Here is a 121,896-nt window from a genome sequence, read left to right as displayed (position 1 = left end):
TGACTGATTTGAATGTATCGCAGACTCAGCTTATGCTCTGGAACTGTAAATTCCACTTGCTTGCTGTGGCTGCAATAAATTATCTTTTAAATATAAAACACACATTATAGAAAATATTTATTGATGATATCTGAAATGCAAACATTTGTAAAGCCTAATATTATTTAAGGCTGATTAAATAATTTCAGACAGCAACATATTGCAACATTTTATTTCTATAGCTACATTATTTGATGAACATTACAATTTTGTGCAATTTCATTCAAAATGCTCTGACAATAAAATAGTTGGAAAAGGCACTTCTGACAGCCTGGTTGGCTGAAGACACTGCTTGAGGTGATAAATTGGTACATTTATATATGTTTAAGATATACATATAAAATAATAAAATACATGTTGGACAACATTTTCAAGAGTAACTACTATATAATAAAATCTTTCAAAGTAATAGGATTAAATACCCATACTAAGAAAATTATTAATATTTCTGTTCCATGTAACGTTGTTAATTAGATTAGTTTTGTCGTGCATTTTTCCTTATAACATATTCATTTTGATTCCCTGAAGACAACTATAATTGGTCGCAGACACAAGGCTGATTAATGGGGAGAGCTTCTTCAAGGAAGGCATCCTTGCAAGAGGATTCGCAGTAGGTTAAAATCAACTAGGATTTCCTGAAGAAGGGCTTATGCCCGAAACATCGATTCTCCTGCTCCTTGGATGCTGCCTGACCTGCTGCGCTTTTCCAGCAACACATTTTTCAGCTCTGATCTCCAGCATCTGCAGTCCTCACTTTCTCCTGATTAATGGGGATTTTGTTTTAAAAAGATCTTTGTGAATAATAATTATTCCATCTAATGCGTACCGATTTCAGACCGTTCTTCAAATCGTGGAGTCTACAATCACTATCTTCACTCACGAATCTAATCCTGTTTCTCTCAGTCTCATAACTTCTTCTTCTTTTCACTGTGGCTTCCTCGGCTTGAATAAATCTACCAAAACCAAAACAAATCCTTAATTTCTATCAGGGAATGACAGGGTGTGTTAGAACAGGTTGTTGCACATGCACAGTAGAAAGCTCCAGCATGCACTGTGCCCTGCTGTATTCATTCTTTAGGGGGTGAAAATTCTTCTCAGCCATTTTATCAACAAGTTAACATGTGTAGAGAACAAGTTTGTTAAACATCAAGCAGAAATTTTACATCAATATGTTAACTAATGGGCTAAAAATGGAATGCGGAGAGCTGGAATGTCCTGCAATTTGAGCTGGTTACCAATGTCACAGTTTTCATTCAAGGAATGAGGAGTTCCCTGGCTAGGCCAGCAATTATTGCTCATCCTTAATTGCCACATTTTCGATCACATTGCTGTGGGTCTGGAGTCACATGAAGTCAGATCAGATAAGGATCACAATTTCCTTCCCTAAAGGCCATTCAGTGAACTAGATGGGCTTTTCCAACAGTCAATTCATGGTCATCTTTAGACCATTAATTCCAGGGATTTACTGAATTCAAATTCCATTATCTGCTGTGGCAGAATTCGAATCTGGGTCCCCCGAATAGTAGCCCAGCGATAATAATGTCTATGATATATTCACTGAGAATGGATCGTATACATTAAATACTGCTCAATGAACCATAATAGGTGATATAATCTACCATTTTTTTTCAAAGAAAAGTAACTTTTTTCAATCATCTGTATGCATAGAACCAACGCAATGTCACAATGAATGTCTGGTCGCATAGTACATTACAATATTAATGCATAGAACTTGAAATGATGTTACACACTCTTTACAACCAACCTCCTGATTATCAGCTGCACTGCTAAAGGAAAACACCGAGCAAAAGAAAAGGCAAGACAAATCCTCAATCAATTTAAGAGCAAGGATTGTTCTAAGGTGCTCCAAGCCATCTTTTGGTCTGTATAGTATCCTACAAAACTCAGATGGGGCGTAGCCTCCCAACTGTGCTCACAACTGTACAATGTAAATGACCCACCTAGATAAGGAGCGGCAAAACAGTGAAGGGAGATTTTGTTGACTACTAATAGTGAGTCATTGTTATTCTTTCACAGATAAAACCTCACATAGCCATGAAAAATGTTCACTGACACCATATTGCTAATGTGAACTAAAACACTGATGGTTCCTGTGAGTTCCTTCTTCAAACAAAATAGCATTGATCCAAAACATTATGAATGTGATACACAAGTGGTTAAATGAATAAGTAAAGTGAAAATATTCTGTTAAAATTTCAAGTCTCTGACCTAATGTTGTAATGAAAGGTCAAGACCTAAAACAGTAACTGAGACACAGAATGTTGTGGACCCACCAGGAGTTTGCAGAAGGACAGGTGAGGGAACTTAATTGGGCAGGAGGCAAAGCCCTCCATTTCCTCACACTGGGTTAAAGTTTCACCATTAAGTCTCAGAACCTTTCAGGTGGGTTGATTTCCTGACCTCTTCAAAGAATCCCTACAGTGTGGAAGCAGGCCATTCGGCACATTGAATCCAAAAAGACCCTCCAAAAAGCATCCCACACAGACTCACCCCTCCCTGTAACCTTGCATTTCCATGGCTAATTCACCTAGGCTGAAGATCCCCAGTTACTACGGGTAATTTAACATGGCCAATCCACCTAACATGCACATTTTTAGACTATGGGAGGAAATCAGAGCACCTGAAGGAAACCCATGGGGAGAATTTGCAAACTCCCTTCAGATAGTCAGCTGAGGGTGAAATCAAACCTGGGTCCTTAGTGCTGAGAGGCAGCAATGCTAACCAATGAGCCAATGTGCTACCAATGTGAATCTGTTTTGCGTTCATTATCATTCATGAATACTTAATAGTACTATAATACCTTGAAATTACATTCAGGGGCACAATATTGTTAATCAAAAACAGGAAACATGTGTGTTTACAACCCCAAAAATATATAATAATGTGTTTGAAGGGCTAGACTTCTTCCTCCAAGCTCCAGTGAATATAAGTTTCATCACTAACTTGGATCCTTCAGAAACAAGCCACTTCCTGGTGTAAGGAATGAAGCTTGATAAGGTCAACTATCTTATGAGAAGTCTTAGTCATGTGTAGTTTACCTTCTTATGGTTAAGTGCTCCACTACAAGGGATGAAGGCTGACCAGGTCTTTCCTGTTTGTCTAAAGGAGACAGCCACACCAGCTGTTTCCAGCAGGACAAGGAGAGGAGAAATACTGAAAATGAGGGATCACTTTCAAAGGGAATTAGAAGAAAAATGAATAGGGGGTGGGCTGGTGAAAGAAAGGTAGGGCATGGCCATATAAAAACCAAAAGAACTGCAGATGCTGGAAATCAGCAACAATAACTATTAGTGGCTATCAGTGAGTGGGATGTGGATATAAAGTAGGTGTTCTACACTGGGGTAGGTGGGTGACTGGTTGGCAGAACACCTGCGTTCTGTCTGCAAAAATAGACCCTGAGCTTCCAGTTGCCTGCCACTTCAACACACCAGCCTGCTCCCTGGCCAACATCTGTCTCGGGCTCACTGCAGTGCTCCAGCAAAGCTCAGCAAAAACTGGGAGAACAGCACCTCATTCTCCACTTGAGAATCCTGCAATTCTTGAGTTACAATTGAGCTCAACAATTTTAGGGCTGGAAGCACCTTCTCCCATGTCCTTATCCCAACTCCCACATGCCAGGCATTGTTATCACATGATTCCTGATGAAGGGCTAATGCCCAAAACGTCGAATTTCCTGTTCCTTGGATGCTGCCTGACCTGCTATGCTTTTCCAACAACACATTTTCAGCTTTGTTATCACATAGTCTACTATTACACACAACTCATTGTTAACCACTATTAGTCCCCATTAGTAGCTATTCATTCTCCTATACTGATCATTATCCACTCCTCTGTCTGTTCAACTCTTCTCTCTCTTTGCTCTCCATCTCTACCTAACATTTATTCCTTATCCCCACCAAATCTTTTACATAAAAAAAATTCCTAGCCAGCATCAGTTCTGAGGAAGGCTCACTGTACTGATTTCTCCCCTCAGATGCTGCCAGACCATAGTTTTTCTCACAATTTCTGTTTTTATTAGGGAATGGCCATGCTTGTTTGACTCAAAGCTTTCTATTCAAGAGGCATCCAGTCACTGAGAGGTAGAGAGACTGGACTATGCTGATTGACTGGTGAAAGCCAACAATGCAGCTCCACTTCTATAGTGTAGGACATGCTGTGGAGGAGCCGGTGTTGAACTGGGGTGGACAAAGTTAAAAAATCATCAAAGTTGAAAATCAGCTTATCCCTGTTGGACTGAAATCTAGTGTTGTGTGATTTTCAACAGTGGAGGACAACAGTGAACGAGAGTCACAATGCTCTTCAAATGTCTGCACAGGATACACACATGAGCATAGCCCCTCAGGATAGTCCACAAGAAAATCATGAACAGTCAGAAGTTGTAATAAATTGGACTGGATAAAAGGAATTCAGTACAAAATGCTTGATTTGCTTCAAGTGTGCAGCTTGTACAAAAGGTACACTCAAAGTTCTCCAATGCTGTTCCAACTGCTGGCCTTGGTGACACCACAACAACTGCTGCTTACTTTCAAGAATCCTATTAATGGTTCTGTCACTGGCTGTTGTTCTCTGTCACACGTGGACCAACAAGGCCCTGTCCTGCTTGAGCCTCCTGGACAGGTGCAAGTGCAGTCTCTGCAGCCTAACCTGCTGGAGGGCTTTAGGCCCCTACTGCAACATGGCAAACCCACAGTGTCCCAAAATGACAATATCTGGTATCTCCTCCTTCCCAATGGCACCTATCTCATCCCTTGTGATGATGGAGTACCTGGAGGGAGGTCAAGGTTTCTCAGTCCCCAGCCAGTGAATGAAAGCGTCCAAGCAGATGGAATATCTGGCAGATCCAAAATGGGCCTGTCCACCACCCAGTTCACTGGAGCAGCCATGTATTGGAGGCAACACTTGGATGGAGTCTACCTCTCCTTCTAGTCAGCACATGATAGCTGGCCTACCTGCTAGATGCTTGCCTCTGCACCTCCACCATTATTAATAGTGGCAGAGTCCACAGGTTCATCATTACTGGGGGGTGGTGGGGGCAGTTCTCCAGCTGTCAACCGAATGTCAGGTGGCTCTGCCATTTCTCCCACCTCTGAGATGCGGATGCATGTCAGTGCTGTGCTCACCAGAATGTGACGCCAAGCCTACCCTAGATAGAAGACCCATGGAGGGGTGCGGCCTGTGTTCACTGGCAAAGAGGGGGGTGGAAGGTGCTTCGAGGCTCCCAGCTATCCCAGTTGCTGGACAGTGGACAGTGCTGTGAGGTGCTGCTGGAATGGGACTAATGCTCATGTTATTCTTTGTCCTGGCCTGGGGGGAGGGGGTGGGGGGGGGGGGCGGTTGAGGTGGGACCCAGACTCTGCAAAGAAAAGCAAAGATTTGTTACTACTGTGAGCCTTCACCCTTACTCCTTACTGAGATGTTGCCCCTTCACATGCATCTGAGAGTCACCGTTGGCAACTTTCTCACTGGGTGGCTGTGAATCCAGATTTGCCAAACCCAGGGTTATGGGCTGTCAGCCAAAACCAAAGCAGTACTGACTACTGAGGAGCTACAACCAAGTAACAACTGCAAGACCATTTCCAATGTGGCATTTTTAAAAAAATTGGTTGTGGGTATGTCCCATCGGCCTGATTGAGCAGGCTTGAATCCTGTCCTGAAATAACTGAGGGAAAGTTTCTGCTTTGAACTCAAAGCAAACTCAGTGAATAAAAGATCTTTCCCCCTTGCTGGGGTCCCTCCTACCACCAACTCTCACAAGTCCCCTGTTTCTCAAATGCCTGGCATTTCACAAAACGTCCCGAGCCACGTGGGATTGTGATGAGATAAATGTTTGGGTAGGTATCCGATTCCTCCTTCAGCACAGGTCCTGTCTCTGACCTGACTGTCACTCAGCAGCCTAACCCGCAAAAGGAGATGGAAGCTTTCTGTCAGGTGTCACCCCTTGCCCTGCTGTCTGTGCACTCACATTCTGATTGCACATGCTCTTTGCCTGCAGAAGAAAAGAACCATTAAGAGAAATTAGCTAGAATGCATGAAGAATAGACAGGGATGTCACTGCCCAGAGCTGTAACTGCTTACATGCATTGCCAGTAAGAAGAATGTGGTAAGGGAGACGTTAAGTGTTAAGGGTTCTGACTGAAAGGTGATCCAACATTTGAAAGAGGGAATCAGTCAAGCTTCATCTGTTGTGTGGACATGATATGATTGTGAAGTGTTCATACTGAGACACCTTTTGTGTTTATGACCTTGTCCCATGTAAGCTTTGATGAAAAGCTCTCAGATGTGTAGGATCTCCTACTTGGTGAGCTGGTGGTTGCGTGAACTGCTGGTTGTTCGAAATCTTTTTTGTTTTGACAGATGGTTGAGAGGCAGTAGCACTGTGCTGCCTCAATGAAGTGACAACTCATTGATTGCATATAAGGCATGTGCTGGAGACACTGGGTACCCAATCTCATCTATGGGATAGTCCTGTGCAACCATAAGCTTACTTGCTAGCTCACTCTGGGAGGAACATGAAGCAGTTAATAGACATGGATACATACCTCTTCATGTGCAGCAGATCATTGCAATGCTAGATTCAGTTTGTCTTGACAGTCTCACGGGCATTGAGGTCTGCATCTACCTTGTTCCTGGCTACCTTGGATCACTCCAAATGGCCTCTTGTTGCCATCCCTCAGATACAATATATTCTTTCTCTCTCAGACACCCTACAGGAGAACACCTAGAGAATGTCAGTAATGCATAGGGTGGCCTTTGGCAGATCTCAGAACTCCACTGGTGTGTGCAGAGGGACAAGCAGAGGTTGAGTGATGCTCCTGGGTTGCACAGAGAGTAAAGTGCTGTTGGGGTGCCTTTTAAATAAGGCATCCTGATAATATGACCCTGGCGGTCTCTGGAACTTCCTGCCTGCCCACTCATAAAATATGGCACTTTAACCTGGTATTCATATGTAATAAGCTGAGAATAACATAATTGCATGAGCAAATTTAACCTGACATTGAAGGAAAGTCTCTCCTAGTTTTATGCCCACTCTTTAGACTCAGAAAAGAAAACTGTATCGTCTTTCTCTTTTCCCCTCTATGCAGTTTTCATACCTTTTGAGTATTTGCAACATTTTCTGTTTTTATTTCAGACTGGCAGCATTCACAGTTCTTTGCTTTTTAAAGTATTCTGCATTATTCCAATAACACACCACACTCTACAGTGTAGTACATCTGATTTTGTAATTCATGTTCAAATTACATTGATGCCTTGTTTTCATTATTGCCTTGATGCTATGAGGTCTAGGTTCCTCAGTTAGCACATCGGTTCTATTCTAACCAGTTAAAAATAAATGGGCTAATGGCAATAGAGTCATACAGCACAGAAACAGACCCTTCTGTCCAACCAGTCCATACTGACCATGTTCCCAAACTAAACTAATGCCTGCCTGCAATTGGCCCATTTCCCTCCAAACATTTCTTATTAATGTACTTTATGAAATGTCTTTTAAATATTATAACTGTACCCACATCCATCACTTCCTCTGGAAGTTCATTCCACACATGTACCATTGTGTAATAAAATTGTACCTCATGTCTTTCTTAAATCTTTCACGTCTCACCTTAGAATATGCCCCTTAGTCTTGAAATTCCCCACCCTAGGGAAAAGACACCCGCCATCCACCTTCTCTATAACTCTCATGATTTAAAACCATTTGTAAAATCAACCCTAAACCTCTCACAGTCCAGTGAAAAAATGTCCCAACCCATTCAGCCTCTTGTTATAACTCCACCCTTTCATTCCTGGCAACCTCCTGGCACATCTCTTCTGAACCTCTCCAGCTTAATAATATCTTTCCTATAAGAGGGTGACCAGATCTACACACAGTATTCCAGAAGGAGTCTCACCAATGTCCTGCACAACCTTAACACAATGTCCCAACTCCCATACTCAAAGGTCTGAGCAATGAATGCAAGTGTGCTAAATATTTTCTTAACCACCCTATCAAGATGTGATGTAAACTTCAAAGAATTATGTATCTGAACCCCTGGGTCTCTGTTCTACAATATTACCTAATGCCCTACTTTTAATTGTAGTAATAATGTAATAATTAAATTGTGCAAAATAATTTTAGAAAATGGATTAATAATTCACCAAAAATGCAAATTAAAACCCAGCATCTTGTTTGCTATTCGACATTCTAGTAATCCAAAGATATTGCTACACATAAGCACTTACATACTGAACAGGAAGTCTGTCCTACAGGCATTGATACAAGCAATGCTTACCTCAAATGAGTCTGAAGAAATTATTCCCTCCTGACACAAATGATAGTTGCCTTACAAGCATCATGTCACATTTAAATATTTATCTATTAAATCAGTTCAAATTCTTTATGGTTTTATTTTATTTTGTGATGTAGTACCATTAATGATATATTTCTTCCTGTAGGTATCTATTTATGTGTGAGTTTGAGTTACACAGTCAATTCTTAATTTCTTCTATAAATTTCAGGAGACAAATTATTCGACAAGAAAGGCCTTCAAGAAGGTGGGGGACAGATGATTTGCGCAATTCCTGGCCTCATGGGTATGCTCAAAATAAACTTTCACCCAAACGAAATTAGAATCTCATCACTGTCTTTTTGAGTAGGAGTCCAGACCATTGATAGGGACTAACAGAAAGGGGCACATTAGCGTAAGGAGAGGTTGTGGGTTGATGAATGATACCGAGATGGGGAAGAGTGATATCATGTAGGAATATAATGGAAGTATGAGGACTTTAAATTGTCGATCAGTAAGCCACAGGTGATGGATGAGCAAGGCTTCATAAAGGAAGATATGGACAGAGTTAAGTTTTGAATGAGATGAAGTCTCATGGGTGGGGAATGGGAGATCAACTGGGAAAGAACTGGATAGCTGTGATAAAGGCCTGGATGAAGTTTTTGGTAGGAGATGGACTAAGGGAAAGATGGAGGAGGTTATTGTGACAGAAATTGGTGGTTTTGGTGATGAGGTCCGAAACCCCCAGTAAAAAAAAACATGATTTGGGAATTAATAACACATTCAAGAATTTTGGAGAGTAAACACAGCTTGGACACCTTACTTTAAAACACTTCTTAAAAGCCACCTCTTCAATCAAGTGTTTGGTTATGAGACCTAGCATCCTAAGTGACAGTGTCATTGTTAATCCATAATGTAGCATCTTGGCACAATTTATGTTAGAATGGTGGTAAAATAAATGTAAGTTGTTGCTATAGAGATGGAGCAGTATTTAGCAAGCACAGAGAAATGGAGACTGTGCATTTTGGCATATGTGGATTGATAACACAGATGTTGGAAGAAAGCTGTACAATACCAGAACAGCGCAAGATATCGCAGGCCAGGTAGCATCCGAGGAGCAGGAGAATCGATGTTTCAGGCAAAAGCCCTTCTTCAGGAATGAGGCTGGTGTGCCAAGCGGGCTGAGATAAAAAGGTGGGGTGGGGGGAGGGGGGACGCTGGGAATACGATAGGTGGAAGAAGGTGAGGGTGACAGGCCAGAGAGGGGGTGGGGGCAGAGAGGTCGGGAAAAAGATTGTAGGTCAAGAGGGCGATGCTGAATCCGGGGGTTGGGACTAGATAGATAGGAATTATAGAGAGGACTAGGAAAGGGATCCTGCTGCTGGCTTTTAGATTACTTACTTACAGTGTGGAAACAGGCCCTTTGGCCCAACAAGTCCACACTGACCTGCCGAAGCGCAACCCACCTAGACCCATCCCCGACAGTTACCCCTTCACCTAATACTAGCATGGCCAATTCACCTAACCAGTATATTTTTTGGGAGGAAACTGGAGCACCCGGAGGAAACCCAAGCAGACACGGGGAGAATGACTGTGTGGAGTTTGCACAGTCGCCTGAGGTGGGAATTGAAACTGGATCTCTGGTGCTTTGAGGCAGCAGTGCTAACCACTGTGTTACCGTGCCACTCACTATGAGCAGTTTGGGATTAAATTAAAAAGTAGAACCACAAAGGTAATAATTTCCATATTACTACCTGAGCCATGTGAAAATTTGCAAAGGGTAAATAAGATTACAGAGGTACACGCATGACTCAAAGATTGCTATGTAGATTAGATTTCATGGAAACACTTCAACCCAGGGCATCAATGTGAACTTCACTAGTTTCCACATTCCCCCACCCTTCCTTACCCCAGTTCCAACCTGCCAGTTCAGCATCATCCTCATGACCTGTCCTACCTGCCAATCTTCCTTTCCACCTAACCACTCCACCCTCCTCTCCGACTTATCACCTTTATCCCCATCTATTGCACTCTTAGCTACCTTCTCCCCAGCCCTACCCCCTCCCATTTATCTCTCCACCCTGGAGGTTCACAGCCTCATTCCTGATGAAGGGCTTTTGCCCGAAATGTCGATTTTTCTGCTCCTCAGATGCTGCCTGACCTGCTGTGCTTTTCCAGCATCACTCTAATCTTAACTCTGATCTCCAGCATCTGCAGTCCTCACTTTTGCCTATAATTCATGGGTCGCTGGCACCAGTACTGGGGAAAGAGAGAGCAGTTCCAATGGATTTGGCTTCATTTGAACCATGCTGGGACCCCGGAAAATCATACAAGTAGGGTTGTAGATAGGGCTTTAAACTAATTAGTTTGTGGCATCAGTGGTGAGTTTAAGGAAAGTTTAAAAACATTCAAAATAAATGAAAAAGCAGAGGTACAGTGTAGTAAAGAGGTAAATGATAATATAAGCCCAACAGCAGATATTAAAACAAGAGCATACAACAGTGGTAAAAGGTCAAAGCTCTGTTTCTTTACCTGAATGCACACAACATTAGTAACAAGATGGATGAACTGATGGCACAAATAAAAATAAATTAACAAGACTTGATCCTATTATGGCTCAGGGAGCTTTGTTGATTAAAGAAGGAATCCATGCATTTGTGAGTCATTATATAGGAGCAATGGATAGTGATGTGTATGCAGCTGTGGTCACTGTATTTGAGAAAAGATATACTGGCATTGGAGGCATTTCAAAAGAGGTTCAGTAGGCTGATTCCTGGGATGTAGGGGTTGACCCCTCAAGCACAATTAATAGGTTAAGCTTTTAGTCACTAGAGCTTCGAAGAATGACAGGTAATTTTATCAAAAAGAAAAAGATTCCAAGGGCTCAGTAGGATAGATTTTGAGAAGATGTTTCCACGAGTGGGGGAACATTGGACTAGGGGTTACAATTCAGAACAAGTGGACACTCATTTAAGATGGAAAGAAATTTCTTCTCCCAAAAGGGTGATGAATGTCTGGAATTCTCTACCCCAGAGTGTTCTGGAGGCTAGATTACTGAAAGTGTTTAAAGAGCAAGAAGGTAGACTTCTGAAGCATTGAAGAATTGAGGGCTACGAGGAGCTGGCATTAAAGAGGATTTGAGGCCTGGGGCTGATCAACCACGATCTTGTTGAAAGACATGCCAGGCTTGAGAGGCCGAGTGGCCTACTCCTCTTATTTTTGATGTGAGTTGCCTTCTGTACAAAGGATTGTCATCAAAGGGATCATTGTAAAGGGAAGAACACTGAGAAACATCCAGCCTTTGTTCATGACAATAGAGGGTGCGAATAGCAGGTCAAAGATAAAGAAGTCAGGAGTAACATGAACAGGCAGGCAAAAATCTTCTTTCCTCAACATGAAGTAGAATTGTGGAACAGATTATCAAAGAAATAGTTAGAAATGCTAATAGAAAAGTAAAATATTGCAGATTAGAAAGTCTTAAATTAAAACAAATAAATGCTTGAAATACTCAGTAGCTCAGGCAGAATCTACATAGAGAAACAGATACCTGAAGGTGTAAAAAATAAAAGCAAATTACTGCGGCTGCTGGAATCTGAAACCAAAAGAGAGAAAATGCTTGAAAATCTCAGCAATTCTGGCAGCATTGTAAGGAGACAAAAGAACTGAGTATTTGACAAAGGATCAGTTAGACTCGAAACGTCAGTTCTTTTCTCTCCTTCCAGATGCTGCCAGAATTGCTGAGATTTTCCAGCATTTTCTCTTTTTTGGCAGTCTGAAGATGTGCAGGCAAGGTGGATTGGCCACCATATATGAGGGGTTACAGGGAAAAGTTGGGGGACCTGGGTCTGGGTGGGGCGCTTTTCAGAGGGTTAGTGCAGACTCAATAGGTCAAATGGCATCTTTCTGATTTTATATTCATTTCATTCAAGATGCCAAACCCGAAATGGTAACCCTATTTCTTTCGGCAGATGCTGCCTGACCTGTTCATAGTTTCCGGCATGTTTCTTCATTTTTAGTTTAAAGAATCAGAAGTGTTTCTGAAGAGTAAAGGCTAGTCTCTCAAGAAAGGATACATCTTTCTGTTCCTACAAATTCTAATGTTCTTGTCATGATGCAGCATTCTGCAGTTTTCCCTAGCCCCCCCCTCACTATGCTACAATTATTTCAGTACTAAATAATTTTGACAGCTTCTGCAGTATCATGCTAAGCCACAAGGAGAATTAAATGTTCAATAGGATCTCAACTGAATCAATATTTGTTTGTAGCTGCATGAAGTTGAATTGATTCCATGTTAGTTTGAGAGCTATTACAGCTTACCAGGAAGCAATGGGAAGCAGTTCTTCTAACAGCTGTAATTCTAAGTACAAATAATCCAACTCAGAAAACGTGGGTCTACAAATTTTTCTCCAATCAACAAGCTTTCACAGTGCACACTATAGGAAAGTAGCCAGCCTCAAAATGCATGTAATGCTTTGCAATCAGAATGCCTTATCATACCAGAGCCCATTATTCAAAGATCGTATCTATAAATCAGACTTGAGCAGCACTTAGTAGAGCTAGTCTGAAACAAAAAGATGTCGCCAAAAAAGTCTTATGAGTTACTGTAAAAACTGATCAGTGACAAAAACACAGCTGAAATACATCTCTGACCTATAGTTTTCCTTGTGACCCACTGAAAACAATGGAACACTCTTCAATCAAAGACCTGGCAGTATGCCATGGGCTGCACCCATCAAGACACTACAAATCTGACCTTATCAACTCCTGATCCCTGTCTGTAGCTGTGAGCACCAAAACAGAGACTGTTTTCACAAAGCTATTAAAAAGTGCTGATACTCAATTCCAAATTGATGGCATAGGCAGAACAGCCAGCAATTGAAGGTCATTAAACATAAAAGGAAGGTTATTTCCCGACCACATATATGTGTCACTCAGTGACTTTTCTATCCACTCACTGCCATTACTGTAAAACCTCTGTGTACTGAATAAATGGTGCCAGACAGCTGTTGAACTATTAAAGTGCATGTGATGTGGATAAATGTTCAGACATGTCCTTCGGAAATTATACCAAAAGAAGAGTGGAAATGGAGAACATAATAAACCTCAGAAGCTAATTCCGTCATTAAGAATTTAAACAGTAGAGAGTCCAGCATTAAACTGGCTTGTCATTTGTAACATATTCATGCATATGTATCACATGCAAGCATTAACATTTTACTGTTGAAAATAATGTCAAATTGATGTCAGTGTTACTGTAAAGCATGAATGCTGCAACGTCTGTGTAATTATAGCAAAACCCTTCAAAGAAAACTTGAAGTCCTGCACTTATATGAGGGGAAAAAAATCAATCTAATTTTAAAAAAATTTCACTCTGAGAGAAAGTATTAGCAATTAGTTCTGTATTAAAGTTTTAAGCTACTTACATCAGTTGATTGAACTGCCTCGGCTTGGTTTTTTTAAAATTTATATGTTTGGAATGTTGACACTTCAGTTTTTTTGGTAACTCACCCAGACTACCCAGGCCACATTTCCAATAAAGGCAGTTACTGTGAGAATGTAACATTGTGTGTCAATAGCAAATCACAGAAATATGTTAATTACGATTGGTTAATAATGGTGTTTTAAGATAAAATGGGTTCTGGAAAAAAGGATACTTCTAGGATGCTACAACAAATCCTCTAATCTTGATCACAAATAAAAATGTTCAATGTCCTTCACAGAAATATTTACTGATCTTTTAAACTTGCTTCACACACAATGGAGGAGTCAAGATTACGAAAGCTTCAATTTTCAAAAGATCAGAGTTCAGTCCTTCACTTCTAATTTGATGCTAAATATTTAATAAATTATATTATTTCTGCAGAAACATATCCTACCAATTACTGAAAGTCAAAATTAATATTTGCAGTGGAAATCAACACACAATTGTGCACGATGTCAATTATACTGTGAAAATTCCTGAACAGAAGCAACCATAAAATGTTCAAACCACTAGACAAGTTGAATTATTTTTTCTCTGTTAAAGTTTAAGGCTCAAAATGTCAAAATTATTTTTTCTACTTTTCCCTTCAATATGTGCAATAACCTGTCTGGGGTGAGAGGACAGAAGTAGGCACACCTAAATGGGTGAAGCTGATCACTCTACTCCTGCAGTGAATACTACAAATCAAACACAATCATAAGATTTCCAAGATGTCAGTCTACATAACTTAGTTGCAAAATTTGTACTTTTAGCAACAGCAATATCCTATGCATGTCTTGTAACGTTGCAGAGATACTGCAAATTTATAGACCGAGGGTACATCTCAATATTTTGGGGTTTCAGTTCTCTGGCTGCTGAGGTACATCCTCAATATATGGGAAAACATTATTTCTTTGTTTATTCCAAATTCTCCACCAATCATGCTACTTATCACAAAATGCTAAAGAGGAATATATATAAACTTGTATCACTTTTCGATGCCATGCATTCCTTAAAGTGTTAATCAAAATAGTAGGGACCAGCTTCATTGTTGAATGAAGGTATGTTTGCTACTGAGATACATTCTTCTTATTTTCACTTGCCCTTGAGTGACAAAGCGTTGGCTCAGGCTTTAGTTATTCTGTATGCTCACAGGAGGGAATTCAGTCTCATCATCCAGATGTAATGGACCAGCAGCAAACTCATGTTCAGGAATGATCTCTCCATGCAGAGTCCCCCCATCCTCAGAATATCCTGGAAGGGAATATTAAATAACAGTGAATCTTACAGACTATTTAAATGCATTACACTGTTTAGTCCACCTCTCAATGATTTTGTTCAACTTCATTACATAATGTAGATGACAGCACAAATATTTCCTTGTACAATTTGATAGCCTATATTCTGCATAGGCCTGACCTTCCCTTTTTAATTTATTCTTCCATGGGATGAGGGCATCTCCACTATTTGTTGTCCATCTCCAATTGTCCTAATTGATTTGAGTGGTTTGCCAGGCCATTTCAGAAAGCAGTTAAGTGTGAATTGCGTAACTGCAGATGTGGAGTCATATATAGACCACATTGGGTAAGGACAGCAGATTTCCCTTTATAGAGATGGTGTTTTACAACATTTGATATTAGTTTCATGGTTGCCATGGATGGCTAGATTTCAATTCCAGATTTTATTGAATTTAAGTTTCATCAGTTACCATGATGCAATTTCAAGCCTTATCCCCAGAGCATCAACCTGGGGAAATGGATTATTTCTTCACCGTTATTATCACAATGCCACTATATCCACTGTGTAATAGATATTGGAACTTATTAAAATTTCATTTGTTCTACTGTATTGCTCACAGAGCTCTCTGTGTGACGTACCTGGAACAAAGGGCATAATCATTTGCGCAGTCAAATATAAAATATTCCAAATGGCTGAGATTGAGTTGATACCTGGTGCTGTCGATGGCGAAGGTACTAAGCTGGTTTTGGCAACAGTTGCTGCATAGGTTGGTGAGGTGGAAGGTGTCAAGTCAGATTTGGCAGTGTCATTGTTGTCATCTTCATTGTGCAGCCTGAACCGTCCCCCCAAAAAGCAAAAAATCAAAAATGTCAAAATCTGAGCTTCCACATAGATATTTGCATTTTCAAAGTGCCAATAGAGAATAGACAATAGGTGCAGGAGTAGGCCATTCTTCCCTTCGAGTCAGCACCACCATTCATTATGACCATGGCTGATCATCCTCAATCAGTATCCTGTTCCTGCCTTATCCCCATCACCCTTTATTCCACTATCCTTAAGAGCTCTATCCAACTCTTTCTTGAAAGTATCCAGAGACTTGGCCTCCACAGCCTTCTGGGGCAGAGCACTCCATACACCCACCACTCTCTGGGTGAAGAAGTTTCTCCTCAACTCTGTTCTAAGTGGCCTACCCCATATTTTTAAACTGTGTCCTCTGGTTCGGGACTCACCCACCAATGGAAACATGCTTCTTGCCTTCAGAATGTCCAATCCTTTAATTATCTTATACGTCTCAATCAGATCCCACATGCCACATGGGGTATAGGTTTACATCCTCACCTCCAATGAGTTGCTAATCTTACTGACACCAACAGTGCGATTAGCCCTCAGTGGAGGATTGGAATCGCGCTCTCATACCCTCCTATCACCTGCCAGAGAACCTCAACGCAAGCAGAAATATTGTGTTTTCAGAAACACCCTTAAAGGGTGCTCCAAATCGACCTTGCCTTGATGTTCAGGCATGCTGTGATATTATTATATATCATCAGTTATAATTCAGCAAATTACATTTCATTTCCCACTGATTTAGTTGGGAAAAGTAGTAATACTGAATCAATAGTTTTACCAGTACCAGATAAAACATTAGGTGTAACTGCTGGAATCATAATATCCTTCTTTAAAAATGTTTCTACCGAATTGTCTCATTTAACAGTCCCTAACATATTTACAATCTGTGAGCTTTTTCAATTCTTGCCATTAGGTGGTAATGAGTTTGAATCTCACTCCTGATAGTCCCAAATCATAGATACTTGAGATGTGGTGATCATGACATGATTCCTCCTTTCAATTAATAGGATTAGATTCTGCTCCCACTCCAACCAACCACAGCTAAAGGTGACTTGTAAACTGGCTCTGACGATCATACTGAGATCCATTGGGGTTACTGTGCTTGCATCTGATGGGTGTATGTGTCCCCATCCTCCCATCCACTGTAGAGGGTAAATGGAATTCTTTAGCTTTGATTCCAGTTCAACCAGGAGAACAAACATATTGAGAAAACACAGAATAGCAATATCTCACCTTATCTTTTCTAGCAACTGGTTCAACAATCTTATATAGCAACCAAGCTATACCTGTCAACAATTCCATTTTAAAGTATTAATTGAAGCCGACTGGGAACAGTTTTTGCAATTCTCTGCCTGATTGGCATTGTAAAATTCTACTGCAAATAAATTTTGAGTGGAGAATATTATGTTCCCATACACGAGGTTATTAGACCAAGAACATAACTATGAGCATTGTCCAAATAATGGTAAAGTTGTTTATCCCCTCTAGCTAACAATAAAAGAACACAAAATGTACAATTTTTCAAATTGCGATTCAGAAACAATCACATTTACTTCCAGATGTCTCCTTACAGTGAAGGTGCAATATAGTCGGATACAGTGCATATCCAAAGTTTTCAAACAGCAAAACTGTGCTATACATTTACCATTTTCTAAGTACTTTACATCAAAATTACATTAAAAAGAACCTTGTGCACTCTGAGTTCCTGGCAAACATGCATTGTATTATGTAATATGTGTTCTTACTGCATACAAATGTCGTGATCAAAAATAATAAAACTTGCCAAGGAACAGTGTGGGCTACCTACCTTGAAGAGAATTCTTCCTGTTAAATTTCCAGTTTCCACACACATTGGGAAGAGCTGCTGCTGGACTTTGTACCTGAGAGAAAAAAATCAAGTGAAGGGTGACCCCTTTCTTTATGACTTAAGGTTGCTATGATGTCATAAAGAAGGGTGACCCTTATAGATATTTTCTAATTAACCTGTTCAGAGATGTTATTACATGACTCTGGAGCAGGTGGAACCTGAATCATAACTTCCTGGCCCAAAGGTAGGGACACTGCCAATATGACAAAAGCCTCTTATATCACATTGAAAAGCTGATTCCTACTCAAGGCACTAGTTCAATTAACCAGTAAGGAAATAAAGAAATTATTCTGTAAAGTCAGTGGAGTCAGCTTGAAGGGGACAGAAGGATGAAGATGCATGTAGGATGATCCTTTGAAGGCAGACAACTAAATAATACCTTTTTTAAAGTTTGCAACCTCCACACACAACTAAAGAGTAATCAAACAGTAAGGGAAATTTCTAAATTTAGGTTCCATCAGTAAGAAAGGGCATTCAAAACCACAAAAATGCCTGCTCAGCGTAGTAACTATTTCAGTCATCCACATGATAAATATTTCCATTGGAAGCGAAGACGTTACTGTGGACCACATGCAGTGAAGTTTCACTGGTGCTGCCTATCAATTGATAACAATGAGGTAAATAGAAGCTAGCGAGCAACTGAAATTTACAGAACGTCTTGTACTCTTTCTTAGATGTTTATCAAATAAATAATTGATCACATTTTGAAAGACCAATCTTAAGCACAGCAGAGATACAGCACACCTATAATTTGTAAACTTGTTCAGTTCTTGATGTTGCCTTCAGGCACTTAACTGCAAAATGGTACTCTAATTAAATCATACCATGTTCAAAACAAGATTCAGTGGGCACTCCGCAGCTATACCAGCAGTGTTAAGTTTCTAAATACTCATTGGTAACTGCAGAATAAGCATTCACCTGTGTTTCTTTATCAGAACACACTCTCCACCATCATGAGGGTCCAAATTGTAAATGTAGAGAAATCCATCCGAGGCAGCAACAAGAAGTCGAGGTAACTTCTGTATCCTGTTCACCAAAACAATACACTTACTAAACCCAGAAACAATACAGCAACATATTTCATCATTTTTTAACAGCCAAATCTGGTCTAATTTACAGCCCAGGATGGTTTTCTCAACGTCCTCCTACCCATTTATGATAATTGCTTTCCAAAGAACATGTTCATGATTTCGTTATAAAAATGCACGAAAGAATTTGTTCACCACTGAATGGAGAGAAAGATGCTCAAATATATCTGATACCTAGTATACCCTCAGGGTGTCTCATCACAGCTACTCATTTGCAGACAGATGTTTTTAAAAACTAAAATACATAAATGACCAGTAGTTTCCCCAATAGTTTTTTTATGTGTGGTTAATTTGTTCCAAGTTAGTTCCAATAGCAATAGGCCAAGACACTTTTCTGCCCATTCATTAGCCATTTAGTTCATTGGTAATGCCAGCTAAAAGGCAGCATTTTCACTGAATTAAACTTTGCATCTCTTGCACTATAAGCTAAATGTGATAAGGGTTTCTGCCTTTACCATCCTTTCAGGCAACTGGGTTTTAGTGCCCTCATCGTCCCTGTAGTGAAAATATTTTTCTTCAACTCCTTTAGAAATATCCTGCCAATGTATGACCCTTGATATTAATCTCACAGTGCCAGAGGAAATAGGTCCTTCCTAATCATACTTGGTAAAGCCCCTTAATTTTGTACACCTCGATAATATCCCTCCATAGTCACCTTTATTCCAAAGAAAGTGATTCCAATCTATCTTATATTTCCTCATGGCTAAAATTCTCTAGTTGTAAATCTCCTCTGTATCTCATGTAAACTATATTCTTTCTGTAAGGTGGTGATCAGACTGTACATAACACCTTCAGCTCTGCTCCAAATGGACTGTTCTAGCATAACCCTCCTGCTCATATATAACTTAGCTAAAGAAAATATTCTATGTCTTCTTGACCATGTTATCTGTCCTATTAGAATAGATTGCTTACAGTGTGGAAACAGGTCGTTTAGCCCACACCAACCCGTGGAAGTGCAACCCACCCAGACCCATTTACCCCTTCACCTAACACTACGGGCAATTTAGCATGGCCAATTCACCTAACCTGCATACTTTTGGATTGTCGGAGGAAACTGGAGCACCCGTAAGAAACCCACGCAGACAATGTGCAAACTCCACACAGACAGTGGCCTGAGGCGGGAATTGAACCCGGGTCTCTGGCGCTGTGAGGCAGCAGTGCTAACCACTGTAACACCCAGGGAAGAATGCAGTTTACATGAGATACAGGAGAGATTTACAACTAGAGAATTTTAGCCATGAGGAAAAATAGGATAGATTGGAATAGAGGTGACTATGAGGAGATATTATTGAGGTGTACAAAATTAAGGGGCTTCAGGGAATCAAATAATGAACCCTGGAAATACTGCCTCAAAAACTGCCTTCCAGTTACAAACTACCAGTCCAACTTTTCCCTTTGTGTCATAGAGGGAGTCTGTCCAAGCCAATTTTGGATCCAATGTGCAACTTGCTCTTAGACGACATGGATTTTATTGTCCAATTTGCATGGGCACCCTTATCGAAAGTCTTGCTAAAATGCATGTAGACTAAATCAACCTTCCTTGCTGCATCATCAAAAACCTCAATTATGCTTATTGGACACATTTTTCTCTTACAAAAGATCCAATCCAACTGTCCTTGATTGGTTTCTGCAATCTAATTTAAAATATTGACCCTCAGATTTTTTTCTCACTCACCACAACCGAGAATGAACTGATTGGCCTGCATTACATGGATTATCTTTTGTTTAACAATAGTACAACATTAGCAGTCATCCAACCTGGAGCCAAACAGGATGGTCATCTTTTCCCTTATTTCTCTTAGCATCCTGAGTTCCATGTCATGCAGCTTTGGCAATTTATCTCCTTTCACTCATCCTCAACCCCTAAATATTTATTTTCTCACTGAGTTTTTATACCTTACAATACACACAGGCCAGTGAGCCTGACGGTAGTGGGCAAGTTGTTGGAGGGAATCCTGAGGGACAGGATGTACATGTATTTGGAAAGGCAAAGACTGATTAGGGATAGTCAACATGGCTTTGTGCGTGGGAAACCATGTCTCACAAACTTGATTGAGTTTTTTGAAGAAGTAACAAGAGGATTGATGAGGAAGGAGTGATAGATGTGATCTATATGGACTTCAGTAAGGCGTTATAGGGAGAGGCTGAACAGGGTGGGGCTGTTTTCCCTGGAGTGTCAGAGGCTGAGGGGTGACCTTATAGAGGTTTACAAAATTATGAGGGACATGGATAGGGCAAATAGACAAAGCATTTTCCCTGGGGTGGGGGAATCCAGAAGTAGAGGGCATAGGTTTAGGGTGAGAGGGGAAAGATATAAAAGAGACCTGAGGGGCAACTTTTTCATGCAGAGGTTGGTACATGTAAGGAATGAGCTGCCAGAGGAAGTGGTGGAGACTGGTACAATTGCAACATTTAAGAGGCATTTGGATGGGTATATGAATAGGAAGGGTTTGGAGGGATATGGGCTGGGTGCTGGCAGGTGGGACTAGATTGCGTTGGCATATCTGGTCAGCGTGGACGGTTTGGACCAAAGGGTCTGTTTCTGTTTCTATACTTACATTTAAACTAAACAAAAGAAGAAACTAACAATATAAGACTTAGTTCCAAAGAATGGTCACTGGACCTGAAACTTTAACTCTGCTTTCTTTCCACAGGTGCTGCCAGACCTGCTGAGTTTTTCCAATAATTGCTGTTTTTGCTTCTAATTTCCAGCATGTGCAGTTCTTTCAGATTTTTGTTGAGTGTTTCACAAAGAAAGCTAGTCAACTCTGTCATGGCTACTTACACCGTAAGTGTACAGATGCTTCGTTGCCCAGAGAAGTTGAGACGTACTGTGGCAAATGCTCGATCCTGGTTAATTATGCCCGAGACTTGGGTAGGGAGGTAGTTAGTGGCTGCCATAAACATCTTTCCCATGTATCCACTCCAAGTAGGAGATTCCTCCTGAGGCCTGCTGTAATCAAGAATACCTTTCAGAGATCAGAAACTCGACACTGCGTCTGTCAGTGTACATTCCCTGAGTATTATTTTTCTTTCCAACTTGATCCAAATGAGTATAAGACCAAACCTTTTTCAAACACTGATAGATCACAACTGTGAAGTGCAGCTGTAAGTTAATGCTACTTGGCATTTCCACAATTGTTTACACTACTCTGTGAAGAAACAGCCTATAACTATAAAAGCCATTCCCAAGACACAGGATTGAATTTGCATGTTATTGTTCAGTTTGCACATTTCCCGTTAAGATACCCAATGACTTTCTTGCATTCCTTTTACAATGTCTGATCACTTGTGAGTCAAGGGCACAAAGCAGCTTTGTGCCAATGCAAGTGTTTAGTTACAGGCCAGTGTAGCCAGCAGACTGAGAGTACAGGGAGACCACTCAAAGGCTGTGCCTCGTCTATGCTCAGGCCACTAAAATTCCTTTTATCCATTCATAGATTATGGGTGTCACTTGCAAGGTCGGCATCAATTACCCATCCCTAATCTCCCTTGAGGAGGTGCTGATTTGCAACTTTGTTGAACATCTAGGACAGAAGGGAGTTCCAGCATTTTGACCCAGCATCAACAAAAAAGCAATTTTCTTTATTTTCAAGTCAGGATGCTGACAGACTTGCAGGTGTTGTTGATCTTGCCATCCTTCTAATATGTAGCACCATTGAAGGAACCTTGTTAAAGAAGATTCAAATGAGTAGGTGATGGCCTAGTGCTATTATCGCTAGTCTATTAATCGAGAGACCCTGATAGTGATCTGGGAAAATGGGTTCAAATCCTGCCATGGCAGATGGTGGAATTTGAATTCGATAATAATCTGGAAACAAGAGTTTAATGATGACTATGAATCCATTGCCTATTGTCAAGGGGAAAAAAAAACCATCTCGTTCACTAATGCCCTTTAGGGAAGGAAACCTGTCAGGTCTACATGTGACTCCAGACCCACAGCAATGTTTTTAGTCGTAACTGCCCTCTGGGAAATTAGGGATAGGTAGTAAATGCTGCCCCGCCCCAGCCAGTGACACCCACATCCCATGAGTCTGCCAGTAGAGAATGCAAGTTGCATGGCAATCAAGTGATGACTAAACATTTATATTCTCTTTGAAGAAAAAAGTTCACATGTATTAATTTGTTTTCTGTAGTATTTTGCTGACAAGGGCAGGTTAAGATTGGAAGTTGCTTGTCTCAGGGATGTTCCTAATTATGCACGCAATTTATTAACACAATTACCGAATGTATGACTCACTTTATGCTGAATAATAGATAAAATTAAAAGGTTATGTAGTGTCTCTATGTGGTGGAAAAATGCACTGCAGCCAAAATTATCCTGTTGTTAGGGTGGAGGAATTCCAACTGATGTTTTCAATTGAAGAATTGAAGCTTTTTGATTGAAGTCTGATAAATGCTGGGTCCAGGGTTAAGCGTATTTGGAAAAATTAAACACTGTAGCGATATGACACTTTAAATTTGTTTGTCAGCTACAGGAGGTGGGCCTTTAGCTTCCCAAAAATGGGTGGGTTCAGTCTGGTTGTGATATTTTAAATATTAAACATTGTGAACTAGGATTCAACCCATTTATTTCTAGTTTTAAGAAGGGCAGGATGTTCAAGCTGAATTTATAGGAGATGGATGACCAATCTACTTTCAGGAAACAGATTCCTCACTAAAAATATTAAAATAGATATGTAAACCTCAGATTTTACAATGGTAATTTAAAAATACCTCTGGCTGGCAAGGTATCCAGCTAAAAGATAGGTGAGGATTCCTAGAAATAGCAATAAGTCCCTTTCCAGCACTGCTTGTAGGTCAATAACACTAGCGCAACCTCTGCATTCCCTTGGGTCCTCTGCTGAATTCTGATCTGCATTCTCCAACCTATATCTTATTCTTGCCTTGACAATCACTCCCTCTTTACTCTCTGCTCATCAATTAGTCCATCAAAATGAAATCGAAATAAAACAAAGGCATTTTCATGCCCTGCCTTAAATTCTGTAGGATCAGAGGATATTCTGGATTTTTCAAATATAAAACTGCTCTGCCCACCTCTTGTAAATACTGGCATCTGAGTCTCAGATCACCATGAGTAACAGGCTCACTTTAGTATGAAGAGTCAAGAAACCAGGATGTTGTATTTTGAGCACAAGTGGTTCAAGGAGATTTAATCATAGTCAAAATCATGGTGCTGTTTTGATTGAGTACTTAGGGGAAAACCATTTACATTAGAAGGAACACAGGGCACAGACACACAACACTCAGAATAGAACAAAGCCATTACAAAGGTACCAATTCACCAGAATGCAGCTAATCCCATTCGCACATCCTTTACTCAATGTCATGTAATATTTTTTCCAGAAAAGTTCTGATCGAGAAGGTTCTCTGAAATACACTTTCTTTGTTTTCTCTAAACAATTCCAAACTATAAAAGGACAATTAAATCCCTCCATACATGCCCCCATCTACATCAACAGAGCAGAAGTTGAGAGTGTTGAGACAGTCAGGTTCCTGCGAGTGATGATGACTGACAACCTGTCCTGGCGCTCTCACGTAGATGCGATGGTCAAGAAGGCACAGCAACACCTCTTCTTCATCAGGCAACTTAGGAAATTCAGCATGTCCATAAGGACCTCACCAACCTTTACAGATGCACCATGGAAATCATACTATTTGAGTACATAATGCCCTGGTCTGTCAAATGCTCTGCCCAAGACCATAAGAAACAATAGAGGATTGTGTGCACAGCCCAGACCATCGTGGAAGCTAACCTTCCATCCATGGACTCCACTTATATCTCTCATTACTGCAGGAAGGCTGCCAACATCATCAAAGACCCCTCCCACCCCAGTAATGCTCTCCTACAACCCTTATTGTCAGGCATAAGATACAGAAGCCTGAACACATGCACCAACAGGTTCAAGAACAGCTTTTTCCCTGTCATTATTACACTGATGAATGGACTGTCTCACTTTAAATAATGTTAATGTGGATCTTACTTCACACACTTTCTGTGCAGTGTAACCTGTAAGTCTCACTCTGCCTAAGCACCCTAACTCCTTGCTCACTATGATCTGCACCGATTGCTCACAAACAAAGCTTTTCACTGTCTCCAGGTACAGATGACTACAATAAATCAAATCAAATACTACTTGTGCCACTCAATAATTTCCCAGCAAATGGTACTCCTTCATATCCTAGTGATTAGTTGGTGGCCTGAAGAAAGGACCCGATAGTGTAATGGCACTGCTATTGTTCCTTAATCCAAACTGAGGAGATTCTGTCCTTAATTCCTCCAGGATATCCTGTCTCTCTGGTACTAGAGTATTCTCTTTTAACACTACTCCCCTCACCTCTTGTTTCTTTTCTTCCTGTCTTTCCTTTTGAATCCAAACATATTTTGTCCTCAATTCTGCCCTTTTGTTGAGCCCCGACACCATATTTCTATGTGGCAATTTGAATCCATGGCTCACCAACTTTATTATCTAGTACATTGAGACACATCATTTGCAAGTCTATCTTATAACTTCTTATATTGTCTTTTAGTTGGATTCCATCTCAGGCGATCCTGTTTCTTATTCTAGTGCTATCTGTCTCCACAAATCCTTCTGCATCTTGTTTTGTCCTTCTAATGTGATAGCATGGTGTCCTCTCTATTATAGCTTAAACTAATTCCAACACCACTAGTGAGGAAATTGGTTCCAGCTCTATGGAGGACTGCAGAGATCCTAATTCCCTGAAAAACTGGTCCATAGCCCAGGAGTGTAAAGCCACCCTCCTACACCATCAATCTAAGCACACCTTCCTGTTCTCTAACTTCCTCTTTAAGATAATTAGCAAAAGAATTAGGGAGTAGGGGAGAAAACTTAAAAGGAAAAGCCTCTTCAGTGCTAACTTTCTAAAATGATTGCTGAATAGGCTGGGGCTGGTTTCCCTGGAGAGTTGGAGGCTGAGGGGTGACCTTATAGAGGTTTATAAAATCATGAGGGGCATGGATAGGATAAGTAGACAAGCTCTTTTGCCTGGGGTGGGGGAGTCCAGAACTAGAGGGCATAGGTTTAGGGTGAGTGGGGAAAGATTCAAAAGGGACCTAAGAGGCAACTTTTTCATGCAAAAGGTGGTACATGTAGGAAATGAGCTGCCAATGGAAGTGGTGAAGACTGGTACAATTACAACATTTAAAATGCATCTGGATGAGTATATGTATAGGAAGGATTTAGAGCGATATGGGCCGGGTGCTGGCAAATGGGACTAGATTAACTTAGTCAGCATGGACGAGTTAGACAGAAGGGTCTGTTTCCACGCTGTACATCTCTATGACTCTATAAAACCTTGCAAAGCCTAAAGGAAAAATTGAGGGAATGCAACCTTTTTGATAGTTCTTTCAAAGAGACTGAACTGTCATAATGGCTCACCTAATGTATGGTAACAGCTTACGATCTAGCAATTACACCCATGTCCTGATGGTACACTGGTCTGATTACTGACAACTTTCTGAAACCTTGCCCATATCATCTAGAATCTAGAACAACAAGTGGGCAGAAGGTTATGAATGTGAAACCAACACAGACAGGTTCAATTCAGTCCTTAGCCTCTGTCTCTTCCAAATGTCAACATATGGGTTTTGAAATCAGGTATGATGCTGGCTCTCTGCCTCTACGTGTGATAAAGAAATCTGTTTCGGCATTTACAGAGATAGCACAGCCATGTAGAGAGAACCAAAATTGCTGACTGAGGTGATCATATCTCACATTGTTGGTGGGCTGCTACTACAAAAATCTCCCTCACTTACACTGCCAGTGCTGAACGACATATTTGACATATGCCGTCAGTATTTGGATAATTATTCTTGCAAGAACACAGACAGAATAGCTCAAGACTCTGATAGTGTTGCCAAGAGTTCATTTCTACATAATCTTTCAATTAAACTCATTCCATATTAATTCCCTGAATACATATGCTAGTACTTTCATAATTAAAGCAGCCAGATAGGCAGATTGACCATTATTACAGTCAGATGCAAATCTCTGTTTCTGTACTGTTCCGACTGAGAAGTGAGGAAGGTTGCTGAAATTTGTAGACATGGGATAAACAAAACGACAAGAGTGCATGAGTCAGGCATAAACTATCTAAACTTGTGTAGTGGAGTCTACGCTGAAAGAAAAACAACTTTAGAACTCTGGACTTGGCTCTTCCTAGTTGTCAAACTGTTCCGACAGAAAGTAATACGAATGATTAAATGTCTAGTCCAGCCTTAGTGGGGAAATTCTGAAGAACTACTGTACCTCTGGCTGGGCTGTTCAAGTTTGAAGATGTGAATAGTTTCTGTATTACTTGATGCTGACAGGAACTGGGAGTCTCCACTGAAAGCCAGTGAGCCAATATTTACATACCTGTTGCAAAAGAAAAATAACATTGTATCAAAATCAGAATGTGGTAGAGATAAAAGTGGTGCAGTGGGAAAGTACTCCCACATCCAATACCAGCTTCAAAATAACCTATTTCCAAAATTCCTGGGGCAGAAAGGAGAGGTTCTGTGAACCCTAAATGAAGACAAACATATAGCGTACTTATTCTGAGTTTCCACTTCATTAGAAACACTTTACTGAATTCTGATAGTGACGCCACAGTAAACAGCCTGTGCAGTCCTCTACATTAAAGGGTGGTGTGTCTAGGATGGATCATCACACCTTTAGAATTAGAATTCTACCCATTTTATCCATTACACCTTTATATGCAGGTCAGAGCTAATAGGTGATCTATTGAAGTGCAGCACAATAGAAGCTCAGCAGAAAGGCAATGATTCTGAAGAGAATTGACTTCCTTTAAACTCTCTCTAGGTTACTCTCTCATGAGAGAAGTTGCATCATTGTTTTTAACAAAATTTTGTTGTTTTACAATCCTTGAGATTCTGCTTTCAGAGAGTAGGCCAGCATTACTCCACTATCTGCCAGATCTCACAGATATGCTCCTACCAAATGACGATGGTGTTGGTCCCTAGATGATAATCAGGCGTGGACGTTTCCTGCAAGGGCACAGTGAGTGCTCTTGTGGTACAGTGGTAGTGTCCCTACCTCTGAGCCAGGAGGCCTATGTATAAGTCCCACCTGCTCCAGAGGTGTGCTTTGACATGCCTGAACAGATCAATCAGAAAATATCTCCTGGGATGCTAAGGTAACACCACTGTGATTTTCAGATGAGATGAGCTAATTCTGCACAAACCAGTAATCAAAGCTGCAACCTCCCTGGTTCATGTGCTTAAATTACTGACTAGATATATGCTCTGAGCTACTGAAAATGTCTGATACATTGCACAGCAAACAATTACTTGCTACTTCTGCAAAATCCAACATAGGACATTGATAGTGTTCAGATGACTCTGTTCTCTATGATGCAGCTCCTTGAAAGCTAGAAGGAAACATTAGGTTATGACTATTCCACATCAGAAGTTCATTATGTCAGGGCAGCCCAGTTCAGATCATTCCCAGAAAGAGAAGGGAATCAGAGGATTAAGCTTTCACAGTCAACTCAAAGTCACAGGTTAGGAGCCCGGCATCTGCCTGCTCTCCAGGCCAACATGTTGTGAGGACAACAAATGGGAACATAAAATGGAAGAAAATACATTTACGAATGGAACCAAAGTAAACGCAAATCTAAAATACATGTAGTCACTTTATTTCATTTTGAAGCTATGCCTGACATTACCTTTTCATTCCTCTCCTGAATTCGTAGAGTTTCTCTCCTTCAGGAATGGAAAAGACACGTATAACTGTCCCCTGCAGAATATTGAGTGAGTGAATGATTCTCCACAATTTGGTAATCACAGAAAAGGGCATTAACAACTGATATCATTCAAGTACTTCAAACAGTTGCAAATATTTCATACGAAGCTTGACTATTCTAAATCTCCTGCTATAATTAATTGTTTTCCAGCCAAACATCAAATCTGCAACATTGCATTATTTTCAAAGTCCAATAAATTGTACAACACACTAACAAATTAAGAACCCTCACTGTACCCTGTGATAAATCATTCGATATTCATAATGTCTAAAACTCAGAGTGTCGATAAACGAACATGCAAGCATAAAACTTGCTGAGGCAGTCAACAAGGAATTGTACCTGCATGAAGCGAAATGCTAATTTAGCAAAAGCAAACACAGATCCTGAACTCAGCTCAGATGTTTTCACGTAAAAAAGGGAAATGAGATTTAACCACCCTCTGCTACTAATGCACATTTTCATCAATTTGCTCAAGAAAAAATACCTGTACAGGATGGAAAAAGGTGGAATCACAAACAGAATAATACATTAAAAAACATTCTTGTAACTTTATAGAAGCCTCTACTCAGTCCCTAAAATACTACTGAATGGAAATGTTGATCAGCACTAATGAAATCCATTAATGACTGGAAATTTGGGACATAGGATCAAACCGAAAAGCACAATCAAGCAAATTTTCAGTCACTAATGAAGGAGAGGGAAAGAATAGGATTGAGTATATATTGAGGGGCAGGGAAAATTACTTACACTCTCCCCCTCTTATTGGGAGACACTAACCCCCAGACAGTCAATGGAAAACTCCCCTCACCACTGCCTGGGAGACATTTCCTCTTCCCTCCTCACCCACAAAACCCACCCAGACTCTGGTCAGGAGGTTCTTTCTCAGCACCCTGACACTCACAGAAAGAGACCCTCCCACACTCAGAATAGGACCTGTCTCTAGTTGCCCTTGTGTTTGGTGTCTGAGAGGTATCACAGTCGAATAGGAAGGTAATCACTGAGCCCACGGTCATACATTTCACACTGAGATATGGTGACAACTGGAAAAGATAATGATGGGAATATATTTTTTGAAATCTTAGTGAGAGAAAATAACTTTTTTCAGTTTTAGAAGTTATTAACCAATAAAAATTATGAATCTGGTCTATGGATTTGAGAGATGATTGCTTGTATTCACCCTAGTAATCATCTACTAGTTGTTGTTATGGTAACCTTTACAATTAACTTTATCAGAAATATAAAATTGTAATGGGGGTCAAGGACTAAACAATTAGATAGTTGAGCAGTTAAGAATAATTTTATGGAAACAAGGAAGAGGATCACAAGATGTCAACCTCTGGATTAATCCTAGTTCTACCTGCTCGGGAATCAATGAAGTAGGAGTATGGAGCAGATAAATATATGGCTGGAAAGATGATGTGGATGAAGGGCTATAGATATTTGGGTTATTGGGCCAATTTGTGGGAATATGGGACCTGTACAAAATGGACTGGTTGAACATCTCAGAGCTGGGAATAACATCTATGGGATGCTTGCTAATGTTTGGGATAGGTTAAACAGGGGAATGAGTACCATGAAACAATGCAAAAAGAGACCAGAAGGTGCACAAAGCACAGGGAGACAGAAATAGAATTGCAATAAGGAACAGGAAGGCATTAGGATAAACTGGATAAGTGGGACGGCAGTGAGGCCTAAATTAGGTGTAACCTGCATCGATATGAATGCGTGGAGTGTGATAAATTAAGGTTGATGAGCTACAGGCACAGATAGCAACAAAAGATGTTGTTGTTGTGGCTCAAAATTGAGAATTATGGCTCAAAAAGGGGCAGGGCTGCTTATAAAATATGCCTGGATACAATTATTTGGGAAAGATGGGAAGACAGTACTAGAGCAAGAGGATGTCAGGAAGGGTAAAGGACATATGATATTTAGACGGAGTCAGGAAACAATGGAAATACACTACTGGCTACATTCCATAGGCTACCACATAGTGAGAGAAACACAGAGGAGCAAATATATCAACACAGACAGGGACAAAAACTAAACAGTGGTGATATACTTGGTGGGGTCTATACACCATGGGGTCTATACACTATTGCTATCCCAGGCTGTATTAGGGTAATGTTGGGAACAGGGTCAAAGAATCTGTGAAGTTCAGGGGAATCTTCTTGATCGGTATACTCCCAACCCAATAAGAAAGGAGGCATTGCTAGATCTGGGTCTGGGGCTTGAGTAAGGTGATCTAAATGGATCAATTGTCAGTTGAGGAACTTTTAGGAAATGGTGATCATGGTATTAAATGGTTGAGGTCAGGACAGACCAGGACAAGGAGCAATGTCAAAGCAGCAATATACACAGTTTTGGACCCCATATCTCAGGAAGGATGTACTGGCCCTGGAGCGTGTTCAGAGGAGGTTCACGAGAATAGTCCCAGGAATGAAAAGCTTAACAAATGAGGAATGTTTGAGGACTCTGGGTTTATACTCAATGGAGTTTAGAAGGATGAGAGGGGATCTAATTGAAACTTACAGAATACTGAATGGCCTGGGCAGAGTGGACATTGGGAAGATGTTTCCATTGGTAGGAGAGTCAAGGACCCGAGGGCACAGCCATAGAGTAAAGACTGGAGATATGGAGAAACGTCTTCAGTCAGAGAGTGGTGAATCTATGAAATTCATTGCCATAGAAGGCTGTGAAACCCAGATCATTGAGTATCTTTAAGACTGAGATAGATAGGCTCTTGAGTATCAAGGGGATCAAGGATTACGGGGAGAAGGTGGGAGAATGGGATTGAGAAACGTATTTGCCATGATTGAATAGTGGAACAGACTCAATGGGCAGAATGGCCTAATTTCTGTTCCTATGTCTTATGGTCTTAAAACCATTTAACTGGAAGAGGCACATTTGCAGACAGCTAGCATGGCATGACTGACCAAATGTCCGCTTTCCGAGCTGGAAACATTCTAGGATTCCACAATACCTTTTCCGAGGCACTTGCCAGTTTTGAACCTGTGCAGTTGAAGGTTAGTGCTGCAAGTGGACCATCGTGTGCAGGAATTACAGAAATGCTGTGCTGATAGGATATAAACAGACAAATTACAAAAAAAATCACTCCAATAAACTACAAATGGCAGCTAATTAAAATAACATAATTTGGACTGGGCTGGACAGATTTTAAGCAGAGAATTTAATAAACAAAGTTGGTATACAGATTGGCTGCAAGTTTTTAGTAACCCTTATACAGCATCCAGTGAGAGCACAGGAGGTTCCAAAGTACTTTGCAGGCAATGAATCACTTTTAAGACTAACCAAAACAGAAACTGCTGGAAAAACTCAACAGATCTTGTGGCGTCTGTGGAGAGATAAAAACATTAATGTTTTGAGTCCAGTGACCCTTCTTCAGAACAATTACTTTTAATCACAGTTGTAATGTCTAATTAGATGACAGCCAAATTAGATAATTGACTGAGTAATCTCTCACAGTAATGTTTGAGGAATTAATTTTTGAGATTCCATTGCTCTTCTTGGAGTCATGTTGTTTCTGGACAAGTCATTGGAACACTGTCTACAGCTCTGGTCATGCTGCTGTAAGAAGGATGTCGTTAAACTAGGAAAATTACCGAAAAAATTTACAAGGAGGTTGGCGGAACTGAAGGGTTGAGTTATAAGAAAAAGCTGGAGAGGCAGGGACTTTCTCCTTGCAGTGTAAGAGATGTGACCTTATAGAGGCTTATAAAATCATGAGGGGCATACTTAGGGTGAATAGCCAAGGTCTTTTTCCCATGGTAGGGGTTTGCAAGACAAGAGTACATAGGGTTCAAGGTAAGAGAAAGGTTTATTTGGGACCTAAGGGATAACTTTTTCACTCAGAGGGTGGTGAATGGGATGAGCTGCCAGAGGAAGTGGTAAAGGTGGGTACAATTACAACATTTAAAAGACATTTGGACAGGCAAATAGATAGGAAAGGTTTAGAGGGATATGGGCCAAACACAGGCAAATGGGACTACTTGAGTTTAGGATATTGGATGGCACGGACAAGTTGGACCGAAGGATCTGTTTCCAAGCTGCATGACTCTAATTATCCAATTTTGGTTTATAGGTTGTTACTGACACCTTGTACTATGCACCACTTAAATCCACATATTCCATCACCTTCAGGTTTAATTGGGATGTGGCTGTGGATAGTGGAGTAGAAACAGGGATTGAGTCGAAGGTTGTGGGGCAGAGGAAGGGAGATGGGGAAGGAGATTGGAGAAGGAAAGACAGAGAAGGAGAAAGGGGAAATGAAGTGGGGGGGATGGAGAGGGCGGAGCAGAGGAAGAGGGAGACTGCATAGACTGGGGCAAGGAGAGAGAGATTGAGAGACAGAGAGAGAGAGAGAGAGAGAGTTGGAGGAGCCAGATTTGGGGTGGGAGATGCTAGGGATAGAGTTGATGGGGAGAGAGAGAGAGTGAGCACTCACTCTCCTTCCTTCATCCCCCGCATCATTCTCACTCACCTTGCTGCAACTCATTTCAGTATTGTGGCTCTCCTCTGCACATACACAGTTGCCTTTGTTATTGAGTAAAAACAATGACTGCAGATGCTGGAAACCAGATTCTGGATTAGAGGTGCTGGAAAAGCACAGCAGTTCAAGCAGCATCCAAGGAGCAGTAAAATCGACGTTTTGGGCAAAAGCCCTTCATCAGGAATACAGCACAGTGCTCTCTCCACCCTTCAGGCTCTCTGCCTGTATTCCTGATAAAGGGCTTTTGCCTGAAACGTCGATTTTACTGCTCTTCGGATGCTGCCTGAACTGCTGTGCTTTTCCAGCACCTCTAATCCAGAATGTCTTTGTTATTGACATGATCAGAAGTAACGGGTAATGTTGTAGTGGGTGTGCAATCATGCAGAGGCACAGCTGCTGACACTGGGGCCTGTCACAATATTCGCCTTTTTGATAACGTCCAGTGAGAGGCTAGTTAAGGCTCCGGTTTTCATGAACTGAACTAACAGCAGGAAATGTGGAGAGCCAATTGAGCTCACAACTTGATTCAAGGATGACTGCGCCACCCAGTTTGTGATACAGGATTGGTATGAACCATTATCTCAAAAGTCACTGGAACTCAATGGATAAAGATTTCATGATCTCACTCAGCCCAGAACTTAACATGGAGCACATTTTGCCACCTTTGTTACACCTCAAAGTCTGGAGGAAGCTACGAACCTCAGCCAACCAAGATCTGATCTTAAACCATCTCATCAAGTCAACTGATGAGAGTCATAGAAGGTGAATAGAAGTGATTCTCATTCTCTTACTCTCTGCAAGTTTTAAAAGACTCCGTTGTCATATTGTTGCCACCCACTTACCCTGTAATTACAGACTCACCAAGTTATTTGCATCATAAATCACTATCTCTCCTATTGTGGCATTCCCAGGATATGCCAGGTATGAGTTGGAATGATTGATGGAAAGTGCACAGAGTCCTAGAAAGAACAGACAAAACAAGATGTCAGAAAGTTCAGCCTGCGATTTGCAACTGGTGATGCACTCAAGAGTGAACTGGGAAAAGTGTGAATCACGTCAGAGCACAGAATCACATAAGACTCAGTTACAATGGTGCACAAATTGCTTCTGAATTGTATGAATGGGAAAGGACAATTTAAAATGATGGTGCAACTGAAGGAATACTTGGCATCAGGTGTGTCACAAATAAAGACAACAATGAATAACTAAAGCAGAGTAGGGTGTGAATCAAAGTTCTTAAATCTCACTCCAATCAAATGGGAGAAATAAACCAAGAACTTGCATTAGAATAGCACTATTCATATCCTTAGGTTGTCATCAAATTACTTGTGAAGTCTAACAAATTGTAAGCAAACAGCATAGTCAATTCTTGCACATTAGAGGCCCACACACAAAAATTTGAGAAACAATTTGGTAGTGTTCATTGAGCAACACAGTAAATGCTTGACTTGAGCACCAGGAGATATTTGCTGAAAAAGTTCAAATAATGTCATGGGATCTTTCACAGCCTCCCAGCCAGGCAGAATGGGCCAATTTCACATCTTATCTTAAAGTGTGCATGCTAATACTATATTTATACACAGTGAAACATCAGTCTGGATAATGGCTAGAAGTTTCCTCGGATCCTCTACCACTTCAATGCAGTAACCTTACTGTAAATGTGACTGAACTTGTACTTCTGCATCATATTCCTGCTAACAAAGACAGTAAATTATTGACATTTCACTTGCAGACTGTGGTCATTCAAAGAACAAGGTAAGGTCTCCAGTTCATCACTGAATTGTGTGTGTGACTTTGCAGGCCACGTTCTACCTCTCTCACTTGTTTTCTCTTTCTGTGGCCAAATGGCTCCTTCTGCTTGTAGGTTTCAGTTTCTACCACCATCTTCCCTTCTGCCACTTCCCAAAAGATTTCATCAAAGAAGAGAAAATAGCTGCCAGACCTATCTACACAGAAAGGACAGCTTTAGACTCTGACAAAGCAGATGCAGTAGAGACAGGCATCAGGTAAAACCTGGCAGGCAAAAGGAAAAAGGGTAGAAACTAAAATTATTTTTGTAGCATCAGGAGAGCTCTATAAGAATGTGAGTTGCTTCTGTTGCCTGGAAAACAGCCCTGTATTTGGACTAAATGTTAACCAGACCATTTGTGATGCAAAATTCTCTTCTCGTCACCGCTCACATCTAATTTTAGGCTCCACAAATGACATAAGATTTCATCCACATTACCAAACAACAGTTTTAGGCCAATAAAGTTGTGCATAAAGTCGTGAACTGTTCCAGTGCTGTGTTAAGTTGAACATAACTGTGGCTGTTAGAAACTACTTTGGTTCAGAAACATCTCAGCATTTTTGACTTTGCCAATACTATGCTCATGAAGTTCCTACAGGATACGTCTTGCTTTCAAATACAACTATCAGTGACAGAACTTTTCAAGAAGTTCCTGCTACTGTTCAGTGCATTAAATACATTGGGAAAAATAGCTGAGACTTAAATCAAATATAGCCAGTCAAACTGATTGGTGTAATCATAGATATTTGTAAACACTTCAACGTCTCAACACCTGTTCTGCTCACTTTGAGCAATATTTCGGCAGAGAGGTAACACCTATTCCGACAAGTCCTGACGAACCTATTCCAACAGACACTGCATCAGAGGTCAGATTGGTTTTCCTTCATGTGAATCCAAGGAAAATGATGGGACCAGACGGAGTACCAGGCCGTGCACTCAGGGCATGCACAGATCAACTGGCAGAGGCCTTCTCGGACATCTTCAACCTCTCCCTGCAACAGGCCACTGTCCCTGCCTATTTCAAAAGGGCCAACATCAGCCCTGTGCCTAAGAAGGCTCATTCGGCATGTCTCAATGACTACCGCCCAGTATCCCTAACTTCAGTGGTCATGAAGTGGTTTGAAAGGCTGGTCATGGCATTAATCAACTCCAGCCTCCCCACTACTCTTGACCCACTCCAATTTGCCTATCGGACCAAAGGATCCATGTCAGATGCCATATTACTTGCCCTTCACTCCTCCATAGAAGATCTTGACACCAAGAACTGCTATGTAAAAATCCTACTCATTGACTACAGTTCAGCCTTCAACATTATTATTGCCTCGAGACTGATTACTAACATTAGTGGTGGCGCAGTGGTTAGCACTGCTGCTTCACCGCGCCTGGGACCCGGGTTCAATTCCTGCCTCGGGCAACTGTCTGTGTGGACATTCTCCCCATGTCTGCGTGGGTTTCCTCCGGGTGCTCCAGTTTCCTCTCACAATCCAAAGATTTGCAGGTCAGGTGAATTGGCCATGCTAAATTGCCCGTATAGTTAGGTGCATTAGTCAGGGGTGAATGGGTGGGTTGACCTTTGGAGGGTCAGTGTGGACTTGTTGGGCTGAAGGGCCTGTTTCCACACTGTAGGGAATCTAATCTAATCTAATCTTGGACTAAGCCCCACTCTCTGCAATTGGACCCTCAGCTTCCTGACCCACAGGCCACAATCAGGGAAGATTGGGGACAATATTTCAACATCACTAATACTCAACCCTGGATTCCCCCCTTGGATGCGTACTCAGCCCTCTCAATGCGAGCAAAACCAAGGAACTCATTATTGACTTTTGGCAGGATGTAACTCATGACCCACTACACAATAACAGCACAGAGGTGAAACGAGTGGAGAGTGTCAAGCTCCTGAGAGTGTTCATCCACATCAAGCTTTCTTGGACTCTTCATGTGAATGCACTGGTTACAAAGACCCAACAACGTCTCTTCTTCCTCAGGCAGCTGAGGAAATTTGGCATGACAGCAAATACCCTTGCCAACTTTTATAGGTGTGCCATCGAGAGCATTCTGTCTGGATGTTTCACTATCTGGTATGGCAACTGTACCATTCAAGATCAGAGAGCGATGAACTCAGCCCGGACAAACACAAAGGCCAACCTTCCATCTACAGAATTCATCTACCAGGCCCGCTGTCAAGGAAAGGCCGTCAGCATTCTCAAAGATCCATCCAACCCTGGCAGTGTTTTTCTACAACCTCTACCATCGGGAAGAGGGTACAGAAGCCTGAACACACACACACCAGCCGGTTTTGAAACTTTTGTTAGAATACTGAATGGTCTCACAAATTCTTAACATTCACCTGTACCTGTGTTTTGGTTTTTGCCACTGTTTAACTATTATTTATTTATCAATGCTATTTAACCACATGATCTGCCTGCATTGCTTGCAAGACAAAGCTTTTCACTGTGCCTCAGTACACGTGACAACAAATTCAATTCAATTTAATAAATCCATGACTGATCAGAACAAATGGAGTCCAGGAGAACAAGAGAAAACAGGTTTATCCAGAGATTAGTTAAAATGTGGAACATACCAACACATAGCTGAGATGAACAGAAAAAATCCAGTTAAGGGGAGCTTGAGAACAAAATAGGAGGGGATTAGATTTATGGGGTTGGGGAGGAGGGGAAGGGGTTAACTTGAGTTGAACACAAACACCAGCAGAGACTGGTTGGATTGTCTGACCTGCTTTGGGATTGTATGTTTTGTAAAATTCTGTCCAATATTCTCTCATTTACATGCTATTATGCTTCAGCAAGACAGTAATGACTCAAAGAAACCTTCTGGAATTTGAGTCCAGACATTTAGCAATTTGAAATTGATTTGAAACAGTTTAACCCACCTGTGCGGTTTGGTGGTATATCCTGAATAGTTTTCAGTAACTTCAAGTCCTTGATGTTATGAATGTAAATGGACTCCTCCAAACAAACTACCAACCTCTGTAGTGAGAAAATAAAGTTCATGTTAAAAATGAATTAAATGTAAGGCTAAAAGCTGGGGAACATCTGACTGAGGTGGACAAATTTCTGATGGCTGAAAATGTGTTGCTGGTCAAAGCACAGCAGGCCAGGCAGCGTCTCAGGAATAGGGAATTCGATGTTTCGAGCATAAGCCCTTCATCAGGAATGAAAGAGAGTAGCCAAGCAGGCTAAGATAAAAGGTAGGGAGGAGGGACTTGGGGGAGGGGCAATGGAGGTGGGATAGGTGGAAGGAGGTCAAGGTGAGGGTGATAGGCCGGAGTGGGGTGGGGGCGGAGAGGTCTGTGCAGAGGAGATGACCTGGGGGGTGCAGTGAGAGAGAGACTCACTGAAATCCTTGTGGAGGGAGGAAGAGAGCTTCTTCAAGGAAGGCATCCTTGCAAGAGGATTCGCAGTAGGTTAAAATCTTCGAGTAAAAAATGAGGTCTGCAGATGCTGGAGATCACAGCTGAAAATGTGTTGCTGGACACAGACAGGACATATAGGGAGAAGCTTTTCCCTAGTTGAGGGATTAATAACCAGGGGACACAATTTTAAGATAATGAGGTTGTGGAAAGCTTTTTTATTCCAAAGGGTTGTAAGTATCTGGAACTCTATGCCTAAAAGGGTGATAGAGGCAGGAAGCCTCAAAACATTTGAAAATGACTGATAAATCATAGCATAGAAAGCTACAGACAGATGAGATTAGAATAGATGAATGTTTAACGACCCCAGTGTGGACACGATGGGCTGAAGGACATCTTTCAATGCTGTACAGATCTGATATACAATGTTGGGGTTTAGACAATATTTGGTCTTGACTGGCAACATACCTGTTACAATTGAAGAAAAATTTTCAAGAATGGCAATTGGATAGGTACAGGGATAGGTGCTTAAGCTAGGACAACAAGGACCGCAGATTCCCCCCAGACGTGATCGACGATGCCCTCCACCGCATCTCCTCCACTTCCCGCTCCTCCGCCCTTGAGCCCCGCTCCTCCAACCGCCACCAAGACAGAACCCCACTGGTTCTCACCTACCACCCCACCAACCTGCGCATACAACGTATTATCCGCCGCCATTTCCGCCACCTCCAAACGGACCCCACCACCAAGGATATATTTCCCTCCCCTCCCCTATCAGCGTTCCGCAAGGACCACTCCCTTCGTGACTCCCTTGTCAGATCCACACCCCCCACCAACCCAACCTCCACCCCCGGCACCTTCCCCTGCAACCGCAGGAAATGTAAAACTTGCGCCCACACCTCCACACTCACTTCCCTCCAAGGCCCCAAGGGATCCTTCCATATCCGCCACAAGTTCACCTGTACCTCCACACACATCATCTATTGCATCCGCTGCACCCGATGTGGCCTCCTCTATATTGGTGAGACAGGCCGCTTACTTGCGGAACGCTTCAGAGAACACCTCTGGGCCGCCCGAACCAACCAACCCAATCACCCCGTGGCTCAACACTTTAACTCCCCCTCCCACTCCACCGAGGACATGCAGGTCCTTGGACTCCTCCACCGGCAGAACACAACTACACGACGGCTGGAGGAGGAGCGCCTCATCTTCCGCCTGGGAACCCTCCAACCACAAGGTATGAATTCAGATTTCTCCAGCTTCCTCATTTCCCCTCCCCCCACCTTGTCTCAGTCGGTTCCCTCAACTCAGCACCGCCCTCCTAACCTGCAATCCTCTTCCTGACCTCTCCGCCCCCACCCCACTCCGGCCTATCACCCTCACCTTGACCTCCTTCCACCTATCACATCTCCATCGCCCCTCCCCCTAGTCCCTCCTCCCTACCTTTTATCTCAGCCGGCTTGGCTCTCTCTCTCTTATTCCTGATGAAGGGCTTATGCTCGAAACGTCGAATTCTCTATTCCTGAGATGCTGCCTAACCTGCTGTGCTTTGACCAGCAACACATTTGCAGCTGTGATCTCCAGCATCTGCAGACCTCATTTTTTACACTACACCGTGAGCCGAAGGGCCTGTTCTGTGCTGTATTGTTCTATGTTCTAATGCACTCCAAAAGAGCATTTCCGAAACAACACACTGCACTCTGCTGGTGTGCAGCTCATTACAGCACACACCTAAGGATTCAATCCCAATACAAACTGCCTGTGTGAATGATAAACACCAATGCAGACTGTTGGGACTGTTTCTCTTATGATTTCCATTTAAGCCTATTAACATTTGTATAGAAGTCGAATTACATGAAGCACATAGTCAGATAGAAAAACATAGCCAGTCTTCCCTCAATTCAGATTAATCTACCTAACATGTTTTGAATTAAAATCTCAAATCAATCCAATTAGGTTTAGCCAGAAAATATTATTACATTGGGAAATGACAGCTGTTATACTTGACACTAAAACTGTATCTGGATGATTAAGTAGCAAATCGAGAACAGCATATGTACCAGTAACAATGTACAACTGCTCTGAAAGGAATCTTTCAGCCATTATCTAGATTGTAGAGTCTGCTTTCAATTTACAAAACAATGAAGTGCTGTTGACAACTGGTGGTGGTGGGGGTTGGTGGAGAACAAAAGAGGTAACTTCCCTTTAAGCAGTGTGTTACACGATTTCAGGATGCATTAACACACCAGATTCCACAAACAACAAAAGATTAATGTTTGTCAGGTCACACAAATCCCCTCCACCCCATCAAATACAATTTTTCATCCACCTGAGTGGGGAGGTGGGGCCCAAACCTGAAATCTCATCTGAAAGTGGCGTCTTTGCAAAGGCAGCATTCCTCTATTGCACTGGGGTATCAAGAGGGAGGTGATGGTGGTGGTGTAGCAGTAATGGCACTGGTCTTATAATTCACAGTCCCTCATGTTCTGGGGACATGTGTATGAATCCCATCATAGCAGATAATGAAATCTGAATTCAATGAAACATAATCTGGAATTTTTAAAATTTTTAAATGATCACGTAATCATTGTCCATTATCCTAAAAGCCCATCTGGTTCAGTAATGTACTCACGGGAAGAAAATCTAGTGTTTTTACCTGGTCTGTCCTACACATGATTCCAAACCCATAGCAATGTGGTTGACCCTTAACTGCCCTCTGAAATGCCCTAGCAAACCACTCAGTTCAGGGCAATTAGGAACAGGCCATAACCGCTGGTCCAGCCACAACTGAGACCCACTTCCCGTGAACAAATAAAAGCAAATACGCTCAAGGGGTGGCACGGTGGCTCAGTGGTTAGCACTGCTGCCTCTCACAGCGCCAGGGACCTGGGTTTGATTCCTGCCTTGGTTGCCTGTGTGGAGTTTGCACATTCTCCCCATGTCTGCGTGGGTTTCCTCCTCGTACTCTGGTTTCCTCTCACAATCCAAAGATGTGCAGGTTAGGTGAATTGGCCATGCTAAATTGCCCATAGTGTTAGGTACATTAGTCAGGGGTAAAAGTAGGGGAACGGGTCTGGGTGAGTTATTCTTCAGAGGGTTGATGTGGACTTAAGAGTCATAGAATCATAGAGATGTACAGCATGGAAACAGACCCTTCGGTCCAAGCCATCCATGCCGACCAGATATCCTAACCCAATCTAGTCCCACCTGCCAGGACCCGGCCCATATCCCTCCAAACCCTTCCTATACATATACCCATCCAAATGCTTTTTAAATGTTGCAATTGTACCAGCCTCCACAACATCTGCTGGCAGCTCATTCCATACACGTACCACCCTCTGCGTGAAAACGTTGCCCCTTAGGTCTCTTTTATATCTTTCCCCTCTCACTCTAAACCTATGCCCTCTAGTTCTGGACTCCCCCACCCCAGGGAAAAGACTTCGTCTATTTAGTCCTATCCATGCCCCTCATAATTTTGTAAACCTCTATAAGGTCACCCCTCAGCCTCCAACGCTCCAGGGAAAACAGCCCCAGCCTGTTCAGCCTCTCCCTGTAGCTCAGATCCTCCAACACTGGCAACATCCTTGTAAATCTTTACTGAACCCTTTCAAGTTTCTTTTCAATAGCAAAGAGACCAGAATTGCACGCAATATTCCAACAGTGGCTGAACCAATGTCCTGTACAGCCGCAACATGACCTCCCAACTCCTGTACTCAATACGCTGACTAATAAAGGAGAGCACACCTTCTTCACTATCCTATCTACATGCGACTCCACTTTCAAGGGGCTATGAACCTGCGCTCCAAGGTCTCTTTGTTCAGCAACACTCCCTAGGACCTTACCATTAAGTGTATAAGTCCTGCTAAGATTTGCTTTCCCAAAATGCAGCACCTCGCATTTATATGAATTAAACTCCATCTGCCACTTCTCAGCCCATTGGCCCATCTGGTCAAGATCCTGTTGTAATCTGAGGTAACCCTCTTCATTGTCCACTACACCTTCAATTTTGGTGTCATCTGCAAACTTACTAACTGTACCTCTTATGCTCACATCCAAGTCATTTATATAAATGACAAAAAGTAGAGGGCCCAGCACCGATCCTTGTGGCACTCCACAGGTCACACGCCTCCAGTCTGACAAACAACCCTCCACCACCACCCTCTGTCTTCTATCTTTGAACCAGTTCTGTATCCAAATAGCTAGTTCTCCCTGTATTCCATGAGATCTAACCTTGCTAATCAGTCCCCCATGGGGAACCTTGTCGAATGCCTTACTGAAGTCTATATAGATCACATCTACTGCTCTGCCCTCATCTATCTTCTTTGTTACTTCATCAAAAAACTCTATCAAGTTTGTGAGACATGATTTCCCACACACAAAGCCATGTTGACTATCCCGAATCAGTCCTTGCCTTTCCAAATACATGTACATCCTGTCCCTCAGGATTCCCTCCAACAACCTGCCCACCACCAAGGTCAGGCTCACTCGTCTATAGTTCCCTGGCTTGTACTTTCCATCCTTCTTAAACAGTGGCACCACGTTTGCCAACCTCCAGTCTTCTAGCACCTCACCTGTGACTATACAAGTATTTCAGCAAGAGGCCCAGCAATCACTTCTCTAGCTTCCCACAGAGTTCTCGGGTACACCTGATCAGGTCCTGGGGATTTATCCACCTTTAACCATTTCAAGACATCCTGCACTTCCTTCTCTGTAATCTGGACATTTTGCAAGATGTCACCATCTATTTCCCTACAGTCTATATCTTCCATATCCTTTTCCACAGTAAATACTGATGCAAAATATTCATTTAGTATCTCCCCCATTTTCTGTGGCTCCACACAAAGGACGCATTGCTGATCTTTGAGGGGCCCTATTCTCTCCCTAGTTACCCTTTTGTCCTTAATATATTTGTAAAAACCCTTTGGATTCTCTTTAATTCTATTTGCCAAAGCTATCTCATGTCCCCGTTTTGCCCTCCTGATTTCCCTCTTAAATATACTCCTACTTTCTTTATACTCTTCTTAGAATTCACTCGATCTATTTTGTCTATACCTGACATATGCTTCCTTCTTTTTCTTAGCCAAACACTCAATTTCTTTAGTCATCCAGCATTCCCTATACCTACCAGCCTTCCCTTTCACCCTGACAGGAATATACTTTCTCTGGATTCTTGCTATCTCATTTCTGAAGGCTTCCCATTTTCCAGCTGTCCCTTTACCTGCGAACATCTGCCTCCAATCAGCTTTTGAAAGTTCTTGCCTAATACCGTCAAAATTGGCCTTTCTCCAATTTAGAACTTCAACTTTTAGATCTGGTCTATCCTTTTCCATCACTATTTTAAAACAAATAGAATTATGGTCGCTGGCCCCAAAGTGTTCCCCCACTGACACCTCAGTCACCTGCCCTGCCTTATTTCCGAAGAGTAGGTCAGGTTTTGCACATTCTCTAGTAGGTACATCCACATTCTGAGTAAGAAAATTATTTTGTACACACTTAAGAAATTCCTCTTCATCTAAACCTTTAACACTATGGCAGTCCAAGTCAATGTTTGGAAAGTTAAAATCCCCTACAATAACCACCATATTATTCTTACAAATAGCTGAGATCTCCTTACAAATTTGTTTCTCAATTTCTCTCTGACTATTGGGGTCTATAATACAAACCCAATAAGATGATCATCCTTTTCATATTTCTCAGTTCCACCCAAATAACTTCCCTCGATGTATTTCCAGGAATATCCTCCCTTAGCACAGCTGTAATGCTATCCCTTATCAAAAATGCCACTCCCTCACCTCTTTTGTCTCCCTCTCTATCCTTCCTGTAGCATTTGCATCCTGGAACATTCAGCTGCCAGTCCTGCCCATCCATGAGCCATGTTTCCGTAATTGCTATGATATCCCAGTCCCATGTTCCTAACCATGCCCTGAGTTCATCTGCCTTCGCTATTAGTCCCCTTGCATTGAAATAAATGCAGTTTAATTTATTAGTCCTAACTTGTCCCTGCCTGCCCTGACTATTTGACTCACATCTGTTCTCAGCTGGATCTCTTTCCTCACTGTCTCCCTGGGTCCCACCCCCTCACCTTACTAGTTTAAATCCTCCCAAGCAGTTCTAGCAAATTTCCCTGCCAGTATATTAGTCCCCTTCCAATTTAGGTGCAATCCATAGTTCTTGTATAGGTCACTTCTACCCCTAAAGAGATTCCAATGATCCAAAAATGTGAATCCTTCTCCCATACACCAGCTCCTCAGCCATGCATTCATCTGCTCTATCCTCCTATTCCTGCCCTCACTAGCTCGTAGCACTGGGAGTAATCCAGATATTACTACCCTTGAGGAGCTCCTTTTTAAATTTCTACCTAACTCTCTGTAATCTCCCTTCAGAGTCTCAACCTTCTCCCATCCTATGTCATTGGTTCCAATGTGGACAATGACCTCCTGCTGGCCCCTCTCCCCCGTTAGAACATTCTGCACCCTCTCTGAGACATCCTTGATCCTGGCCCCAGGGAAACAACACACCGTTCTGCTTTTTCTCTGCTGGCCACAGAAACGTCTGTCTGTACCTCGGACTACAGAATCCCCTAACACAGTCTCAGTACCAGAAACTTGGCTGTTTGTAGAAACGTTCCCCTGAGAATCCATCACCCACTACATTTTCCAAAACAGCATACCTGTTTGAAATGGGTATTGAAATATCCACAAAAGACTCCTGCACTAGCTGCCGACCTCTCTTACCCTTCCTGGAGGTCACCCATCTATGTGACTGTATCTGAGATTTTCCCCCCTTCCTATAACTGACATCAACCACATACTGTTGCTGTTGCAAATTCCTCATCACTTCTATTTGTCTCTCCAGCCGATCCATTCGATCTGATAAGATTCGCACCCAACAGTATTTATGGCAGATATAATCCGCAGTAACCCTTAAACTCTCTTTAACTCCCACATCTGACAAGAAGTACATATCACTGCAAAGGCCATTTTTGCTCCTTCAGAATCTACAGACCCAGAAAATAACACTTGTCTTATTCCTCTACAAACACTGCCACAGGTTAAAATATAAGCCATAGCTATTAATTTAAGTTTAATCAAGAGACTTATCTCCAAAAGCATATAATCAAGAAAGAATCCACTGTACTCACTACTGCATCCTTTCTCTTGGACAGACTTGAAACAACAATTAACTTATCTGAGTCTGTGCTGTGAACTCTGCCCAGCAGTTCCTCCAAAATTAGTTGTGAATTTCACTGTTTGTTAATTTTCCCAGATGCACTCGGATGTCCAGCAATACACAAATTCAAACAGCAAAGGCAGTAACTGTGAGGTTTTCTCTCTCCCTCCTGCACTTTCCTCACCATGTGCTTCCTTTGTCTGCTCTTCTCCCTTTTAAACTGCTGTTGTTTTGACTTTTATTCCCAAAGTTCAAAACAATGCAGCAGCATATAAAACAGTAATTGCTGCTCCTGGAATTCAAGGAAATCACCTCCAACACCTAAAATACCTCAAAAAAAGGAGCAGCTCTTACAGCCAGAAATTTTTCCCGTCCTCCATCTTGGATTACCGGGCCAAAGGGCCTGTTTCCACACTGTAGGGAATATAATCTAATCCAAAAATGTCTTGGGTGAAGTTGTGACACAGCAAGAACGTAATGACTGAGCAAATGACAAAAGCTTTAAGATGGTGACAGGCAGAAAGACCTTTATATTTTCAAGAAAATAGTTCTCAGTAAAATCCACACCAGAGGTCACTTTGGATGATATAGTTACATAGTAGTTATATAATCTTGTGCACTATATTTAAAACTTGTGGCTCCAAGAGTGCACCACTGATTTTGTTCCTGAACATTTAAACCATATTTGCTTCATCAGAAGTGTGTTTCTGTTTAAAGCTTGAAGTCAAAGGGAATAAGAGGATATTGGCTCATTGGCTACAGTTTGAGGTAAAACCTTTGTTTGTTAGGGAACAGTACAGAAATGTAAATGGGGGAAAAAACCCAAAAATTTTGGAATGGGGCGAGAGTGGACTTTAGTAAAATAAGGCAGGAGCTGGTCACGGTAGACTGGGAGCAGCTACTAGTGGGGAAATCTACAGAAGAGCAGTGGGGGCACTGTTTCAAAAAGGAAATGGGGGAGGGTACAAGCCCAATATGTACCCTCTTGGCTGACAGGAAAGAATAATGAGCCCAGAGAACCATTGATGACTAGAAGTATTCAGGATACTATGAGAAGGAAAAGAGAGGCTTTAAGCGGGGTCAAGGGAGTATTAATGCAGTCTAGCAAGTGCAGACTGGAGCTTAAGAAAGCAGTTAGGAAAACAAAGAGGGGATATAAGGAAGATCTGGTTGGTATAAGTAGGAAAAATCACATGCTATTCTTTAAATACCTCAATGGGAAATGGATCAACAGGGAAAGAGTAGGGCCCATTTGGGACTAGCAGGGCAATCTGTATGTGGAGCCAGAGTGCTGGTAGAGTGTTGAACCAATACTTTACATCAGTTTTCACTCAAGAGAACGAAGAATGAAGGTTTGGAACCCAGGTAAGAGACGGTGAGGTGCTTAATCAAGTTTACATAGGGAAGGACAATGTATTGGAGGTGTTGGCAGCTTTAAAGGTGGACAAATCTGCAGGTTTGGATGAATTGTGTCCCAAGGAAGGAGACTGCAGGGGCATTGACCCAAATTTTTAACTTGTCTCTGGCCATGGGGGGAGTACTGGAGAACAGCTAATATGGTTCCAACATTTAAGAAGGGTTGTAGAGATAAGCTAGAGAATTACATTCCAGTCTCATGTCAGTGATTTGGTAACTACTGGATAAAATTCTGAAGGAGAGCATCTATCGCCACTTGGAGAGGCGAAGCTTAATCAGGGATAGTCAACATGCCTTTGTCAGATTGAATTTGACTGTATTTCTGGGTGAGGTGACCAGGGATATCGTAGAGATATACAGAAAGTGAACAGATCCTTCGGTCCAAGTTGTCCATACCAACCAGATTTCCCAAACTAAATTAATCCAATTTGCCTGCTTTTGGCTCCTATCTCTCGAAGTTGAGAGTATGGTGCTAGAAAAGCACAATCGGTCAGGTAGCATCCGAGAAGCAGGAGAATCAACATATCGGGCTAAAGCCCTTCATCAGGAATGAGCTCACTAAACTACATATCCCTCTAAACCTTTCCTACTCATGTACCAATGAGAGTTGATGTAGTTTATATAGATTTCAGCAAAGCCTTTGACAAGGTGCCACACAGGACATTTATCAAGAAGACAAATACACAAAGCGCACAGTGTAATTTGATAAAGTGGACTCAAAATTGGGCCAATTAGACAGAGGGTGATGACAGAGGCTGCTGTCGTAACTGGAAGCCAGTGTCTAGCGGCATACCACAGGGGTCTGGGCCCCCGATTATTCATCATTTATATAAATAACATAGATTACTCTGTGTGTGTGTGTGTTGGGTTGGGGGGGGGGAGCTGGATTAGTTAGCTGGTGGATGATGCAAAGATCAATCAGGTGGTTAACAGTGAGGTTGAGCTTCTTGAGCTACAAGAAGACATAAACAGGATGATCAAATTAAATTCAAGCCTGAAAAATGTGAGGTGATACACTTTGGAAGGAATAATTTGATGAGAAAGTGTTCAATAAACAGCATGACACTAGGAAGTTCTGTAAACCAAATGGGTTTGGGGTGATTGTTCACAGAGCTCTGAAAGCAGAAGGACAGGTTACTAGGATAGTGAAAAAGGCATATGGGACACTTGCCCTTTATCAATCGAGGCACAGATTATAAGATCAGGGAAGTCATGCTGCAGCTGTATAGAACTTTGGTGAGCCCACAGCTGGAGTACTGTATGCAGTTCTGGTCACCACATTACAGCAAGGAGATGATTGCACTGAATTGAATGATTTGAATTTATTGTCATGTTACCAAGGCACAATGAAAAGCTTTGCCTTGCGAGCAATACAGGCAGATCACAGAGTTAAGTAGCATAGATAGTAAATAATAGGCAAACAGCAGCAAAAACAAAACACAGGTACAGGCGAATGTTAAGAATTTGAGATTCCATTCAGTATTCTAACAACAGTGGGGTAGAAACTGTTTTGAAACTGACTGGTGTGTGTGTTCAGGCTTCTGTACCTTCTGCCTGATGGTAGAGGTTGTAGAAAAACATTGCCAGGCTGGGATGGATCTTAAAGAATGCTGGCAGCCTTTCCTCGACAGCGGGTAGATGGCTTCTATAGATGGGAGGTTGGTCCTTGTGATTGTCCGGGCCAAGTTCATCACTCTCTGTAATTGTCTCCAATCTTGAATGGTACTGTTGCCATACCAGGTAGTGATACATCTAGACCGAATGCTGTCAATGGCACACTTATAAAAGTTGGCAAAGGTATTTACTGTCATGCCAACTTTCCTCAACTGCCTGAGGAAGAAGAGATGTTGTTGGGTCTTTGTAACCAGTGCATCCACATGAAAAGTCCAAGAAAGCTCATTGTTGATGACCACTCCCAGGAGCTTGACACTCTCCACTTGTTCCACCTATGTGCTGTTAATGTGTGGGGGGGGCATGAGTAACATCCCACCAAAAGTCAACAATGAGTTCCTTGGTTTTGCTGGCATTGAGAGCTAGGTTGTTCTCAGTGCACCATTTTTCCAGGTCTTCCATCTCCTGTCTGTAGTCTGTTTTGTCACCATCTGAGATTCGACCAACTATGGTGATGTCATCAGTAAACTTGTAAATGGCATTTGTCTGGTATTTGGTGACGCAGTCATGGGTATACAGTGAGTATGTGACTGAGTACGCACCCCTGAGGGTCCCCAGTGTTGAGTGTTAGTGAGGATGACAAATTGTCTCCAATCTTCACTGATTGTGGTCTGTGGGTCAGGAAACTGCGCATCCAGTTGCAAAGAGTACGGCTTAGTCCAAGATCACTAAGTTTAGTAATCAGTCTCGAGGGGATAATAGTGTTGAAGGTTGAACTGTAGTCAATGAGTAGGATTCTTACACAGCTGTTCTTGGTGTCAAGATGTTCTAGGCAGGAGTGAAGGGCAAGTGATATGGCATCTGATGTGGATCTGTTGGTCTGATAGGCAAATTGGAGTGGGTCAAAAGTAGTGGGGAGGCTGGAGTTGATTAATGCCATGATAGCCTTTCAAACCACTTCATGACCACTGAAGTTAGGGATACTGGGCGGTAGTCATTGAGTCATGCTGCATGAGCCTTCTTCGGCTGATGTTGGCCCTCTTGAAACAGGCAGGGACAGTGGTAAAAACAACGAGGTAAAAATCCTCAGTGCCTGCCTCCGTAACCAACTCATCCCCCACGGACTCCGAACCACCTTTAAACCAGCAGAGTTCGGACCCGAAAGGACCAAACAGCACAGACTACAGATTCAAAAACACCAGCAACAGTTCTCTTTCAGGATCCTCTGCTCCACGCTTGCAGCAATGCACCGGCACCTAACCCCTCTACAGTCAGCCCTGCCTCAGCTGAGGGCCACACCCTCTCAGAATTGCAAAGGACCCACTCTGTACTACATCCTCAGGAGAATTCATACTCTCAACAAACAGTACTTCAACTCCATCTCAAACATCAAAAACTGCAAGTACAACAAACTTTTATCCACCCACCCACCTCCATAACCAGCGCTCCTCAAACATTCCAGAAGATTCCCCTGGCCTCGGAAATGCCATTAGCCATGCGGCTGATGCAGCTACCACCCCCACGCTGATTGATGATGTCACTTCCGCCCCCATCATGGCCACTCCCAATGCCACTTCCGGCCTTCACATCATCGCTGATGCCACACGCTCAGTGATTTCCGCCACCCTACCGCCGTGCCTGCCACCACTTCCGCCCCCACCAGCGCCATTCACCTGCAGTCTGCTGACACGCCCCCCACAGACCCCACTGTCACTATCCCCACCCCCCCAGAACCGTGAGGGGCACATTACCCCTGGTCATGACTCCACCCTCATTCCCCCCACCATCACACCCACTCCAGATACTGGCTCCGACCCCACTCCCAGCTCCACATCCACATCAGATCCCAGCTCCCAGCCCAGCCGAGTTTTCACCATCCCTCCAGATCTCCCCCTCACTGAGGACGAACGATCAGTCCTCAGCAAAGGACTCACCTTCATTCCCCTCCGTCCACGCATCAATGAATTTAATACACGCTGTGACGTCGAACAATTCTTCCACCTCTGAGCTTACTTTCACAATCAGGATTCCCGCCCTCCTTCCGAGGACCCCTTCGCCCACCTCCAACACACTCCATCCACCTGGACACCCCGCGCTGGCCTATTACCTGCCCTCGACCTCTTCATTTCCAACTGCCGCCGGGACATTAACTGCCTCAACCTGTCTACCCCTCCTCCCCCCCTCTAACCTCTCACCCTCACAACGCGCAGCCCTCCAATCCCTCTGCTCCAATCCCAACCTCACCATTAAGCCAGTGGATAAAGGGGGTGCAGTGGTAGTCTGGCGCACTGACCTCTACACCGCTGAAGCTAAACGCCAACTCGAGGACACCTCTTCCTACTGCCTCCTCGACCATGACCCCACCTCCCATCACCAAACCATCATCTCCCAGACCATACAGAACCTCATCACCTCAGGAGATCTCCCACACGCAGCTTCCAACCTCATAGTCCGGGAACCCCACACTTTCCGGTTCTCCCTCCTTCCCAAGATCCACAAGCCTGACCACCCTGGCCGACCCATTGTCTCAGCATGCTCCTGCCCCACTGAACTCATCTCTACCTACCTATCCCCCCAGTCCAGGAATTCCCCACATACGTTCGAGACACCACCCACGCCCTCCACCTCCTCCAAGATGTCCCGTTTCCCCAGCCCCCAACGCCTCATCTTCACCATGGATATCCAATCCCTCTACACCTCCATCCGTCATGACCAGGGCCTCCAAGCATTTTTTCCTCTCCGACGTCCCCAACAGTACCCTCCCATCGACACTCTCATTCGTTTGGCCAAACTGGTCCTCACCCTTAACAATTTCTCCTTTGAATCCTCCCACTTCCTCCAGACCAAAGGGGTAGCCATGGGCACACATATGGGCCCCAACAATGCCTGTCTCTTTGTTGGCTACGTAGAACAGTTGATCTTCCGTAATTATACCGGCACCACTCCCCACCTCTTCCTCTGCTACACTGATGACTGTATTGGCGCCACCTCGTGCTCCCGCGAGGAGGTTGAGCAATTCATCAACTTCACCAACACATTCCACCCTGACCTTAAATTTACCTGGACCATCTCTGACACCTCCCTCCCCTTCCTGGACTTCTCCATCTCCATTAATGACAACCGACTTGACACTGATGTTTTTTACAAACCCACCGACTCTCACAGCTACCTGGGTTTAACCTCTTCCCACCCTATCTCTTGCAAAAATGCCATCCCGTATTCCCAATTCCTCCGCCGTATCTGCTCCCAGGAGGACCAGTTCCACCATAGAACATACCAGATGGCCTCCTTCTTTAGAGACCGCAATTTCCCTTCCCACGTGGTTAAAGATGCCCTCCAACGCATCTCGTCCACATCCCGCACTTCTGCCCTCAGACCACACCCCTCCAACCGTAACAAGGACAGAACGCCCCTGGTGCTCACCTTCCGCCCTGCCAACCTTCGTATAAACCAAATCATCCTCCGTCATTTCCGCCACCTCCAAAAAGACCCCACCACCACCAGGGATATATTTCCCTCCCCACCCCTTTCCGCCTTCTGCAAAGACCGTTCCCTCCGTGACTATCTGGTCAGGTCCACACCCCCCTACGACCCACCCTCCCATCCTGGCACTTTCCCCTGTCACCGCAGGAACTGTAAAACCTGTGCCCACACTCCTCCCTCACCTCTATCCAAGGCTCTAAAGGAGCCTTCCACAACCATCAAAGTTTTACCTGCACATCCACTAATATCATTTATTGTATCCATTGCTCCCGATGCAGTCTCCTCTACATTGGGAAGACTGGGCACCTCCTAGCAGAGCGCTTTAGGGAACATCTCCGAGACACCGCCCTGTGGCCCAACATTTCAACTCCCCCTCCCACTCTGCCGAGGACATGGAGGTCCTGGGCCTCCTTCACCGCCGCTCCCTCACCACCAAACGCCTGGAGGAAGAACGCCTCATCTTCCGCCTCGGAACACTTCAACCCCAGGGCATCAATGTGGACTTCAACAACTTCCTCATTTCCCCTTCTCCCACCTCATCCTAGTTTCAAACTTCCAGTTCAGCACTGTCCCCATGACTTGTCCGGACTTGTCCGACCTGCCTAGCTCCTTTTCCACCTATCCACTCCACCCTCTCCTCCCTGACCTATCACCTTCATCTCCTCCCCCACTCACCCATTGTATCTATGCTACTCTCTCTCCTCCCCCACCTTCCTCTAGCTTATCTCTCCATGCTTCCAGCTCACTGCCTTTATTCCTGATGAAGGGCTTTTGCCCAAAACGTCGATTTCGCTGCTGGTTGGATGCTGCCTGAACTGCTGTGCTCTTCCAGCACCACTGATCCAGGCAGGGACAGTGGCCTGCTGCAGAGTGAGGTTGAAGACATCGGAGAAGACCTCTGCCAGTTTATCTGTGCATGCCCTGAGTGTACGGCCTGGTACTCCATCTGGTCCCATTTCTTTCCTTGGAGTCACATGAAAGAAAACTGGTCTAACCTCTGATGCAGTGACTGTTGGAATAGGTTCTTCAGGATTAGTGGGAATAGGTGTTATCTCTTCACTGAGAGTCTGCTCAAAGCGAACACAGAAGGCATTGAGACAATCTGGGAGGGAGATGTCATTGTCTGCTATCTTACATTGTCTCTTTTTAGAACCTGTGATGTCATTCAGCCCTTCCCCTAGTCACCAGGTGTCTGTCTGGGTCTCTAGTTTGGATCAGTATTGGTCCTTGGCTGTCTTAATGGCTCTGCGAAGGTCATACTTGAATTCCTTATAATTGAGTGGGTCTCCTGATCTGAAGGCCTCATGCCTGGTTTTTAGCAGGTTCTGTGTGTCCTGGTTCATCCAGCGTTTCCTATTGGGGAACATCCGGATTGACTTCCTCGTTATGCAGTTCTCCACAAATTTGCTGATAAAGGTGATGGCATACTCGTCCAAGGAAGGGGATGCACAGGAGATTCACCACAAAATTGCCTCGGATGGAGGATGTAAGTTATATGGAAAGGTTGGATAGCCTTGGAGCAGAGAAGACTGAAGGATTGCCGAATTGAGCTGAATAAGATCATGAGGGGTGTGTACAGGATGGATAAGGAGTAGCTGTTCCCTGAGTTGAAGAATTAGTCACGATGGGACATAGGTTCAAGATGGGGGGGGGCACAAGGTTTTGTGTGTGGGGGGGGGGGGGAGGTTGTGAGGAAACCCTGTTTTACCCAGATGGTGACAACAGTCTGCAATATGCTGCTTTGGAGGGTGGTAGAGGTGAGTTGTCTCACATCCTGTAAAAAGTATGTGAATGAGCGCTTAGCACATCATAACATTTAAGGCTATGGGCTAAGTGCTGGTAATGGAATCAGGTTGAAGGTCAGGTGTTTCCCATGTGTTGGTGCAAAGTCAGTGTCCAACGTATGATTTTAAAAAGGCGCACTGGAAAGGTCAATACCCTCTCAAAATTGGAACCAAATTATACAAAAGCTTCACTTTACTCACCAGCATTTTGTTTGACTACCAAATACAGCTGCATATTCAAAACAACCTTACAATTGAAAAAGGCAGCTACATAATGCTGGTGCCTTTGCCCTGCAACCTGACCCTTATAAAGTACATTCTGTACATGACTGAAAGGTAACCTTTATTATCTCAGTTACTGATTTTTCTATGACAGGGTGTAGCTGACCTAACTGAAGTTAGCAGCTTTCTGCCAGTCTGTAGCTCCTCTTACCTGTCTGTTCAGCCTGACAGTGAGGATGGTATTTGAATAACTGTAGTTGCAGATCTCAGTCCCTTTCTTGAAATGGTAAACGTTCATCTTCTGTGGTGTGGAGAGGCTGACAATGACCACCAGGCTGCTGGAAAACAGCCGTTCCACAATATACACATCGGGCGTGTCTGCTGTATGAGGAGAAAGCACGGACAGAGAAAGAAGATTAAAACAACAGAGTTCATAAACATGGACAATGAGCCTGACACTGATCAGCTGGTAAATTGGCAGATGAAGCTGAATCCTGATAAGTGCAAGGTGATGCATTTCAGGAGGTCTACGAAAGGAACGACATACACTAGGAATGCACAAGATCTCCAGGGAGTACCGAGGAACAAAGAAACCTTGTGGTGCTGGAAAGACACAGCAGGTCAGACAGCATCCAAGAAGCAGGAGAATCGACATTTTGGGCATAAACCCTTCATCAGAAATTGGCAGGTGAACTTGATGCAGTCCTCACTTGCTCCTAACAAAGGGACCTTGGTGTACAAGTCCAGAGAGTCCTGTCAGCACAAGTAGACGGGGTGAAAACATATGGGATTCTTATATTATGTATGCTGAAGTCAGAGGGTTGGGTGGGGGGAAAAGGAGTGAGCAGATAAGGTGGAGATGGAGCCCAGACAGAAAGAATGACAGGGAAAGGGATGGATGATAGTTTTCCAGGGAGAAAGAAAAGTTGATCATGGGGACCATATATAGGTGAAAATGGGTTGGCTTTGGGTGGAGGTGGATAAAGGATATGAAAGGAGGTGTTCAGGTTTGAAAATTACTGAACTCGATATTGAGGCTGAAGGCTGACTCTGAAGACTGCTGGGTTCCTAAGCTGAAAATGTGATGCTGTTCTTCCAACTTGCGCTGAACCTTGCTGGAGCAATATAACAGGCCCGAGGCAGAGACATTGCTGGGGAACATGGTGTTAAAGTGGCAGGCGGCTGGAAGCTTGTGGTCACGTTGCAGACAGAATGTAGGTATTTTGCAAAGCGGTTACCCAGTCTGCATTTTGTCTTCCGCACGTAGAGGAGATTGTGAACAGCGAATACAGCAGATTAAGTTTCAGTAAATCACAGAATCTCTATAGTGTGGAAGTAGGCTATTCAGCCCATTGAGTCCACAACAACCCCCTGAAGTGCATCCGCCTCCTACTTTATCCCTGTAACCCATTTCCCCCACCAACTCACCCTCCACTCCTGGTACCTTCCCCTTTCCCCACAAGAAGTGCAAAACCTGCACGCGCAGCTCCCCTCTTCACCTCTGTTCAAGGCCCCAAAGGATCCTTCCACAGCTGACAGAGATTTACCTGTACTTCCACACATGTTATCTACTGTGTCCATTGCTCTCAATGTAGTCTCTTCTATACTGGGAGATAAGATGCCAACTTGTGGAGCATTTCAGAGAACATCTCTGGGACACACACACACACTAAACAACCCCATTGCCCTGAGGCCTAACACTTTAATTCCCACTCCCACTCTGCCAAGGACATTGAAGTCCTGGGCCTCCTCCACTGCCAAACTCTAACCACCCGACGCCTGGAGGAAGAACGCTTCATCTTCCACCTTGGGACCCTCCAACCACATGGGATCAATGTGGATTTCATCAGTTTCCCTATTTCCCCTGCCTCACCTTATTCCTGATCCAACCTTCCAATCGGCACCACCCCCTTGAACTGTCCTATCTGTCCATCTTCCTTCCCACCTATCCACTCCACCCTCCTCTCTGACCTATTACCTTCACCCCCACCTTCAGCTTCTTATCACACTCCCAGCTACCTTCATCCCAGCCCCACCCATCCTTCCCATTTATGTCTCAGCTCCCTTGGGCCACTTCCTCATTCCTCATGAAGAGCTTATGCTCGAAACGTCAACTTTTCTGCTCCTTGGATGCTGCCTGACCATGGCTAATCCACCTAACTTGCACATCTTTGGACTGTGGGAGGAAACTGAGGCACCCAGAGGAAACCCACACAGACACAGGAAGAATGTGCAAACTCCACACAGACAGTCACCTTAGGCTAAAATCAAACTCGGCTCCCTGATGCCATGAGGCAGCAGTGCTAACCATTGAGTCACCTTGTAAGTAAATCGCCAGTTCACCTGGGATGATGCTGTTGGATTGTGGGGAGATGTTTGGAGTTTAAACAATTGGTTCAGGGTGTTCCAGAGGGAATGTGCAAACTGTTGGTAAAAACAGGTAATCTGTTTTGGCTAATTTGGTTGAGGGATAAGCCGATTCTCCCCTCTGCTTCTAATAGTGTCATGATGTCAAATAAATACACCTGAGTTGGCAGCATCTTTATTTAATAAATCATCAAAAAAAAATCAGATTACAGCTCCAACAAAATGGTGCACTAGTCAAGGTATGTGCTCAAATTCTGGAGTAGCCCTGAATCCAAAATCTTCGGGGTCGGGAACAAGGATTCCATCTTTATGTTGTTTGCAACTCTACTGCAAGGAAGTACTACTTTGCACAATGTAGTCTAATGCATTCACTGCTCACAATGTGGTTTCCTCTACATTGGGGAAACAAAGACTAGACTGGGTGACCGCTTCACAGAACACCTGCATTCTGGCCGCAAAAGAGAACATTAGCTTCCAGTTGCCTGCCACTTCTAAACACCACCATGTTCCTTGGCCAACATCTCTGTCTCAGTTTAATGCAGTGCTCCAGCAAAGCTCAGCATAAGCTGGAAGAACAACACCTCATTTTCTGCTTGGGGACCCTGCAGCCTTCAGGACTCAACATTGAGTTAAATAAATTTAGGGCTTGAATTCTCCCATGTCCCAGCCCCCAACCCCACACAACAGGCTTAATTATCACATGGCTCACATTCTACCAGCTTCCTGCTTGTCTACCTTTGTCATCTCATAGTCCACCATTACACATGACCTATTGTTAGTCATTAACAATCTCTACTCTCAGCTATTCACTCTTCTAGCCAGATTGTTATCCACTCGTTTGTCTGACCAACTGTTCTTCTCTCCCTTTGGGCTCTATTCCCACCTGTCATTTACTCCTTATCCCTATCTTCTGCATTGCCTAGCTGTTCTGAGGAAGGGTCATTGATCCCTTAATGTTAACTCTGATTTCTCTCCATAGATGCTGCCAGACCTGCTGAGCTTCATCAGGATGAAGAGCTTATGCTCAAAACGTCAATTCTCCAGCTCCTCAGATGCTGCCTGACCGGCTGTGCTTTTCCAGCACCACACTCTTCAATTCTAACCTCCAGCATCTGCAGTGCTAACGTTCTCCCAGTCTGAATTCAGTGGCATACAGTCAAGGACTGAATGTTGGGGAACAACATTAATGTGACAGATTGCAAATGTGGCAGAAAGCTGCTCTACTGTGTCTCAAGTTTCAGTTGTCACGGATATTTTTATATTCCACCACATTTTAAGCACACAGTAATCTGGGCTGGAAAAATGAGTATTTTGGGATGTAGTTGGGTGTGGTATCCTCTTCTGAAAATGTTCTGTTCTCTTAAACACACAGATTTTGTAGTTGGTCCATTCATGATTTTAAAAATACGTTGTTGAATTGGTCTCCCTTCTGCATTATAAAAAAGCTGGCGATACTTTTTAAAAATTAATGTTTAAACCAAGATGAAGAAACCAAGGCAATAATGCATTGAATACAAAGCTGCTTCCATACAATTTTGTTACTGCGACTGTAATGCTCACATAATTGTCTGCAAACTGTGCTTATCTTCATTAATTTGAATTTTGTTAATTCCTTGTGAGTTGCTAGAGGAAGTGGTGGCGGCTCATACATTTAAAAGGCACCTGGATGGGTTTATAAATAGGAAGGCTTTGGAGGGGTATGGGCCAAGTGCTGGCAGTTGGGACTAGATTGGATTGGGATATCTAGTCGGCATGGACGAGTTGGAGCAAAGGGTCTGTTTCCGTGCTGTACATCTCACAGAATACAGGGAGAACTAGCCATTTGGATACAGAACTGGCTTAAAGGTAGAAGACAGAGGGTGGTGGTGGAGGGTTGTTTTTCAGACTGGAGGCCTGTGACCAGTGGAGTGCAACAAGGATCGGTGCTGGGCCCTCTATTTTGTCATTTACATAAATGATTTGGATGCGAGCATAAGAGGTACAGTTAGTAAGTTTGCAGATGACACCAAAATTGGAGTTGTAGTGGACAGCGAAGAGGATTACCTCAGGTTACAACAGGATCTTGATCAGATGGGCCAATGGGCTGAGAAGTGGCAGATGGAGTTTAATTCAGATAAATGTGAGGTGCTGCATTTTGGGAAAGCAAATCTTAGCAGGACTTATAGACTTAATGGTATGGTTCTAGGGAATGTTGCTGAACAAAGAAACCTTGGAGTGCAAGTTCATAGCTCCTTGGTCAGAGTATTGAGTACAGGAGTTGGGAGGTCATGTTGCAGCTGTATAGGACATTGGTTAGGCCACTGTTGGAATATTGCATGCAGTTCTCGTCTCCTTCCTATCGGAAAGATGTTGTGAAACTTGAAAGGGTTCACAAAAGATCTACAAGGATGTTGCCAGGGTTGGAGGATTTGAGTTATAAGGAGAGGCTGAACAGGCTGGGACTGTTTTCCCTGGAGCGTCAGAGGCTGAGGGGTGACCTTATAGAGGTGTACAAAATAATGAGGGGCATGGATAGGTAAATAGGCAAAGTCTTTTCCCTGGGGTTGGGGAGTCCAGCACTAGAGGGCATATGTTTAGGGTGAAAGGGGAAAGATATAAAAGAGACCTACAGGGCAACCTTTTCACACAGAAGGTGATCCGTGTATGGAATGAGCTGCCAGAGGAAGTGGTGGAGGCTGGTATAATTGCAACATTTAAGAGGCATTTGGATGGGTATATGAATAGGAAGGGTTTGGAGGGATATGGGCCGGGTGCTTGCAAGTGGGGCTAGATTGGGTTGGGATATCTGGTCGGCTTGGACTGGTTGGAACGAAGAGTCTGTTTCCATACGGTTCCATCTCTATGACTCTCTGACTTGCACATAGCCATCAAGACAAAGTATAGTTTCTAATTTAAGACAGGTGGATTTCAGTCCCCACTTTTGTTTTTCATATTTCAAATAATAAACTCCAACCATTCAGTGATGAGAGTGTGTGATGAGAGTCAGGTTTACATAGCAGTAAACCCCTTTACACCTCCATGCATGCTCCAGCTCTCTAGGCACCCCATGTGCATCAGGCTCCATCAATCAAATCAACCCATTGAATAAATCAGACAAGTGCAGGCAGACAAAAGTTGCATATCATTATAGATTACTCATCACTCTCACGGCTTTACATACAACTTCTCGGTGTCAGTTTCCAGTGAAGTGAGGGCTGGAGAATAAAAGTTTGATTTGATTTGTTCTTGTAATATGTACCTAAGTACAGTGAAAAATTTTGTTTTGCATGCAGTACAGCAGATCATAACATCCAAACATTATAGGGTGACTGACGAGCAATAAGAAATTACAGCTGTAAGCAAAGTGTACAAAACAAGATTAATATTAGATTTGAAACTTGAGACGTCCATTTCAGAAGTCTAATAACAGTGGGGAAGCAATCTGTTGGTACAAATATTTAAGCTTTTGTATCTTCAACCCATCAGGAGATGTTGTAAGAGATGATGAGACTGCTGTGGGTGGGGTCTTTGATGATGCTAGCTGCTTTTATGTAGCAAAGAGAAGTGTAGATGGAGTCACTGGCTGTAAGGTTGGCTTCCACGATGGTCTGGGCTGTGTTCACAACTTTCTGTCGCTTCTCAAGGTCCAGAGCAGAGCAGTTGCTGTACCAAACTGTGATGCATCCAGGGGACTAACGCAACAAAGCACAGATGGCACCATAAAGTGTAGAAGCAGAAGTAGGGGTATTCAGCGTATTGATTATGCTCCTATTCAGATAAATCATGGCTAACCTGAAAATCCACTAGGAACCAGCATTGATGGCAAACTGCATTGATGCATTTAAGACAAAGTTAGATAAGCACTTGAGGGAGAATGGAATATTTTGATGAACTGAGATGCTCATGCGGTTCATGAGCAGGATTAATGACAGCAGAGTCTATTTGTAATAAACAGTTTCCGCAGTGAAAACACTCTGCAATAAACTCTTTACTGGAACTTGGATAATTCATTGAAATTGAGAGAATCCCAGTGGATGAGAATTTCCCCACATTGCAGATCACCCACGGGTAATTTACTTGATTTTTGTTACTGCTGGTCCCCAGAGTTCCAAAACCTCACTGTTTCATTTAGCTTTTTACATCTGTGGAACATTTGGATACTGCAGGGCTTTCACCACCCTGTGCGATCATGTTCCAGTATGAATCAGTTCTGAGAGATGACAAAGCATCAAGTATGATCCATGATCACAATGTGTGTTCTGTATGCAGGACACTATTAAAAACAGCCACACATCCTGAATTGCCATTACACCCCAGCACGTTCCCAGGATTTGTAACACTCCAAACAGGCTCTGATCAATTATTCCAAAACGTTCTGCTGATCTTCCCTACTATCAAGATTGAAACCAGTGAGGTGAATGTTGCTCACTGACTGGGTGTAGGATTGTACTGATCTTGGGATTGTCCAATTTGCACATGTGGACAGGTCGTGGCATAATGGGAATGTCACTGAACTAATAATTCAGAGGGCCAGGCTAGGGTGAAGAGTTCAAATCCTACCACAACAGACAATGAAACTAAAGTTTGATAAAGCACTGCACTAATGGTGAGCATTATTGTTGTAAAAGTCCATCCAGGTCACTATTATCTTTTAGGATAGGTAACGTGTCATCCTTACCTGCTCTGGTCTATGTGTGACTCCAGGCCATGGCTGTGTTGTTAACTCTTAACTACCCTCTGAAAAATTAGGGATGGGCAATAAAAGCTGGCATAGCCAGCGACACCCTCATCCCAAGAATGAATAAAACTGCTACCCCAGCGACGACCTTCACATCCCGTGAACAAAATTAAAGAGCACATGGTGCTGCGTTTATTGATGATGTTTGCCTTAAATGCAGCCACCTATAAATGTAACTTACTAGATAGTGTGACTTGACAATTCATTCACACAGAGGCACAGTTCATATTGAGAAAGAACCGTTGTATTCTGATTCACAGTTAATATCACCCATGAGCCAAAGCTAATCATGTCTTATTAAAACCATTTGTACAGTCAGGAATTTTGCAACCATAAAAAGCAGGCTTTGTATTAAAAAAAAACATTTAGCAGATAGCAGAGGATTTCTTAATTGATAGGTGAATCACCTACCATGTAGCTATGTATATTTGGATATAACACTATAATGACTGCTATTCCTTATTTTACTGCTGATTTTCTGGTACATCACCCAGTGTGTGTGCAAGGCCCGACCAATGGCACAGAGCTGTGGAAAGTTCCACTCTACATTTTTATATTTTAAACCATTTGCAGTAGGAAGGAAGTGACGACAAGGAGCAAATGACTAGCAGAAGTTTAACATTTTCTTGAATGTTTTTCTCTCTACAAGTGTAAAGATGCCAAGGTCCAACGTAACCCTCCCTCAGGTCAGGGGGAGACCTCTTACACATCACATGAAAGCTGAGGCCCAAGTCAACTCTCACTTCACTAAGTTGGCTGTTGCTGCCAGTGCTGCACCCTATGTTGTTTATTCAATTTAACACAACAGCAAATAAAAGGAACAGCACTGTCCAAGAAATACTCTGCCTGTTCCTTCCTGCTCTTTATTTTCACAGCTGCTTTTTATTTCTTCTTGTATCCTAAAAGCATTTTCAACTTCAGAGGTGCAAGTTGTTCTCCACTGCCTCTTCCACATAGTTTCATCTTGCATTGCGATTGTGTGTTTTATATTTCTCATGGGACATGAGCATCACTGGCAATGACACAAATTCCCATCTCTAATTGTCCTTCAGAGAGTGGTGATCACCTGCTTGACCAACTGCAGTGTGTCTTGTGTAGGTACATCCAAAGTCTTTCAGGTATTGAGTTTGAGGATTTTCACCCACTGATGATGATGGACAGGTGAGACATTTTGAAGTCAAGATTGTGGATGAGGGGAACTTGCAGCTGGTGATCTCATAGTATTGGCAACAATATCCCTCCGTTAATTTTCTGATGACTGAGAATAAGTGAATTTGACTCAATTAGGTTTATTTTCCATTTTATGGTGAAGACATATATAGGCATCAATTCGGAAAATTGCCCAGATAGTAAGTGTATGGAAAGTACTTGGCTCGGGGTGGGATTATGTTTGGAGCACAGGTTTTCAACAACTGTTGAGACCAACACTCTGCTTTATCCAGTGCCTTAAGCCATTTACTGAGCTCATGTGAAGTGATTCTAATTGACTGAAGAATAGGGCTAATGAGGGTAGGGACCAGAGGAGGAGACTGAAACAAGACATCCACTCAATGCTTCTAGTTGAGGATGTCTGCAAAAGCTTCAATCTCATCTTTTGCCTGGTCATCAATGAAGGTGGGGATGCTATAAAGTCTCTTCCTCTTGTTGTTTAATTGTCATCACCAGTCAAAGTTGGATGCACATAACAGCAAATGTCAGACCAGAATCGTTGATTGTGAAATTGCTTAGTGCTATTTATAATGTGCTGGCCCTGCTGTTTAACATGCTGTAAATATGCCAAGGTGATATTCCATTTTTAGTACACATCATTGTTATTCTACACTCTTCACTGAATCAGGTTGATCTCCTGGTTAGTTGGTAGTCACGGAGTGAGGGTAAAGCTGGCCCATGAGTTTATAAATTGGACTGGTATATAATTATGCTGCTGCTTGTTCACAGAGCCTCAGTTAAGTTGTTAGATGTTCTCAACCCATCTCAATTAGTTGGTGATGTTTCACAACAGAACTGGAGGGTATCCTCAGTGTGAAGATGAGACTTCATCACCACACAGTGTGCAGTGATAACTCCTATTAATACTCTCATGAACAGACACATCTCTGACAGGTATTTAGTGAGGACGAGGTCAAGTTATTTTCACTTTGTGTCAGTTTTTCCATCACCTGTTGGAAGCTAATATGTCACAAAAGTTCTTCAAGGTTCAACCAGCTTAGTTAGTAATAGTGTTACCAAACTAGTCTTGGTGACAGGATTCAGACACTCTTAGTGATAGGTGTTCAAAGCCCTCACTCAGACTAAATTCTCTGGCATGACACATATTGCTTCCTCCAACTTGGAAATGCACTGATTCAACACCTGAATGAGGGATGTACATAGTAATTTGCAGGAGGCTTTCCTGCCCATCTCTGACCTGCTAAATGAAATTTCATGGGGTTCAGGGTCAATGATAAGGATTCCTATCTCTAGTCCTTACCAGCTGTACACAACCATCATGTTACCACCTCTGGGGGATCTATCCAACAATAGGATAGAACTTTACAAGCGTGGTGAAGGAGAAGTCTAGGATGCTGGCAGAAAGATGTGATTGTGTAGATATGACACTATCAGGCTGTTGTTTCAGTAGCCTGTTGTCAGCTCTCTCCATTCTAGCACAAGTTCCAAAACATTAAAGAGGAAGACTTTGAAGAATTGACTGTATGTAGGTGTAACTTTGTCTTGTCTGGCACCAAACTGTCTGTCTCGTTGTATTCTTCTTACACTTTTTGTAACCGTATAAGACAGCCATTTTACAGGACAATTAAAGTCAATCACAATGTTGAAGGATGGAGTCATATATAGCCACCGTAGGTGAGGACAACAGATTTCCATCACAAAAGGATATTTGAGAATCAGATGAATTTTTACAACAGTCCAGTATTTCATGAATAGAATTGATTTCCATTCCAAATGGATTTAATGAACTAATTTGAACATCCCAATTGCCATAACAGAATTTGAACTTTTATTTCTGGTCCAGTGGGATTCCCAGTCCAGTAACTAAATTACCAAACTATCCAAAATAGCTACTGCCGAGCCCTAAAGCAGTGATATTCTAGTTTCAGTTAGGTCCAATTTTCAGTGAGTGTTTTTAAGTCCCTCTTTTGTTAGGACATCCAAAGTTCAAGAGGGGTGACAAGTTCCCAGATTCCCTTCTGACAGTAATCCGAATATGCTCAGTGTGTTCATATCATAATGCAAGGCTAGAAATCCCATCCCCATGACTCTTCAAGTCACGACATGCTGGCTTATAAAATGTAGAACTCCACATTGATGCCTCCAGTGTTATTTAATACCCAAATTAACATTCTCAGATTCCCTTTAAGCCTGTAATCCTACTCACTATTATGCTCCAGCAAGCACATGGTGCCACCTCCTCAACTGTGTATAAAATAATTGTACTGAAATACAAGCTACCAAGAATATTACTGCAGGTGGTGAGCTGATAATACAGATGCCAGAGCACATAATCCGATTTCCAAGCACTCAGATCACAAATCTCCAAGTCAGTTAAACTTTCCTATAACAAGAAAAGACATGCCAAAGAATGACTAGAATGCTCCCAGATCTGCAGCATTGACCCTGTTAGAAATAAAATGATTTTTCTCTAAATAAAAAGAAAGGTGAGGCAGTAGAGACCCTCACACACGATGAATGGGTTCGATAGGGAAGATGTAAATAATAAACCTCTACTATGGGTTCACATTGTTCATGTGACCTATTGTGAGATCATTATTTGGAACAAAAAGGGCTTATCGTGTTGCTAAGTAGCGATGTTATTAATCCTAAGCATGAAGGCGAGATTGAGAGGCTGAGGGAATATGAAGATCACCCATCAAGACTCTGGGACAGGAGGTCTGGTCACTGTTTATACCAATAGAGTGACTGTACAGCTTACATGGACCACATAACCACAATAATGGAAGCATTTGAAGAGTTTGCTGCCTCACACCTATCTTCCTGGTTCCACATCATCTGATCTCCATTTTGTGTATTTCAAAATATTGTAATTTAATGTCAGTGTGCATGGAATGTTTACATCTAAAGATAGTCTTTAAGAAAAATACTGCTTGCTGTAGTCATATTGCAATTGTGTAGCATGGTTCTTGACTTATTGTAGAGGATGGTGAACTGATTAATAATGAAGCACATAGAATCACATTGGAGCAGGTGAATCAGCCTCTAGGAGTCTCCAAACCACCCAGGAAAGTTCACTCAAGACAGCAACAAATCAGAGAAAAGTAACCAAGTAGCTGCTCCTCCAAACAAATGCTGGTTCACTCCCATGCTTGCTGCTGATTGGTCCAATGATTGAGGGAGGGTGCGGAGATGACCTGTGATTGGAGGAACAGTGGGCAGCTCAGTAGCTAAGAAGGGAATGTGGAGTTGGAAAGGCACAGGGATATAGACAAGAAGCCAGAGGCTGGATTAGTGGTGCTGGAAGAGCACAGCAGTTCAGGCAGCATCCAAAGTGCAGCGAAATCGATGTTTCGGGCAAAAGCCCTTCGAAGCCAGAGGCTGCAGAGTCAGATGCTGTATTACTGACTCTGGGGGGCCATGGCTGAGAGCTGCCTATGTCTCTAAAGCTTGCAGGGAAGAGTGGAGAGCCACCTTTTGGCCAGTCGGGGAGCTACAAGAGTGTGAGGGTGGTTCCCTAAATGGCCTTACGCTTGACACAGAGAGCGGAGGGGAGATGGGGCACCAGAAGGGGACAGACAGGGGTGGAGACAGAGCACCTCTAAGGAGCTGGGAGAGACTGGAAAGTTGCAACAGTGTGTGGGAGGGGTTGCTACTGATGTCAGAGTCTACAGTAACAAAACAAAATAGAACAGTGAAAGGTGGTAAATTTGACAGTGCCAAAATCTACAGGTCATAAATATAAAACAGATAAATTCATTAAGGAATTCAGAGTGAATTTCCTTATCCAAAGAATAGTTAGATTTTGAAATTTACTATCATATCAAGTAGTTAAAGTAAATGGAATATATACATTTGAGGGGCAACTTGGTAAGCATGTAAATGAGAAAGAAATGTATTGGACGATATGCAGGGAAGTGTTGAATGAAGTAGAGTTCAGAGGTATAGAGATGTACGGCCAGAAACAGACCCTTCGGTCCAACTTGTCTGTGCCACCCAGATGTCCTAACCTAATCTAGCCCCATTTGCCAGCATGTGGCCCATATCCCTCTAAACCATTCCTATTCATATACCCATCCAGTTGCCTTTTAAATACTGCATTGTACCAGCCTCCCAACAGTCTCTCTGGTAGCTCATTCCATACACGCACCAGCCTCTGCGTGAAAAAGTTGTCTCTTAGGTCGTTTTTATATCTTTTCCTTCTCACCCTAAACCTATGCGCTCTAGATCTGGACTCCCGCACCCCAATGAAAAGACTTTGTTTATTTATCCTGTCCATGCCCCTCATGATTTTATAAACCTCTATAGTGTCACCCCACAGCCTCCGAAATTTCAGGGAAAACAGCCCCAACCTATTCAGCCTCTCCTTATAGCTGATATCCTGCACCCTGGCAACATCCTTGTAAATCTTTTCTGAGTCCTTTCAAGTTTCACAACATTCTTCCAATAGGAAGGAGACTAGAATTGTACGCAATTTTCAAAAGTCTTGTACAGCCGCAACCAATGTCCTGTACAACCACAACATGACCTCCCAACTCCTACACTCAATACTCTGACCAATAAAGGAAAGCATGCCAAATGCCTTCTTCACTATCCTATCTACCTGCAACTCTACTTCCAAGGAAATATGAAGCTGTACTTCAAGGTCTCATTGTTCAGCAACACTTCCCAGGACCTTACCATTAATTGTATAAGTCCTGCTTTGATTTGCTTTTCCAAAATGCAGCAACCTTGCATTTATTTAAATTAAACTCCATCTGCCACTTCTCAGCTCATTGGCCCATCTGATCAAAATCCTGTTGTACTCTAAGGTAATCTTCTTCACTGGTCCACTACACTTCCAATTTTTGTGTTATCTGCAAAATTATTAACTGTACCTCCTATGTTTTCACATCCAAATCATTCATAAAAATTATGAAGAGTAGTGAACCCAGCACCAATCCTTGTGGCACTCCACTGGTCACAGGCCTCCAGTCTGAAAAGCAACTCTCTACCACCACCTTCTGTCTTCTAACTTCGAGCCAGTTCTGTATCCAAATGGCTAGTTGTCCATCGTGGGTAGGAGTCCTGTGTGTAACATAAACATTAGTGATATGTTGGGTTAAATGATGAGCTTCTGTGCTGCAAAGTCCATGAGGTATTAGTTCTGAGCTATGACACTGCATGATGACATGGTGCTCCATAACGTATATGTGTCAGCTGTTTCAAAAAGCAATCAAGCTTCTCAACCCATATCCCTACTTTTTGTTGATAGTGCTACAAGTTCCTTATCTTCAGAGCTTTCCTTCTTGAACTTTCTCCTGTCCAAACTGCTGCCACTCAGCAAAGTCTTTAGCACTGGGGTGCAAGACACTAAATGATTCCTGGAAGATTATTCTTGATCCTCGGCACAATTTACTTAACTGAAAGAAAAGTGAAACTAAAGTCACACCACAGTGAATTCCTTATCGCCATTGGTTTTTGTGGATTACTTCTTCATTCTTACTGACTCTTATTAGCAGATACAGTCACATCATAATATTATCTTCTATATTTGTGTTGAGATATAGGGGTAGATGGACATGGAAGCAAAATCAGAATTCAATAGTGTCTTCAAAATGATTAACCCTATTAAACAAAGCCACAACAGACAAAAAACATTAATTTCCTGGATACTACAATTGGGAAGAGACATTAGCCATAAGTTAAGTAAATTCTTTTTCCCTTTAATATAACTTCGAGCCCCAGCCCTTATCCATTGTTTCCTATGCAGGCTGCATTCTGATCCCTCTCTGGGAGAACATCTTGACCTTCCGTTCGCAAGCTTAAATGACAGCATTTGAGGCGGCTCAGTGGTTAGCACTGCTGACTCACGCGCCAGGAACCCAGTTCAATTCCACCATCGGGTAACTGTTTGTGTGGAGTTTGCACATCCTCCCAGTGTCTGTGTGGGTTTCCTCCCGGTGTTCCAGCCTCCTCCCATAGTTTAAGGATGTGCAGGATAAGTGGGTTGGCTGTGCTAAACCGTCCATAGTGTCGGGTGATGTGTAGGCTCGGTGGATTGGCCATGGGAAATGTGGGGGTAAGATGGAGGTGGGGCTGGGTCTGGATGGGATACTCTTTGGAGGGGTGGTACTGACTCAATGGGCCAAACTGCCCGCTTCCACACTGTAGGGATTCTAATAATAACAGGCGAGGTCAGAAATTCATCACATGTTAAACAGATGCAAGGTTTTTTCTCACCACTCAGTGGCGCAACATGTTACCTCCATGTCTCATTCAATAGGTTATGGTGCTTCCTGAGAAAGAAGCATGATCTTAAGAAACACCATAAAGTGCTGGCTTTGTTGGCAGCAATGCTGGAAGATAGATGCGAATTCTGTGCCGTTCCCTACAACTCTTTCAGAGAGTCATTTATTTTTAAACAATGCTTGCATTTTGCACATCAAAGGAATCGTGACTGCACATACAGAGTGGAAAGGAGGTGACAGCAGAATACACGATGATTCATAAGAAAAGCTGGGAAAACAGATAAAAGTAACAATTTGAAGGACAGCACTTATGATAGACAAGGATGTGCTTAAGACTAGCATTTAGGGAGGCGGGCAAAATCCACAGCCAATTTCTGAGATCCAGAAAAATTTGAACCCATGTTGGAGGTCATATGAGGTGCAATAGAGGGATTACTATGAGCAGAAGCATATGTCAGGTATAGACTGGATAGATCGAGTGAATCCTTAGAAGAGTATAAAGTAAGTAGGAGTACACTTAAGAGGGAAATCAGGAGGGCAAAACGGGGACACTAGATAGCTTTGGCAAATAGAATTAAGGAGAATCCAAAGGGTTTTTACAAATATATTAAGGACAAAAGGGTAACTAGGGAGAGAATAGGGCCCCTTAAAGATCAGCAAGGCAGCCTTTGTGTGGAGCCACAGAAAATGGGGGAAATATTAAATGAATACTTTGCATAAGTATTTACTGTGGAAAAGGATATGGAAGACATAGACTAGGGAAATAGATGGTGACATCTTGCAAAATGTCCAGATTACAGAGGAGGAAGTGCTGGATGTCTTGAAATGGTTAAAGGTGGATAAATCCCCAGGACCTGATCAGGTGTACCTGAGAACTCTGTGGGAAGCTAGAGAAGTGACGCTGGGCCTTGATAGTCACAGGTGAGGTGCTGGAAGACTGGTGGTTGGCAAACGTGGTGCCACTGTTTAAGAAGGGCGGTAAAGACAAGCCAGGGAACTATAGAATGATGAGCCTGACCTTGGTGGTGGGCAGATTGTTGGACGGAATCCTGAGGGACAGGATGTACATGTATTTGGAAAGACAAGGACTGATTCAGGATAGTCAACATGGCTTTGTGAGTGGGAAATCATGTCTCACAAACTTGATTGAGTTTTTTGAAGAAGTAACAAAGAAGACTGATGAGGGCAGAGCAGTAGATGTGATCTATATGGACTTCAGTAAGGTGTTCGACAAGGTTCCCCATGGGAGACTGATTAGCAAGGTTAGATCTCATGGAATACAGGGAGAACTAGCCATTTGGATACAGAACTGGCACAAAGGTAGAAGACAGAGGGTGGTGGTGGAGGGTTGTTTTTCAGACTGGAGGCCTGTGACCAGTGGAGTGCCACAAGGATCGGTGCTGGGTCCTCTACCTTTTGTCATTTATATAAATGATTTGGATGTGAGCATAAGAGATACAGTTAGTAAGTTTGCAGATGACACCAAAATTGGAGGTTTAGTGGACAGTGAAGAGGGTGATCTCAGATTGCAACAGGATCTTGACCAGATGGGCCAATGGGCTGAGAAGTGGCAGATGGAGTTTAATTCAGATAAATGCGAAATGCTGCATTTTGGGAAAACAAATCTTAGCAGGACTTATACAAATAATGGTAAGGTCCTAGGGAGTGTTGCTGAACAGAGACCTTGGAGTGCAGGTTCATAGCTCCTTGAAAGTGGAGTCGCAGGTAGATAGGATAGTGAAAAAGACATTTGGTATGGTTTTCTTTATTGGTCAGAGTATTGAGTACAGGAGTTGGGAAGTCATGGTGCAGCTGTACAGGACATTGGTTAGGCCACTATTGGAATATTACATGCAAATCTGGTCTCCTTCCTATCGGAAAGATGTTGAGAAACTTGAAAGGTTTCAGTAAAGATTTACAAGGATGTTGCCAGTGTTGGAGGATCTGAGCTATAGAGAGAGGCTGAACAGGCTGGGGCTGTTTTCCCTGGAGCGTCGGAGGCTGAGGGGTGACCTTATAGAGGTTTACAAAATTATGAGGGGCATGGATAGGATAAATAGGCAAAGCCTTTTCCCTGGGGTTGGGGAATCCAGAACTAGAGGGCACAGGTTTAGGGTGAGAGGGGAAAGATATAAAAAAGACATAAGAGACAACGTTTTCACGCAGAGGGTGGTACGTGTATGGATTGAGCTGCCAGAGGATGTGGTGGAGGCTGGTACAATTGCAATATTTAAGAGGTATTTGGATGGGTAGATGAATAGGAAGGTTTGGAGGGATATGGGGCGGGTGATGGCAGGTGGAACTAGATTGGGTTGAGATATCTGGTCGGCGTGGACGGGTTGGACCGAAGGGTCTGTTTCCATGCTGTACATCTCTATGACCAATTAGAATGGCCGTCTGGAGCCAAAGCAAGTTGGAGAATAAAAGAATCCATGTTCTTTGTGAACTGAGCTGGCTGCTCACTGAAACCCAGTCTGGGTTCTGCCATTCAATTCCTGAACGAATTATAGCCTTGGTTCAAACATTGACAAAGAGCAGAATTCAAAGGTGAGGCATCAAGGCCGCACTTGACCAAGTGTGGCATCAAGCAGCCTGATCAAAATGAGAATGAACGGGAATTAGGGGGAAATCTCTGCTGGTTGGAGTTGTATCTGGCACACAGGAAGAGTGTTGTTCTTATTGGAGTCAGTCATCTCAGGTTTGTGTTCTGGTGTCCTAGGCCCAACCATCTTCAGTAACTTCATCAATGACATTCCTGCCATCACAAGATCAGAACTGGGATTGTTCGCCAATGAAGGTTCAATGTTTAGTATCATTCGCAACTCCTCAGATACTAAGCAGTCCATGTTCCAAAGCACATGACCTGGAGAACATTCAGGCTTGGGCTGAAAACTGGCTTGCAACTTTCACGCCACACAAATGCTAGGCAATAACTATCTCCAAGAAGAAGCAATCTAACCACTGTCCCTTGACAGTCAATGGCATTACCATCACCGAATCCTGTATTATCAACATCCCGGGGGTTATGATTGTCCAGATACTCAACTAGATACACCCATAAACACAGTGGCTACAAAAGCAGGTCAGAGGCTGGGAATACTGCAGTAAGTAACTTACCTCCTGACTCCCCAAAGCCTGTCCATCATCTACAAAGGCACATGTCAGGATGAGTGCAGCTCCAATAATACTCAGGATAAAGCAGCCCCTTTAATTGACACCACATCAACGAACATCCACTCCCTCTACCACCAATGCTCAGCAGCAACAGTATGTTGTATCTACAAGATGCACGAAACAAAATCACCAAAGATCCTGAGACAGGACCTTCTAAACCCCATGATCACTTCCATCTGGAAGGACACGCAGCAGATACATGGGAACCATCTTCAAGTTCCTCTCCAAGCCAGTTAGCATCCTGACTTGGAAATATATCACCATTCCTACACTTTCGCCAAGTCAAAATCCTGAAATTCCCTCCCAACAGCATTGTGTGTTTACCTATAGCACATAGACTGCAGCTGTTCAAGAAGATAGCTCACCACTACCTTCTCAAGGACAACCAGGGATGGGCAATTAATGCCTAGGTCTTGCGCCTCTTCCACCACCGCTAGGTCCTGGACCTCCTCCACCGCCGCTCCCTCACCACTGATGCCAGGAAGAAGAATGCCTCATCTTCCACCTCAGAACACTTCAACCCCAGGGCATCAATGTGGATTTCACAGTTTCCTCATTCCCTTCCCCCCCACCTTACCTCAGTTCCAACCTTCCAGCTCAGCACCACCCTCATGACCTGTCCTACCTGCCAATCTCCATTCCCAACTCTCCGCTCCACTCTCTCTGACCTATCACCTCCATCCCCACCCTATTCACCTATTGTACTCTTTGCTACCTTCTCCCCAGCCCCATCACCCCCACCTCCCCAATTTCTCTCTCCACCCTGGAGTCTTCCTGCCTCCATTCCTGATAAAGGGCTTTTGTCCAAAACGTCGATTTTCCTGCTCCTCGGATACTGCCTGACCTGCTGTGCTTTTCCAGCACCACTCTGATCTGAACTCTGGTTTCCAGCATCTGCAGCCCTCACTTTTGCCTAATAAATGCTGGCCCAGTCAGTGACACCTGCAGCCCACAAGTGAATAAAAATGATGAACTATAATCTATTAGCAATATCTTTTCCAGCTTAAGGATCCTGTGATATGGAAATTGGAGGTGCTGCTGACATTGATAATCATGAACATGTGGACCTTACCCTACTCTGAAGCTGCTGGTCCAGGTAGTGACATTGCTGTCAGCTGTGATTTGCTGCTCTCAGTTGAGGTGCAGTTTGACAAGTTCTCTTTGAAGACTCTTGGTGAATACAGCTTCCTGTTTTGAGCCCTCCTCTCCTTCTAACTCGAAGAGAAGCTGGTCTTCTCGACCACCTCTACTCCATTTTGTCAGATTGCTGCCTCCCAACAGGAGATAAGACCCTAAGACGTAGGAGCAGAAATTAGGCCACTCAGCCCATCATGTCTGCTCCATGATTCAATCATGCCTGATAAGTTTCTCAATCCCATTCTTCCCTTGATATTTAAGAACCTATCTAACTCACATATTCAATGGCCTGGCCTCCATTGCTTTATGTGGCAATGAATTCCATAGATTCACCACTTTCTGGCTGAAGAAGTTTCTCTTTATCTTCCTTCTAAAAGACGTTCCCTTTATTCTAAAGCTATGACCTTGGATCCTAGTCTTTCCTACCAATGGAAACATTTTCCCAACATCTACTCAGGCCATTCAGAATTCTATATGTTTCAATTAGATCCCTCTCCTCCTTTTAATCTCCATCGAGTGTAAACCCAGAGTCCTCAATTTCCTTATGCGTTAAGCTTTTCATTCCTGTGACCATTCTCGTGAAGCTCCTCCGAACACACTCCAGGACACTTCCTCAGATATGGGACCCAAAACCACATACAATACTTCAAATGTGGTCTGACCAGATGCAGCAGTAAGCCCTGTGATTTCAAACACACTGACTGCACCACTCCCCTGTGATAGTCTCAACTTCCAGCAACACCTTCAACACTTTTATTAACTCTCGCAGCAAGAAGGTAGTTTAAGGCACCTGACCTCTAAGTTGAATGGTGATTTCTTTATATCATGCCATTGTGGAAGTCCCTCAAGTAGCTGAACACAAGTTACATTGTGTGTTATTAAGGAAAAGTGTCAGCAGGAGTAAGTACAGTTCAAAATGTCTGAGCAGGCATCAAGCTAGTGTTAGACACTGATTGGAGTCTTGATCTGCCTTCTCTGTGACGTACACATTAATAGCCACACTTTCACCATGTGCAATATACCACTCAGTGCAGACCACACAGTTATTATTGGAGGAAGGTCTCCAGCCTTTTTTGGCTCAGAGGGCTTCTTTAACACTGGAACTACCAGTGCTAGAGCTCAAATTTGCAATTCATTAGTGATGAAGTGATGCCAAACGTCAGATGTGCAAACCTAAAAATTATGGAAGGAAAGAAAAGAATAAGAATATGTTGTGATCCACATTATAAAGAGTTGAAAAGCTAAGACTAGGAAGTCTACTTTAATTTTGACTCCAACTATGTAACAGCAGCAAGTAAGCTTAAAAAGTAGTTTAGATGGGGCTACTTTGAAAGGTTTCCTGTGAGACATGATAAGGTATTAAAGAAATATCTGATATTTTCAACTCAGTGAGAATGAAAGAAGCTAATAAAGTATACACGGAATCTGGCGAATGTTACAGTCTGATTCTGTGACTTATTGATGGCGATTGGAAATGTTCCCTTTGTAAATACATGCTTGGCTGGATAAATTATGATACAATGGATTCCTGTATGTCTCAAGGATTATTTGGCACTGGAATAGGCACTCACTGTTCCCTACAAGGATGCAGAGTAATACTGATTAAACTGCACTTGTCAGTCTTCAAAAAAATGAACAAAGTACTTATTCTAAGCAGTCGGTGACCAAACAGTCCTCCTCTTCACGATATCACTTCCTAGGGCGCAGTGTCCATTTTGTTTTTGTGAAGCATTTGAGGTGTTTACCATGTTTAAGACACTTTAGAAACCCAAGGTACTGCAGCAAACGTGAGCAGAGGTCACAAATAAACATTATTCTGTGGCAGGCCTGTCTTGAAGCTGATTTGCATTCTGAACTGTACAACTTCCAAGATTTCTTTATGAAACACCCCGGTGACGTTTTTGGTTGCTGCTCTGACTCATCCTCTCTATGACTATGACAGCCCGATGCTCAGCAAGTGACTGGAGCCAATTGAAATGATTGGTACGGATTAGAGTTAGTCTTTGGAGAAGCTCCAACCCCATTTGTTGTCTGTAAAGGGGAATTCTGGTTAGAGGAAACACAGCCTGGATTTGTCCTGGATTGTGGCTATGATGCTGCCGAGAATTACTCTGAACTGACAGCTCGTCCTAAACGGAATGCCTGAACTGATTCCACTCTTACACAGAGACAAAAAAAAACTGCAGATGCTGAAATCCAAAATAGACAGGCAGGAGGCTGGAAGAACACAGCAAGCCAGGCAGCATCAGGATGTGGAGAAGTCAGCGTTTCAGGTGTAACCCTTCTTCAGGACTGGGGGTGGGTGGAGGGGGAGCTGCAGATAAAGGGGTGGGGGGGCAGGGTGGTGAAGTGGGGGTAGGTGAAGACTGATAGAAGGTACAATCTGATTGGTCAATGGAGGAATGGACCCAGTTGGTGGCAGGGAGGAGTGGAAGGGATGGGAAGGGAGGTTATTTGAAATTGTAGAACTCAATGTTGAGTCCTTCGGGCTATAGGCTGCCAAGCAGAAGATGAGGTGTTGTTCCTCCAATCTGCAGTGTGGTTCATTGTGGCAAGGAAGGAGGCCAAGGATGGTCATTTCGGAAAGGGAGTGGTTGGGGAATTGAAATGGACAGTGACTGGGAGGTCCAGTCAGCCCCTACGGACCCGACTACAATGCTTGGTGAACAGTTCCTAACTTTACGTTCAGTATCCCTGATGCATTGGGAGATCTTTTGCAGTAAACTAGGTTGGAGGAGAAGCAGGTGAACTTCTGTCTCACCTGGAGGACTGTTTGAGGCCCGGATGGAAGTAAAAGGGTGCTGTACCAGCAGGTTTTGCATCTTTTCCAGTTGCAGGGGGTTGCAGTTACCTGGGGGTTTGAGAAGGCTGGTGGGGAGAACGGCACAAACCAAGGACTGTCGAAGGGAATGGTGCTTATGGAAGGCCGAGAGGGAGAGGAGGGGAAGATGTACTTGGCAGTGGGGTCTAGTTGGAGTTGGCGGGAGTGTTTAAGGATGATGAGTTGGATGTGAAGACTGGTGGGGTGGTAGGTGAATTCAAGGGATACTGTCTTTATTACGTGGGGGGGGGGGGGGGGGATGGTTTACAAAGTGGAACAGGGGATGGAGGCGGTGCAGCAGAAGGCTGTCCGGATGACGTAGGGACAAAAAGCACGTTGTTTGAAATAGGTGGACATCTGGGATTCTTGCAAGTGGAATGTCTCCTTGTCTGAGCAGATGTGGGGGAGGCAGAGGAATTGGGAGAATGGGATGGAGTTCTTGCAGGATACTGGGTGGGAGGAGGTGAAGTCCAGGTAGTTACTGGCGTCTGTGGGTTTGTAGTAAATGTCCGTCTGGAGACTGTTGCTGGAGATGGAAACGGAGAGGTCAAGAAAGGAGAGGGAGGTGTCCGAGATGGACCAAGTGAATTTGAGAGTGGAATGGAAGTTGTGGGCGAAGTCGATGAACTTCTCCAGTTCAGCCTGGGTACATGACACTGCACCGAAGCAGTCATTGATGTTATGACGGAGCAGTTGGCGCACAGTTCCTGTGTAGGTACTGAAGAGGGACTGTTCGATATAGCCAAAAAAAAGGCAGGTGTAGCTGGAGCTCACACAGGTGCCCATGGCCACCCCCTTGATTTGGAGGAAATGGGAGGAGTTAAAGGAAAAGTTATTGAGGGTGAGGACCAATTGGGCGAGGCGGAGGAAGTACTGGTGGAGGCGGACTGGTTGGGTCTGTTGGAGAAGAAGAAGCGGAGGGCCTGGGTCTATCCCCCTTGGATCTACCCTGTGTCCCTTCTATTTCTCAATTACATGCCTTGTACATCATAAGTCATCACTTTACATGCAAGGACACACTTTGACAGAAGGAGTTCGTGCATGTCTTTGGGAACAAAACATTGTGGGAAGCAAGCATCTGAGAGCAGCTGAGTCATTAAATAAGGGATAGTTTGTTAATGAATGTAAACTGCTTGGATTTTTGTGTTAGCACTACATCTAGGTTCATGGTGTCAATGCAAAGGAACTCTGTTTTCACAGAGCGGGGTCTGGCTCAGTAAGCAATCTGGACCTCTCTATTATATGGAGTCACAGTGGCTCTTTACATTTATCTTGTTAAACTGGTCGCCTTATCCCAGTGCAAGAACTGCAGGCCCACTTAATGACTCAGAGATGCATTTAGATCCACAGTCTTCCAATAACTGTTGCAACCACTGCTAAGGAATGTTAGTCCACGCACCTGTGATATTTTAATGCTTTATTATCATTTTGCTTCAGAAGCAATGGTGCAGCAGCAGATGATGACATGTATCACAGCACCTCACCTCATAATCTGCATTTAAAGGGCCAATTTAAAGACACAATTCAGTAGAAATACAACCTTAAACAAAAAAAAGAAAGAAATTGGTTTCATGATAGCCTTTGACTACCCTGAATCTATCACAGTTTAACACGTGGAATGCTGGGGCCAACGAGAAATCAGAGAGGGATACTCTTCACTACCAACAGGAGGAAGAAACCAGCTAAGAATCCAAAAGATGTTTTAGGACTTGCATCTCCTACAACTCCAAACCATAGTGCTACATTGTCCAGAATGCAATGCATCACAACCTTGTGAACAACGTGGTTTTATTCTGAAGGTAGCCTCCAGATTCATCCATGATACCTGAAACATATCTTCAGCATGCTGACAACATGTATAGTCACTGGAATGCCATTGCATTTCATTCACATTTTTTACTTTGACAGATATTGCTGGCCAGGCTTGAAGTGGGTGTCTCTCACCTCCTAGAGACATCTTCAATGAGGTTCAGGAAGGTAAAACTTTCACAGGAGGAAAATATCACGACAGCGCCATAGAACCATACTTGTACCAACATCTTGTGGTTGCACTCAGCTACACAGTAATGAAGCAGAAGCCCATGCAGTGGGTGCATATTTCTAGCTGTTCTACAGGAACATGGATTTGTGTTCAATTGACATCTCACTGTGAGAAACCTACCAGCAACACATTTTTTACGTCTTGCAAATTCTGATTGATGTCATCATAGACAAATTCACATAATTACTGATCCTGAAAAATGACCCATCAGTCATTTGTCATTTGTTGTGAATGAAACTGAGAGATCCTGGATATCCAGCAGAGTCCAGGAATGATCCAGAGGCAAAAAGGTCGAGGACAGTGATCATATTAACCGTCTTTTTTAACACGTGGGCATCAGGTCAAGTGGGGATCAGGTTTATTTCTTAGAAGATACAGATATCTGTCACCTACCTGACTCAATAGCCTTGAACTCCTAAGGTCAGAAGTCACACAATGTCAGGTTATAGTCCAACAGGTTTAATTTGAAATCACAAACTTTCAAAGCACTGCCCCTTCATCAGGTCACTTCACTTTAGGTTGGGTTATAACCTGGTGTCATGTAACTTCTGACCTTATCCACCCCAGTCTAACACCGAAACCTCTACATCATTGAACTCCTGAAACATGGCTGCTCTGATATGTCAAGGTAGCTCATCCTCTGGCCATATGCCATGTTATTCTTCCTATCAGCTGCAGCCCACTGCTGCTTCCAATTTTGTTATCCAGCAAAAAGTCACCGTTTAGCAGGCTGCTGATAGTGCTCATGCTGATGTTTAGCTGCTGTTTACATTGTTCCTGCTGAGGTTGGATCTAAGACTGCCTTCCCACCATGATGGGATTGAGAAAACCTCCAAAGAAAGTAAACCCTCTGCAGAAGCACAGTGAACAAAGCCTTTCCAAATAATAGGCAGGAACTCTCTGTATGTGTCTTTATTGCAGTCTTTACATCAGTTTTAATTAGATGCTTCAATTGCCAGTGTGTCTGACCCTTGCTTTCACTAGTGGCTTTTAGAAAGCCCAGGAAAATTGCAGATGGGATTTTGAACTTGGGAAAGTTTGCTGCAATACTGCTCCAACTTAACACTTAGAATCAGTCAATTTGTTGGAGGGAGATCCTGTCTGACTAATTTAATTGCCTTTTGAAAAGTTGACCAACTGTCTTGATGAGGGGTAGTGCAGTTGATGTGGTTTACATAGAATTGGGTAAGGCCTTTGACAAGGAACCACGTGAAGGCTGGTCCAAAAGGTAAGAGCCTATAGGATCCAAGGCAAGTTGGTAAATGATGGTAGCGGAGGGGGGGTTTTGTGATTGGAAGCCTGTGTTCAAAAGTACATCACAGTGATCAGTGCTGGAACTCTTGATGTTTGCAATGTGCATTAATGGCTTGGATGTGAATGTAGAAGGTATAACTAGCAAGATTGCAGATGACACAATAATTGATGGTGTTGTTGAGGATGGACGTTTGTTATAGCTATTGATCAGCCGGTAATTTGGGCAGAACAATGGAGGTCAACTCTGGTAAGGGCACGCTGATGCATTTTGTAAAGTCTAATAAAGGAAGGATTTACACATGAATGGTAAGTCACGAGGGAATATTGAGGAACAAAGGGACCTCAGTGTACAAGTCCATGGATCCATGAAGGTGTCAGCACAGATACACAGGATGGTGAAGAAGGCATACAGGATGCTTGCCTTCATTAGGGACACAATATAGGAGCAAGCAAGTCTTGTTGTATATTCATAGAGCATTCGTTAGGCCACAGAATCAGTACTGTGTGCGGTTCTGGTTGTCACACTATCAGAAGGAAGAGATTGCACTGGTGAAGGTGCAGAGGAGATCCATCAGGATTACCAGGATTATCATCAAGACAGTTGGTCAACTTTTCAAAAGGCAATTAAATTAGTTGCTGGAAATGAAAAGTTTCAGTTATGAGGAGAGACTGGATAGGCTGGGTTTGTTTTCCCTGGAGCAGATGTGTCTGAGGAGGAATGTAATTGAGGTTTACAAAATTATGGGAGGTATATATAGGGTAGATCATGAGAATCTCTCTCCCACTGCAGACGTATCTTAAACCAAAGGGCATAAGTTTAAGTTGAAGACTAAGTCGCTTAGAGGAAGTCTGAGGAAAAGGTATTTTCACCCAGAAGCTGGTAGAAATACAGAAAATGCTGCCTGAGGATGCAATGGAGGCAAGTACTCTCACAATATTTAGGAAGCAACTCAATGAATATTTAAAATGCATGGATAAAATAGGTTATGGACCAAGTACAAGTTAATAGGACTTGTGTAGTTTGGTGTTTGGTGGTTGGCATATCTTTGAGGGCTGAAGGGCCTGTTGCTATGCTGGAGGACTATGATTCTAATCAGCAACACCTCTCCCAAGGGGGCTTCATATAAGCAGTCTAAAACACTAAAGTCAAAATGTGAAAGTTGGTAGTTGGAATGAGCTTCCTGTGCACTCACATTTTTAATGGTACTTGCTCCAATCTGCACTCAAACCCATTTACCAGACTGAACTTTTCCCCACAAAGCAAGGTTTTGATGGCCTACAATGTCATCAGGCTAAGGGAACTGGGTTTATTTACACTATCAGCTACATGCAGCTTAACCTCACCTATGTTGGGTAAAAATGCTGTTTAGTTGAGTCACCTCTCACTGATAACAGAAGAGATAAATGGGACTCTTTACTTCTCAGCAAAAAGCCCGAGTTTGAAAGTTAAATTTTGTCAGCATTTTACTACTTTCCTGCTTTCACTTTCAACATCTCCAAAAAGCATTTCTATCATATGCATTTTTTATTCTAAACTCATAAAAACTGAAACTTTGGAATTTAGATGGTCAATTGTCCTCATGTCTGGTACATGCTGAAATGCGTTAATAAATATGTAGAGCTAAGTTCAGCTCCAATCTCCTGCCATTGCAAATATTGTCCTGTAATTTTCAAAATTGCTCAGGATTATTTAGCTTTTATGCATTTTCTTTGTCTGTTTGATGAAGGTGCTAGCTGGGGTGGCAACAGTGACTCAGTGGTTTGCACTGCTGCCTCACAGTGCCCAGGACCCACATTCAATTCCACCCCGTGGCAACTGTTTCTGAGGAGTTTGCACGTTGTCCCCGTCTCTGTATGGGTTTCCTCTGGGTGCTCTGGTTTCCTCCCACAGTCCAAAGATGTGCAGGTTAGGTGGATTGGCCATGCTAAATTGCCCATAGTGTCCGGACTAGGTAGATTAGCCATGGGAAATGCAGGGTTACAGGGATAGTATAGAGGGGGGGTGGGTCTGGATGGGATGCTCTTTGAAGGTTCAGTGTGGACTTGATGGGCCAAATGGCCTGCTTCCACACTGTAGGGATTCTATGATGACTGGATGCTTGGGGTGGATTAAACTTTGCCATTTCTTGTCAAATGAGAAGTTGGCCAAGATTAAAACACTGAAGTTGCCGGTGCAAAATCTGTACAAGAGTACTGCTGATCTTCTAATGTTTACAATTTGGTGTGTTTTAGAAGCTGAACAGCTAAAGGTGTATTGTACACATGGACATCTTTGAGATTGGCTCATCATGTCTGCTGTTGTGCTTCTTAAAACAGAAAGAGTTCAATTCTATTGGTTACGACCATAATGAAATGCACTAACCATATTAAAACACAATGCTCTCTCCTTCATGTTATTTCACATCGGTGAAACACTTTCAGGCACTTCTTGCTTTCATTGTACAATAAATTTACATTTCTGTAGAGAAGCTACATTTTTTAAGAACCTGTTTGTCATATGAGACTGAATCATGCATAAAATGCTGCTGTGCCACAAATAAATCTAAAATTGCTATTTTATATACTACAAAGATTAGACATTTACAGGAGGTTGCTCAAAAGAAAGTCTAGATTAAAGAGATAGTAGTATTCCATTGTCAAAGGTTCATAATTTTAAAAGAACTGACTCACTGCATTTGTAGATTTCTTCCAATCTGTCCACCGAAGTCAATGAAAATAGTTTATAACCAGAGATAGTACCAACTGCCAGAGATCTGCAGATCAAACAACAAAATATGTATCAATATAATACATCACTTGAGCCAGACTTCTCATTTTCCGTCCGTTACAGTCTTCCTTACTCAATGCAAGTGTTGACTTTTCCATTGTTTTCTTTAGGAAAGGCCAGTCCTTCTGGCTAAGAATGCTGGTAACAAATGGGGAGATCCTCATTCACTCCCATAGCATTTTAGCAACAGAATAGGTACCGACACTATTTCATATCACCTCCTATTGGTTCTTTCATAAACCATATCTAATGCTAATATTCTCTGTGATCAATGATGAATCAGTAACACTTTCAAGGCCAACATTAATGCATATTTGATAATGGTACAACTCGTACCAGGTTTCATGCAGATCCAGTGCTGGTAATCTTCATACCATGGTTGATACAGATTTAAATCATAGAATCCCTACAGTGTGAAAGCAAGTCATTTGGCACATCAAATCCACACCGACCCTCTGAAGAGCATCCCACACAGATCCACCCTCTACCCTATACCTGCATTTCCCACCTAATCCACCTAACCTGCACATTTTTGGATACTATGAGCAATTTAGCATGGCCAATCCACCTAACCTGCACATCTTTGGACTGTCAGAGGAAAGCCACGTATGCAAACTCCACCCAGACAGTCGCCTAAGGGTGGAATCGAACCAGATCCCTGGCGCTGTGAGGCAGTAGTGCTTAACTCTGAGCCACAGTGCCATCCCAGATATTGCCACAGATTATTCATACAAATTATTATTGGTATAGATCTAATATTGCTATAAACTTGATATTTTTAAAAACAAAAATGTCTTGGAGATGCTTGATGTTCTCTGTGTCTAGACATACACATAGACCAGAATGGAATAAATATTACATAACACATGAGCTTTTGCAGCATTTTTGACTTTAAGCAAAAAAAAAACTGAAAGAACTGCATCTGCTGGAAATCAGACACAAAAACAGATTCAACAAGTCTGGAAAAATTCAACAAGTCTGCTGAGTCCAGCAGGTCCTGGACCTGAAATGTTAATTCTAATTTCTCTCCACAAATGCCGCCAAACCTGCTGGAAAACCTCAGCAGGTTTGGCAATATCTATGGAGAACACCAGAGTTAACATTTCAGGTCCAGGGACCTGCTGGACTCAGCAGACTTGTTGAATGTTTCCAGCAATTTCTGCCTTCTGACTCTGATGTACTTGTTTGCACAGTTATTACATAGTGAGGGGTACAACTTGTGAAACACCCATCTTTGTAACAAACTAAATACATTTATTTGGACTGTATCTCTCACATTCATTAAAGATTGTTGTTCAACTACATGCCACTCAGAACATGTGGTCAGGAGTTTATGTAAATTGAAGCATTCTGGCTAGTTTCAGCCACAAGTTCAAAAACAGCGTGGGATATAGCAATGTTATGAATAAAAAATCAGGTGTGATATCTGAAATGTCCCGTCTGTGAATGCTGAGACATTTTTTGCAATTGATCCTCATGGCTTTGCACAAGTCAAGAACAGATACAGTCATCAGGTGGAGGACGTTAGCAGGCAGAGGATATAATGAAAAAGACTGATATGAAAGTAAGACAAAAGTGTGACGACAAAAAGGTGATGCATGAAAAAAGTGCAAGTAGCCCTAAGTTGTTAATGTATAATTTTCGAGATTATTACTGGAAGATTTCTCTTGATAATGCAAAATTTCCTTCAACTAGGGATTGAAAAACCAAAGTCACTGCTTTCAGCATTTGCCACAATCTCCCCTCTTCTTTGTGGTCACTGCCTGAGATTGAACAAAACCATTCATATCCTTGGTATCTTGACTGACATCCACAGACAAGCTTCAGGCCAGACAGTCAGAACTGCTTCAATTTCTGTACCATCGCCTGCCTCTACTCTTACCTTGACTTATGTGCTACCAAAATCCTGATTCCTGTATGGATGTTATCAATACACTAGACAATTGCAATTTACTACTGACCAGCTTTCTGTCTTGCTTAATCCCGAAATTGAACTTATCCAAAGTGCTGACTTATAGTAGCTGTGTCAGATAACTCTTCAATCTTAAAACACTCATCCTTGTTTACAAATCCCTTTCAAAGCTCCTCTGTTTCTCAAATCCCAAAATTCAGTAATTCTACCCACATTTACCCACCCAACCCAGGTCATGCCTTCAACTGCCTAGGTTTTAGATCGTTTCTCTCCCTAAACCAACCCAATCCTTTAAGATATTGCTTAAAACCTGTATCCATTACCTTTCGTAGCATCAAAGTTTGTTTGGTAATACTTCACTGAAATACTTCAGGACATGTTATTACTTTGGAATTCTTACGTAAATGTAGAGGTATACCAAAGGTTTTGACTTACAGGCACCAGGAGAAATGCAAGAATGCACACTTGCAAATGATCACAACCATTTATACTTTATGAGAAATGGCAGCTGATTGGTTGGCAGGCAAACTTAATTGAGTGAGGCACTGTCTTAGAAAAAGCAACAGAGAATCATGAGCTCCACAAGCTTTCAGATAATTCACAAACTGTACAAGGCTCGAATGTATTCCTTTTGTTTGCAGATTATGGGTCCTTACATATAGATCTCTTACAGCAAATGTAAATAAGACAAGTCACATGCTCAAGTAATCATCTTAAATTGTTTTTCAATAGCGAGACTGGAGAACTTGGGATTATTCTGCCAGTGTGGGCCAATCTTGGAATCATATCCACCAATAAACGTTTTGTTTTGTGCTTTGCAAGCACAGTCTGGTTTGATTGCAGATGGTCATTGCCCTGCACAATGGCTTTCGTGAGTTCTATTTGAGTGGCATGGTGGCACAGTGGTTAGTACTGATGCCTCAAAGCACCTTAGACTCAGGTTTGACTCCTGTCTTGGGTGACTGTGTGGAGTTCTCACATTCTCACTGAACTCCACACAATCACCCAAGACTGGAGTCAAACCTGAGTCAAAGGTGCTTTGAGGCATCAGTACTAACCACTGTGCCACCATGTAACTCAAATAGAACTCATGAAAGTCATTCTGCAGGGCTAAGTGCTCCACTTTTCTTCCACAGTCAAAAGATGTGCAGGTTAGGTGGGTCGGCCATGCTAAATTGTCCTGTAGTATCCAGGAATGCGTGGATTAGCCATGGTAAATGCAGGGATATGGGGTTAGGTTGGGGAAGTGGGTCTGGGTGGGATGGTCTTCAGAGCATTGGTGCAGACTTGATGGGCCAAATGGCCTCTTTCCATATTATACGTCTACGACTCTAAACCAAGACATCCACCAATAGATGACAACTGGGCAGCATGTGCTGAAATGTTTGGAGTGTGATAATCATTAACACGAGCTGTACTATAAGTTATTAGGGACCCACTCTCTGCAAAGAAAGGAACATGTTCAAGCTTACCATCTTTTTCAAATTACTCCAAAGAGTAAACAGAAAGCACTCCCATACTTACCTCAGCTAATCAGTTCAGAATTGCTAACAATCAGTACTCGGAGATGTGACTATTTGGATGAGTGCAAGATAAAACCTTCAGCAACAAGATTTCTGCGTTGTTCCAGTCTAAGTGACTGGTTTCCTTCTTTTTAAAAAAGAAGAATTTGAGTGAGGCAACCATTCAGGTAATATACCCATTATTATACGGTAAAGAAGTATTACAGAAAATACACACATATATAGCCTTATATTTATGAATCTCATGCAATATTGCTCAATGCATTGTTTTATAAGGTTGTATTGGAATATCAATATAAGTTTCATGCTAAAACTACAAACTTGATTCGACTTGAAGCTGGGTCAGAGGTGACAGTACTGCCATCTGAACCACAGCTGACATTCTTAAAGAAATCTCATGATGCAGCAAATATTCTCACTTCAATATTTTGTGTTAGAGAAGAGCTGACTTTTTTAAAATGTATAACATAATAATTCAACTGACCCTCAATTGAAGCCAAGAGGCATCTTGACAGATTTACATTTAGATTACTTACAGTGTGGAAACAGGCCCTTCGGCCCAACAAGTCCACACCGACCCGCCAAAGCGCAACCCACCCAGACCCATTCCCCTACATTTACCCCTTCACCTAACACTATGGACAATTTAGCACGGCCAATTCACCTCACCTGCACATTTAGGTGGGAGGAAACCAAAGCACCCAGAGGAAACCCACGCAGACACGGGGAGAATGTGCTGTGTTAATTGGCAGGGAGTAGAGGGATACAGACCACGTACACTCAAAATTTTTTTAGTTTAGAAAGGCATCATGGTTTGGTACAGGCTTGGTCAGCCGAAGGACCTGTTCCTGTGCTGTATTGTTCTTTGTTCACAGAACTAAATTGCCCATGGTGCCCAGAGTTGTGCACGCTAGATGGATTAGCCATGGGAAATGTAGGGTTACAGGAATATGGTTGGGGGTGTGGGTCTGGGTGTGATGCTCTTCAGAGGGTCAGTGTGGGCTCCATGGGCTAAATAGCCTGATTCCATCATGTAGGGATTCTATGATTCTACGAATTGCCCATAATCAACATCCTGGGGATTACCATATACAAGAAAAGGAACTGGACTAGCCACATGAATACTTCAGCCACAAAAACAGACCAGGGGATAGAAATTTTGTGAAGATTAACTCACCCGCTGTTGCCCTAATGCTTGAATACCATCTACAAAGCCCAAGTTAAGTGTGTGATAGAATACTCTCCCCTTACCTGGATGTGTGCAGCTTCAGCAATTCAAGAAGCATGACATTATTAAAGGCATTGCAAACTGTATAAGTGGATCCCTGTCCACCAACGTCAACATTCACTCCCTTCCCAATCTACACAGAATGACAGTGATGTGAATCATCTACAGGATGCACTACAGTAACTCGGAGAGGCTCCTTCAAAAGTATCTTCCAAATTCACATCCACTTCCATCTAGAAGGACACAACCAGCAAATATATACTACCATCTGCAAGTCCTCCTCTAAGCCATATACCATCCTAACATGGAGCTATAGTGATGTTCCTTTACTTTCACTGGGACAAAATCCAGTAAGTCCCTTCTTAACAGTACTCTTAACATACACTACGTCTCAAGGACTGCAGTGGTTCAAGAAGGCAACTCATTTTCTGGAGGGCAATTAGGGATGGGCACCAATTGCTGGCTCAGCCAGGAATGCTCACACATGGAGTTATAATAATATAGATCCTGCTGGGGATATTTCAGCAATAATTGTTAAGTGGTAGGTCAATTTACCAACTAGACATTACAATTGCCCACAAGCTGCGTCATGGAATATCTACTGGTACATTGAAATAACCTCAATTCATGCTGGCATTGCCAAATTCGATTCAGATGCAGAACCTACATTAAAATTATATGGACTTAGTCACGACTACATACATATAGCACCTATCATTATGGAGTCTGTGTTACTGTTATGCAGTTGAACGTGTCAGTGCGGTAGTTAAGCCATCCAAATATTTTGATCGAAGATAAACTCTTATTATACCTTTACAGCAAAATAACTGTAATCACATGACAAACTCATCTGGTGCTGGCTTAAAGAAACATGCTATCTTCCACACAGCCTCGTCAGTGTGCACAAAAAAATCTAAGCTAAGCTAACCCCTTGTGGTTTCTTGTAATGGCAGCAAACATTTGAAACCAATAATAAACCCTGACAACCACTGTCTAGTTTGGGATGTCCTTCCCCATGAATGAAAGAAATCTGAGAGCTAATTTGTTACACTGCCAGAATCTAAGTGCCTTGTAACTTTAATAATATGGTATTACCACATATCTGGGAGCCTGGATCCTGCCAAAAATCATCATAAATGTTCGCTACTGGGTTACAAAGAAATTAACAAAAGAACTACATTAACTAAATTTCAAGGTCCAACTGAAACTTAGGAATGTATATCTTAGCGCTGTATCTCAAAAGATCAGATAGTTTAGACATAAAAAGCTTTTGCGAAATGCAATGATTAAGTGACTATCCATAAAGTGCACATTTGAAAATTATAGAAATTGGTCATCAGTAATCTGCTGAATGACTGAATAACTCAAACTGCAATGCTGCAACAAATATCCTGCAATCAGGTCCTCCATTTACAGGAGTCTTTATCAATAGTGTGTTTCACAGTAACACTGTACTGACAATATCTGCCCAGGAAGTTCCAGATGGCACTGAAAAGATAAACTTGAAATTTTGTACTGCCCTACCATATCCCCAGGACATCCCAAAGACCTTTAGAACCAAATACAGAACAATCTCAATTAACCAAACATTAATTATCCGAATTTCGGATTATCCAAACAAGATCTCAAGGTCCTGTAAAAACGCTATTCATTATCCGAACATTATCTGAACTCTGTTATGCCAACAAAATACTCCCCACCTGTCTCGTTCGGATAATCGTGGTATTTCCCATGGCAAATTCAGAGCATGCATATCCAGAGACACTATAGGCAATTTAGCATGGCTAATCCATCTAACCTACATATCTTTCAACTGAGAGGAAACTGGAGCACGTGGAGGAAATCCACAAAGACATAGGGAAAATGTGCAAACTCCTCACAGACTGTCACCCAAGGCTGGAATCAAACCTGGGTCCTTGGTGCTGCAAGGCAGCAGTGCTAACCACTCAGCCACCATGCCACCCAAATTAGGTAAGTAATAACAGTGACTGTTAATCATTAGGTGAACATAGTCACCAGTTTGCACAGTGTTATGATCACAGCTGATGGTACTACTGGACAAGTCAGATACCAGATTGAACTCTGGCTTGAAAGATTTTTAAAAAATTTATGAAACATGTTACACTAGGCTTCACAGGTTCTTTAACAACAAAATAGAAGTTTACGACACAAAAGACAAAAACAAAAAAAATTACCAAGCTATCTCGAAAGTCTTAAAACACACTCAAAACAAAATGTCAAGCTATTTCCCCGACACTGTTACAGAGATTCAAATCTCAGAAGAGTTACACCCATCAATTCATTAAGAATCTACTTGTCATGGATTGTGGAGATAATTAGTTGAGTCTTTTTTCAAATCCGCCACAACTCAAAGCCTAATCTTTCTCCACTTTAATAGACTACATATTTCTAAACAAGGATATTGTGAAACTTGAAAGAGTTCAGAAAAGATTTACAAGGATGCTGCCAGGGTTGGAGGATTTGAGCTATGGGGAGAAGTTGAATAGGCTACGGCTGTTTTCCCTCGAGCATCGGAGGCTGAGGGGTGACCTTATGGAGGTATCATGAGAGGCATGGATAGGGTAAATAGAGAGGGTCTTTTCCCTGGGGTGGGGGAGTCCAGAACTAGACGAAATAGCTTTAGGGTGAGAGAGGAAAGATAAATAGAGACCTAAGAGGCAACATTTTTACCCAGAGGGTGGTGCATGTATGGAATGGGCTGCCAGAAGAAGTGGTGGAGGCTGATACAATTACAACATTTAAAAGGCATCTGGATAGGTATATGAATGGGAAGAGTTTGGAGGGATATGGGCCGGGTACTGGCAGGTGGGCCTGTTTCCATGCTGTATATCTCTATGAAACTGTGACTCTAAATGCTTCTGGTTTGAAAGTTTCACAAACTCAACATTTTTTTTTAACTGAGGTGACTGTGTTTCCCTGAACTTACCTATACTCCTCCACTAAACTTGCTTTTGACTCTGGTTACATTTCTTCCTAACTGCTCTAAAAAAAAATCAATCTCTGGCTTTTCTAAACTCAATCAATTCTGGATTATTCAGAACTGAAAACAAGCTAATGGTTTTCAATGTTTACCCACCTGTCATAAATGCTTAGTATAATGAAATTTCCAATAACACCACAGGGGTCTACAGGTACTTACTTTCTCAGCAATGCTAAATAAGATTACTGTTTGGGAAAAACTCACTGATCTTGCTTTTTACTTGAATAAAACTCTTACAGGAGTAACAAATACCTGTGTGCCACTACTTTGTAAACCAAGTCTAACAATGATACCAATGTATAGACAAAAAGTTATACACTTTTCACAACAATAGCCAGACTTAACAAATAAATAAGTGACCAGATAATCTGTGACAGTGCTGGGAGATGGAAAGAGAAATCAAAGTCCCAAATAGTGCAAGAAAAATTTCCAAATGTATTGGAACATGTAGATGGTGTCTTCCAAAAAGCCACATCACTGACCGTGTAGCACTTCGTCAGTACCGCACTGAAGTGGTAGCTCGGATTGTATGCTCAAAACACAACACACAACCTTCAGAGTCAGAGAGTGCTATTAGCTGGCTACTCTATTAGATGGTGACCTCCCTCAGTCAAGTTAACTTGTCAAAATTATACATGTGTATTATTCTGGCTTTAGTTTCTGTTGAACTCCAAACTGAATAACAATTGAGGAGACGAGATGATACCAATTTTTAGAAGATATATAGTTGATACAAGTTATTAACAATTATTACTTCCATCACCATTAACTAGAAGTAAATTTCTTGTTTTCAGATATTACAAAAAAATCAATTTTCTGAAAGCTGACTAGAAAATCTCAGGAAAACATTCATAAAGTTATAAATTGACCAGGATGTGACATGGTTCTTGATTCTCGTTTTGTGGGATGTGTGCCAGTCTCAAAATACATGGTGGAGAAAGTGAGGTCTGCAGATGCTGGAGATCAGAGCTGAAAATGTGTTGCTGGAAAAGCGCAGCAGGTCAGGCAGCATCCAAGGAACAGGAAATTCGACGTTTCGGGCATAAGCCCGTCCTGATGAAGGGCTTTTCCAGCAACACATTTTCAGCTCAAAATACATGGTGGACAAATTAACCCTGCAATCCCAAAGACATCCAGGATGGGCAGGGAAAAACAACCTCCATGTGCAGGGTGTGGAGAAGGAGTGGGGGGTAAAAAGAGATTCCTAAGGGAGAGAGGGGGGTGTGGTGTGGAAAGAATGCTCCAAAATGATATGGGGAGAAAGGGAGGCTCGAAGAGGAGTGTGGGGAAGAATATAGTGCTAAATGGTTGGTGAGAAGAGAGTGAGAGGCTGCGAAGGGATTGTGGAGGCAGAGTTAGGTGGTGTGGTGGACACTGCAAGGGGGAGGACAATAAAGCATGTTTAAGGCTTTAGAGAAGGAATTTGCAGGGGCATGGGGAAAGGGGACAGCAAAGGAATCAAAATAGTTACAAATCTGACAATATTCAGCTAACTTGGAGACAGCAAAACTTGAACACACAGAAGTAATAAACTCCTTCTAATTAATGTGAAGACTTTTAGCTTAAGGCTATTCAGGAAACACCATGTGTTGGGGAAAGTAGTGGTTTCAATTGGAGCTAATACTGTCAATTGGTAAAGTTAAATCTGAGATTGTGATTAGAGATACAGAGATTGGCAAGTTAAAATCTTCCAGCTTTCTGCTATGGAAGCTTATTAGCCATGAGCTTTCCAGTCTGTGGAAGCTGGTTTTGAGCGATGGCTTTTTGTGTGTAGAAGTACGTGCCAATTACTTTGAAAAATAACTTTGTTGCTAATTTATTTCTGTTCATTTTGCCCATTTAAATACAGTGCCATCTAAGAAATTAATGTCTTACTTATGTGTTGGGGCTTTAAATTTCATGGAACATTGACTATTATTGAGGACATTGATAAACTCTTCAAACACTGTTTCTAACGGAGTTCAAATTCAGCAACGTTAACACAGGTACGGGAGTTACTGTTGCTACGTAGTTGCATCACTTAATTAATAAATTAGTGACAATGGAAAAGGAGACCCTGAAAATCAAAATATACCGCCTGAAAATTAAAAAGTTACCTTTAAGAAAATCTCAGGAACAGTGCTTGGAAAAAAAGGTTTGCACCTTGAGGCAAGTGTTGTTGCCAAGGGCAGCATTTATTGCCCGGCCTTAACTGTCTTTCAGAGCTGATGGCTTGCTAAGTCATTTCCAAGGCAATTATGAGCCAACCACATTGCTATGACTCTGAAGCCACATGTGGACCAGACCTTTCAAAAACAGTAGGTTTCCTTCCTTAAAGCACACTCAATTAGCTTTCATGATAATAGATGATAGTTGTCAGTCCAATTGAGGCGAGCTTTCAATTTAAGATTTATTCATTGAAGTTTAATACTGCCAATTATCCTGGTGGAATGTAACCTCATGTCACTAGGGAGGCGTCTTGGGCCTATGAATTATGAGTCCAGTGACATTAATATTGCATTATCATCTTCCCCAAAATCTGTTTTAAGAAATTGCTCTTGTTGATTTCCATTAGGGACAATTTGGGGGCTGGGCATAGAATAAAAACCGAATTTAAAAAAAAAATTTAGGAGCAGAGTAGGCCATTCAGCCAATCGCATCACTTCTGTTATTTAATGAAATCATGCCTAGTCTCATAATCCTCACCTTTACTTTCCTGCCTTTTCCCCATAACTCTTGATTGCCTTATGCTTTACATAAACGTCTATCTCAGCCTCGAATATTCTTAATGACCAAGCCTCAACAGTCATTAAGTTGTTGATGACTGACAAAGAATTTCATAGATTCATCAGCCTCAGAAGAAATTTCTGCTCATGTGAGTCTTAAATGAGCAACCCTTTACTCCAGGGTTGTGCCCTTTGCTCCGGGAGTCTCCCTTTCGGGGAAACAACCTCTCAGCATCTACCCTGTCAAGCCCCCTATGAATCATATATGTTTAAAGAGGGTTGTCTCTCATTCTTCAAATTCCAATGAGTAGCATTTTAATATAATCCTGAACTTAAAAATGTGTTGCTGGAAAAGCGTAGCAGGTCAGGCAGCATCAAAGGAACAGGAGAATCGACATTTCGGGCATAAGCCCTTCTTCAGGAATGAAGGGCTTATGCCCGAAATGTCGATTCTCCTGTTCCTTTGATGCTGCCTGACCTGCTGTGCTTTTCCAGCAACACATTTTTAAGCTCTGATTTCCAGCATCTGCAGTCCTCACTTTCTCCTGAACTCAACATTATATACTTGACATGGAACCATTTGCTGTTTACTCTACACCTGCGTGGGCGGCACGGTGGCGCAGTGGATAGCACTGCTGCCTCACAGCGCCTGAGACCCGGGTTCAGTTCCCACCTCAGGCGACTGACTGTGTGGAGTTTGCACGTTCTCTCCGGGGGTTTTCTCCGGGTGCTCTGGTTTCCTCCCACAGTCCAAATTGCCCCTAGCGTTAGGTAAAGGGTATGGGTCGGTGTGGACTTGATGGGCTGAAGGGCCTGTTTCCACAATGTAATGTAATGTAATCTAATAAATCCGTAAACACTGAGCTTGGGCTTATAGTAGGCCTTTTTTAAGTTCTCTATACTACCCTCCCTCAAAAATCATCCTCTCTTCCCAAACAAACAAACAGGCTGGATGTTTCTTGTTTGTTTATCCATGATGAACACAAGGGTGATGCATCTTACATCATCCAAATTGGGAAAGCAGAGTGAGGAGCAATGATGGGTGGTAATAAAGCAGAAGAACAATAAAGCTAGCAGGAAGGATGGGTTAGCAGAGGGAAGGTAAATACTGCTGAGTGCAATGGAAATGCAGAGGGAAAAAGGGTCCTGGATTGGTACAGCATTCAACAGGTTAGAATAAGCTGTCTTGGACTTGTAAATAGGAACGTGTGTGTGTGTGTGTGTGTGTGTATGTGCGGTGTGGGTTGGGGGGAGATGGAGAACCCAGTAGGCCATTGAAATGTCCATTTGCACCACACTGACCAGAAACCTGACTGTCCTACAGCACCAATGGGAGCAGCCTTAACTGATCAGCATGGGTCCATCTGGAAGGACATCAAACGCTATTGATCTTACTGACTACACTGATTGGTCAGCACCTCTGTACTGGTGAGTTTACAGTCTGTCTGATAGGTGTTGCACTTCAGCCAATTCTAAGGATTCTGTCTGACCAACCCCACCAAGGAAAAAGAAGCCCAGGAGGCTGAAATGTACCGGCTGAGGGACAGCCTTTTTTTTGTGAGGGTATGGCCTTGGGACAGAGCTTCTGCTGGACACCAAAAACCCTCCCCCCAAAAAACGACGTACAACACCAACCTCTGCCTTCCTAAAGGATATTAGCCCATGCAGAGAAAATTGCCTGGCTGTTTGCCTTTCCCCTGCCACATGTATTATAGCACTGATGGTGGAATGAGGTCTTTCAGTGGCCACCAGAGTGATAGAGTCATAGAGATGTACAGCATAGAAACAGACCCTTCGGTCCAACCCGTCCATGCCGACCAGATATCTCAACCCAATCTAGTCCCATCTGCCAGCACCTGGCCCATATCTCTCCAAACTCTTCCTATTCATATACCCAACCAAATGCCTCTTAAATGTTGCAATTGTACGAGTCTCCACCACTTCCTCTGGCAGCTCATACCATACATGTACCACCTTCTGAGTGAAAATGTTGCCCCTTAGGTGTCTTTTATATCTTTCCCCTCTCACCCTAAACCTATGCCCTCTAATACTGGACTCCCGCATTCCAGGGAAAAGACTTTGTCTATGTATCCTATCCATGCTCCTCATGATTTTATAAACCTCTATAAGGTCACCCCTCAGCCTCCGATGTTTCAGGGAAAACAGCCCTAGCCTATCAACCTCTCCCTATAGCTCAAATCCTCCAATCCTGGCAACATCCTTGTAAATCTTTTCTGAACCCTTACAAGTTTCACAACATCTTCCCGACAGGAAGGAGACCAGAACTGCACACAGTATTCCAACAGCGGCCTAACAATGTCCTGTACAGCTGCAAAATGACCTCCCAACTCCTGTACTCAATACTCTCACTAATTAACAATTTAAAGGACCTCATTGGGTTCAAGGATTTGTCAAATGAGAGGGCAGGCCAATCAGGAGTGACTGAGTAAAATAAGCCTATTTCTCCGTAATCTAGAAGAATGAAGGGTGATCTAATCGAAATGTATGAAATTCTTTGAGGGCTTATTTTGGTAGATACTGGGTAGATTAATTCCTTCTCTGGTTTGGAGGGTCTGGATTATGACTCAAAGTCATGGAATAAGTGGTGAGCTATTTAAGACACAGTTAGCAAATACGTTCTTTACTCTGCAATTTTTAAGAAGATTTGTAGCTCAGGTTGTAAGTTTGTTCGCTGAGCTGGAAGGTTTGTTCTCAGATGTTTTGCCACCACGCTAGGTCACATCATCAGTGAGCCTCAGGTGAAGTACTGGTGTTCTGTTTCACTTTTTATTTGTATGTCTTGGTCTATTAAGGTGGGTGATATCATTTTTGGTTCTTTTCCTCACACGTTGGTAAATGGGATCCAAATCAATGTGTTTATTGATAGTGTTCCAGTTTGAATGCCAGGCCTCGAGAAATTCCCGTGCATATTTCTGTTTAGCCCATCATTGGATGGTTGCGTTGTCCCAGTCGAACCTGTTGAACCTAAAGGACCCTGCACCAACAACGAGCAAAACGAATATGATTGACAAAATACCATGCAAGGACTGTCACAAACACTACATCATATAGACAGACAGAAAACTAGCCACCAGGATACACCAACACCAACTAGCCACCAAAAGACATGACCAACTATCACAAATATCTTTACATATACACAAAGAAGGACACCATTTTGACTGGGACAACACATCCATCTCAGGACAGGCTAAACAGAGATATGCATGGGACTTCTTAGAGGCCTAGCATTCAAACCAGAACTCCATCAATAAACACATTGATCTGGACTCCATTTGCCAACCTCTGAGAAAAAGAACTGAAAGTGATATCACGCATCTTAAGAGACCAAGACATATAAATAGAAAACAGGACAGAACACCAGTGCTTTATCGGAGGCTCACCGATGATGTTACCTAGCATGGTGACGAAACATCTGAAAACAAACCTACCAGCTCAGCAAGCAAACTTACAACCTGAACTTTCTTCACTCAGAGGACTGTAACATTTGAAATTCTCTATTCAAGAGGGCTGCAGTTGTTCATTGAGGATATTCAGGAATAAGATTGATACATTCATGGGCAAAAGCATCTTTTATAATGGTATAGAGCTTTTGCCTGAAATGTCGATCTTCCTGCTCCTCAGTTGCTGCCTGACCTGCTGTGCTTTTCCAACACCACACTCTCGACTCTAACCTCTAGCATCTGCGGTCCTCACTTTTGCCAACCAAATGAGCACAGACTGTATTCAACAAGAATTCATACCTGTAAATGCCTTAATAGAAGCGCATGAGCTGCACAAGACAGAAATGCAGAGTACAATTAGCATGGTCATATCAAAGTTGCATGAAGAAACAATATCTTCAGATTTCTTTCAGAACTACATGCAGTGTTGGCAACCACATGCTTATTTTGAGGTATTTATTGGAATATGCCATTTTTATTTGAAGCTTTAGCAGTGAAACACCGCCAGTCTCCAGTTTTCCTGGCTGAAACCTGGGGTTTGACATGATGTGGATCCAACCAAAAAAAAACTTTAGCAGTAACAATTGTTGCCATGCATGGGAGACCTTTCTATTATTTGTGAAGTTATGGCACTGAGTTCAGAGAAAAGGGTTACTTATGCTTGATAACCTGGAAGTTTTTGTAACAGTAAACTCTGACGCTCCGCTATGAAAATCAAGAAAATCCCTCAGGCAAAATAAACAAAAACAAAACACCCCACGACCCCTGGAGGTACAGCGCATTCGTATCTTTACGGCTCTATTTTGTTTTGATAATTAAACACTGATGCAGCTTAATGCCAGCGGGATGATGAAGGTCCTCCGATCAAGCTGTTGTTGTAAAACATTCCGAAAACAAAAGCCGCGATCAGCGCTGCAGGAGGCGGCCGCTTTCTTACGTGCAGTCCTGATTGAAGGAGGCGCAGAGAGGGGCGATGCGGGCTCCCTCTCCCCCGGCATCACTCTGGCTCATTGTCAGCCCTCCGCATCCAAGCCTTGGGCGCCGCGCCCGGCTCTTAAGCGGCGACTTCGAACAGCAGCTCCGCGGCCATTCAGCCCCGCTCGCCAATCAGGGCAACCAGCAGCTGTCAAAGGCTGACGTCATCCTCCACTTCCCATTGGCCAAGGGGGGGCCTCACGTGGCCATGGAGCCGCGCCCCCCTCCAGCAGGGCCGAACCCTATTGGATGAAAGCCCTCGAGCCTTGCCCTCAATCTCTGGTTCCCCAATTGCTGGGCAAAACGTGAGACATTGCTCCATTCTCAAGCCCATCAGTTCTGTTCACACAGTGTGTGCTGACATTTCATTGGCATGTTTCGTGGGTTCATTGGAGTCCAGCAAGGTTTCATGGCTGTTTTCAGATATTTTCTATTTCAACCTGTTATGACACACATCTAGAGGAGGCGGGACTTGAATCCCTCACCTATTCTTTTCCCTCCCGCAACAGTGATAGGGCCCTCCTGCTGCTCATTTATCCACCAGCATCCACATCCTAAGGATCATCAACTGCAATTTCTGCCAGCTCCAGCACCTCCCCTCCCTTGTCAGCCTTCAGCCGGGACCATTCACTCTAGGACACCTTGGACGACTCTCCACCATTCTCATCAGTCCCCACACTCTCATGGTACTTTGCAATGCAATTGCAGAAAGTCTAACACCTGCCAATGTAACTCCTCCCTTCATACCATCCAAGGCCCCAGGTGAAACAGCGATTTACCTGCTCTATACTCAATCTAGTCACCTGTATTTGCTGGTCACAATGCAGTCTGCTCTACACTGGGGAGTCGAAATGCACACTAGGCAATTGCTTTGCGAAACACCTACCTTCTATCTGCAAAAATGACTGAGCTTTCCTGTTGCCTGCCACCTCAGCATGACCATGTTCCCTCGCCAACATCTCTGTCTCAGGCTTGTTGCAGTACTCCAGCGAAGCTCAGCGCAAACTGGAAGAACACTTTCCACTTGGGGACGCTGCAGCTTTCTGGCCTCAATATTGAGTTCAACAATTTTAGGGTCTGACCACCTTTTCCAATGTCTTTACCATAACCCCCACGCACCACACCTTGTCATCACATACGCTTCCAACACAAACAATCCATTGTCAGCCACTAATGGTTGCCATTAGCAGCTATTGATTCTCCCAGCCTGACCTTTATCCATTTATTTGTCTGTCCAACTGTTTTTCTCTCTCTCTGGGCTCGAACTCCATCTATTGTTTACTCCTTCCCCCCTTCCCCATCCCATCTTGAGCATTTAAGACCATAAGACATAGGAGCAGAAGTTAGGCCATTCAGCCCATCATGTCTGCTCTGCCATTCAATCATGGCTGATAAGTTTGTCAACCTCATTCTCCCACTTCCTCCCCATAAGCCTTGATCCCTTGACAATCAAGAACCTATCTATCTCAATCTTAAATACACTCTATGACCTGGACTCCACAGCCTTCTGTGGCAGTGAATTCTATAGATTCACCACTCTCTGGCTGAAGAAGTTTCTCCTTATCTCTGTTTTAAAAGGTGTCCCTTTTACTCTAAGGCTGTGTCCTTGAGTCCTAGTCTCTCCTACCAATGGAAACATCTTCCCAACATCCATTCTGTCCAGGCCATTCACTATTCTGTAAGTTTCAATTAGATCCCCCCTCATCCTTCTAAACTCCACTGAGTATAGACTCAGAGTCCTCGAACGGTCCTCAAATGTTAAGCTTTTCATTCCTGGGATCATTCTCATGAACTTCCTCTGAAATGCTCCAGGGTGAGTACATCCTTCCTGAGATATGGGGCCCAAAACTGTGCACAATATAGTACTCCAAATGTGGAGAAAGTGAGGACTGTAGATGCTGAAGATCAGAGATGAGAGTGTGGTGCTGGAAAAACACAGCAGGTCAATGTGGTCTAACCAGAGCCGTATAGAGTCTCAGAAGTACATCCCTGCTTCGATACTCTAGTCCTCTTGAAATAAATGCCAACATTATATTTGCTTTCCTAACTACCAACTCAAGCTGTAAGTTTACCTCGAGAGAATCCTGGGCTAGGACTCTCAAGTCCCTTTGCACTTTGAATTTCTGAATTTTCTCCCCATTTAGAAAATAGTCCTTGCCTCTATTCTTCCTATCAAAATGCATGACCTCACACTTCCCCATGTTAAAAATCACACAATACCAGCAAAGGTTTATAGAGTGAAATTTTAACTGAAATTATATATTGAAAAAGAAACGGGATTGTTTGTTAAGTCTCTCATCTTTTAGAACAGACATTTTGGTTTCAGTTCTTTCACATAAAAATCCCAGAACATTTTAAAGTTACGTTCTCAAGTGAACTTTCACAACTGGTGTCATATCGGCCCAGATAATGCATTTATATGTATGCGCACAGAAGAGTTTGTGGGGTGGATTTGAACGTGCAGAATTACATTTTATTTTGCTCAAAAACTGCATGAATCCATGTAAGATTCTGTAAATCTGTTTTTTAGATTAGAATCAGTCTGAACATTGTAGCATAGACAGTCTCACACAGGGCACCTCACATCTTAAACTTTTATTATAAATTCTGTGTCTTATGATCTTATACTCCACAACCACCTGATGAAGGAGCAGCACTCCGAAAGCTAGTGCTTCCAAATAAACCTGTTGGACTATAACTTGGTAGTATGTGATCTTTAATTTTGTACACCCCAGTCCAACACCAGCATCTCCAAATCATGACTTTCCCATGTTGTATTCCATTTACCACTTCTCTGGCCACTTTTCTAACCTGTCCAAATCCTTCTGCATCCTCCCTGCCTCCTCAATACTGCCCTTCATACTACAAATGACTCTAGATCCTCAGCAATGTGCTTGACACGTAATTGGCTTCTGAGATAATCTAGCAAGCCACTTAATTGTATTAAACTATTAAAATGTCTCAAAGAATAAAACTAGATGGACCAACTGATGTTGACGTAGGCACATGAAATGACAACAGGAAACTCAGCCCTGCAAAAAACTCATTAGTAACATCAGAATGCAAGTGCCAAAACTAGGAGAGCTGTCTCAAAGACTAGTTAACCAATACCAGACACAGTCATACTCACAGAATTGCCCTGGGAGTGTTCGACGTTGACTCTGGACCCCATGGCATCAGGTTAAAGATGGGCAAGGAAACCACCTGCTGATTACATCATTTACAACATCATGGCCTAGCACAACCCAACCTCAAGCCAATATATTAACCCTCGTTCAATGAAGACATTACTCCGGAGCAATATCAGGTATATCTAAAAATGAAGTGTCAACCTGGTGAAGCTATAACACAGCACTACACGCATACGAAGAACAAAGAAAAATTTACAGCCCAGGAACAGGCCCTTTGGCCCTCCAAGCCTCAGCTGATACAAATCTACTGTCAAACCTATTGCCCAATTCCTAAGCATCTGTATCCCTCTGCTCCCCACCTACTCATGCATCTGTCCAGATGCACCTTAAATTAATCTACCGTGCCTGCCTCTACCACCTCTGCTGGCAATGCGTTCGAGTGTAAAGTACTTTCCACGTGTATCCCCCTTAAACTTTTCACCTCTCACCTTGAACGCGGGACCTCTTGTTATTGAATCCCTCACCCTGGGAAAAAGCTTATTTATATCTACCCTGTCTATACCCTTCATGATTTTGTAGATCTCAATCGGGTCCACCCTCCATCTCCTTTTTTCTAATGAAAACAATCTTAACCTATTCAACCTCTCTTCATACCTAGCACCTTCCATACCAAGCAACATCCTTGTAAACCTTCTCTGCACCCTCTCCAAAGCGTCCACATCCTTTTGGTAACGTGGCAACCAGAACTTCACACAGTATCCTTAATGCGACCGAACCAAAGTCTTGTACAATTTTAACATGACCTGTCAGCTCTTATACTCAATACCCTGTCTGATGAAGGCAAGCATACCATATGCCTTCTTGACCACTCTATCCACCTGAGCAGTCACTTTTAGGGTACAATGGACCTGAACTCCCAGATCTCTCTCTCATCAACTTTTCCCAATGGTCTTCCATTTACAGTATAGTTTGCTTTAGAATTAGACTTCCCAAAATGCACCACCTCACATTTTGCCTGGATTGAACTCCTCCGCCCAACTCTCCAATCTATCTATATTCTCCTGTATTCTTTGACAGTCTTCAATGCTTTCTGCTACTCACCAATCTTCATGTCATCTTCAAATTTACTGATCAGACCAACAATGCTCTCTTTCAGATCATTTATGTCTATCACAAACAACAGTGGCCCCAGCACTGATCTCTGTGGAACGCCGCTGGTCACCTTTCTCCATTTTGAGAAACTCCCTTCAATTACTGCTCTCTGTCTCCTGTTGCTCAACCACTTCTTTATCCACCTAGCTAGAACACCCTGCACATCATGTGACTTCACTTTCTGTATTAGTTTACAATGGGGAACCTTATCAAATGCCTTACTAAAGTCATATATATGGCATCTACAGCCCTTCCTTTATCTATCAACTTGGTCACCTCCTCAAAGAACTCTATTAAGTTGGTAAGGCACAATTTCCCCTGGACAAAACCATGTTGCCTATCTCTGATAAGCCCATTCTTCTCCAAATATAAATAGATTTTATCCCTCAGTACTTTCTCCAGCAACTTTCCCACCACTGACATCAGGCTCTGTAATTAGGCTCTGTAATTACCTGGAATATCTCTACTATCCTTTTCATGCAAGGGAGCAACATGAGCAACCCTCCAGTCCTCTGGCACTTCACCTGTGTTTAAGGATGCTACAAAGATATCTGTCAGGGCCTCAGCTATTTCCTCTCTCGCCTCCCTCAGCAACCTGGGATAGATCCCATCTGGTCCTGGGTATTTGTCCACCTTAATGTCCTTTAGCCTACCCAACACATCTTCCCTCCTTATGTCAACGTGATCCAAAATAAACAAACTTCTATCTCTAATCTCAACATTCTTGTCCCTCTCCTCAGTGAACACTGATGCGAAGTAATCGTTGAGAATCTTACCCATTTTCTTAGGTTCGACACACAACCTTCCTTCCTTATCCTTCAGTGGACTAACCCTTTCTCTAGTTACCTTCTTACTTCGTATATACGAATAAAAGGCCTTGGGATTCTCCTTAATTCTGCTCGCTAAAGTTATTTCATGACCCCTTTTAGCCCACTTGATTTCTCATTTAAGATTGTTCCTATTCTCCTGATATTCCTCCAAGGCATGTTCTGTTCTTAGCTGCCTGGACCTTATGTATGCTTCCCTTTTCCTCTTGGCTAGTCGCATGATTTCTCCTGTCATCCACGATTCACGAATCTCGCCTTTCCTATCCCTTATTTTCAAAGGGACATACCTATCCTGCATTATCTTCGACCTATCTTTGAAAGCATAACATTTATCAAATGTGGACTCCTCTTCAAATAGCTGCTCCCAATCCACATTCCCAGCTCCTGCCAACTTTTGATATAATTGGCCATGGCCCAGATTAGTACTCTTCCCTTAGGGTCACTCTCACCTTTGTCTGCGAGTACCCTAAAACTTACAGAATTGTGGCCACTATTCCCAAAGAAATCCCCCACTGCAACTTCTACCACCTGGCCTGGCTCATTCCTCAACACTAGGTCCAATATGGCCCCTTTCCTCATCAGACTCTTGACATATTGCTCTAGAAAACTTTCCTGGATGCTCCTTACAAATTCTGCCCCATCTAGATCTCTAAGTGTATCCCAGTCAATGGTGGGAAAATTAAAATCTCCCATCACCACCACTCTTTGCCTCTACATCTTTTCATAATCTGTTTACCTATCTATTCTTCTACCTCATGCTCACTGTTGGAAGGCATGTAATACAGCCCCAACAATGTAACTGCACTCTTCTTATTTTTTAGCTCTACCCACAATGTCTCACTGCTCAGTCCCTCTATAGTGTCTTCCTTTAGCATAGCTGTGATATTAGCCCTGACCAGCAATGCAACTCCTTCCCCCCCCGCCACACCTCCACCTTTTACTTCGCTCCCTCTCCTGTCAGAAGCGTCTATAACCTGGAACATTTAGTTGCCAATCATGTCCTTGGTTCAACCAAGTCTCTGTGATCACAATGACGTCATACTCTCAGGCACCAATCAAAGCCCTCTGTTCATCTGCCTTACTCACTATACTCCTTGCATTAACATATGTGCACTTCAGGCTGCTTGTTCTTTTGCATTCATCTTCTCTCTGCCTACTCTTCCCCTTGGTAATGCTAACTTCATGAACCTTACAGTCTATAGTTTCCACTTCACTATCTAGTACTAGCCTTCTCTTCTGGTTCCTACATTATTTTAAAACCTCCCCAACTGCAGTAGCAAAAACTCCCCCAAGGACATTAGTTCCAGTCTGGTTTAGGTGTAGACCATCCAATTTACAATAGTCCCACCTTCCCCAGAACCGGTCCCAATGTCCTACAAATCTGAAGCCCTCCCTCCTAAACCATCCCTCACACCACGTGTTCATCCTGCCTATTCTTTCATTTCTACACTGGCTAGCACATGGCACTGGTAGCAATCCCGACATCACTACCTTTGAGGTCCTCCTCTTTAACTTCTCTCCTAGCTCCCTGAATTCTGCTTTCAGCTCCTCATCTCATCTTTTACTTCTATCCTTGGATCCTATATGCACCACAACAACTGGCTGTTTACCCTCCCTTTTCGGGATGTTCTGCAGCCAATCGGTAACATCCCTAACCCGAGCACCTGTTGGGACGGACCCGTAGGGTCTCGTCTCCACGTGTTCTTTGGAAGGAGAGATCACACCGGCTAGAGTTTGGAGCAAAAACACCGTTTATTACAGAGTCAAGACTGGCAAGCTATACAACGAATTCAAGAGCATGCAATTCGTCGGAGAAGGCGTTCTGTCTTCCTCTACGGACCTGGAGCAGTTATACTTCGCGCTTCCTCGAGTTCCCGGTCAGGTTCCCCTCGTTCGGTTCTCTCATTGGTCGGTTCACCTGTCTGTGAAGGGATTAGTGTCTCTATTGGCTGCCCCGAGATACCTGTCCAGCTCCCGCTGTGCTGAACAATGGGTAGACATCCTGGGTTCAGCAGTTTCCGATCTTGTAATTTAAAAGTTTATTGTTTGGAAGGGTTTCCTCATTGCTATGCGTCTGGCCGTCTGGGCGTTCACAATAGTTCTCCATAGTTGAATATACAGGTATTATCATTTAACACAGGACCCGAATGAGTTTGACGTCAGCGGAGGCATTAACAAGTACTTTATTAATCAAGTGTAGTATCGGTGCGATTTACACTATCCGATAGTTACCAGTTTCCTTTATTAACAATGAGATTGTAACAGGGTGATCTGAAACTGACGGACATGTTCTAATCCCCAAGGAATGTGGCCTCAGGCAGACAGTCCTGCAGTGGCTGGGTTTACTTTACATGGCTGTGTTTTAGCTGGTATCTGACAGTGTCTGCTTTAATAATGGTGCTCCCCTCCCTAGCCCCAATGTAGGTACCCCGATAGCAGATTATCCCCAACATTCCCTCCCTTGGCCTCGAGAGAGGCCACACCCCCTTATCCCGTAAGGAACGGAACCCCACGAGGCGACCGGTGTCCGGTGTTGTATCGACCGGACTCACCGGTTCTAAGGAGACAGTCATGTGGGGATGAAGGGTGCCCTGAAAAACGCGCCGCTACACAATTAAGCAATAGATAGTCACAGCTGCATGCTAAGCTAAACTAATAGTTGAAGTAATTGAGGCAGTGTCTGCAGAAATAACGAAAAGCACAGGATTAGACAAGCATTGCAATAAGTCATTCAGAGCTGGCGAAATGTACGCGAGTGCGTTAGAATGAGTAAGCCATTTAGTAAAAGCAAGTCTGTAGTCCAAAGAGCCGGCAAATGTAAATAGGCGTTGTAAGTTTGGAAAGGGAGTAGGAACAGCCTGGTACCAGCAGTTAGGTACCTGCTAGAGATCTGAAACCCAGTGTGAAACTGTACTGTGCCCCGGTGGTCCAGTAGATCAGTATGCTCCAGAGAGCAGCAGTGCTGTCCAACCGTCCGACACGGATGCAAGCAGGCAGAAATCTCATCAAATGGAGACGAACGGAGGCCACCCGTTCCGATGTCAATGCGCGACTGTGCCTGTCTTAGGTTGTCCCTCACCCGAGGGATCTTACCCGTCATTGGCTAACCAGTCGTGCTGCATTGAGCAATAGATGGCGACATCCATTTCACCGCCACAAGGACAGACGTGGGCAGCTCAGTAGCATGGTCAGTGGCCTCCGAGAGTGGCTGAGGCCAGTCAGGAATATTGGACAGTCCGCAAGGGCCGCTTGCGAGAACAGCAGTGTTTCGATTGCCAGGGCGCACAGTACATCTCCCCCACCCGCTGTTATGGAAGGATCAATTCACATATCCCCAATTTAGACGGGCAAAATAAATGAGTAGGGGCTCTTTGGACAACCAGGCTTCATTCAATGTACATGAAGATGAAAATTTAGTCATGATCACAACAGGATGCACAACAGGATCATATGAATTCGAAAGAAAACCATTGAGGGATTGACACGCACCGGTGAGATAGAATTTACTACGCCCAACCCGTGAGCTCATGCAACGGCGGTAATATGCCAATGGGGAAAAGAACTGGGAGGTCCCCACTCGCCAGCCCTTATCGCAACCAGCCGTAAGCAAGAAACCCGGTATCATGGCTCACGAGCGGAAGTCGCATTACAGCATGTATTGGATATGTCCCTGTCCGTTTTGTAGGAGGTCACACACAGGCTGTCGTGTTGTTGGAGTTGGTGGCAGCGGCGTCTCCTGGTGGAGCTCAACGTATGGGGGTCCGGTTGAAAAGTAATGATACCTCATCACCTTTAAATCAGTGAGATGGGGCTGTGGGAATGCAGTAAAAAGGAGTCCCCGCATCACCAGGGTGATATATGGCAGGGTCAGTCAGGAACTATGTGACTACTATGGGAAATAAAGTGTTGTGTTGTATGGGGTCTTTGGGGCGGCATGTCTGGGAGACCGGAATGGACGGGAGGCAGTCCCCAAATTCTCCTGTCAGTACTCCTGAACATAAGGTCTGTGCTCATGTGGACTGTCAAATGCAACCAGGAAGAGTGTACTCAACCATTTGTGTAAGAGGAATGGGGGGGGCAGATATAAAAAGACAATGGTGAAAATAATGAAGGTAGTCTGAAACCCTTAACCATTCCTATGAGTTGCGGACCTGTACGTGGCAGTATTTCAATTAAAAATATCCAGCAAAAGGAGTCACATAAAAATAGAGAGAACTCTGTGTGAGGTGGAAGGAGTGGTTTCATGTAAGGGAAAGGGTACAACTTTACACAAAGGAAGTCAGAGGGATTCGTGATCTCAAATCAGAGAAAAAAGGCTCCCCAGCACGGGCTGCCACAAAAAGGCAGTCGAGGCAGGGGTAGCCAGATTATACTATAGGTGTTTTAATGTTCGTCGAATTACGAAGAGGCAGAGGAAAAATGTAAAAAACGTAATCATGACACTGGTCCAGTGTCGGTGAGGTAATTGCGGGGAGCAGTCACGCAAAAGGTGTCAAGTCGCAATATTCTGACAAAGTTAAAATCAAGTGTGCGCAGACTGTGGAAGACAATTAGTAGGATAATCCGTGTCCCTCTGAGCAGCAGCACTACACGGGGTAGATGAAAGTCGGGACACTGATGCAAATGCAAGATAGTACGAGTGGCAGTTATGACTCGGTGGGAATGTGTGCTCGCAGCTGCAGGAGCGCAGGCGCCTGTATGTTTTAAAACGCAATGTTTGAAGAGTAAAAACATTCGTCCAGGAGTTGTGTCGAAAAAATAGAGTAAGTCCCTCAAGAGGGAAATGGGATTGGTAATAGTGAGAAGGGAACCACAATAGACTGCATAGGGGAAGGCAAACGGTACGCTTTGATAATGCACAGTAAGGGACTCAAGTAGTTTCGATTAGCACACCGGGGAACTGCCGGTGCTCGGGGCGCACAACCAATGGTGTTGTCGTAGGACAATCGTTCGATGAGGCGCCCATGGAGACCGTTTAGTATAAAGGTGGAAATGATGGGGATCCCCATCAACTCTGTGGTAATAGGACAATAGAGCAGGTGAAATTCCAGTGTGTGGTTAGGGAAGACAAAGCGCAGGAGATGCCCCTAGCCTCACAGGGCGTGCAGAATAAGCGGCAAGGTACCCGGGAACCCCCTTTAGCAAGCAGGGCGGGATTGTTGCCCTCAGACACTTGGGTAGGATATTGGAGCGATCCGCGACTGTGAGGCAGAAAGTATTGGTAACATCAGGAAAGGCGCCTATACAATGGAGAAAGACCAATGTAGATAAAAAGGGGGTTGAGCCACCAGCTAAAGGGCACAACCTTATCCTGGCAGCTATTTGCCAGCTCGAAGCGGAGTCCATGATAAACAAGAGGGATCTCTTAAAATGCGGCTGAATGAAGAGTGTAGAGAGCGGAATAAAGTACACGAAGAGTAAGGATATCAGTGAAATGGACCCATGTCGGGCCGTGTCAAGGTGGGGCTGCATGTTTCCAGCTCAGACTGCACCTCCCCATCAGGCCGTGTCTCATCGAGTGATTTTAGAGATATATTAGGTTCTGCTGACCTGGAGCAATGAGAGAAGTGGTGCGTGTAGTGGCGTATGTGTTCCCAGCCAGCTCGGTACAGGATATGATGATGATGATGATGGAGCAGGGCCGTTCTCACCGGGAGCCTCATGAGCAAAGCAAAACTCTGGGCAATTGGGAGATTTGCGGTGGTGTGAGGGGGCTTGTTGCCCTGAATGAGGCGCAGAACGAGAGGTGCAAGGACGATCCTGGCCTAATGAAGAACCTGCTTGTGAGAGGGGCCGTGTGCTCTAGCCAAAGGAGTGTGCGCAGGTGCTGCGGGCATGTTGGAAAGGAGACAGAGAAAGAGAGAATCTCAAAAAGCTGGTCAGACAGATCAGGACAGAAATTGGCTGTGCAGCAGTTTCCTACGTGAAATACATAAAGACTTGATGAATTTGGGGGGAGTAGCAGCCTTTAAAAGATACCCCTAGGAGAGGATTCATAGAGGAACCTGGTCACCCTGCCGTTCTCAGTGCGAACCTGTGCGTCGCAAAAGATTGAACAGATGAATTGGCGAGGAGTACTCGCAGTTGAGGAGACTGAAGGATTTGGGCAGGGCATGAGGGTTGGGAAGTCCTGGTAGCAAACCTCAGGGAGTATGAGAGTTGGGAAGTCCTGGTAGCAAACCTCAGGGAGTATGAGAGTTGGGAAGTCCTGGTAGCAAACCTCAGGGAGTATGAGACTTTGGAAAGAAGATGGGGCGCAGAGCACAGCAGTAGAAGCATAATGAGTGAAATGCCCTAATGGAGAGATGAGGCCAGAAGATGAGTTACTGTGTCCTGGTAGGAAACCTCAGGGAGCTGAAAACTTTCTATTCAGTGAGACCCATGCAGGCTGAGTGAAAGATAAAGCTAAGACGACCTCCGATCCGGCGGTGAACATAAAGTGTGTAGGTTTGGGAGGAGACGATGAAGGGGTGTGACCACGGCGTGGGGAATGGAGAGCGGGGTGTAGGATAGGGCAGTACAATCGGCAAGAGGAGTCTGTACTAGATTCCACTGGGGAAGGTTTGGTAGTGTCAGGCAGTTACAGGTTGCATATTCAAAGCATCGGAGAGTGTAGCTTCAGCCAGGTAGACTGGCTGGCATCTTCACCCCGCACGGTTGCCAATACCCGCTTTAAGGGGTGGAAATGGCAGTGTCTGTTGCAGTGGTAGTGCTCCCCTCCCTAGCCGCAAACTTGAGGAGGGGGGCAAGTAGCAGGGGGAAATTGCTTAAAATGAGCGTCCATAATGCTTTAGCGAAAGAAAAAGTCTGTGGACTCGGGAGAAAAGATAAAAATGGGTTCGTGAGAGGGGGCAGAAAAATTTGGAGGGCATAGACGGAAGAAGGAGTAGGTGGGCCCCCCCTCGTTCTTGGCACTTTGTGAAGACGAGGGGAAAAGGGATGGCCTAAACACCCATGTCGGCGGACAAAAAGATGAGTGAGCGGCCGCGAGGAAGAGAGATGGGCCAAGCACCCTGCTGTGTGCTGAGTAGCAGGTCCTAGTTGAAGGTCTGAGGCCTGTGACCAGCGGGGGAAAAAGAGAGAGAGAGAGACAAAAATAAGTGGGTTGGGGGATATTTGGGCAGTGGGACGGCCAAACACTGGACATACAAAACATTGTAAATGAAAACGCACAGTATGGTGATACGGCAATGCGCATGTTGTTGGTCGGGACGTTATAGTTAAAAGTAAAAGGTACAACCTGTCAAACAAGATGTGGTTAGAGGCATGATTCATATCGACATCCCAGTAACTGAAGAAGACCTGTTCATCGAGTAATCCCATGGAGTAGGGCAATGACTCTTGAGAGACCCATCGGTGTAGTGGTGGCGCGGTAGTTGAGTTAATAGGGTGGCGGAACGTCCGCAGGCGAGCAGCCCCTTCTAGACTGTGCAATCCTGCCAAGAGTGAGCATTCGCGCCAAAAGCGAACGGGCACCGCCCCAACTGAACGTTCGCGCCAAAAGTCAGCTGGCCCCGCCCAACCTGGGCCTTCGCGCCAAAAGCAAGAAAGCCCGCCAAGAACTAAGGTGACCCGCCCAGAGAAGGGTGACCCGCCAAAACCAGGGTGAGCACGGGACAACCCGGAATTTACCGTCTTAGGATTCCACAACCGTAGTGTTATTAAAATAAAAAGCTCCACCATCCCTTCCTGCGCCCCCTCCCTACATCCAGGTATTCCTTTCCAAGTATAAGAGTAATTAAAAGTGATAGCGGGGGGACAAGCGGTATTTAATCCTAAAAATCAAGACGAGACTATGGAGAAAAATCCCAGACCATTAAGTTATCAATCCCAAACCGCTAAGTGTAGAGAACAACACTCACGTACTCCGACACCAGTAAAACTGCTTTCGGCTGCTGGGCGGCTTCCCACGGTCCCTCTCCATCACTCAGGCTGTCGGCGCCGGTCCACTGTACACCGAGACCTGGGATGGAACATTTGCTGCGACACCTCCGTTCGCCACGTCTGGTAAAAATCACTGCACTCACTCACTCACTGGGCCGGCCCCACACTGGTTTTCATCCACATACATGCCAAGCCACGCATACTGTCGGTGTGTCCGTACCCTCGTCTCCGTCTGTCGCAGTCCCTCATCCCCGGTTTTAGTTACATGTTTCGAGGCATTACATCCTCGGCGGTCCGAAATCAAGTCCCCCATGGCGGATCTCACCTGGTGGGTACCGCTTTAAAAACAGTGCGTCTTTCAAAAGCCTGACCTTCGCGTGGCAGATCTCTGCTCTTAACAACCGGTCTAAGGCAGACGCCTGTGCAGGTAAACCCTATCCAGGAGATGAGATCCGCCCTCTGTCCCCTTAGGATGCTAGCAGCGAGTGTGTCTATCGATAGTTGTCAGAGTTAAAGTGCTTATTAAAAAGAGAAAGGATCCAATCAGTCAAGTGCGGTCAGTGCTGTATTAATTAATTTCAAAAAGCGTCCAGGCTTCGTAAGCCACGCTGTACCTTAACTCAGAAAGCTGCGTCCAGGATCCGAAATCCACGCATTAACTTAACTCAAAAACCACGTCCAGGATCCGAAATCCACGCATAAAACTCAACTCAAAAAACTGCGTCCAGGATCCGAAATCCACGCATTAACTTAACTCAAAAACCGCGTCCAGGATCCGAAATCCACGCGTAAAACTCAACTCAAAAACTGCGTCCAGGATCCGAAATCCACGCATTAACTTAACTCAAAAACCGCGTCCAGGATCCGAAATCCACGCGTAAAACTCAACTCAAAAAACTGCGTCCAGGATCCGAAATCCACGCATTAACTTAACTCAAAAACCGCGTCCAGGATCCGAAATCCACGCGTAAAACTCAACTCAAAAACTGCGTCCAGGATCCGAAATCCACGCATTAACTTAAGGCTAGCCATGGGTCAATTAGTCACTTCAGTACCGCGAAAACAGGCAGGTATTAGTGAAGAAGTGAGAAAATAGCTTACCAGTATGGACTCTGCAACGTTGCTGCCAAACTGATTTAAAAGTACTGTTTGTGTTGGTGAGGATCAGGGAGCAGACAAAGACTGACTAACTAAAAGAAATTTACCTACTGGAAGTCTTTGCTTTAACAGGCGCTTCCTCACCTTTTGAAAGTTCGGCCAAAAGTTTGTCTGCCCTCCGGTCCGCCAACGTGGCCAACTTGCGGTCGTCTCTTTCCCTTCCCACGTTCAGGCTCATCAGCTGTTGGGACGGACCCGTAGGGTCTCGTCTCCATGTGTTCTTTGGAAGGAGAGATCACACCGGCTAGAGTTTGGAGCAAAAACACCGTTTATTACAGAGTCAAGACTGGCAAGCTATACAACGAATTCAAGAGCATGCAATTCGTCGGAGAAGGCGTTCTGTCTTCCTCTACGGACCTGGAGCAGTTATACTTCGCGCTTCCTCGAGTTCCTGGTCAGGTTCCCCTCGTTCGGTTCTCTCATTGGTCGGTTCACCTGTCTGTGAAGGGATTAGTGTCTCTATTGGCTGCCCCGAGATACCTGTCCAGCTCCCGCTGTGCTGAACAATGGGTAGACATCCTGGGTTCAGCAGTTTCCGATCTTGTAATTTAAAAGTTTATTGTTTGGAAGGGTTTCCTCATTGCTATGCGTCTGGCCGTCTGGGCGTTCACAATAGTTCTCCATAGTTGAATATACAGGTATTATCATTTAACACAGGACCCGAATGAGTTTGACGTCAGCGGAGGCATTAACAAGTACTTTATTAATCAAGTGTAGTATCGGTGCGATTTACACTATCCGATAGTTACCGGTTTCCTTTATTAACAATGAGATTGTAACAGGATGATCTGAAACTGACGGACATGTTCTAATCCCCAAGGAATGTGGCCTCAGGCAGACAGTCCTGCAGTGGCTGGGTTTACTTTACATGGCTGTGTTTTAGCTGGTATCTGACAGTGTCTGCTTTAATAATGGTGCTCCCCTCCCTAGCCCCAATGTAGGTACCCCGATAGCAGATTATCCCCAACACACCTGTGAGGCAACGTACCATCCAGGAGTCTTGTTTTTGGCCACAGAACTGCCAATCTACTCTTACAATAGAATCCCCTATGACTATGGCCCTAGGACTCTTTCTCCTGCCCCTCTGAACAGCAGTGCCCACCACGATGCCACGATCCTGGCAACTGCTGCCCTGCCCTGGTGAGCCATTTCCTCCAACAGTATCCAAAACGGTATACCTGTTTTTGAGGGAGATGACCGTAGGGGACACCTGCACTGCCTTCCTATTCTTTCTATTCCTTTTGATCACCCATTCTCTGTCTCCCACAGCAATTCTAACCTGCGATGTGTCCAATTTATTAAACATGCTATCCAGGACCTCCTCAGCATCACGGATGCTCCCCAGTGAGTCCATCCGCAGCTCCAGAGCCGTCATGCGGTCAAACAAGAGCTGCAGCTGGACACACTTCTTGCACGTGTAAGTGTCAGGGACGTCAGCCACGTCCCTGAGCTCCCACATCAAGCAAGAAACACATGCCACGGGTCTGAGTTCTCCTGCCATTGTAAGCCTTAACTTTATATCAACTAACTAAAACTAAACAGTGCATTTAAGTATGAAAGGAAAAAAAGCCTTACCTTACAGAGTCCTTTTCTTCTGGTTAGAGGAGGGGGGCAGGAGGGAGATACTACACGCGTTTAGCTGCTGCCCAAATACATACTAAGTCCTGAACTGCAGTGGTTCAAGAAGGCAGTTCACCAGCACCATCTCAAGAGCAGTCAGGGATTGGCAAGGAATGCTGGTCGAGGCGTAAAAGCCTATCTCTCCGAATGAATGAATCTTTTCCAAAAAAATTCAGCTCCAACCAGCTCTATCTTTCCTGTTAGTGGAAACAATCTTTAAAATCTTATCTGGAGTTTTGCCAATATGTCAGTATCTTTTTTGAGTGATTGGTACCAGAACTAGACATATCTATATCATTAATTTTACCATTTTAAAAATTCTATTGTTCTAAAAGTGAACTCCAATATTTTGCAATGCTTGACATACAAACATATGAACAAGAAACAGAAGTGGGCAAAATGAACACTCTGCAGATCCTCAAGCCTGCTCTACCATTTAATGAGGTCATGGCTGATCTGACTATAAACTCAATGTGCATTCCCGCCTCCTTGGTAACCTTTCATACTAATCTCATAAAAACACAAGTGCTAGAATGCTCAAATTCTTCTGCATCTCCTGGCTCTGCAATCTACCACCATTTAGATAATAAGCTTCTTTTCTACTCTTCCTGCCAAAGTGTACGATTTTGCATTTTTCTCCATTATATTCCATTTATCAGATCTTTTCCCACTCTCAGAACTTAACTATAACTTTCTTGTATTCCTTATGTCCTTTTCACAACCTTACTTTCCTAACTGTCTTGTGTCATCAACAAATTTGGCAACCATTTTCTGTGTCCCTTCATCCAAGTTATATATATATATAATATGAATTACTAACAGTTGAGGCCCTAGCTCTGAACCCTGTGACACACCACTATTACATCTTGCCAATCTGAAAAAGACCCATTTATGTCTCCTGTCCACATCCTGTTGGCCAGCCGATCGTCTGTTTTTGAGAGTACGTTATCCCTATACCATGAGCTCTTATTTTCCACAATAACCTTTGATGTGGCTCTATTTCAAATTCTTTCAGGAAATCTAAGTACAGCATGATTCCCTATTATTCACTGCACATGCAACTTTCTCATAGAACTCCTATAGATTTGTTAAACATAATTTCCCTTTCACAAAACCACATGAACTCTGTCTGATCACCATGAACTTATCTAAGTGCCTTCCTATAACTTTAACAATAGTTTCTAAAACTTTCATTGTGACAGATGTTAAGCTAACTGGCTTGTAGTTTCCTGCTTTCTGTCTCCCTCCATTTTAAATAGAGGAGTTATATTGCTCCCTTCCAATCTATTGGCACTTTCCTTGAATTTCTGGAGTTTTGGAAAATTGAAACCAATGCATAAACATCTCACTGTCACTTCTTTTAAGACTGCATGATGAAATCCATCAGGACTCAATCATTTTTTAGCCCACAGCTCGAACAATTTACTCAGTACCCCTCCTCTGGTGATTCTGATTTTCCTGAATTCTGCCCTCTCTCTCATATCCTATTTTTGGATGTTACTTGTATCTTCTACAGTGAAGATCGATGCGGAATACCTGTTCAACTGTCCTGCTATATGCTTATTTTCCATTATCTGCTGTCAGGCATTAATTTTTATAGGTTCAACACTCACTTTGTTAACTTTTTTCTATACTAAATATTTATAGAAGCTCCTACTGTTTATCTTTAATGTTCAGCAAGCTTTCTCTCGTTCTCTTTTTTCCTTCCTTATTAATTCTTTTGTCATTTTTCCCAGTTTGTTTTCTGTCTGATCTTATGACTTGGCACCTATGTTTGCTCAATTAAATTCTTTTCTTTTATACTACTTTTATTCCTTTCTGATTAAGGATGGATTTTGGGTTCATCCCTTGTAATTTTTCTAACTCGTTGGAATGCACCTTTTCTGTGCACTTCAAAATATCCCCTTAAATGTCAGCAACTGCATCTCTATTGACTTTCTCTTTAAGCTAATATGCCAATTTACATTGGGCAGCCCTGCTTTTATATCTTGGTCATTCCCTTTAGTTAAGTTCTTTAAAATTGATCTTGGATCCACTTATTTCTCACTCAAAATTCCAGTTTGGTAGCATTTGAAAATATTAGTCTCATATTTCTAATTCATGTTTAAATATCATAAACAGTGGGGAAAATACTATTTTCAGCAAATTGAACAACATTTTCTGCATTCCCTACCATCCACTTTTGTTTTGTAACCATCTCCCAGTTTATTTTGCTATTCAGCCAATTCCACATGCCTTGACCACTGTCTGAACTCTATTATATAGCCTCCTATTGAAGGCTTTCTGACAGCTCATGTATTCACATTCACTGTATTGCCTTTGTCTGTTGTTTTGGTAACTTATTGAATTAATTCAATCAAATGTGTAAACATAATCTTCTTTATAGAAATTCATATGAACAGCAACATCAATCACTGTATTCAGAAGAGGAGAACTGATTTAAAAAATATTTTCAAATTCAGCCACAAGCTATTTTATATCTATCTATAATTAGGCAGAATTATTTTATAAAATCACATGCAAAACACAATACCTCAGACAAAGCAATATTTTCATAGTATTGCAGTAAAAAATTATGTAATGTGCTAAAATCTTGGAGTGAGGTTTAAGCATCCAATTGATTATATAGATTTGAGTGCTATTGACTGAACCAAGTTAACCGTTTTCATTAAACATATTTCACTGAAATACGTTTTCTTCACCTGCCATTATGTGACATTCAAGTTCTGCGAGATACAAAACATGCATTTGTAATTTCTAAAAATAGTGATTCATAGTGAGATTGTTTTTATATATATTCATGGGACATGGGCATCACTGGCTAGTCCAGCATTTGTAGCCTGTCCCTAGTTGCTGGTGATGAGCCACTTTCTAGAACCACTGAAACCCATGTGCTGTACATAGATCCACAATGCCCTCAAGGAGGGCAGGATTTTGACACAACAACAGTGAAGGAACAGCAATATATTTTCAAATCAGCATGGTAAGTGGCTTAGAGGGAATCTTGCAGGCAATGGTGTTCCCATGTATCTGCTGCCGTTGTCCTATTAGATGGAAGTATTCATGGGTTTGTAAGGTGCTGTCCAAAGGTCTTGGTGAATTTCTGCAGTGCATCATGTAGATAGTACACACTGCTGCAGCTGTGCCTTGGAGATGGAAGGTCTAGATATTTATGGATGTGGAGTTAAATCAAGCAGGCTGCTTTGTTCTGGATGATGTCAAGCTTCTTGAGTGTTGTTGGAACTGCACCCATCAGGCAACTGAGGAGTATTCCATCACATTCTTGACTTATGCCTTGTAGATGGTGGACAGGCGTTGAGACGTTAGGAGGAGACTTACTTGCCACAGTATCCCTAGCCTCCTCTTTTAGCCACTGTAGTGATATGTATAGTTCCACAAGTAATGAAGAAGTTGCTCTGGGAATCCTCACCATGACTCTGAGTGCCATGGAGTCTCATGGCATCAGATCAAACATTGGCAAAAAAAATCCTGCCTATTATCTTCTACCACTCTCAATGAACTGATAAAATCAGCACTATGCTGAACACACTTGGAAGTAGTACAGAGGAGCAAAAGCATAAAATGTACTCTGGTTGCGAAACCTCAGTGTTTATCACTAAGAATGGCTTGGTGGCACCACTGTTGTCTGATTGGCTACATTTGGAAGGACACAATTGCCACACTAGATTTTCAGCAGATGGTGAAGGATCTAATAAGACAGAAACACCAAAACTTATCCTCATAAACCAACCTGATGCCATTTTGTCTACCCATGGCAATGTTGTCAGGGTGACCATCACGGAGCCCTTGTGGAAATAAAGTTCACACTTCACACTAAGAATACATCCATGTGTGGTACTACGATCATTCTAAATGGGATCGATTCAGCATACATACTCAGTTAATATCTGGTCATCTGTGAGGTATTGTGGGCTATGATGAGACTACAGCAGAATTGTATATAAGCATAATCTGTAACATCAGGATCTGCCACATTGCTCACTCTACCATTACCATTAAGTTGGAAAATCTGTTGTAAGAATGTTCAAAGATGAATATTGAGCAGATGTTTGTAGCCATTACCTTTATTGAAACCATCTAAATAATAAACAGCACAGCACGAGATCTCTGTATGATTGCATTAGTGTAAGACCATCCCCATATCGAATATCACATGACTTGGCTTCACTGTTGATGATTTCATCAGCTATTCTCTCGATAGCTGCTTCCCTTAAATGACAGGATCAAACCTAACTTAACAAGGAGTGCAGAGAATCATGCCAAGAACAGCACCATATATAGCAAAAATGGTAGGTCAATCTTGTGAAGCCTCATCATAGAACAACATGCATTGTAAGAGATATTTGAAAAACAAAGTTAAGAGATCCTGTAATCAATAGCTATTAAAATTCTGCAGTCCAGCCATCTTCAAGCACAAATAGCGATGGACAATTAAACAATTAACAGTAGGAGAAGGGACTGTGAATATTCCCTCTCCCAGTTATGTGGGAGCCATGTACAATAGTGAAGAAAACAAGGCTGAAGTATTTAAAACAATTTTCAACTGTTGCCAAGTATAGGTCATTCTGCAATAACACATGCTTCATTAACACAAATTTGCCATTATACGATTGATGAATTGGGAACATTGTTTCTATAGTGTGAACTTTTAAAGCATGTATTGGTTATAATGCGATTCCAGCCCCATTAGTTTAAATGGTGCTGCTATTACATCATTTTCTTATGACATGGGATTATATGAGAATGGAGCCAACGCGTTAGAGCAGAACCGACTGTAGCTGATCCACCTCAGCTTCCTCCTCAGGTTCCCAGCATCACAGGTACCAATTTTTTAGCCATGGGATTTTTTGGTTTCCAAAGACACTGGTCAGTGTAAACCGCTTCCAGTAACCTCTGAGGAATATTCACTTAATACTTGCAACTGAAAATCCATTCCCCAAACTTCAGTAAGTTGATAATGGGAGGATAACCAGGGAACAATCAAACCTCTATCTATAGCTTAGGCAGCCTCAATACTTCTGTCAAAAAATACAATTCAAAATCAGTTCAAACTTTGATTCCTCTTGAGATGCCACCTCTTAACATTCAAACAGCTGCCATCTGTTTGAGGTACAATGCCTCTCCAGCATCAAAATATCTAGAATGCTCTTTGAACAAGAAGCCAAGCAATTACCTTTCAGTCCTGGCCTCATAAAACAAATATCAAACAAACATTTCTTTTTAAAACAACCTGTTACTCACTGCTCAAAGGTCACCTTCAGCTCTCGGCTCACAGCTCCAAACCAAAAATGATAAAAATAAAAATAAGGAAGGTCTCAACATACTGAAAACAAATTCCTGTCTAAATGCAGCAAGAAGTAACCAACTTTCAGACTTGGATAGATAACTGTTAAGCAACATTTGCACTACGCAAGTGTCTGGCAATGACTATCTCCAATAATAAAATATTTAACTATCTCCTTTTGATGGCTTACCATTGCTGAATTGTCATTATTAACATCCCAGAGGTTCCCACTGAGCGGTAATGTGACCAGCCATATAAATATTGTGGCTACAAATACAGATCAAAGGTTCTGAATTCTCTGGAAAGTAACTTGTGTTCTGACTTCCTTAAGGCACAAATCAGGAATATGATGGAACACTCTCAATTTCCCTGCAAGAATGCAGCTCCCACAACTCTCAAAGTGACAATACCATCTGGAAAAAAAGTAACCAGTTTGATTGACAACACACCAACCAACTTAAATATTCTTGTCATTAGCAGTGACCAGTGGTATCAATGAAGGTTATATAAGGATGCAATACAGCAACTTTTCAAGTCCCCTTCAATAGCACCTTTTAAACCCATGATCTGTAGTCTCAGGAAGTGTATCAGACATTGGGAATACAACCTGCAAGTTCCCCTCCAAGTCGCTTATCACCCTGACTTGAAACTATATCATTATTTCCTCATAGTGACTAGGTTAAAAATCTAAAAGCCTTCCTGACAGCACCATGGGAGACCTACTCTAGATAAATTGCAGCAGTTCAGAAAACATCTTGCCAACTTCTCAAAGGCGATTAAAGATGGCCACGAAATATTGGCCTTGTCAGGAATGCTCGCATCCCATGAAAGAATGAAAAAGAAGTAACTATAGTGAACAAGTACCTTGTCCAAGTAATTATGTGAGTGTAGCTGCTAGTGTATTTTATCTAAATTTTTCCATTGGCCCTGTTGATACTGTAACTGAAAGTTACGACTTGCAGGTAGAAATTACTGCATTGGGGCTACATTTGATTCCACACAATCTACCTATGTTTACTAAGGCAACTGTAAGCACAGGGTTACAACTCATCTGTTTCTTTGGCTCAGAAGCTCTTTGTGAGTAGATTATTCATTTTATCTTTTAATCTAAACCAGATATCAAAAGTCTAGCTTTCTTGGCATTTTGTCTGGTTCCTGTGTACAGTCAGTCAGTCTTTGCTGCCAATATCAGCACGTAATTTAAACTTGCTGTGCTGGTTCAAGGATGCAACAAATGAAATGCCTCTTGTCTTTAGTTTATAACTTACTCATCAACAAATGGGAGATGACCCACTATTTTCCAAAGGAGAGGCATTCAACCTTACAACTGTACAACTGCAAACATCTGTGGCCCTCTCTCTTACTGGCAGAATGCCAGTGTTCTGGCGAGTTTGCTAACAACAGCATTTTGTCACATGGCGCCTTTAACTAAATAATCTTACCATGGTACTGCACAGATGCAAAAAGCATGGTGAGCAACAACCTGAAAGTAATGATGACTGAAAGCATTGTTGAAGAACTAGTCTTTGGGGATAGTTTATACATGGGAACAGAAGAAATAATACAGAGGAGTTTAAGAATAGAAGTTCAAATGTGGTTGAGGCAGCTGCTGTGGGTGGTGGATCAGAGTTTGGAGATTCACAAGAACATAGAGTTAGTAGACAAATGATCTTCAACTGGAGCACAGCTGGAGGAAGTTGGTAATTTAGAACTAAACGCAGAAGTGTACTTTTAAACATGGAAAATGATTTTAAATCCAGTGCAGAATGCAACCAATGCAGAGTGGCGGGAATGGGAATAAAAAGCATGGTGAGATTAAACTTACTGGAATATTCAGCATTTATAGCACATTCACAGTATTCAACCCTAATTGCTCTTTAGAAGGTGATGGTGTGTCAGTACACCCACCAGGTATGGAGTTCTAGTTATGACCCAGGCAGAATGTGAGCAAAACAGTTTCAGGTGATTTGATGTTTGGGAGGCTGACATAAAGCATTGGAAATGTTGGAAAACCTCTAACATCTAAAATTTACACAAGGTAACTGTGAATTTACAGGTGCTGAACACACCAGACAGCACATTAAGTGGCAGACATGACCAAGACAGCTTCCATGGTTTTGTCAGCAACTCACTCAGAAATTAATCAATATGAGTCACAAACTCTCATTAACACTGACTCTCTCCTGAAGGATTGCAATTCTTTATAGCTGAAGATTCTGCTTTAGCTGCTCAGAACAGAACACCATTTAAGAGTACCTTTGCCCCACCAGCAGAACCAACAACCTTCTGCAGCCTTCTTGGCTCCTAATGATTTCATTTGCACCTGAACCACACTGAACAGCTTCCTGCACTTCTTCTGAGGCATATTCCCAACTCTTGGCCTATCTGATGCTTCCTTGTGCTTAGCTGGGATACCTGTGTCCAGTGAATCACAGTTTTTAATAGTATGTGGCCTCTGCTACTAGTCTCCCAATGATTTCCCTGCTGGTGGTTTTTCTAAGTAGTCTCTGTCAGGGTTCTCTCTTGGTCAATGCCATTGGGCTCTGTTTTTAATCCTGCTATGCCAGGTCCTCTGCTCTTTGTTATCTTTTGTCACACAACCACATGGATACACTGTTCTCTTTACGTGGTTGGGTCTTTCAGATGTTAAAACACAACAGGCACAGATGATATATAGTCCATAATGCTTTTGTGCCATGTCTTTGTCCAGAACCCATAGCCTGTGGAGAAATGGAGTCCTTGCTAGAGCCTGGAGCATGATGAGATCACATTGCACAATAGGTACTAACCATCAAATTACTCTTGGTGCAGTATATGAATGCATTAGGAAGAAGGAAGACAGAGCAGATGAATTTATGGCTGGAGAGATGATGCAAGACGAAGTGTTTTGAGATTTGCGACGTGTTCTGGACATAATGGAACATGTACCAGCCAGATGGGTGACGTCTAAACATTGAGGGACCCTTGTCGGTTGGTTTGCTAGTGCTGTTGGGAAGGGATTTGACAGAAAGAAACAAATCTGAGAGGAAAAACCAGATAAACAAAAATTTGGGAGAGATGGATAGCATGAAAATAAATGGTAAAGTATTATGTGGGGTCCGTGCAAGAGAAATACATAATATCATTAAAAAATTTGCTGTGTCTGTGTGTGAATACATGGAGCATGGATGGTGGCCTGCATGTGTGGATGGGAATCTAATGTTGTGGCAATATTGGAGTCCTGGCTGAAAGAAGCGCCAGACTAGTTACTGACTGTTCCTGGATACACCGGCCTATATTTTGCAGTTAGCAGCAAGACAGTGGTAATTTCTGCTCATCATGCTCATAGATGCAAAATTTCTCCAGTTGTTTGCAGTGAGATTTTGAAATTGTTGCTACAGTATAACCAGCAATAAGGGTATCAGTGAGGCATTGCAGTAAGGTGCAATTCCAGCACAACCAATATCCCCTTCAAACCAGGTTTCAACTAAAAGGCAGATGAATGTTTTATTAGGCACTTTAAATAGTTTTTTTTAAACAAAAGCTTTCAAAAATAATTAAACACTTCTAGATGCTTAAAAGATTTATCAACTTTTAAACCCTTTAACAAACATTGAATAACCAGTGCATTCCCCTAGAGAATTTGAACTAACTGTCTTTGGTTTTAAAGGAACTGCAAGTCCACAGTGAACCTTAAAACAATCAGCAAAAAGAGCAAATGGCATTTCCATTAAATACATTCTGAATCCCAGTTGACATTAATAATACACAGACTGTGCTCCCTATCTCCTTCTCTGGAACAAAGGGAAATTAATCAAAGTGATTCAAAACATTTTTTCCTGCATCCCTACACTTCAAACCTGCAGAGAGAAAGACTGTGCAAAAATTAGGATTTACAATCCTTATTCTATATGAGCGCACAGTGCTTTCAAAAAACAAGGACCTCATTTCCGTTGATTTGGAATTTACGTCAGACTTCATTGTTCAAGTTGAATGTTTTGTTCTGTAACATGAATGAATCAAGTGACCATTCAGACTAACATAATGAATCCTCTTCATACGTTATAGACTGTTCTTTGTATTCTTCATAGCTGTTTGTTGAACTGAGCAAGGAGTTTCTTGAGTTATATCTTGAGAGGCACCACTAATTAATAATTTACATATTCCTGAAAATGTAAAAAAGGTTTATTAGAAATCAACTCTTCTGCCTGAGCCAGCACATCTGTTAAATGTAATTCAGAGTTCAACCTTGCTACTTACATTTAACAAACTGTGAGCCATTTGTCTGTATTTCTGGGTGCTTGAGTCTCTGTAATGAAACAAAGCAGACATAATGAAGAAAATCATTTGTTTGTGTTGTGTGTGGTTATTTTAACTGCAATCTGGTGGTACCCACTCACAAAACTCTAACA

The 121,896-nt window shown here is 43.0% G+C and overlaps 1 protein-coding gene and 1 long non-coding RNA gene across 7 annotated transcripts in view; both read right to left on the bottom strand.

Annotated features, from left to right (window-relative positions):
* Positions 1–206: 206 nt before the first annotated feature.
* On the bottom strand, positions 207–96,585 carry wipi1 (WD repeat domain, phosphoinositide interacting 1). 6 transcript variants are annotated; one of them, XM_060844894.1, is made up of 13 exons: positions 96,391–96,585; positions 81,524–81,606; positions 54,154–54,323; positions 37,777–37,873; positions 33,959–34,056; positions 31,571–31,663; positions 28,513–28,583; positions 27,093–27,200; positions 21,608–21,775; positions 18,653–18,760; positions 15,732–15,853; positions 14,886–15,036; positions 207–992 (listed from the first exon to the last, which is right to left on the bottom strand). In XM_060844894.1, exons 1-12 carry the CDS (start codon positions 96,462–96,464, stop codon positions 14,915–14,917), a joined length of 1,314 nt encoding a protein of 437 aa, XP_060700877.1. In that variant the 5' UTR covers positions 96,465–96,585; the 3' UTR covers positions 207–992; positions 14,886–14,914. The 6 variants fall into 6 exon arrangements, with proteins under 6 accessions (XP_060700877.1, XP_060700872.1, XP_060700879.1 ...); XM_060844889.1 differs by having other exon boundaries at positions 14,936–15,036; XM_060844896.1 differs by having other exon boundaries at positions 21,608–21,772.
* Positions 96,586–121,527: 24,942 nt separating this feature from the next.
* LOC132827881 (uncharacterized) overlaps positions 121,528–121,896 on the bottom strand; it is a 15,618-nt gene continuing 15,249 nt past the window's right edge. Inside the window, exons 3-4 of the long non-coding RNA XR_009646056.1 lie at positions 121,745–121,793; positions 121,528–121,650 (exon numbers count right to left, since the gene is read on the bottom strand). This is a non-coding gene — a long non-coding RNA (uncharacterized LOC132827881). The remainder of the gene's footprint in view (positions 121,651–121,744; positions 121,794–121,896) is intronic.

The sequence above is a fragment of the Hemiscyllium ocellatum genome, chromosome 25 (assembly GCF_020745735.1).
Source record: "Hemiscyllium ocellatum isolate sHemOce1 chromosome 25, sHemOce1.pat.X.cur, whole genome shotgun sequence".
Lineage (NCBI taxonomy): Eukaryota > Metazoa > Chordata > Chondrichthyes > Orectolobiformes > Hemiscylliidae > Hemiscyllium > Hemiscyllium ocellatum.
Note: the sequence above shows the minus strand (reverse complement) of the source record. Positions and strands in the feature narration are given on the sequence as shown.

Bases quoted from the DNA above. Each gene is read 5' to 3' on its own strand.
- wipi1 (XM_060844889.1), bottom strand. From the start codon at position 96,464: ATGAGCCAGAGTGATGCCGGGGGAGAGGGAGCCCGCATCGCCCCTCTC. The intron at 34,057-37,776 runs GTGGGTTAAACT...TGTTCTTTCTAG, and splicing joins TATACCACCAAACCGCACAG to GACTCTGTGCACTTTCCATC. The intron at 27,201-28,512 runs GTAATGTCAGGC...CTTTTGCAACAG, and splicing joins TTCAGGAGAGGAATGAAAAG to GTATGTAAATATTGGCTCAC.